The sequence below is a fragment of the Gorilla gorilla genome, chromosome 12, assembly GCF_029281585.2.
Source record: "Gorilla gorilla gorilla isolate KB3781 chromosome 12, NHGRI_mGorGor1-v2.1_pri, whole genome shotgun sequence".
NCBI lineage: Eukaryota > Metazoa > Chordata > Mammalia > Primates > Hominidae > Gorilla > Gorilla gorilla.
The window spans coordinates 139,039,178-139,183,356 of NC_073236.2; the positions used below are offsets into that span (position 1 = coordinate 139,039,178).

Sequence of the window (144,179 nt, forward strand, 5' to 3'; positions counted from 1 at the left end):
CAGCACTAACAACGGGCATTCCCAGCCCTCTGCTGGTCCCCCTGGGCCAGAGGCAGGACCAAATCCCACTGTGCTCAGTCGTTAAACCTTGGACATCCCAATCTTGCTGAAGCATAGAAAGAGGCTAACAGGTGTCACGAGAACGGCACAGACTCTGGGAGCAGAAGGTTCACATCCATGTTCTGTCAGGCTAGCTGTGTGTCTTTGGGCAAATTAGCAACCTCTTGGGGCTTCAGTGTAACATCTTCAAAATACTGTACTAATAACCACCTCATAGGATAAATCTGAAAGATTTAGGAGACAATAAATTTATAAAAGTCCCCAAATAAAATACAGCAATGTGGAGAGGCAGTGAGGCGAGGTGAAAGTCATGGACTCTGGAAAGACACACAAAGGGCTGAACTCTCAGCTCCCCAGAGGAAAACACAGTTGTTCACACTTACACCTGCCTGCACCCCTCCTTCTGCCTTCAGCCTTCCCTGGTGCCCAAGAGTCACTCCATCATCACCTCCATCCACCATCACCTCCATCCACCATCACCTCCATCCATCATCATCTCTCCGTTCCATCAACACGTCTCTGTCTGAAGAACACTGTGCAGCCATTCCTTCAGAGTGAGCCTGCTGGTAATACAGCCCCTTCGTTTGTTTGTATCTGAGGCTCTTTCTTTATTTCTGTGTCATTGCTAAAAGATATTTTTCTGGATATAAAATTCTGGATGGACAGCTCTTTTCTTTCAGCACTTGACAAACGTGCTGCTTCCTTCTGGCCTGCACAGTTTTGGTGACAAATAGGCTGTTATCCAAACCACTCTTCCCCTGTAGGCAGGTGATGTGCTCTTTCTGCGCTGGCTGTTAGTAAGATTTGTTTCCTCATTTCTGGCTTTCAAACATTGGGCTATTGTGCATTTGAACATGAATTTCTTAGGTTTTATCCTAATTGGGAGAGGACACTTACTTTCTTAAATCTATAGGTTTATGTCTTCCACCAAGCTTGGGAAGCATTTACTCATTTTTTTTTCTTTCCAGCTTTTTCCATCCTGCATTCTTTTTTCCCTTTCATAGTTGCTGATGGGATGATACGCAGAACTTTTGTTGAGCCCCTTAGGACTCTGAGGAACATTCATTTGGTTCCCAGTCTATTTTATTTCTGCTACTGCTATTTGTTTCAGATGATTGATGTTATTATTCAGATGATTGATGTTCCTTAAGTTAGCTGATTTTGTCCTTGCTAGTGCTCATTCTTCTACTGAGCCCATGCATTGAAGTGTTGTTGTTGGTTTTGTGTGTGGGTGTGTGTTATTTTTTATGATTGTATTTTTTCAATTTTAAAATTACCATTTGGTACACAAGTACATATTTATTTATTCATTTATTTTTTGCTGAGATGTTTTATATTTCCATTTCCTTCAAGAGTGTTCTCAATGGCTTATTGTAGCATTTTTAACATGGCTGCTTTAAAATCCTTATCTGGCTCCTATTAAAACCTTCTATGTAAGACGCTGGTTTTTAGGTAGATCTTCTAGTTTGGCACGTCAGCTGGTTCAGGTTCGAATGCACATCCTGGCTCAGTTTTGCCGTCAGTGGTTCAATGTCAATGGACCCTCTGCAGTGCTATTTTGGTCCATGTCACTGTATTCTCTAGAAGGTGTGACTTTGCCCCCAGTGTCCCTGTCCTGGGTGGGAAGGGGGAGGCCCCTGCCTGTGCCTGCTGAGCAGGGCCAGGAGGCAGCTTCCACACTGATCCTCCTCAGGACGTTGCCTTCTCATTGCCACAAGGGCAGGGGGATCAGGGTTCTCCCCTCGAGGTGGGGGCAGCTGCAGTTACTGCAGCCCACTCTGTTGGGCTTCACTGCTTCAGATCATGTGGCTGGAGAGGGCCGCCTCTGTGGGGCTCCTGTGTGTCTGTACTGGTGGGTGTTTCTGGGCTCCTGTCACACCCAGGCTAGAGTATAAAGGAGACTGGAAACCCCCAAGAGCTCACTGCTGAGTCATTTGCAGGGTTCCAGGGTCCCTAGTTAGTTTGCCCGCCTTTTCCTCGGTTTCAGAGCCCTCTAGAAGGTGGCTTAGTATTTTGTATGGGGTTTGTGCTGTGAGCAGCCAGAGGAGTGAGTCAGATGGAATACATTACAACTCGTCCAGAACGGGAGCCTCCACCCTTCCACTCTCTCCTGGGGTGACCCTCAGCAAGGGACGTGACTTCTTTGAGGCGCAGACTGGCCTGTGAGGTTGGGATGCAGGCACTCCCTGAAGGATTCCGGTCAGAATGAGGCAGGATAATGTGTGTGTGGCACCTGATGGCTGCTGGGCAGCCCCCACTTTTTTCTTTCTGTATTTCCCTCACACCCAAGCCTCATGCTCCTCTACCCAGTCTGCTCTGATAATAGTAGGTTATCTTTTCTGTGGAACATGACTGCTTCTGTCCCTAGACTGATCTGAATTATGAGGAGTCACATTATTTGCAATTAATGTGTGCCTGTCTTACCTCCTAACCTACGTAGATAACATTTAATATGTAGAATTTTACCATTGTGCAGTTAATGTGGTCAACATTCCATTTGATAGGGGAGGAATCTGAGGCCAAGGAAGGAAAGCGGCCTGCCCAGTTCCTGGGTCGATGGCTCCATGGATGTGGCAGATGTGGTCTAAGATGTATTTCTGTGTCTCGCCTCTGCCCACGAGGGCCCAGCCTCCCGATGTGCATGAACATCCTGGCTGTCCTAGGTTTGCTTGAGACCCCCCAAGCAGCAGGTGTCCCGGCATGTCCGGTGGTTTCCTGCAACAGAGACCCTGCAGTGCATGATGGGCTGTGGGGGTCCCATGAGGAGGGCATGGAGTCTCAGTGTGCAGCTGGGAGCTCATTTCCCTATGGGAAGCAGTCCACAGTCCACTCCAGAGTGGATTATAATCGCAGAAAGATGGAGAGAAAATTCCACTCACTAAGCAGGGTCTGAAGCCCACTCACCAGAGCTCTGGCAAGGCCCCCTCCCCACCCCCGTCCAGGGACGTTCCAGACTCAGGGGACCTGCCTGCTGAACAGGAGCGCATGCTCGGGCTGGGGAGAGACTGCAGGAGGGCGCCAGTGTCAAACTCGCTGGCATCATTAAGGGAAATGTGCTTCAGTGTGGAACACGGAGGCTCCACTGAGGGCGTAAAGGTGTCCGGGGTTCAAATGTGCTCGAGTGTGGAACGCGGAGGCCCCACTGAGGACGTACACGTGTCCCGGTTTCCACCTGGAGCCGAGCCTGCCCGGGACAGGGCCGCGTGCTCTGCCGTTTGCAGCCCGACGGGAAACCGGCCTCGCAGCATCTCCCAAACCACCAGGATGCTGCCTGGTGGGATGAAGGCAGTGAATGAGCAGTGGTTAAATGAGCTTTTAATCAGGAATTGACCCGAACGGGCCTGTGGCTCCAGACCTGGGCCCTCATGAACTGTAGGAACTTGGGAGCCATCTCTGAAAGCCCCTCACTGCACAAACCCACTTGGAAACCACAGAAGAGATGCTATGACCTGGGTAAAATGCAGCAATAATCCTGGGTGCTTTTTGCATGGGCAGACTTTCCCAAATTCTAAGCCATATCCCGTGTTTAGAAGCCCAGGAACCAGGAACAGAGAAACCTGAAGGTCTCCATTATTATGTGGGAACAATATCACTCAGATGAATCACCAACAACTGAACCCCTGGAAATTGTCCTGAGGCTCAAGTTAAAACATTAATGGAAAACAAACACTAAAATGAAGTTATTCAAACCCCAAAGCACAGGGGCATCAAATCTCACTGGAGTCTGTCTGATGAACACACAGGAGAATGCAGAGGAAGCCAGAGACTGAGAATATGAGAAATAGAAAAATGACTTCTTTAAGCCTCTCTGAAACTCCAAAAAATCAACTGTACAAGGAAAGAGGTTTTATCTAGGTAATTTTCAGACATTTAAGCTGTGTGTAGATTTTGTATAAGTAAAGAATCACTTTGACTCCCAGAGCTCTCATTTTCTGTAACGTGCTCTCACATTTTCCAGTAGCTGCTGCTAATGAACGTCAAGCTGCCTTTATGAATATAAATTATTAACATTGGCTTATTGATACATAGTAGCTAATTTCCAAGATACTGTCTGTAAACACCATAAAATTGTATTAAATATTCATATAATCATTGTGATAATCCATAAAGCAATTATAATTAAAATGAAATTATCTTATAAATAACCAAATAAAATAGAGCTTTACAAGGTAGATACCACATCAACTTTTATAGCTAACAAAATAAAAATAAGATTGCTTTCACCTCCATTAGTCCGAGCTGCAGAGAGTGAAAGGAGCCATACCTGCTACATTAACTGGCTCCAAGAAAGTGAGGATGCCTCTCTAGGAGATGGTTTTGCAAGAAGATGGAGATAAGAGTGTCTCTGGGGTGCCCATCCGCAGGCATGGGCCACACATTTAGTTTGGGAGGCTTTTTGCTTTTGTCTCACGTTTGGGTTGTTACAATCCAGGTAAGAATGCCAGGCCCATAACTGACCCCCGGAATGGGCAGCAGAGTGGGGACTCCACTGCGACATCTCTGAGGCCCATCAATGAGCAGGGGGTGTTGAGCCCAGCTCACCTTGCATGTGGCCAAGAGCCTGGGCCAAGGCTGTCCATGGGTCTGGGGGCTGAAGGAACTTTGATGGCTTCCATAGCAACCTGGCAGAGCGGCCTCTGGGAAAAAGATCAGGAGGCAGAAGATGAAGTGGGTGTCTGGATGGGTCTGGGCACCCCAGGATGGCCACTGATGCCAGACCTGGCCTGGATGCAGGCTCCTGATTCTCTGAGCCCAGGAGAGGGTGGCTGAAGACCTGGGTTTTGAGGCAGGGGTCTCTCCTCCTTCCCCTAGTTGCCCTAACTCACCAACTCTGATGGAGAACTGGCTGCAAAGAGCATGACACCCTCTTGCTTAGCCTCAGCTATAGAGAGCTGAGGGATCCTGGATCCAATGCTGTGCCTGATCCCAATCCCCACTCCCTCAGGCCATCCCGGACCTGCTTAGTTAGGAGAATTCTATGAACGACTGTCACAGTGTACAGGTGCCCTTCAGAAGGTGGGCTTTTGGGGGTGAGTTGTTTACAATCCTAAGATGCAGCATCTGGGGTGCGTGGGCCTTCAATCCGTCGCAGGATCACCCTGAGAACATGCTCTGTGAGGTCAGGAAGACTCTGGGATTCTGCAGGAGCGGAAACCAATTGCAAAAGCCGCCTCCCGCAGAACCAGCCACCCTGCTGGGGCTCCCCCGTCACCTCATTCTCGCATCCAAGTCTGCAGCCCGTGTGTCTGATGGTAAAGCCTAGGTTCCCACGGGGATCTCGGCAGCAAGGATCTTGGAAGGGCAGAGTCGAGCTCCCTGGCAGACTCCGCAGAAGCCAGAAGGGGCCGATGTTGAGGAAGCAAATTATCCATGTCCACCACAGCTGTGCGGTCTGCACCCCAGATACAGCAGGGTGCGTCTCACATGGGCCTGGCCTCACGATCGGCAGTGTCCAGCCTCTCCAGCCTCATTCCACCCAGACTCTGCCCTCATGCACAGTTTCTGAACGTGGGCACCCTCATTCACTGCTCCCTACCAAAGAGGACTCTATATTTTTCCCCGTTGCCAACAGAAAGGATATCTTTAATGTGCTCCTGTGTCTCTCTTTTGCCTGGAAGAGCCTCCTAAATGTCTGTCTGACATCCCCAAAGATCTGTCAATGCACAGCTCAGACGCCTCTCTCCTGATCAGCCTTTTCCAAGATGACTTCTCTAGGAAAGAAGCATCAATTACTTTTTGGCTCCTAAGCATCACGGTTTATTACACAATTGGGTCAAATATTAATATGCTAATAATAAATAGGTATGTTACCCCTGTTGATACAAGGGATTTTTTAGAAATTCTATACTGTATATGTGATTTGAATTAATTTGGTAGCACCAATGATTGAACTCAGCCCTGCCTACTCTAAGTTGGAATTAATATTTCAATTCACTCTTACTTTCTTTTTATTGTATTTAAGGTGTGCAAGATGATGCTTCGATATACACATACATAGTAAAGTGATGACTACAGGTGGTAAACAAATTAATATTTCCATCACTTTTCATAGTTGCTTCTTTTATGCAACTAAAACCCACTTCCTTAGCAAATTTTCCATATGTGACACATTATTAACCCCAGTTCTCCTGCTGTACCCTGGATCTCTAGATGTACCCAACCTGCCGCACCGCAACCTTCTGCCTTTAACCCACACCCTGGTCTCGCTGAGCCTCTGGTCCTCCGGCTCTCGCAGCGTTTCGTGTTGCTGGTTTCTTCACTGATTCCTGGAGGTTATCAGCTACGTGTTGAACACCTCTTCTGCTAGATTTTGGTAGATGCAGAAAGCCTTTCTTTTTGTTCTTTCCCTTAAATAATATTCAGGAAAGTAGAAACACAAACAAACCACTATGAGGCAACATAATTTATGCTATGAAGGGAGTTTAAACAAGGTTCCCCAGATGCACAGAGACCAGAGCAGAAAGGCCTGCCTGGGTGTTCCGGGAAGGGTTCACAAGAGAGGCATCGCCGAAACGGAGGGTCTTTGCATCTGTGTAATTAACGCAGAGACAAGGAGCACTTACAGGGCTCCAAGCTCTGCGCAAAGCTGCCAGGCATACACGGTGTCCTCACGGGAAGGTTCAGCAACCCTCCAAGTGAGGGAAGTGAGTCTCTCTAAGAGGCGTGACCACTCAGCTGCTCAGCGACCCAGAGCTGGGCTTTATAAACTCGGAGGAGGGCACAGGGCACAGAGGGAAACCCAGGCATTGTGGAGTCAGAGCCCATGCACGTGACTCCTGGTTCCGCTGTGTGCCGGCTGTGACATCACTGCATGCAAATTGCCTCACCTCTGCTCGCCAGGAGCCTCAGCTTTGAAATGGGAGTCACCATGGATAGAAGGTGAACGTGGACTTGTGCAGGGGATGCACGTCCAGTGACATGCGGTAAACACGAGCCTCGGCTGTGGTGCGGTGACAGCCCTCAGCCCGTCCCAGTGCACACAGGGCTCCATGCAGTCGTGCTGACCACCTGCGCTTGGTGAGAGGAGGGGCTGGGCACGCCCCTGGTGTGCCCCTTCTTGCATTTAGAATGAGCCCCTGTGCTGAGTGCCAGCCATGATCCGCTGAGTCACAGGCCTGTCCTCAAATATTCCACAGTCGAAGGTGAGAGATGTGCTGCAATGTCTCCCAGTGGCGTTGGGCTGAGACGAGCTACAGCAGCTCGGAAAAGGCCCTGGTCAGGGTCAGCCATGCCGGGTGACAGGGCAGCAGGACTGGTCCCAAGTGTGTGTTGTTGGCGGGTGTCAGGCACGGCAGGTGAGGGACTGAGTAAAGGTGAACGCCGCAGGGCTCCTGGGCAACACCACGGTTCCTCCCATAGTAAAACCTCCCACTTTCATGGGTGCTTCTCTGGTTTTCAGAAGAGGTCTAAGGGTAGATGGTAAACCTGTAAATGATGATGATTTGAATGAAGTGCATTGCTACATGTTAGAGCCAATGCACGTATTTTCAAAACCACAAGCCTAACTGTGTGTGGAAACACCTGGGGTCACCTGCTCACTCACTGTGAGACACCTGGGGTCACCCGCTCACTCACTGTGTGACACCTGGGGTCACCCGCTCACTCACTGTGAGACACCTGGGGTCACCCGCTCACTCACTGTGTGACACCTGGGGTCACCCGCTCACTCACTGTGAGACACCTGGGGTCACCCGCTCACTCACTGTGGGACACCTGGGGTCACCCGCTCACTCACTGTGGGACACCTGGGGTCATCTGCTCACTCACTGTGGGACACCTGGGGTTACTGCTCACTCACTGTGGGACACCTGGCATCATCTGCTCACTCACTGTGGACTTTTCTAGAAACAACTGATTTCCAGGCATTGCCACCATGCAAGCTTGACTTTCTCATGTGTATTTGGCCTCAGCCCGGGCTTACCAGGGCTGCTGAGATGCTGCAGGGAGGAGCCGCAGTTCAGGTGGGAAGGAGGCTGCCGGGTGTGCACTGTGAGCAGTGAGAACTCGAAAAGGCCCCCGGTCAGAGGCCACCTCGGTGCCCATGGGCTCCCGCTTGTGACAGAAAGAGCCCTAAAGGAGGGGCTGTGGCCAGGTGGTGTTCCTTATGATTCAGGTTAGTTATTATGCATTATTAGCAACCTGAACCAATTCACAAAAAAAATTTGGTACTTGAGAAAAAAAATGGCCATTTTACAATGCAACTGGAAAAAAAATTCATGTCCGTTTACAAAGAAATAAGTTTGTCAGGTCTTGAACTGGTTATGAAGTGTTATCCTGAAATGCTGGTTTACAGCCACATTCATAACCATTTTTTCTTTGATTAAATATTTTTATTTAATGTCTTTTGAGAATGTCAGTGAATGGAAGGTCATTTTCTGAAAAACCAGCGAGAGACTCTCCACGTGAAGACGGAAATCAATTTGCATCTCTCTGTGTGGTTGTAATGCTGGCATAGACAGGAATTAAATGCCCTTTCTTACTTTACTTCCTGAAGTAGAACTTAGCCTGGGACAGAAATTATTTAATGGGAAGCCTCAAACTGTGACACATTTAATTGATGTAGGGCAGGTAATAATAAGCTTCTCCATCACTGTGCACAAACTGTGACTTTTGGTTTCAAAATGTCTCCGTGCAAAGGAGTGAAACCTCAGGATGGGGTCCGGGGAGGATGGGAGGAAGGGGTTTCCCGAGTGGAGGAGCTGGGCATCGTGGAAGAGGCACTTGGCAGGTGCAGGAAGCTCGTGCCTGGGTCATTCCAAGGTGCTCTGCTGAGTCTTTGTGTTTCTAGGTCTGGGAAGTATTTAATTATCCATTTCTTAAAAAGCATATTTTCAAAGATGCTTATTAAAGGCTTTAAAGTAAGTGGCAGTGCTCATCGTCTGAACCTTCTGGAAGAGCCAAAGGGAGCAGGAAGCGGCCTCCCCAAGGCGCACGCAGCCGGCCTGTGTGTGGAGGATCAGAGCTGCTGAATCAAGGCTGGAGACCACAGCCACCCAGAGCACCTTCCATCCTGGCCATCCTGGCGGGGCCTGGCTGTCCTGCCCATGCCAAAGCCAAGGGGCGTTTGCTGTGGCTCCCTCTCAGCCTGGCACCCGGCCAGTGCCCACACCCTCGTGCCTCCTCCTTCTGCCACCCCTGCTGCCACGCAGTCCTCAGGAGGGGGGCTGGGCCCTGGGGCTCTGAGCATCACCCTCCGCCCTCCCGATCACGGGCCATGTCATCAGGGCTCTTTTCTGCTGAGCTGTGCCCTGCATCTCTGCATTTTAGCCACCGACCTCTGCCCAGGACCCCAGGCTGGCAGCTGGGCTGGACGTCCCCACAGCTGCCCTTGGGGCCTCAGTCCTGTTCTTGCCTTTGAGGTTCCCTGGGTGCATCTCCAGTCCCTGAGGGGTGACAGGCGCCCTGCACTGTTAGGGCCGGGCACTCACTGCCACTGGACCAGCCCCTGTGTCTGTCTCCTGCATCCCCTCCAGTGGCATCCATTGGCCCTAGAACATCAGAGGGACTTGGCTCTCCAGGCTGCAGCAGCCAAAATCCCACACCTCACTGGTGGCAGCAGCAGTGGTTATTTCGGGCTCATATTGCACTGGGCTGAGGTCCGCGAATCTCACACACGTGGAAGGAGCGGTGCCATCCGAATGTGCTTGTGAGAATCGTGACAAAGCCAGGAAGGGCCTCTGCACAGGCGTGGGGTGCGTATTCTTCTCAAGGCGGATGTCAACGGGAAGAGGTGTGCAGTCCTCTCATCCGGGGTCTGGTGCCCAGAGGTGCCATCTTCCTCCTGCCTGTGTCTTCCTCCTGCCTGTGTCATCCTCTTCTGCAGGACGGGAAGACCCCGGAGGCACCGTCTTCCTGCCGCCTGTGTCATCCTCTTCTGCAGGACGGGAAGATCCCAGCGCCATCTTCCCGCCACCTGTGTCATCCTCTTCTGCAGGATGGGAAGATCCCGGTGCTGTCTTCCCGCCACCTGTGTCATCCTCTTCTGCAGGACGGAAAGATCCTGGAGGCGCCATCTTCCTGCTGTCTGTGTCATCCTCTTCTGCAGGACGGGAAGATCCCAGCACCGTCTCCCCGCCGCCTGTGTCATCCTCTTCTGCAGGATGGGAAGATCCCGGCGCCGTCTTCCTGCCACCTGTGTCATCCTCTTCTGCAGGACAGGAAGATCCTGGCATCTCACACGCCCCCAGCTTATGGGGCTCGGAGGCTACAGTGGGAGCTCAGGGCATGTTTGTTGAGTATTGGAGGTTTTTCAGTCAGGGAAAATATCAATTTAAAAATGAAGTCACACATTCCCCAAGAAGCATTGCTGAATTATATTGGTTTAGTCAACACAAAATACAAGTACACAGGAATAACCTAACCACAAAATGTCAGGCTGTGAAAGTCAGAGGGCACCTAATATTAGGATAAATAAAGCAGGTGGAGAGTGAGTGTTTTCTACACTAATGGAGACATTTTAAATTAACTTTGACCAGCAAGTTTTATTATTTTTCCTGTTAAGATCTAGGCAGGCACATGCAATTTTTGCGGAGAAGAGACTCCAGTTTAGGAGCCTGCCATGAGCAGTCATGCAGGTGGCCCGTGGGGAAGTGGCTGACGTCTGTGTCTGCACCATCCAGCGGGGTGTGGATGCCTTGCACACCTGCACCCTAGCTGCACCCCTGCCTGCACCGTGCAGACACGAAGTGGCTGCTCCAGAATGTTTTCTGGATGAGAACATGAGTGAGCAGGACCTGGGGCTGCAGAAAGACTGCTTCTATAGGCTTTATTATTTATTTATTTTTATTTATTTTTGAGACAGTGGCGGGATCTCGGCTCACTGCAACCTCCACCTCCCAGGTTCAAGCAATTCGCCTACCTCAGTCTCCCAAGTAGCTGGGATGACAGGCACCCACCACCACGCCCAGGTAATTTTTGTACTTTTTTTTAGTAGAGACGGGGTTTCACTACGTTGGCCAGACTGGTCTCAAACTTTCATGCTATTCTGAGCATTATGACTAGATCTTGCACTGTCCTGCTCCATCCTGCCCAGGACCGGGTCATCTCTTTGCCCAGCAGATCCATGCTGTGCACACCACATGCCTGTTAGTGGCTTAGTAGCTCTCCTGGGTCAGCAGGTCCACTGATGCAGATCACAAGTGCCTGAGTTCAGGCAGCCCTTATTTTGCTTAACAAAGGCTCCAGATCAGAACAGCAGTGAGGCTGGCAGCTTGTAGATGGCAAAGAAGCTGTAAAGTGCTCCCTTTAAGTGAAAAGGTGAAAGTTCTCTACTTAAGAAGGAAAAAATTGTATGCTGAGGTTGCGAATATCTACCATAAGAACAAATCTTCTATCTCTGAAATTGCATCGAAAGAAAAAGAAATTCCTGCTAGTTTTGCTGTTGCACCTCAAACTGCAAAAGTTATAACCACAGGAAGAGCACAGGAGGTCGGCGCCACACAATTTTTAACAACCAGATCTCCTGAGAATTCACTCGCCCTCGTGAGAACAGCAGGGGGAAATCCGCCCCCCTGATCCAGTCGCCTCCCACCAGGTCCCACCTCCAGCACTGGGGACTACAATTCAACATGAGATTCGGGTGGGGACACAAGTCCAAACCATATCAGGTATTGCATGTGTAGGTGGAAGACTTAAGGATAAACAAGTTCTGACTGACGGCCGTCGGGTTTAGTGCCATCCACAGTCCCAGGCACCCACCGGGTCTGGAATGTGCCCCGTGAGGATGAGTGGGGGCTACTACATTTCATTTGTCCACAAGGAAACTGGAGCTGAAAGAAGCTGCAGAGTTCCCGAGTCCACACACCCCGCAGGCAGTGCGTTTACCTCAGAGCTCCCGAGTCCACGCACCCCGCAGGCAGCGCGTTTACGTCAGAGCGCCCGAGTCCACGCACCTCGCAGGCGGCGCGTTTACCTCAGAGCGCCCGAGTCCACGCACCTCGTAGGCGGCGCGTTTACCTCAGAGCTCCCGAGTCCACGCACCTCGCAGGCGGCGCGTTTACGTGAGAGCGCCCGAGTCCACGCACCTCGCAGGCGGCGCGTTTACGTGAGAGCTCCCGAGTACGTGAGAGCGCCCGAGTCCACGCACCTCGCAGGCGGCGCGTTTACGTGAGAGCGCCCGAGTCCACGCACCTCGCAGGCGGCGCGTTTACTTGAGAGCGCCCGAGTCCACGCACCTCGCAGGCGGCGCGTTTACGTGAGAGCTCCCGAGTACGTGAGAGCGCCCGAGTCCACGCACCTCGCAGGCGGCGCGTTTACCTCAGAGCGCCCGAGTCCACGCACCTCGCATGCAGTGTATTTACATGGAAATTGGATCGAGGCACTGACGTGTAAATCTTGGCTCCTGCTCCTGCCGTCTAGACAAAGGGCTCACCCATTGCCGTCTCAGACACCAGAGGCTCCCACTTGACCAGGTGAGATTTATCAGCTCCCAGACTGAAAGAGCATACGCTGCCAGAATTCTGACACATGTGAACTCTCTTCTTTTTATTTAGGAATAGAGTTGGACTCAAAATTAGTTTTTGCAACCTGATCAGTATTTGATTTGAGAGTAGCTGCGTGCATTGAGAACTATTCTTTACACTCGGGGTGCTTCTCACAGCTGCTTTGGAAAGCAATTACTGGGGAGTACCTGATCTCTCAATTCCATTTCCTGCATGAAAATCAAATGGGGTGAGCTCTCTTCTTTCAAGTTAAAGTCAGTATCTAGGGAAATTGGTTTCACATAATTTTAAATTGTGGACACTGTGCACCACATGTTTAAGTTTAATGAAAACCTTAGGAAAGATGCATTTGACCTTCATTTTAACACCAACTAGTGCTCATTGAAACAGGAAAAAAGATTCTGTGGAAAAAGGGGCAATACATGGATAAATAAAAAGTGCAGTTTTTGTGCTGAGTGGAGACAGTCTTCATAGATGCATGTGAATCCAGTTACAAGTGAGAGGTGCTCGCACAGTGACAGTGCCGTGTGTCACACGCTTTGAATCCCTGAGCTGGACGGTATGCCTACGTGCTGCGTCTTAGTGGCATAACTTGTCAGGGCTTCCCCGTGAAACAGGCCTGGGATGAGAGGTCCCTGCAGGTGGGGAGGGTGGGCCCCACAACATCTGTCCATTTCACATTTTATTTCGTGTTTCACTACTCATGAAATAGACATTTTATTTCATGTTTCACTACTCATGAAATAGGGCCAATAAAATGCCAGAGGAATCTTGGTAAATGAACTCGAAGAACACACCGTCGAAGCCTCCACCAGAGACAGATTGTGGCACTTTGGGGTGTGTGACCTGCAGACACACCAGGCTCTTTCCTTAGTAAACACATTCCTTTCTTTATCTGCTCACTCCCCTTTCAAAAGCGCCTGTTAGGCACTAACCATTTTGCTGAGGGTTTGGGATCCAAGTGAAGATAATCACAAGTTCTCACCCTGCGGCGTCTGGGGCCTGTGGGTGAGAGAATGGGAGGATTGCCAGGCCTTCAGCTGCTGCCTGCTGGGAGCTCCCTCCCGGAGAGCTGTGTACGAAGGTCCCTAAGGTGGTCTTGGGAAGAGCGAGGAGTTGCCAGGGAAGGTTGTTCTGGAGGAAGAATGCTAACTGGAGAATCTTAAGTGGAGATCCTAGAGAGCAGCAGAGAGGAAAGGGCTGGAGGCAGAGAGGAAGGTGGACAGGTGGGTGTCAGGGTATGGGGCCTGAGGGGACCTGTGCAGCCTCAGGTCCCCATTGTGGTGGAAACTCTGGGGAGAAGACGCAGCAGCCTCAGGTCCCCATTGCGGTGGGGACTCTGGGGAGAAGACGCATCTTCCCGCCACCTAGCATCAGTCACCTCAGGTTTTAGTCAGAACACCTCAGGTTTTATCAGTTCTAGTTTATTAGGCTGTCTAGCAAGAACTTGCCAAAAATTAATGTGTGGCTAAAATCAAACAATCTAAAATGTAGACATCGTGGATGAAGGGGAGAAGCTCCGCTGAGGGTGTGCGTGCGGCCTCGGTCCCGGCTGGAGCGACGTTGATGATGTCAGCAGTGAGGCCGCCCCAGGGGACTGTGGAGGAGGCAGGGAGGGGCTGGGTGAGTGTGACTTCCCTCTTCTTCCCACCAACCACAGGGAGAGACGGGGGAGGGGCAGAGGCCATGAGGTTCTCCCTCCTGGGATGGGAATAGCCTTGTTCACTGGCCCAGGAGAAAAATAGAGAAACTGCGGAGAGAGTGAGGAATGGGAAAGATGGGAACTTTGAGCTGAGATGCGTTTCCAGCTGGAAATCAACCTCAGGTAACCAGGAAATGGCTCAGGATTGCTGCGGCCTTTGTGATTTGCAGAGCAGGGCTGGACCTAAAGTAAACGCTGGCTCCTGCCAAGGGTTTAATTCATGACCCCGCTCCACAGTAGTGAAAATTCAGTGATTGTTAATGCCAATAGGTCAAGAGAATAGGTGGACAGGTTGGAAGCAGGTCATTTCCAGCGTGTGTGTGTTTAGGCCTCAAAGCATGTAGGTGTTTATCTAAACAGCAACTGCCCTCAGGGAGGCGAAGAGGTCCCGGGGAGGGATGCTGTGTGCAGGAAGAGAATGCTGGCTCATCTTCAGGGGCATGAGCAATATGACATCTGCCAGATGTGATAATTACTCAAAATGTTACCCGTTTAAATCAGTTCTGATCAGTATGCTTACTAAAACGTGTTAGGTGAGTGTCTTCAAGTAGATGCATCCGTAAGATCTGGGATCCGCATTTCTTTCCAGCCGCGGCTCACCTGATGCTTGGAGTTCCGACGACTTCTCCTTTCTGCAGCCTCCCGGAGGCTCTGCCCTGCCCTCCTCCCATCAGCAGCACACACCGCCTCAGACCCCTGCGATTGCTCCTAAATATTCTTCGAAGTGTGACAAGTATTTTAATTCCTAGGACGTTAGAACCTTCTCTAGGAGAGCTTCCAGTTCCTTGACAGCTATGCCCAGTTACAAAAAGAAGTGCTTCATAGAGGAGGCTCTATGTGTATTTAAATGAAAATAGTGTCTCCTGAGAGGAGAAAAATCCAGGAGTGATAACAGAGGTTGAAACCAGTGTCAGAAGACTGACTGGTTTTGATAAGCAATGGCCTGTCAGAAGAGTCTACTGGCAAATGTGTTTAGTTTGATTCTTATCATGACTAATTTATCCTAAAGCTTTCCCCCAGCATTTAAAAATTGTAGTATTTCATATAAAATTTATATTTATGGCTTCTCTCAAAACCGTAAGTTCATGACTAAATTGGATTTCTATTTTTGCTTTAGCAGCCAAGGAGGTGTTTTCCCGAGGCGTCGTGTGCTCTCCACTTTCTCACAGTGTATTAGGCTATTTTCGCTGTCATAACATCTGACCATGAACTTCAGTGGTTTGAACAACACAAATGTATTAGCTGGCAATTCCGGAGGGCAGGAGTCCGACACGGTCTCATGGGGTTAAATGAATCCAGGTGTGGGCAGGGCCACCTGGTGGCTTGGGGAGTGGCTCTTCCTGCTTCCCCTGGGTCCGAGGCCAGCTACCTGCTGGACTCACGGCCCCTCCTCCCCTTGAAAGTCAGCCACATCCCCATCCCCATTGCTCCGATCAGAGCTGCCCTCTGCCTTCAAGGGCTTGTGTGGTTGCACTGGGCCCGCTGGGACCCTCAGGGTCATCTCCCACCTCGGCGCCGTAATCTTTGCCACACCTGCCTCTGGCCCTTGTCTGTGTCAGTGACAAAGCCACTAGTCTGGGAAATTAGGAAGTGGGCATGGGTGGGAGCCACACGCAGGCACTGGACCATCTCACTGTCATGCCACCTACCTGGCCCCCAGGCTTTGGAGCTGGCTGGTGGTGTCACACCTGCGTCCCTAGGCCTGGAGGCTGGGGCCCCTCGCTCCTTCATCTCAGACCCTTCCTGACTCTCACATCAGCCCACGAGGGCCGGGGCTGCACGGGGCTCCTGGGGTCCTGCACACTGTCTGGTACCTGCCTTACCCCTGAGGCGTCTCTTCTCTCCCTACCCTACGCTGGCTTCTCTTCACTGGAAAAGAAACAACAGGTCTAGTTTCAAAAGGCAGCCATGAGTTTAACAAGTAAAATCTGCAAGTGACCTGAATGCTGGGGACAGTCTGGGATTCCACTTAAGGACCCAGAAGAACCCACCAGGGCTCTCGGGGTGAGGGTCGGCCTGAGCGTCTGGCCCTCAACTGGGAATGGCAGCCACTTCCACTCTCAGTCCCCACATGGCCTTGCTGATGGCCACACAGCTTCACAGCAGAGACAGGACACTGAGCTCAGACGGGAACTGAGGACGCCTGGGGCAGGGAGGGCGTGGCTGGACCCGCAGGCCTGGGCTGTGCACCAGGGAAGGATGGCTGGGGGCAGGGAGGGTGTGGCTGGACCCCCAGGCATGGGCTGCGCACCAGGGAAGGACAACTGGGGGCAGTGGGGGCAGGGGGGTGAGGTCTCCCATAGCCTAATCCACCTCTCCTCCGCTGCAGTGGTCTCGTATAACCTGGTCCACTTAGTGGTCTCGTGTAGCCTAGTCCACTTGACTGGCTTGGTCCAATTTCTCTTGAACAATGGGAAATTTCCAAAGGGTTTTGTGATGATTAACCCTGACCTGAGTAGGAATGGCTCTTATCCACATTTGCAGTAAAGGGACCTGATGCTCCCAGAGGTTAAATGAAGGCAAAGCTCAGGTTCATGACCTGGTGACCAGCTCTGCAACTGCCCTGAAACAGGGCAGATAGCCCAGGTGAAGTGCAGTCATTTCTAAGATGAGGGAGTGGGGTTTGAAAGTTTGAAAGATCCTGTTTGTTGGCAAACCATCTGGCATGCCTGGAGCAGGAGCACCCTGGCCACCCAGAGCTCCTTTCTTGAGGCCTTTGATGGAGTTGGAGCTCTGAGATGCAGGAGCTGTGTTGTGTGGAAAAGTCGGAAGGTGGAGTTCCCTTCTGCTGTCGAACAACTGGGTCCTGGTGTCCGTAGGAGAGGAGAAAGGAAGCAAAGGGACAAGTGGCAGGAAGGAGAGAGAAGGTGGAGGGAGCAAGGAAGGAATCGAGGGAGGAAGGGAGGTGGAGGGCTGGGGAGGTGTGGGCCTCTGCACCTGCACTGTGTTGAGTTATATTCAACAGGCGTTTACTGAGACCCTGTCTCCCCAGGCAGTCATCACCACTGAAGCATCCTTGGCCACCAGTGGCTGTGGTGGGGTGGGGATGCCTTTGCAGGCTGGACGCTCGAGGCCGCTGTCCCCCTGGGAGTGGACGTTGGGGGAGACTCCTCAGAGGATGTTCCCTTTGGTTGAAGCTTTGAGGGATAGATGGGGTGCAGACGGCAGAGTTACCTTATTCCCAAAGGGTACTGGGGCCTTTGTGACAAATTCTACAGCAGAAGAAACATGGGGAGAACATCCAAAGAGAGCAGCATCGCTCCATCCCTGTATCGCTCGGCTGTTGAAACATGGAGAAGGGCTCTTCCTGGAGGCTGGGATGCCAGGTCATTGCCCACCTGAGTCACACGCCCTTTTTATAAAACCCCGTTCAGTGGATCAGTGGAGCACAGTGACCACACCGCACTGCCTGTGCAGGGGCTGGCCTGAAAATGGCATCCCAGAAGAAAGAACACAGGAGACGCTTTCACATGGGGAGTGTGACTGCAGAGAACGAGGGTGCCGGTCCTGCTGTCGGCATCAGGGGAGGCAGGTGCGGGCTGCAGCGCACTTCCTCCCTCCATCAGCAACGCGAATGGTTTGATTTCTTTCCGTCTACACGTCTGTGGCTCTCAGCATCCTTGGGGATTTCAGAACGCATCCAGGGTTTCACACTTCGAGGAAAGCCCAGCATTTTCTCATGGGTTTCCGTGCACCCGCTGTCTCGGCTGATGTCCTGGCCCTCATCAGTTATGTCAGCGTGTGGGTGAGACACACAGCTGCCTGCATGCCTGGCTTGGAGAACATTTAAGTGTCTCAACCTCCCATTCAGTGCTTGGGATGTTGGAGGAGAGGAAACCTGAGAATCCAGGGAGCTGGCCCCTCAGTAACTGTGAGAAGAACACGCCCGGGGGTGGGAGAAGGGAGGTTCAGCAGCCGCCACGGCGAGGAGTGGAAGCCGAGAAGGGAGGCTTGCGGGGCGTGAAGGGGCTCGTGTCTCGGAAAACTCTGGGAGGGGCTTGAGCACTCGAGTGGCACAATTCAAACCTCACGTTCACTCACCTGGGTTCCTGCGCGTGTGTGTGTAGGAAACAGAGACCCTCAGGGAGGCTCCACCTGGTCCAGGTAGCTGAGGAGGGTGCCCTGGGCTGGTGGAGCCATGAGGCAGGCTGAATCGGGGGATTGTCTGGATGAAGCAGTCAATGGCACCTGCAGGTGGGGTGTGCAGGGAAAGATGGAAAGTCATATATTTTTTTTTTTTTTTTTTTTTGCACCTGAGAGATTGGTCCCATGCTGGTGCCATTTGGAGACGCTTTTCCCAGGAAGGAGTGAGGTTTGTTGAGTTACAGGAGACGATCCAGGCTCCTCCAGCGTTCTGAGTGTGGCACAAAGATGCCGGTTTCTTTTACATGTGCATGTTAATTTCTATCGTTCAGGTTCTTTGTTGCTTCTCTCTCAAGAGAGCGCAGGAATGCGCAGACATTCCTGTAAATGTTTGGACATGTGAGTGTACCAAGCTAGCGCAAATCTTTAAACAACTAATTTTGAGGGAAAATTTGAACAAAAACCTCACCAATCTGAAATTCAATGGGGGAAGGATTGAAAACTCTCTAATTGCATCTGAAATTTTGCCATATAAGTGATTATTATGTGACCTGAGTAACAAAAAGGGAAATGGAAAACCATGTTCTCATTTCTGCCCTGAGGAATAAGGTGGGGGGCTGAGGAATAAGGTGGGGGGCTGAGGAATAAGGTGGGGGCTGAGGAGTAAGGTGGGGGCTGACGAATAAGGTAGGGGGCTGAGGAATAAGGTGGGGGCTGAGGAATAAGGTAGGGGGCTGAGGAATAAGATGGGGTCTGAGGAATAAGGTGGGGGCTGAGGAGTAAGGTGGGGGCTGAGGAATAAGGTGGGGGCTGACGAATAAGGTAGGGGGCTGAGGAATAAGATGGGGTCTGAGGAATAAGGTGGGGGCTGAGGAATAAGGTAGGGGGCTGAGGAATAAGATGAGGTCTGAGGAATAAGGTGGGGGGCTGATGAATAAGGTGGGGGCTGACGAATAAAGTGGGGGCTGAGGAATAAGGTGGGGGCTCCAGTAACTGATGATGGGACTCTCAGAACCCCCACATGCCCCCTTTTAGGGAAATGTTGTTTCTAATGGAATCTCAGGACTGTTGAAGTTTCTTGGGTCTCCTGTAACAGGTAAGGAAACAAGTCCCTAAGGGATGAGCACTCCACAGGTGCTTGGGGATGCTTGGCGACGCCTGGTGGCACTGTGCGTCAGATGTGGTCAGTGGTCCCAGACACATCAATGAACAATCATGCTCCTGCCCCAGAGCCGGGGGCTGGTGTGGAGGGGGCAGGTGAGCAGGGGACTTTGATGGCCAGAGGAACGGTCCAGTGCCACGGAGGGGAGAGGGTGGAGGGTGTGGGTGGGGGTCCAGGGGAGAGGGTGGGTGCAGGTTGCAAAGGTGCAGTGCTGTGAAGGAGAGGCTTCTGGCAGAGACAGGCGCTGGGGATGGCCGGCATTAGGGTGCAGTGTGGAGACAGCTCCTCCGGGAGGGAGGATGCCTTTCTAAAGGGGCAGCTCCTGGAACTTCACTTTGTACAAATGTTCAGTCAGTTCTGATGTCGAGGTTTTGGACTGCGAGACCTTCCAATGTTTCTCAACATTTAGATGCCTATTTTTTTTTTCTTTGTAACAAGATTCTCATCTTATAAATTTTTCCCATTGATTTTGAAAACCCTCAACTATTTAGCTATTCCTGTTAGAATTGATATCAGGATTCCATTACTCAGAGCTTCATTCCTGCAGCATTTTGAAAGAACATTCATGACAAAAAGCAATGGGTCGATACCTTTTTATTGTTTTGGGGAAAAGTGTTTCTTCATGAAGGTCCACGGCTCTCTCAGGATCCCTTAAAGGTGGCGTTTTGGGCGATTTTTCCTCTTGTCGGCACATTTCTAAGCCACAGCAGCTGGAGGCAGCACAGTCCGTCCGGCTCCTGGTGAGGGAATAAACAGCCTGACTCAGATGTAGGCCACAGGGGCAGTGAAATCACAGCCAGTGTAGATGGTGCGCTTAAAGAAAGATGTTATGTTGACTGTGCTTGTGCTGTGAGCATTGGATTTTTAAATCCAGATAAAATTGAGTTTTTTTTCCTCTCCCAAATGTATGGGAATTCGATCCAACTCACAGTGGCAGTGGAAGGATCTCTTTTCAAATGCTTCTGTCTGTTTCACGGGAAGATATTTAAGTGGGAGATGACAGGCTCGTGGGCGCTTTGAGAGCTACACACTCTCCCATTTGGTGTTGTTGAGATAATCCTTTGATAGTGGAGAAATATGCAAACATCTTCCTTTCTGTTTGGCAGACTATGATAAGTCTAAAAACTGCACATGTATTTATTATTTTTAGGAGAAAAATACGCATCAACCACTTTAAAAATTAATACTTTATTCAGTGTATTTGCCTTTGTGCTAAGATTGAGTTTAATATAAATACACATATATGCAAAGAAGGTAAAGGATTAATTTTAGCTTGTGGTAAATATGTTCAGCATTAATGTCATCCCTTTTTTTTGTCTGGTTGAGAAAACTGTATTGCTAAAGGGTAAACCACACCATACCTGCCAAGCTGCTGGTTTTTCTGTTCCACACTTTCCACCATTGGTTCTAAATGAGTCAATTTCCAGAAGGAATGAGCCAGTAATACTAATAGAGGGGACCAGAAATTACACTTCGGTGTATAAAATATCTGTTTTAAGAATGACAGAACACTTTGGATTGAGTTTTAACTATTTAGTGGCAGCTGCTACTTAGCTGTACTGTTCCTATGTTTGAAGCGATAAACGCAGATATCACAGTGCAGAGTCTGCGGTGAGGCACATTTTAGGAAACAAATTCTCAGCCTTCATCGAAAAGCCAGAGTCCTGCAGGGTGAATCATGTCCCCAAATCCATAGGCTGAAGTCTTAATCCCTAGTGTCTCAGAATGGGGCTCCAGTTAGGGACGGGGCCTAGAAAGAGGGGATTAGGGTAATAGGAAGTTATGAGGGTGGGCCCCAATCCCACAGGATGGTGTCGTTATGAGACGAGGAGATCAGGACACAGACACACACAGAGGAAGGACCCTGTGAGGCCCCGGGGAATGTTGATGTCTATAAGCCGAGGAGGGAGGCCTCAGGATGTGAGGCCCCGGGGGATGTCGGTGTCTACAGGCTGAGGAGGGAGGCCTCAGGAGGAAGCAGCCCTGCCTGCACCTGGATCTGGGACTTCCAGCCCTGGGATGTGAGAGGATGAATTTCTGGGGTGCTTTGTCATGGCAGCCTTCACACACACACACACACACACACACACACACAGACACACACACAGAGCTGCAAATCACAAGCTGCATATCTTGGCAAAATTTTCCCTTAAGAAAGGACAACCACACCTCAAACCCCTCAACAGCAGGGAGCACAATTTGTTATTTTTGTTGTCTCCACCCCTCTTTACTGTATCCTCACACTCAAAGCATTAAACATTGGATTTCTGGAAGGAGATGAGGAAAGTTTAACCTCAGGGGGAGACCCAGAGTCTTCTGATGACAGTGCCATAAATGACATAGGGCGTACATTTAAAATTGAATTTTCAACCTGAAGCTTGAATACGTGGTCTCAATGCCAGCAGCAAAATGAAATGTCACTTTTGGGGCCTGGTTTGCCTCCCTAAACGTCAGCTGCAAGGGAGTGTTTTACTTCACGCATTAGAGTGTTCCGGTTTACAGGGGGCCGTTGTTTTGTACTGAGTTCCTGTACTAGGCGCCACCTGGGCAGACTAGGCAGATTGAAGTCACCTGTGCCAGGTGCCAGGTCACCAAACTGAACTTAAAAACAGGTCAGCTTTACAAAAACAGGAGATTCACAGCCACCCGTCAGGAGGGGCCCAGCCACCTCGAGCTGGCAGGATGAGAACATCCCTGGGCTTTAGCCCACAAGAGTAAAGGAACATTGTATTAGTCTGTCCTGGGCTAATAAAGCACCCTCAAGTCTGAGTAATTTATAAAGGAAAAAGGTTTAATGGACTCACAGTTCTGCATGGCTGGGGAGGCCTCACAATCATGGTGGAAGAGGAAGGAAGAGCAAAGCCATGTCTTATGTGGCGGCAGGCAAGAGAGTGTGTGCAGGGGCACTGCCCTTTATAAAACCATCAGATCTTGTGAGACTTATCCACTACCAAGAGTACAGTGTGAGGGAATCCTGCCTTCATGATTCCATCACCTCCTACCAGGTCCCTCTCACAATATGTGGGGATTTTTACAATTTGAGGTGAGATTTGGGTGGGACACAGCTAAACCATGTCAAACATGAATGCTACTGATGTTATCTGCTGTGGTCTGAATGTGCCCCCCACATCCGTGTGTTGAAACTTAAGCACCAACATGATGGCATTCAGGGGGCTCTTCACAGGGGATCAAGTCCTGCCAGTGGGTGAAGCCCTTGTGAGTGCGATTAGTGATTTCATAGGAGAGGCTGAAGCCAGCGGCCCTGGCCCTTCTTGTCTTCCTCCATGTGAGACACAGCTCCAGGCGCCCTCCTGAAAACAGAGCCCAGGCCCTCCTCAGACACTGACCCTGCAGGTGCCTCGATCTTGGGCTTCACAGCCTCAGAACTAGGAGAGATCAGTCTCTGTCGTTGGCAACTGTCCATCCCTGGCATTTGTTACAGCAGCACAAATGGATGAACCCGATTTCCTGCCAGCTTGCAGCAGGTCACCTCCTCCTTCCCGCCCAAGCTGCCTGCAGAAACAGACCACGGGCATTGCCCGGGGAAGCCCTATCTGTGCTGTGGATGGCACACTGTGGGTGGTACACTTGGATGGTACGCTTGGATAGTATGCTGAGGGTGGTACGCTGTGGGTGGTATACTGTGGATAGTATGCTTGGATAGTACGCTGTGGGTGATATGCTGTGGATGGTATGCTTGGATAGTACGCTGTGGGTGATATGCTGTGGATGGTATGCTTGGATGGTATGCTGTGGATGGTATACTGTGGATGGTATGCTTGGATAGTAGGCTGTGGGTGGTATGGGTGGTACGCTGTGAATGGTATACTTGGATGGTTCGTTGCCAGTCCGTGCATCATGAATAGCAGCCAATTCGATCTTTAAAACTCAATTTTTTGACATGTTCTTGGACAGGAGTCCTTAACTCTCCTCAGGCTGGGGGGAGGTCCTGCAGCTCCTCTGAGGCCCAAGGACGAGGTGGTGGTGAGGGCTGAGTCCACATGGCTGTGCCGCGTGCAGTGTGTGCTACGTGTGAGCCTCTGCAGAGAGAAACACAAGCACGCTGAACTTAGACTTGCCTGAGCATTCCTTCTTTTGCTTGACCTGTTAGCTTTTGCAGGAGAGAAAAATTTTAATTCAATAGATCTAGTAAATTGCAGCCCAAGGATAGGATAGAAGAGCAAAGGTCACAGAAAATCAGTGCCAGAGAGAAGAGAAGAGCCTGGGGCCCCAGGGTGAGGGGCACAGGGCTAGGCAGGGAGGTGAGCAGGAAGTTCCTGGGGGAGGAGAAATGCAGCCTTATCTGGATGCAATTCCACAGTGATTTTAAAAGTTGTATATTAGAATGCTAAAAAGCTAAGCACTATTATAAAATGTATATATTTGACTTAGGAAAAAAAGCAACAGCTTTATTGCTGTGACGCGCTATTAATTTAAATTGCTTAAATGCACTTCTCATGTATTAGTTATAAAGCTAGACTAAATTGCAATCTTTAATTTTTTGCTGATGTTTTTATTGCTTGGTGATGTATGGAAAATTACGTACCTTCAAGAGTTTTAATTCACCTTTTTTCTTTGTCAGCCTCTGGAGACAGGAAGCAAAAACTAGCAATAAAATGAGATTCTGTCGGTATGTTATAATGATAAACCCAAAGCTTACCACTAGCTCATTTACAATTTTGTAGCAAGCTTACAAAAAAGAATTAAAAATTTTACATCAATTTGTAATAGACTGTGTATTCATTGATATTTCTGAAGTGTTTTATCTATCCTATAGCACCTTCAAGAGTACACTTTTTAAAACAAGTTTAGAATAGTTTTAGATTTACGGAAAAGTTGCACAGATTGGAAAGCGTGTTTGCATGTCCCACACCCACATTCTCCTGTTAACACCTGACGTTAGTGTAGTGCTTGTGTGACACAGCTGATGACCCAGTCTGGAGCCAAGTTGGACAGACGTGGGGGTAACCAGGGACACTGATCCTGGGAGTGGCATCTGAAGAGGGGCAACCTTGTGGGGCTGAGTCTTTAGCCCAGGGGTCTGGGCTAACCCCAGGTAGAAAGCATCAGACTTGAATTAAGTTGTAGGACACCCAGCTGGTATTTAGGGAGATGGAGAGTGGTTGGTGTGGAAACCCCTCAGCCCCCACCCTGACCTAGTGTCCCACATGAAGTTTTGAGAGGGGCCGGACAGTCAGGGAGAACCGTTTTCCTCCTTCTGTGACCAAAGGACCAAAGGAAGACACTGTATCACACGAAATAGTTAACCATGCTTCCATTCATTGATCTAATGAAGAAAGTATATTTTGTGAGATTGCAAAACAAAACCCATGTGTGTGTTCCACACAGGAAATCCTCAGGAAATGAGACCCAGGAAGTGAATGCAAAAGGCGGAGCCACATGATACAAGGCAGACAAAAGAAGGCAGGTTGGTGACTCAACATCGGGTCTCCAGGCACAAAGAAGGAGGAATGATGATAGAAAATTGCCAGGGATCAATTACAAAATAAATAATCAACATTCATAAACAGGGAATGCGGCGTGGCGAGGTATGAAGACGGTTCCTTTGTTCCTTGTCCGGCCTTTACCATTTCTTCCTTCTGCTAAGTGGGGGCTTAGTGTGTTCTGGCTTCCCCGGGTTTCGTGAGGTGTAACGTGAGGCTGTTTATTTGGCGTCTTTCTTCTTTTTTGATGTCGGTGTTTATTGCTAAAAACTTCTTTCTTAGAACTGCTTTGCTGTGCCCCATAGATTTTAATATGTTGTGTTTCCATTTTCATTTGTCTCAAGATGTATTTAAATGTCCTCTATAATGTTTTCATGGACCCACTGGTGGTTCAGAAGTAAGGTGTTTAATTTCCCCGCCTTTGCGGATCTTCTGAAATCCCTCCCGCTATTGATTCTAGCTTCATACCACTGTGGCTGGGAATGGTATTTGATGTAATTCTGGTCTCTTTAAATCAGGCAGGACTTGTTTTGTGCCTCAGTGTACAGTCTATCCTGGAGAATGCTCTGGGACACTAGAGAAGAGCATGTTTCTGGCTGCTGCTGGATGGGATGGTCTCAATGGGCCAGTGAGCCCAGATGCCTGACACGTAGTTTAAGGCCGATCCTTCTTCATTGATTTTCCACCTGGATGGTCTGCCCCCTGCTGAGGGTGGGCCCCTGAGGCCTCTCAATATTATTACTTAATTGACTTGCTGCCTGCCTCTCCCTTCAGATTTACTAACATTTGCTTATATACTTAGATGCTCTGACGCTGGTAAAGATGTATTTACAGTTGTTACATGCTCTTCATGAAGCCACCCATTCAACCTCACATCATGACTCTCTTGATCTCTTTTTACAGTTTTGACTTAATGTCCATTTAATCTGACATGAGTGTGGCCACCGTTGCTCCCATTTGCTTTCCGTTTCCAGGGAATGTATTTTTTCATCCTTTCTCTTCCAGCCTATGTGTGTCCTAATGGGCATAGTGAGGGAGAGGGAGAGAGGGAGAGGGAGAGAGAGAGAGAGAGAGAGAGAGAGAACCCTATCCCTTTTTTTTTTTTTTTTTTTTAATCAGAAACCCACTCCTGCGATGAAGGATGAATCTCTTCCTGAGGGCAGAGCTCTTACGGCCCACTCGCCCCTCTGAGTTCCCACCTCCCAAGGCCGTGTCTCTGGGGATGAAGTTTCCAACACACAAACATTGGGGGCACCTTCAAGCCACGGTGTCCTGTAAACCAGCCTTTCAGCGCATTTGCCAAGTGGTGTTGCTTTTACCAGGAGATAAGGACTGGCGTCCTGTAAACCAGCGTTTCAGCATTTGCCCAGTGGTGTTTCTTTTACCAGGAGGTAAGGACTGGCATCCTGTAAACTAGCCTTTCAGCACATTTGCCAAATGGTGTTTCTTTTACCAGGAGATAAGGACTGGCGTCTTGTAAACCAGCGTTTCAGCATTTGCCCAATGGTGTTTCTTTTACCAGGAGATAAGGACTCTGTGATCAGGTCTTTTGGGAAAGAGCAAGTGAGTCTTTGATTCTCTCCTGGATATTCATCATGTATGTTAGGAACTTAAAGAATCCCTGTAATCCCAGAGTTTAACAAACACACACGTGTGTTTTCAGCAACACCGAGTCTTACACGAGTATCTCCGAGATGAATGTGATTATGCCTGTCTGTGAAGCTCGTGGCAGCCACCTTCCCCAGGGAAACGCTTCTGTGGCCTGCAGGAGCCCTTAGGTCTGGCTGCGGTGTGAGCACAGGGTTTGTTCTGGGAGATCCATCCAGCAGCAGTTTGTGTGGGATGGATTAGAAGAGCAGGAATCGGGTGGACGACCGGCTGGCCGGGCATGGCTCCAGCTCCCGGGAGTGACGGCCAGAGGCTGAGGCGGGTGGGCCACCCCCACCATGGGGAAGCAGGCAGACCAAGGAAGGAACTCAGATGCTGACAGGAGAGAGAGAAGAGAAGGGTGAAGGTGGTGGGAGGGAGGTCCTACAGGACTGGTCTGTCCCTTGCTCTTTCCAAAGACGATGTTGGGATTCCCCCTCCACTGCACATTCCCTTTCGGTACGTAGGAAGGTGCCTCATGCGCATCCATGTCTCACAGTGTTGGAGAGCTTCAAGACTTTTTGAAAAGCCTCTGCCCACACTCTCGGTTCAGCAGCTACCAGGTATTTACCTTGGAGAGGTAAATGAAGCTCTCCCTGGCTTGGTTTTCTCATCTGTGAAACAAAACTGCTCTTTCCTGAGAGGACTGAATAAAATCATGTGCTCAGTTGTGATGCCGGCTTCATGAGAGGTAGCCTGTCAGGCAGTGCCAGTTCTGTTTGAGAAGAGCCTCTGGTGTCCTTTGTAAAATAGATAAAATTCTAAGTCCTTCAACCAACTGAATGGACCCCCTCTTTGCCACGGGGATCCCCCCTTAAAAATTCAAAAAACCGGTTCAGCCCATGATGGCAGGAAGTGGGGTTGGACAGACCACATTATACCCTCCTCCCTGTGGAGTTCAGGACCAGCTGACCAGCATTAGCGCTAAAGCAGACATCAAAACACTAGCCAAACAGACTCCTTGTAGTAATCAGATTCCCCACTCCAACCTGGCCCTGGCATAGCATCACATGAAAAATAGCAGGTCCTGAAGGAAATCAAAATATATTAACCCCAACTATATCTCCCTTACATATTCTGAAATGGCCCTGCAAAGGCGTCTTTTGCCGGGAATATCTGCATTCTGTGGAGAATCCCTTACTAGGCCCTTTTCTGATCCAGGAGAGATTTAACTAAGGCCTGACATCTTTTAAGGTCCTATAGGAAGCATTTGCCATCGATTCTCTCTGAAGCTGCTGCCTGAAGGCTTCATCTCCATACCGTGAACCTTGGTTTCCACAACGCCCTTATCTTTCTGCTGGAGCATTTCTTTCTGCCGACTTCACTCTTTAGGCAAAGCTGAAGTCTGTCAACCAATCGTCACTCCGAAAATCTTTGAATCCACCTGTGATCTGTGAGCCCTTGCTTTGAGATGTCCACCTTTCTGGGCTGAACCAGTGTAAACCTGTAACTTCTGCCTCCCTAAAAGGTACACGACCAAACTGTAGCCCGACCACCTTGAGCACAGGATCTGAGGACACCTCAGTGCTGCATTACGGGTCATGGCCACTCATATTTGGCTAAGAACCTCTGTGACAATTTTATTGTTCGGCTTTTATCATCAACACCTTCCAGGCAGAAGCCACTGTGGTCCCCATGGCCACCCTCACCTGGGCCTCCCGCCACCATGAACTTTCTTAGTTGAGCTGAATTAACAATGAGCAAGGAATAGATTAGTCACTGGTACAATAAATTGTTTTCACCCCTTACCAAAATGTGTTAGGTGAATGTCTAACACATTAGCCACCGGCCTCTGCCCAGGGCCCCAGGCTGGCAGCTGGGCTGGATGTTTTTAACCTCTTATCTGGAGGTGCAGGTGCACCTCCAGCAGCAGGGTGCGTTGCACACGGGCCTGACACCAAGCCTTCCACATCCACGGTGCCATCGACCCATGAACTGGGCAGGCTGCTCCTACACACACGCACACACATGTACACACACGCACACACATGTACACACATGCACACACAGGCACACATGCACACACAGGTGTACACATGCACTCACATGCGCACATGCACACTCCTCCCAAACCCCCTTGCCCCTACACACACACACACACACACACTCACACACACACAGGCACATATTTATCATTAGTATTTTAATATATGACTCAATTGTGTAATAAACCATGATGCTTAGGAGCCAAAAAGTAATTGATGTGTCTTTCCCAGAGAAGTCACGTTGGAAAAGTGATCAGGAGAGAGTCATCTGAGCTGTGCATTGACAGACCTTTGGGGATGTCAGACAGACATTTAGGAGGCTCTTCCAGGCAAAGGAGAGATACAGGAGCACATTAAAGATGTCCCTTCTGTTGTCAATGGGGAAGAACGTAGAGTCCTCATTGGTAGGAAGTGGTGAATGACGGTGCCCACGTTCAGAAACTGGGCATGAGGGCAGAGTCTGGGTGGAATGAGGCTGGAGAGGCTGGACGCTGCCCAGCATGAGGCCAGGCCCGTTTGAGACACACCCTGCTACTGGAGGTGCACCTGCACCTCCAGACAAGAGGTCACAATTGGACCTCTTGGACCAATGTTCTCAAATATGGTAGATCCGCCTAGCCACAGTGGCCCAGTGTGCATCCTCCTCCAGGCAGCACAACTCAGGGCACTTGCTGCCTGGCAGGCAGGGGGCTTCACATCTGACCCTTCACCCCTCACACTGGCCCCCACCCCATACTGAGGTTCCCTGTGTGGACATGAGCTCCCAGGGCTGTGTCCATTTCTCTCCTCCATCTCTCTCAGCCATGAACCTGTGTTATCATCTATGTTAGGGGCCAAATTCACCTTCTTCCCCCATTCGTAGGTTAAAGTCATAGCCTTCAGCATTTCAGAAGTGATTATCTTGGAGACAGGGAATTTAAGGAGGTAATCGAGTTGAAATGAGGTCACAGACTAGACCCTGATCCAATATGACTGGTGTCCTTATAAGAAGAGGAGATGACGGCACAGTTGCACCTAGAGGGATGATCACCTGAGGACACAGAGAGAAGACAGCAGCTGCAAGCCAAGGAGAGAGGCCTCAGGAGGAACCAGCCCTGCCCACACCTTGATCTTCGGCTTCTGGCCTCCAGAACTGGGAGAGGATAAATCCATGTCATATAAGTCACCTTGTCTGTGGGTTTCTGTTATGGAAGCCTGAGCCAACTATTACAAGGAATATTTGTTGAGTCAGCCAATGACTCTTCACAGCAGGCAGGATCTGGACAGAAAGCAGCCCTCACAAGCCCAGGCGAGCTGCACTAAAATGTCCTAGCTGCTCATAGTGTGTTCAGTAAAGTCAGAGGGCTCTCAGAGATCCTGTGCTATCTAACAGGTACCCCATTTATTTCCTGGAGACGCCTCCCAGCCATCTAGCAGCTTCTGCGGCTGTAGCCTGTGGATACTTCTCCACACTGACAACACCCATTCTGTTCAGGAAGGTTTGTCCACCTTGGCTGGGATTAGGTGACCCATGGAAACATCCCACTGCCCATGCGTCTGTGCACCTGCGGACACTCGTGGGAAATGACCCATAGCCTGTGTTTTTATTCCCCTTGCGAACACTTGTGGGAAATGTCCCACGGCCCATGCTTCTGTGCACCTGCGGACACTCGTGGGAAATGCCCCATAGCCTGTGTTTTTATTCCCCTTGTGAACACGCGTGGGAAATGTCCCACGGCCCGTGTTTCTGTGCATCTGTGAACACTCTTGGGAAACACCCAACGGCCCGTGTTTCTGTGCACCTGTGAACACTCAAGGGAAATGTCCCATGACCTGTGTTTCTGTGCACCTGCGGACACTCGTGGGAAATGTCCCACAGCCTGTGTTTTTATTCCCCTTGTGAACACTTGTGGGAACTGCCCCACAACCTGTGTTTTTATTCCCCTTGTGAACACTCGTGGGAAATGCCCCACAACCTGTGTTTTTATTCCCCTTGTGAACATTTCTGGGAACTGTCCCACGGCCCGTGTTTCTGTGCACCTGCGGACACTCATCAAACACCAGGCTGTCATTGTGGACAGGGTGAGCTCTGGCTGTTGGTGCAGTGTGGTAGGAAGAGCACCAGGTCCTGGACTCTGGTGATTTATATTAGACCCTAATTCTGAGCTGTGGTCTTGGCTAAGCGTTGGACGCTGTGTTATCTAACGTGTGTGTGGGGGGGGCTTACCTCAGAATGTGGACAATTACTTAATCTGTGTGAACTTCCCGGTGCTGGAAACACAGTATAGACCCTAAATGACCACTGTTTTATTTATTATTGTCTCATTAATAATATTAGAGCTAAATCATGATTCAGTATGTGATTTTCTAGAAAACTCACGGAAGGAGATAGGACTTGCTTTTCATGAAAATTGGTACTTGAACTAACAAACAACGTCCACCTACCTACCACTGAGGCTGTGGCCTTGGGACACGCTGCTGTGTCCTTCAACGCCGTCGGGCAAAAGCTGTTGGGGTGAGATGGAAGCAGAAGCACAGTGCACAGAGACCAGCCTGGGCTCACAAAACTGCTCAGAGCTTCACAGAGGCCATCATGGGCTCACACAACCTCTCAGAGATTCACAGAGGCGAATGTGGGCTCACAAAACTGCTCAGAGCTTCACAGAGGCCAACATGGGCTCACAAAACCTCTCAGAGATTCACAGAGGCAAATGTGGGCTCACAAAACCGCTGAGATTCACAGAGGCCAACATGGGTTCACAAAACTGCTCAGAGCTTCACAGAGGCCAACGTGGGCTCGCAAATCCGCTCAGAGCTTCACAGAGGCCAACATGAGCTCACAAAACTGCTCAGAGCTTCAGTGGAGTCAGATTTTGGTCAGGCCGAGGGCCCGATTCTTAGCTAATTATTTCCAGTAATGTCTACTTTTAAGCAATTATACATCTAATGTCTGTTTAATAAAAAACAGATGAGGTAGACTATTAAATTACCAAATGGTGCCATAAGACAGAAATATAATAACTGTGTAAAAAAGAGCACTACTTTAATATAACCTTAAGCAAAATAACACTTTTTATTAATACTAATGCTTTTAGATGTAATTAAATAAAATATGACATGCAACAAATTAATGTAATTCAAATGTGATTACTTTGTTCCAATAAAAAACTTCAATTATTTTACACTTAGCTGGTTTTTCTAAAAACATGCTATTTTTGAGAGTTTTAAAACAAATACACTCACTCACTGAAAAGGGACGTTTTGGTCAATGACAGACCCCGTATGCAGTGGTGGTCCCGTGAGATAATCATGGAGCCGAAATTCCCCAGTGCCTGGTGACACAGCAGTCCTAACGCCAGAGTGCCACACATTGCTCACTGTTTGTGGTGATGCTGTGTAAACAAGGCTGCGATGCGGTAACTGTAACGTCCAGCACATACAACTATGCACCGTACACAATGCTAGATAATGATAATAAATGACTAAGTTGCTGGTTTATGTATTTACGATACTTTTTATCCTTATTTTAGAGTGTACTCCTTCCACTTATGTTTTAAAAGGTTAACTGTAAAACAGCCTCTGGCAGGTTCTTCAGGAGGTGTTCCGGAAGAAGGCATGTAGATAGACAAATGCTCACCATTGTGTTACAGTCACGTGCAGCGTTCAGTGCAATCCCAGGCTGCACTGGTGTGTAGCCCCAGAGCAACAGCCTGGGCCCCAGGGCCTCAGTGTGCAGTAGAGTGAGCCCCAGAGCTTCTGTGTGGGGTAGGCCGAGCCCTAGAGCCTCGATGTGCAGTAGGCTGAGCCCCAGAGCCTCGATGTACAGTAGGCTGAGCCCTAGAGCCTCGATGTGCAGTAGACTGAGCCCTAGAGCCTCGATGTGCAGTAGGCTGAGCCCTAGAGCCTCGATGTGCAGTAGGCTGAGCCCCAGAGCTTCTGTGTGCGGTAGGCCGAGCCTTGGAGCCTCGATGTGCAGTAGGCTGAGCCCCAGAGCTTCTGTGTGCAGTAGGCTGAGCCCTAGAGCCTCTGTGTGCAGTAGGCTGAGCCCTAGAGCCTCTGTGTGCAGTAGGCTGAACCCCAGAGCTTCTGTGTGCAGTAGGCTGAGCCCTAGAGCCTCGATGTGCAGTAGGCTGAGCCCTAGAACCTCGATGTGCAGTAGGCTGAGCCCTAGAACCTCGATGTGCAGTAGACTGAGCCCTAGAGCCTCGATGTGCAGTAGGCTGAGCCCTAGAGCCTCGATGTGCAGTAGACCGAGCCCTAGAGCCTCGGCGAGCGGTAGACTAAGCCCTAGAGCCTCGGCGAGCGGTAGGCTGAGCCCTAGAGCCTCGACGTGCGGTAGGCTGAGCCCTAGAGCCTCGATGTGCGGTAGGCTGAGCCCTAGAGCCTCGATGTGCGGTAGGCTGAGCCCTAGAGCCTCGATGTGCGGTAGGCTGAGCCCTAGAGCCTCGATGTGCGGTAGGCTGAGCCCTAGAGCCTCGATGTGCAGTAGGCTGAGCCCTAAACCTCGATGTGCGGTAGACTGAGCCCTAGAGCCTCAGTGTGCAGTAGGCTGAGGTGTTCTTTCCTTCTGGTTTGAGATATTCCACCCGTTCTCTACACAGCAACCCTGGCATGGAGCCACTGCTGGAGGATGGGAAAACACAAAGCGTTGCACAGACCTGTGGTCTGAACCTCCAGGCTTGCTCCAGGGGCCTCCAGGGTGCACCAGGATAGACTCTCAGGGCATTTGTCAAACCCTGACACTATCACAGGGAGAGGAGAGGCTACAGAACTAAGTCCAACCTCAGAAAAGCAGGGAACAAGATTCTCAGTGAAAACCCTAGTCATGAAGCAAAAAAGAGATGGATGGAGCTTGACTGAAACTGCAGCCCCGTCTCGACCCAGCACTGCCCTGTTGAAGTGAGGGCCATCGGTGTCCCACTGTGTGTTCAGAGCAGAGCAAAGGGCAGGCCTCTGCTGGGTGAACCAGTCTTCTGGTACCTCTATGCTTTTTTCATATGTAATGTTATCAATGTATCCAAAATTACTAGTCACACCAGGACACAGGATGCAAGACTTATTATTTGATGAATTGTAAGAAAATGCATAGATAGCAGAAGCTGCCATGCCGATGGGATTGTCAGATTCAGGAAATAAAAACACTGGACAGCCAGTGAGATTTATTTCTGTCTATGCATGTATGCATTGAGACAACAGATGAGACTGCAAATCATTCATCTGTAATAATTTAAAGCATAGAAGTTTCACACATCTGTTTGTAATGACATTTCTCAATAATTTGGTTTGCTTTAACAGTTTCTTGTGTTGCACAATTTGCTTATAAAATTCTTTGCAGTGATAGTCTGTGTTGCCTTTATCTTGGAACATACCTGCTATAGTGGTCACTACAATATGTTTTGCTCCTTGGCTCATGGAACACTCATTACTGAGAAAGCATGGTCAGCATTAGCATGTGAGCCAGTGTGCAGAAGATGAACTGGAATGAAGCCCACCAGGCTGAGAACCACTCTTCAAAACGGATGTGCTGAAGCACACAGTACCACCTTTCACGGCATCATATTTCCCTCGTTCTTTTTTTCAGGATTATATATGTCTTTTGATCAAAAACATAAAAAGAATCCACTAACAAAAAAGATAAATGTTATCAATTTTTATTTCCTTCTTCAGCATTACACCTGTTGGTTTTACTCAAGGCCACACTGGTAGCACGGCTGGTAACATCTGTGTGAAGGAACTGGATTATTTAAGTGTGAAATTCATCCCAAAAATCCATCCCAAAAGACAGTCCTGGCCAGTCCGTAATAGTCACCCACCTCAAGTCAGAATTTCATTTCCTGTTGGTAAATAATGTCATCACATTTAAGAACAGCCTTGATGCCTAAAGGAATGCATTTCCCATGGATTATCTCCTCAACACATTCAGCAAGTTCCTTCCAGCAGCAGAGAACTTCAGCAACACTGCTGGCTTCCTTCTTTCAACTTGCATAATCCGATTGCTCAAGCAGTGATGAAAAATATGAAGAAGAAGTAAGTAGGCTTCGCTCAAAGGACTATTTTAAAAGTTAACAAGAATATCTTGGGGCTATTGTTCAGAATTAACATGATTTTAGTGCTGCAGATAAACTGAAGATGCTGTCAGCTGTGCTCTTTAAGGAGACTCATTGGGTTTTTCAATGCAGAAGAATTGAAGAACACTGAATGCCAAAAATTCTATAAAAATCCATTAATCACTCAGTTCAGATCACGTCAATGCTGCAATAAGAAGACAGTTGCTTCCGCGTCTGTAGCAAAGGGATCAGCTGTCGTTTTCACAGTGTTGTGGTCTTCGGGCCGGGGAGCCCCACTTCCCACAGCGCTGTGCTTCACTTCAGCCTTGAATAAACGTCGTCTGCACCTTTACGCATGCATCCATCAAAATCTGTGTTTGTGTTTTTTCTGCCAAAAGCAATACAACTTTTCTCATTGACTCCTAACTCATCAATAGAGAATCTCTGAGAAAATTACAATCGTTTCTGAAATCTCATCTGGAAGAAATGTTACTCTCAATCCTCTTGTAAATAAGCCTTTTTCATGAGAGGAATGTTATACCTATGAAGGGAAAATCCTGTGTGCATTGTGGTTTTGGAGCAAGGACACTCCTGGCAGGAACCTTTGTGTGCGGTGGCTGGAGCTGAATGGCTGGTCATGACAGTGTGGATGGCACCTTAACTCCTGCTGCAGTTAAGATCCCTTCATCTGAACTCCTCTTGATAAGAAATAGTTATTTTATCACTCTTCCTGACACTAGTTGAAGAAAGAATACTTTTCTTACACTTAGTGGCTATTATGTGCTGGTTCACAGGCACTTTCACCATTTCTTTGCTATTAAGTGAACAATTGTGTACTGAACAAAAATGATGACAAAATACAGAATTTCAGAAGAGATTTGGACTCCATAAAATAGTATAGAATGGACATTCTAGAAGTGCAGATTAGATCTAAGATGAAGAACTCAATGGTTGGCCTTAATAACTTGTTGAACACAGAAAGGGACAGGACTAATAAGCCGGAAGACAGATCAATAGAAGATATCCATGTTGAAGCGTGGAGAGGAATTTGGAGAAAAACATACACGTTCCATGAAAAACACAAATTCCCAAAGCTGACAAAATAATACTGAAAAAATACAAATAGCTTGATTTATACTAGAACCTGACATGGGTACACAGCATGAAAATACACATCAATCACTTCTATGAACACATCTGAAAACTTCCTACACAGTAGCTAATCAAATCCACTGGGACAGGTAATACATCAAGATGGCATGTTTATTCCATAAATACAAAATTCCAAGGTTTCAAAGGGCCTTTGACCTTTGAAAAGCCGATCAGGGCAAATCCACATAGTATTAATAACATAGTCATGTAATCTTCTCCATAGGTCCAAAATAGCCTTTGATTATTCATAAAACTCCAGTGAGGTTGTAGAAAACTCCAGAAAGGTTGTAGAAGTTTCTTAATCTGAAAAAGAGGCTCTGCAGTAACCCCCACAACACTCATGGTAGTTCCTGGGGGACACCAGTAACCCCCACAGCACACATCGTAGTTCCTGGGGGACTGGGGGACGCCGCCCATTTTCCCAGCAGCTTCCTTCGGAGCAGCCCTTCCCTGGGGACTATGGATGAAAAGCGCTCAAGGACAGGCACTGCCCGGGGGTGTTTCCTGCCTCATGGACTGATTTGCAAAGGAATTTAAGGCTTGGATAGGGAAAACATTATTTTCACCAGTGTTTAATGCAAAACAAATTTTATAATGGAAATACTTCATAAAATATATAAATATTCAAATATTTCCATGTGCATATCATAGACATCTGATGAAGACTTAAACTTAGCAACTTGTTTTCAAAAAATAAATGTCCCAAAGGTCTTTGAAATGTTCATACCTTTAAATTCACTAATTCTACTTCTAAAAATTACCATAAAATCCATACAAGTATAAATATTAATACACCAAGATCTTTAAATCATGTTATTATTTGAATACTAAAATACTGGGAAAAATACATTAAATATAAATTATGGCATGATGAAATGTCGATCTATGGCTGTCAAATAAAAAACAAATCCTGACTTAGGTAAGGGGAGACTTCATTTGAGAAGGCCACTGCAGCAGGACGGGAAGCCACTGCCACGGAGAAAGTTTCCACCCCAGGAACCGGGGCCTCTCCAAGGCCAGGCGGTGAAGGCTGTTGTGTAGGGAGGTGTGAACAGGGCTGGGAGCGCCGAGGGAGTGGGAGGAAAAGCACCTGGTGTTTCCTGAGTGGCCCTCTCCTCCTGCCAATGGCTCAAGCTCAGTCCTCACTCTCTGTCTGTCTCCCTTTCCATTTCTGCCATAGTGTGGGTGCTGGTAAGGCAGGCATGGTCATTTAATCAGAAAGATTGTACACCCTGCACAGCTGGACCCCAAAAGTGGGGTCAAGGGCAAGAAGCCCTGCCAGGCTTCCCTGATCCGGGGTCCACTGCGCCCTTGCAGGAGCAGCGCGCTCCCGCCCACGGCCCTGCTCAGGGTTCTGCAGGACGCACCAGCCATGTCACATACTGGGAGGACAGGCTGTGTGCACCCATGTGTGCCAACTTCTCAGAGACAAGGAGCATCTGACAGAAGCCAAAGATCTCACGTTTGCTCTCCCAACGTTTCATCACTATGTGCGAATGTTATTTTGAAAGTTCATTGAATACATGTGACTAAAGCAGATTTCACCAATTAAACCACTTTCTTACGTAATTTTATTTAACGCTTACAATTAACTTACTCTTATTTTAATTAATTTTATTTAATGTTTTAAATAAAAACTATAAGCAGAAAATAGTCCAAAATTAGTTTCATATATAAATGACAAAAATACACAAATTTTTAACATACAAATTTCATTTTAGCCTTAAAATACTTTTTAAAATTAAAACTATGGCTTTCATTGATTTCATTTTATGTGTGTGTGGTCAGTTAGCACCAAGCCACTTAGGAAGAGTGAAATCAAAGATGTTTTAGTTCTTAAGAACTAACACAATTGCAATCACTATGAATATCATTATCCTTTTTCATATTAACAACTCATGAAATTGTTCACGGTATGTTGAGTGTGGCTTGCCATGTTCCATATTTTTGTCTGAAATGAAAGCTATTTAATGTAGTTCAATAAAGATATTTTGCATTTAATTGTAGGGATTATGGCATTGAAAAATATGATGTTGAGTTACTTCCCTTTCTATGCCCTGCTGCTGCATAAAACATATACATTAATTTTCTTCTATATTAGTTTTAATAATTTATTTTGAATTTAAGAAGACAGTTTCATAAGCATTAAAAATATATGTAAATTCCTGTATTATTAGTGTAATTGCTGAAGTTGTTTTGCGGGTAGAATAGTTGGGGTGTTCATAAAAGGGAGATTTTCATATCCTTTGATTTGGAATGGAAAGTTATCATGAAGTATTGGAAAAATTACCCCAGACTGTGAAAGGTAGAATTAAAAAAAATAATTAAACATGTATTTCTTTTTGGCATTGGTTCAGCAGATATTTAATGGTAAAAATCTAGCAGGGTAGAGGCCATAGTCATGTTGACCACTATTCATTAATGTCCTCCCAGTGAGATGACGTCATTCTAATAGACAGAGGCAGAGATTCTTTGGGAAAATCAAAGGGCAAGTAGCGGAGAGACTGACACTTACTCTCCCTACACCAACGTGCCCTTTGCTCCTCTGACCTCCCTCATTCACCAACTTCATGGGGAACCTCTTGGGGATTTGGAACCAGACCTGGTGTGTCCCCAGCCACCACCCTGCATGGCTCTTCCCTCCTGCAGGTAGTGGAGAGGGACCCGCAGCTTCTTCTTGGACTGTTCTCATCCACCACAGGCTCTGCACTAACCCTGGATTTCTATGTCACTTCCTGACAATCCTGTGGGATAGAGGAGAGTTAGGGAAACAGGCAGGCAGGTATTCTCAGATATGAAGGAGCAGGTTCGTGAATCATGTCACGATGACCACACTGGGGGTGTGTGCACTCCATGTGGCATGCAAGATGATCTTCGGAATGTTGGATTGATACATTGCACCTTTATCTGTATTTATTTTAGCTTGTTAAACAGGAAACAAATTAAGTTTATTCACATTTGATAAACACATTTACAGACCCTTTTTTTTTTTTTTTTACTTTAAGTTCCAGGATACATGTGCAGAATGTGCAGGTTTGTTACATAGGTATACATGTGCCATGGTGGTCTGCTGCACCTATTGACTCATCCTCTAAGTTCCCTCTCCTCACCTCCTACCCTCCAACAGGACCCTCCCTGTGTCCATGTGTTCTCATTGTTCAACTCCCACTTATGAGTGAGAACATGAGTGTTTGGTTTTCTTTTCCTGTGTTAGTTTGCTGAGGATGATGGTTTCCAGCTTCATCCATGTCCCTGCAAAGAACGTGATCTCCTTTCTTTTTATGGCTGCATAGTATTCCATGGTGTATATGTACCACATTTTCTTTATACAGTTTATCACTAATGGGCATTTGGGTTGGTTCCATGTCTTTGCTATTGTGAATAGTGCTGCAATAAACATATGTGTGCATGTGTCTTTATAGTGGAATGATTTATTATCCTTTGGGTATATACTCAGTAATGGGATCTCTGGGTTAAATGATATTTCTGGTTCTAGATCCTTGAGGAATCACCATACTGTCTTCTACAGTGGTTTAACTAATTTACATTCCCACCAACAGTGTAAAAGTGTTCCCATCTCTCCACAGCCTTACCAGCATCTATTGTTTCTTGACTTTTTAATAATCTCCATTCTGACTGGCATGAGATCGTATCTCTTTGTGGTTTTAATTTGCATTTCTCTTATGATCAGTGATGTTGAGCATTTTTCTCAGATGTTTTTGGCCACATAAATGTCTTCTTTTGAGAAGTGTCTGTTAATATCATTTGCCCACTTTTTGATGGGGTTGTGTTTTTTTGTTGTTGTATGTTTAAGTTCCTTGCAGATTCTGGATATTAGACCTTTGTCAAATGTGTAGATTGCAAAACTTGTCTCCCATTCTGTAGGTTGTCTGTTCACTCTGATGATAGTTTCTTTTGCTATGCAGAAGCTCTTTAGCTTAATTAGATCCCATTTGTCAATTTTGGCTTTTGTTGCAATGGCTTTTGGCATTTTTATCATGAAGTCTTTGCCCATGCCTGTGTCCTGAATGGTATCGCGTAGGTGTTTTTCTAGGGTTTTTATGGTTTTGAGTTTTACATTTAAGTTTTTAATTCATCTTAATTTTTGTATATGGTGTAAGGAAGGGGTCCAGTCTCAGTTTTCTGCATATGGCTGGCCAGTTTTCCCAGCACCATTTATTGAATAGAAGATCATTTCCCCATTGCTGTTTTTGTCAGGTTTGTCAAAGATCAGATGGTTGTAGACATGTGGTGTTATTTCTGAGGTCTCTGTTCTGTTCCATTGGTCTATATGTCTGTTTTGGTACAAGTACCATGCTATTTTGGTTACTGTAGCCTTGTAGTATATTTTGGAGTTAGGTAGCATGATTCCTTCAGCTTTGTTCTTTTTGCTTAGAATTGTCTTGGCTATATGGTCTCTTTGGTTCCATATGAAATTTAAAGTAGTCTTTTCTAATTCTGTGAAGAATGTCAATGGTAGTTTGATGAGGATAGCATTGAATCTATAAATTACTTTGGGCAGTATGGCCATTTTCATGATATTGATTCTTCCCATCCAGGAGGATGGAATGTTTTTCCATCTGTTTGTGTCCTCTCTCATTTCTTTGAGCTGTGGTTTGTAGTTCTCCTTGAAGAGGTCCTTCACATCCCTTGTTAGCTGTATTCTTAGGTATTTTATTCTCTTTGTAGAAATTGTGAATGGGAGTCCATTTATGACTTGGCTCTCTGCTTGTCTGTTGTTGGTGTAAGGGAATGCTTGTGATTTTTTGCACCTTGATTTTGTATCCTGAGACTGTTGACGTTGCTTATCAGCTTAAGGGCTAAGATGATGGGGTTTGCTAATTATAGACTCATGTCATCAGCAAACAGAGGCAATTTGACTTCCTCTCTTCATATTCAGATACACTTTATTTCTTTCCTTGCCTGATTGCCCTGGCCAGAACTTCCAATACTATGTTAAATAGGAGTGGTGAGAAAGGGTATCACTGTCTTGTACTCGTTTTCAAAGGGAATGCTTCCAGCTTTTGCCCATTCGATAAGATGTTGGCTGTGGGTTTTTCATAAATAACTCATTATTTTGAGATATATTCTATCAGTTAATATCTAGTTTATTGAGAGTTTTTGCCATGAAGGGATGTTGAATCTTGTTAAAGGTATTTTCTGCATCTATTGAGATAATCATGTGGTTTTTGTTTCTGTTTCTATTTATGTGATGGATTACATTTATTGATTTACATATGTTGAACAGCCTTGCATCCAGGGATGAAGCCAACTTGATCGTGGTGGATAAGATTTTTGATGTGCTGCTGGATTCAGTTTGCCAGTATTCTTTTGAGGATTTTCACATCGATGTTCATCAGAGATATTGGCCTGAAGTTTTCTTTTTTTGCTGTGTCTCTTGCCGGTTTTGGTATCACGTTGATGCTGGCTTCATAAAATGAGTTAGGGAGGACTTCCTCCTTTTCAATTGTTTGGAATAGTTTCAGAAGGACGGTACCAGCTCCTGTTTGTACCTCTCATAGAGCTCGGTTGTGAATTCATCTGGCCCTAGGCTTTTTTTGGCTGGTAGGCTATTAATTACTGCCTCAATTTCAGAACTTGTTATTGGTCTATTCAAGGATTTGACTTCTTCCTGGTTTACTCTTGGGAGGGTGTATGCGTCCAATAATTTATTCGTTTCTTCTAGATTTTCTAGTTTATTTGCATAGAGCTGTTTATAGTATTCTCTGATGGTAGTTTGTATTTCTGTGGGGTCAGTGGTGATACCCCCTTTATCATTTTTTATTGTGTACAGACTATTTTTTATTAACCTATGAAGCAAAGAGGTAATACCTTAGCTGGGGGAAAAAAAAAAAAAACTATCCTCAATAGAAAATGACTTTTTTAGTAAGGATGATGCATTATGGGAACTGTGTAAGAATGACCTTGGTCTAACGGGCTGTTTTGATTGGAATATATATATATTCATATACATATATATATACATATACATACATATACATATACATATATATGTATACATATATATACCACATATGGATTTGAAATACAGCATCTTTCATAGGCAAGCTATTGTAGCAAAAACATGTAAGAAACAGATAAAAATGTTATGGAAGGTGATAGCATTATAGAAGTAATATGTTTTATGTTTCTAAAAAGACTTCTAAATAATGACAGCATCCTGTAGTCTTTTACAATAATAAAGCATCTATCATGAGAATCTTCTCTATCTCACATTGATTCACAGTCATCTTGTGGCAAAATAATTAAATTATTGCAACTAAAGATGACCGAGACTTTTGTTGTTGAAAAAATTTAGTATATAAGCTGTCAAGTATTTTTAAATAAACAATTTGCTCCTCAGAATAAAAGTGACATTCTAAAAATGGAGAAAAGAATGAATGTGTTCTAAGTAAGTTTACACTTTGGAGAGAGCTTATTAAAAATGAATATTTCTAAGGTTCCAATAACTTTATTGCTAGAAACAGTCATGTATGGCCTTAATAAAACTTCTGTATCTGCATCATAAAACATGGAAACCAAATTTTCTCACCCAGTTAGAATCTTTCAAAAAGAATTGTTGGATAGATTTTGAATTCATTCAAAATATAAAAATATAACATATTTTGAAATGTGGTTTGTTTGCATAAAAATGGACTGATACAAGGAAAGATAGGAACAATATCAAATTTCAACAAAAACCAGAATTGGTAGTTGATATTGAAAAATAAATATCTTTGTTTTGAAAGTACATCACACACAGCTTCCATGTGGCTTTACACAATTTAAAACTATATATATGCTTTAACACAACTGCCACAAAGCCAATAGCAAAAACCTGAACATAGAATTAGTACTGACTCGTTCTCTCATACCACAAGTTTTGAGCCAATAGCTATCAAATAATTCATCATATTCACTCATTTTTCTCTCATCAAAAGCATCATCTCTACCAACATTTCAGTAAGAACAAAAAAGCCTTCTACAACAGTCACAAATATAAAATAAAGTATCTTAAACCTATTGTTTATTTCAGTTCTATTTCATAATATAAAAGCTCTGTTTTTGTGTGTATTTTATAATGTAGCTGTCGTTTTAGGTGGCAGGTACAGCCCAGAACACACAGGCGTGTATTTATAACATCCCTCGTGCCTCACCTGTGAATATAAACATCACCCCTCAGTTCTAACCTTGTGTGAAATGAGCACTCTCCTTCTTTTCTAGGGTAGCAGAAGTTGAAATTGTGGCCATGTAGCTCTGTGGGGGAGCCTGAGGCTGCTGTCACATCACAGATTGGTGAACAGGGTGTCGCTGTGGAAAGAAAAGGGGACCCTCATCCTTTTCTCCCCTCAACCTGCTTCTACACAAGGCTACATATTCTAGTTGGCCTTTGGGAAGGAACAGCTGGGCTCTCCGGATGACAGAATTTATAGAACATTAGAAATCTTGCAGACAAGTGTTACCTTATAACTCACTTCAGCGACTCATGCAATGCATTTTTCCAAGTGCAGATAGTACAGGCTGGAGATGCTCCTTGAAGTCACAGGGTACTGCTTTATTGCTGATGTGACCTAACCCTTTTATCCACCAATAGAAAGATTGTTTTCTAGATGTTTTATTTGTTATTTTCCTGGAAAAGAAGCAATGGGCATGGGGACTGGTGTTCCCGTTTGTACCCCGGCTGTTCATAGGCACTTGGCGTTGCGGTTTCTAAAAAGAATGCACTGAGATTGAATTACTGAACCAAAATAGCCTCCAAATTTGGGTTCCAAATCTCCCTTCCTCCCTCTGCCCATAACCATACTTGGAAAGCTTCTGTCTAAGGAGAATTCCATCCCTTCTGGATGGATGCTTCCGTATAATAACATAATTGTTTTATATCAACGAAAAGAACTTGGCTGTAACATCACACTTAATGGATGAACCAAAAATATTTTACTATGGAATGATTCACAGGTATTAATTTTTATTGCATTAAAGTTGTACATTTCCTTTTAAGGAAATTGACCTAACACACTCCTTAATGAGAGAATTTCTGGATGATTCTGGCTGTTCCTGCACAGACACTCACTGTGTTGTCTCAGGTAACACATCCCACACGTGTTGTGTATTAGAATTTGTCATTCTCAGATGACTCCAGTAGTTATTTTGTTTATTATTGCGGGGGCAAGAGAACAGAATTAGAAATGATGAGAACAGAATTAGAAATGATGTCAGAGATTCTGGCGAATGAAGGAAGGTTCGCTTAACTTCCTGACTTCTATATTTCTAAGCAGTTCTTTTGCAGTCCTAAATGTTTCGTACGTTCAAGAAGCTACTGCAGGGCTGAAGGGACTTGCTGTGTGTGGTCTGGGGAAAAGCAGTGAGGCCAGGGGAGACCTGTAGCCGAGACCCTTGAGTGTCTCCTAAACACTCCCAGGCTCACCCAGAATAAGTGGATGAAAGAATGCATGCAGCAATAAACAGGTAACACAGATTTGCTCTGGTTTGACCACAATGAGTTTAGATCATGAATGGGAACTGCAAAAACTGTAGAAACAGGCAGCCTGGCTATCTTCGGAACGTGTATTTATCAAGCCTGTTCAGAACTCATATGGAAACTTTGAGATTCCTCAAGACCACAGGCAAATCAAACTCTTTTTGGAATATTACAGGTAGAGCTGCAGCAGATTGGATCTGTACTTCTGTAAGGGCTGCTTTGCCAGGAAGGCTGTGGGTGGGATGCACAGCCTCCCTGGCTGTGGTTGTGAGGGAGGATGTCATCACCTGCCGGCCAGCATGTCCCAACTGCTCACGTTTGGTCCGCAGCTCCTATAAGGACACAAAGGCCGTGAGGGCTTCCTCACGAGACACAGACACAGTTAAAGTGCAGGTCCCCAAGAGAGGAGTCAGCCCCAGCGTAAATGTTATTCTGGGAGTTCTCTGAAGGAAGAAGTTGTTATGGCAAGAGAAAACATGAGGAAATGGGGCTGAAGGCAAGGGTGGGGGGCTCCAGGATGGGAGAAGCACCGCCGAGGCAGCTCCTGAATCAGTTGTCGTAGGGCTGGGGCTCCCACCCTGTTGGTGTTCCACCCTGTCCCACATCAGCTCTGGTCTTCACTGACCACCCTTCTCCCTTCTCCCTGTTCTACCCACCCCTCTCTCTTGAAATCTCCCCTCCCGTGGCATCCTCTTTCCTTCCTAGAGTTTCCTGATGGTGGCATCCTGGAGGAGGCTCTGCGTCCCCCTGAGGCCATGTTTTCTTTGGAATAAAATGCGTCTGTCCTCGGGGTGACAACTCACGTGTTTTTCAAATAGCTGATTAGGACAGCTTTCAATTCCTCACATACAACATGCTTAAATATTTTTGGACATAAAATGAGAGTCATTCCATCTAGTAACCACCAAGATGTTTTAAAAGGAAAGAGGCCGGGCAGGCACGGTGGTTCACGCCTGTAATCCCAGCACTTTGGGAGGCCAAGGCAGGTGGATCACCTGAGGTCAGGAGTTCAAGACCAGCCTGGCCAACATGGTGAAACCCTGTCTCAACTAAAAATAAATTTAAAAAAAAATGAGCTGGATGTGGTTGCGGGCACCTGTAATCCCAGTTACTTTGGGAGGCTGAGGCAGGAGAATCACTTGAACCTGAGAGACAGAGGTTGCAGTGAGCCAAGATTGCACCACTGTACTCCAGCCTGGGTGACAGAGTGATACTCGGTCAAAAACAAAGCAAAACAAAACAAACAAAGAAAAGAAGGAAAAGCCAGTGAGGATGAAAAATGCTTATGAACAAAATATCTTACAATTTAATACGTGAGATAAGGGCAACAAGGAAACCTTTGAGAGCTAAACCTACTTGGAAGTTTGAGAGAAGCTGTGGGTTGTAAGCTGGGTGAAGAATCTGTGAAATGAGAAACAGCTCAGAGAGGACTTAGATGCCAGACGGCAAATCAAAGTGGTGAGACCTGCCCCGTCATTCTTCCTTCAGGGCCTTCACGGTTCTGTTCCCCATCACTCTTTGAACCACAGGACTTCCCCATAAGAATGTCAAGGTTATTGGTTTAACCACAAACGTGTAAAAGTGTTCTGTACTTGCAGATTGGTAGTCATGGCAGTGTTGCATTCAGTAGACTTGAAAGAAGTAGACAAGAGTTTTTGGCTCTGTGTATGAAAAGCACAGAGACAAAAACATGAGAATTTGGAATCCAGACTAGACATGGTCAGCGGATCTCCCCTCTACCACGAAAAAGAAGCAGGAGTGAGATGCTATGAACGACTTAATGCAAAACCATAGTCATGGTGAGTCCTGGTCTCAAGCGAGTTGTCTTCTGGGTTTGCCTTTCTTCCTTATGTACCAAAATTAAATCATAAATTGATGTATTAGTCCATTTTCATACTACTATAAAGAACTGCCTGAGACTGGATAATTTATAAAGGAAAGAAGTTTAGTTGACTCACAGTTCAGCATGACTTGGGAGGCCTCAGGAAACTTAGTCGTGGGGGAAAATGAAGGGGAAGCAGGCACCTTCTTCTCAGGGCAGCAGGAAGAAGTGCTGAGCGAAGGGGGAAGAGCCCCTTACAAAACCATGAGATCTCCTGAGCATTCACTCACTAGCATGAGAACTGTGGGGGAAACCTCCCATTATGGGGGTTACAATTCAAGATTGAGATTTGGGTGGGGACACAAAGCCTAACCATATCTGTTGTTTTACATTTAAAAAGTGACTGTAGAAGACAAACACAAGAACTATAATGAGAAAGCAATAGCCAATCTCTTCCTCTAAAGACAGGAAAACAGTATTTTGAAATGAGTCCAAACACAATTAATGAGGTGACACATTAAAGAAAAAAACTAAGAAAAAAGGTCCAATAAAGCATATAAGGAATGTTGTCTGGCTCAGTGGCTCACAACTGTAATCCCAGCACTTTGGGAGGCCAAGGTGAACAGATCACTTGAGGTCAGGAGTTCAAGACCATCCTGGCCAACATGAAGACACCCCATTGACTATAATAAAAGCCATGGCTGAAAATAAAAGCTTGGGACCCTGTCTCTACCAAAAATAGAAAAAATAGCTGGGCATGGTGATGCATGCCTGTAATTCCAGCTACTCGGAGGGCTGAGGTGGAGGAATTATGGGAGACGGAGATTGTAGTGAGCCGAGATTGCGCCACTGCACTCCAGCCTGAGTGACACAGTGGGTCTCCATCTCAAAAAAAAAAAAAGCATATAGTAATGTTTGTAAGAATTTTTGGCATCTATTTCAAGCATGTTTCATAAGACTTTATTTTAAAAAGTCACTGTATGAAGAATTTTAAAACAGAGCAGTGATCTCTCTATGACAAGTCAAAGATATGTAATACATTTTCTAATGGATCATAAAGTAGGTTGTTACAGATATTTTAAATTTATTTTTAATGAATTTCCATGTTCATTGGGTCACAGAGATTCCGGTGATGAGGGTCAGAACAAGCTCGTTCTCTGGAAGGTGCTAGAGAGGGTGGTGGTCAGTGAAAGAACGTGGGTCGCGGGAAGTTCCTCTTGGCTCCTGTTCAGTGTTGGCTGCTGATCTAAAAATACTCTTGCCTGTGAATGGGAAAGTCATTCTACAAAAGGGTTTTGCTAAGTTTCCACTAAAAGTAAACATCCCGTCTGTGATATGCCAATTTATTTTTATTCCCCTGTAGAATCATATCCATTTGTGTAATTAAGGTCAAGTGAAAGGACTTTATGAGGGCTCAGACACCTGCAGTGCTAGGCATAAAAATGTCACGGAATTCATGCAGGTATTTGGAAAAGATGTTGAACGCGACCACACGCGAAGCCCTGGGTTTCATCCTGGGGGGTGGTATGGAAGCCAGGTGAGCCTCCAATCTCACAGGCAGGTGCCAGGGGGGCGCCCACCAGAGGATCAGTAACTCAGTGTGAGGTGGGACGGGCAGGACATGTGCGGGAGTCCCACACGAGGGAGAAGCCTGCTGCGCAGCGAACGGCATGGGAAGGCCTAAGCAGGGGTCTTGAAGATTGGGATGGGCAGGAGAGGGCTGTTGGGACAATGGAGAACAGAGGGTGAGGGTGGAGGTTGCAGCTCCCAGGTCCTCACCAGAAAGAGATGAGGGGTATGGTCAGAGTGGGAAAGTGGACACCCCATGCTGTGCTGAGGAAATGAACTCCATTGGCAGGAGCAGGGACCGCCCTGTGTGTCCACAACCAAGTAAGAGAACCATCCACCCTAGAAGGGTGCAGGCCAGCATGTGGGGGAGGTCACGTGTGGAGACTGAGATAGGGCTTGAGGGGTTGCTGTGGGCCGGATGACAGGGATTCAGGTAGGGCAGCTCAGGATAATGGAAAGGGCCCTGAAAGAATCAGCACAGCAGGGAAAGGAAAGGGGGCTTTACAGATGTGAGTGCCTTCAGGGGACAGGGCAAAGGGGGATCCTTCAGCATTATTAACTACCTTCTCAGCAGGTGCTCAGCCCTGGCACTTTCATTGGGATGAAACCCTGTTTACTCTATCCTAATCTTTAAGTTGTTGTGTTTTCTTGTTGCTGTTGAGTGATGCTTTGCAAGGTTTTTTCTCAGTTATATAAAACCTTTAAGGAATTTTTTTTAATAGAAAAGGAATTACTCTTTTCAAATGCCAGACCCTAAAGAGGCCTGTTGTGATTTGTAGCAGAGGCTTGTTAAAAATAGCAAGACAGAGTTTATTCCAGTTGCTGCCTCAGGGCTGCAAGGCCAAAGTGCGGGCCTGGGCTCAGCCGAACACAGCAAGGACCTCCAGGGACGAAGGGCCAGGAATGCTGAGGGGTCGCGGACATGGGTTCGACTCGGGTAGTCTTGCTAACCTGGGCTCAGCAGCCAAGAACTGGGCCATGGCAGGAGGAGGTGAGGAGGGGCCTGACTGCAGCTGGTGGAGAACGGAGTCCACGTCAGCGTTGGAGGCATTGTGTGGGTAAAGTGACCTCAAAGGAAGTAATCAGAGTTTACCAATTTCAAACAGTGCAAATAAAAATAGACACAAAAATTGGTGGGAAAGTATATTTTCCTTTTCTCTACATAGAAGGAAAATGCATTTGATTATTGCGTTCACTCTGGCTGCGGCACCATGAAAGGAAACTAAGAGCTCGGGACCCCATTTACTCTGCAAAGAGGAGGAATGAAGCTGGAAGACGAGTTGTGCAAGCAGCTGCCTTTCCTTTTGTTCCTAAGCAGAGAACGACAGATAGAAGGTGATGCATCTCCACAAGCAGCTGCTCTATGTCCACTTTGTCTTATGGAAAGTGCAGAGTTGCTGGGCAGGAGGTGGTTGCGCAGTTGACTGTTCTGCGTGTCCTTTCCTCTTGCCGCATGTGGATAACCACACCCTTCCTCTTTCCCCTCCAGCTCCCATTTCCCCTTCAACTATAGAAGCCCTTAGCATCATCTTTGGAGAAAGGCACACACCATGGACTGTTTTTGTGATTCCGTGTTGTTATTTTTCTCCTGAGCATGTGGTTAACATTGGCAAAACAAACTTCTAAATTGATTGAGACCCATCTCAGATACTTTTTGGTTTACAACAGGAATTGGGGTGAAACCCCACCACATTTACACTTTGCAGAGCTGGAAAAGGGAGGAAAGATTGAATCTTGCCCGGAGGCTTAGGTCCTGAAGGTTCAATTCTGGATGATCCTTTCAGGTAGATTTCAAGGGGAAAGCAAAAGCATCAAAATGAATCCTTATGAAGAAGCATTTCTAAGCCCGAATCTTGGAGACAAAAAATATGATGTTTTCCTCAACAACACAGAGTCAGCAGGAAGAAAGATAAACATTGCTGTCCTGAGCTGGCACCTGACTTATGAGGGTTAGCCATGGTGAATCTGTATGAGTCTGCAGCAACCTCAGTTCTTGTCTCCTCGGAAGAAAGACTTTCATTGAGGGGCACAGGCAGAAGAAGAGACTGAGGCAAGTTTTAATGGAGGAGAGAAAGCGTATTAAAAAGCCTAGAGTGGGAACAAAAGAAAGGAAAGTCCACTTGGAAGAAGGCAAGTGGGTGGCTTGAGCAAGTCAAGTGTGTGGTTTGACCTTTGACTTGGAGTTGTATCCATTGGCATGCTTTCAGTTGTCTCCCTTTCCCCTGATTCTTCCCATGTGGTGGGCTGTCCGCATGCACAGTGGCCTGCCAGCCCTTGGGAGGGGCCATGTGCACAGTAGGTTTACTGAAGTTGTACGTCTGTTTGCTTGAGGCGTTCTTCCCATAGTAGCTGAATATTCCTGGAAGGTCATATACCAGTTAAACTCCACCATTTTGCCTTTTAGTGTGCGTGCTTGAGCCTGCTCACCCAGCTCCTGAGATCTTATGGGGAAGCTGCTGATCCAGTTTCAGGTGTTTTCTGTCCATTGGGAAACTGCTGTTCCCTGGTGCCAGCTGTGACCAGTTATTTTGGAGAGACTGTTAACCACCTCCTGGCCATCACCTGATAGTTGCCTGACATTCCTGGCCAGGGGGGCTCTCACGTCTGCCTGACTTCCTGCTATAGCATTTCCCCCTCAAGAGTCCAAGACCCCAATTTTGGGGGAAAATGGATTAAGGTCAGTCTTCTGTAACTGCTTCCTGTTGACACATGGGCAGTGGTGGTGGTTCTGTGGGTCTTGGCCTCTTGCTGCTGTCAGGGAAGGCAGATGACTCTTTAGGTTGGTGAAAGCAGTGTCTAGCCAGGTCCAAGGGAGATGGGGCAAGATTTCAACTCTGTTGCTTTACACTGATGGGCAGTCTAAGGGTCCTCTGTAGAAGGATGGCCCTTGAATCTTGAGAGGATGGTATTTCGCTGAGGGTCATCTGGAACTTGATGGCCTGAAGGCAGGAGGAGACAAATCAGGTTATTAGATTTAGAAGACATGGACCATGAAGGAGCAACAGTAGGAGACTAACAAGTGGTCTTCAAAGGGAAAAACCCAGGAGAGCCATTTCTAGGTTCCTTCCCCAGGTTCCTTCTGGAGAACAAGCCAGCCCTGAGAGGCTTGTTCCCATAAACAAGAGGCTCCATTTACAAGTTGTCTGATGTTGTCTTGTACTTTTCCTGATTGATTTACCAGGAAGCAATATTTTTTATTTGAGGCTAAGGAAATTCCTCTCTGAGCTGCTGTGAACATTAGTTGACATTAGTCCTCCCTGTGGTGTGTTAGTGTTAGTCGTTAATGATTTGAAGGACTGGCTGCTAAAGAGTGGATCTCCTCTTGTTAGCCCTTAATTCCAATATATGCCCAAAATTAGAATATTGATCCAGATTTTTGCATTACCCATCCCTCTTATTTCTTCTGAGCTGCAGCCAGACATCATGGTTGGTTGATAGGAGTGAGCAGGATCAGTCTGAATTGCATAAAAAAAAAAAACCTTATGAACAACTGATGAGACTGGAATCTAATAACAGGTGTACTACAGTTCTTGAAACATAATTTTTATCTCTGTAGTCCTAATTTTTATTAAAATCAAATCATGATAGGACTGATTCATTTGCAAAATAAGCTTTAGTCATATTATACTTGGCCTGATTATTTGCATAAAACATAGCAAGAATAATCATAGCCTCTTTTTAAAATTGGCTTTGATAGAACTTTGTTCCATAAGGAATCTCAGATAAGACTTTTTAAAGCCTTGAGCCCTGCCATGGACTTGTGCCATCAAATACCTGTATTAGCTGCATAAATTCTTCTTCTCTTCAGGTCCCAAGATAACTTGGGTTCCTGGGCCTCTTAGAAAGTGACGTTCTTTACTTACTACAGGTCAGGAACCCTGCATAGGGACTGGGTAGACAAAGTATTAGGCCAGTTTTCCCAACAGGCCTTTATTGGCTCTATAAGTGAACTTTGATTCCTTAAAAGAGTCTGTTTGTATCTGAAAGCATGCCATTCCAGTCAAAGCCTTGGTAAAATAACCAGTGTCTGCAATTGTGCCCTGCTACAAAAGAAAACAGATTCTTATTGCACTTATACAAATAACTATACTGCCATAAGTTAAGAATATTCACAAATAGTTTCCAAATTTTGGAGAAATCTGGTAGATAGAAATAGTATTCAAATTTTGTTTATAGGAGTACACTTTACTGTTAAAAGCTATAAATAGCTTGGAAGAAAAATATTTTTTATTCTGAAAACAAAACAAAGGATCTGCAATGTTTTAGGCCAAAAGTAAAAAAAAAAAAAAAAAAAAAAAAAAAAAAAGATTACTTCAGCCTTTTATTAGCTCAGTTTATACCATTAATTCATGTTTTGCTCAATATTTATGAACACATTACTTTTCCTAGAGAGTCTTGGAAGTTCTTTTCTCTCTATTTTAATGTCACAATCTCTGAGTTATCAGAAACCTGCATTTAAGAACACCTGTTAGAGTTCTACAGCTGATTATGAAACCATCTTTTAAAGATAATTAGTCACGCCTGTAATCCCAGCACTTTGGGAGGCCGAGGTAGGTGGATCACGAGGTCAGGAGATCGACACCATCCTGGCTAATATGGTGAAATCCTATCTCTACTAAAAAGCAAAATACAAAAAATTAGCCAGGTGTGGTGGTGGATGCCTATAGTCCCAGCTGTTCGGGAGGCTGAGGCAGGAGAATGGTGTGAACCCAGGAGGTGGAGCTTGCAGTGAGCCAAGATAGCGCCACTGCACTCTGGCCTGGGCGAAAGAGCGAGACTCCGTCTCAAAAAAAAAAAAGATAATTAGAATGAGACAATTGTCTGTGGATAACAAAAACCTTAGGGCAGCCATAGTCAAAGACACAATTGACAAGTAAATTTGTCACTTCTGTGGCACACAATTATTTAAAATAATTATAGTTATTACTAATAATGTATACTAAGTCATATTAGAATTATGGAAGTTTCACATGATTTTGGAACACATACCAACAACACATTTATACAAATACAGTTCAAAAAAAAGCCAAATTTTACCTTTGCATTAGTGTACTATTGATGTTAAATCCAATTCTTAAAACCTTATGGACAAATCTATTTAATATTAATCAGTTTGACCATAATGAAAGATTTTCATAAACCTTTTATAACCCTTTACAATTTTCTGTTAAAAAGCAGAGCGATGTTCTAAGAAAACTGTGTTATGCTTTCATTCCAATGTTCAATTTACAGAAAAACTGAATAATACCCCTTTAACTTTAGCAATGTGATCACACACAGAATTTCTTTTATAAGACTACTTTTTCACAAACCTTCCACAACTTGCTCAAACTTTTAGCTTTATTCTATCTAACTTAAAACAATCATTTAACCCTCTAAACTGGGCAAGAAAATACTATTCCCATGACTTATTATAATCTTTTACCAAAAGCACATTTTACTTTCCTTATATGCCTGGCATGTAAAACTGTTTTTCCAGTAGTCTAAAATATATGTTACACTGTTAATTCTTACCAACTTTTACTTTTGGTGAAAAACTATTAAATCTTATACAAATACATAGTATATTTTCCTGATTCCTTGTCTCATTTTCATATTATTTATTTGTATTCTTACTTATGAATTTTTATTAATTATAAAATATTGTAAGCATTCAATAAAGACACTCATGCACTCATCACCAGGATTACTATCTTTTATATTCTTTTACTCTCATGTTTTTGAGGGGATACAAAATCACAGATACAAAAAAATTTCAACATGAAATTCCAGGAATAGTTATTTACCTTATTTACAATCACCTGACTTGGGACTTTAATTCTGTCTGCAAATCTCCTTCAGGGGGGTGTTGAGATTAGTGTTGACCGGATAGCCCAGGATTGACACTGCTGGGGCTGGGGTGTGGGGCATCTTTTAAATTTTGCCTCTGCACTCCCTTTAACTCCAGGTTTTAAAAGAGAGTTTTATAAAAGCAAGCTTCAGTCCTCACCTCCCTCTGCTAAAAACACATATTGTCATCCCAGTGCCACTTTTCTACTTCATATCTCTGAGAACCGAGTCTATCTTCTCGGGCCACAGCTGTCTGTCTTGTGAAATGGGAATGCTATATACTTTGGAGGGTTACCCACCACAAATTCATTATTTTACATAGATAAATATGAGAACATTTTATTTGTATTACAAATTATAACACACATATAAAAAAGAACAAAATGCACAGTTTGGAAGCTTATGATCAATCAAACACTTTGGTCAAAAAGCAGAAGACTGAAAGTAATCTACGGTACTCCCTCACACCTCTCACAGTCACTACCTCCTCCTTTTTCTGAAAAAGGAACAACCAGACTGATCATTCGTAGTTATCCTTTCCTCACTTTTCTTTCTTTGTCCTTTCTACAACCTAGACCTTCACCTTTGAATACTATGGTTTTATCTTGTTTGAAATTTATGAAAATGGAATTCTGTGATCTGCACTCTTGTGTCTACCTGTTTTTATGCGACATTTCATTTGTGATATTTATCCACTTTACTGCACACATATCGCTTCAGTCCATTAACTTATATTGCTTTAAACAAGGAGTCAACAAACTGCCGTCTGTGGGGGCCACATTCAGCCACTGTGGCCTGTTTTAGTCTACAAAGTCTTATTGGGACACAGCCATGGTCTTTCCTTTACTTGTTGGCGAAGACTGCTGCTCCCTGCAGTGGCCAGGGTGAGCCCCTGATAGAGGCCGCATGGCCTGCAAAGCCTACACCACTCACTGCCTGGCTCCTACAGAAAAGGTTTGCAGACGTCCCTGCTGTGGACTCCTCCCCCGAAGGGCTGTGTCCACACCCTGCCCCTGCTGCACGTTGGTGTCTTTCAAATCTTCAATTGTGTGAATATCCGTCCATGTGTCCTCCTGCACACAGCTCGCAGCCCTGCTCTGTGTCTTGTTAGGTGTGACATTGCCAGGTCATAAATGAGTACCTTTATTGTGGCCTGATGATGGCAATATTGCTTCCTTTTGTTTCGCCATCCATGGTGTGGTGGTATCCGTTGCGGCTTTAATTTTGCATTTTCCTAATTTCAGAAAGTTGTTTGCAAATGAGGTCTAAGACATTTCATATGGATATTGGGCAGCTGGATATCCTCTTCTGTAAAGGACCCATTTCAGTCTCTTACCCATCTGTTTAATTAGGCCATTTGTGGTTTTGATCCTGATTTATGGGAGTTATTCTCTGTGTCAGTGACAAGCTCTCTGCCAGCTACGTGTCACAAGGACGCCCCTGCACCGTGTGACTTGCTTTTAACTTTTTATTGGTGTCTCTGCAGGAGCAAATATTCTTAATACAAATGCAATCCAATGTGTCGATTTATTCTTTCATCGTTGTTATTCCTTTAAAGAAATAATTCCCTAATAAAAAATGTAGATATCTTGTTATTGTTTACAATTTGTCTTCTTATGTCTTTCACATTTAGATTTAAAATTCACCCTACATTTATTTTTGTGTGCAGTATAAAGTATATATCAAGTCTCATTATTTAGTTTTCATATTTATTTGACCCAATATTATCTATTGAAGTAAAAAAAAAAAAAAACACATCACTCTGCTCTCTACCCCAAACTCAGCCATAAGCTAAGTATCTGTGTCTGTGAGGGTCTGATTCTTAGCTCCAGTTTCCATTCCATCCTCCTGATGGTCTCTGTGCCCACACCGCTGGTCACTGCTGCAGGAGAAACCACCTGCCCATGGGGCAGTTCCTGGGGCCTGCATGTCTGCGTTGCCCTCAGCTCATCATTTGTCTGCCTGTATTTTATGTTTCTGAAATTATATTTCATAGGGATGGGATCTCAGTATGTTGCCGCATCTGGTCTAGAATGTCTGGCCTTGGCCTCCTAGAGCACTGGGATTACAGGCCATGCCTTGTCTCTGCCTCTATGTTAGACTCAGTTTGTCAATGTCCACAAAAGAAAAGACCTGCAGGAATTGTCACTGAGATGACCTTGATTCTAGAGGTTATTTACCTTTGCTGTGCTGAGTCTTCCAGAATCCAAACATTGCTTATTTCTTTAATTTCTTTAAAAAACGTTTCATGACTTTGAGCATACTGGTCTTGCATAGATTCTGTTGCTTTTGTTAATGCCATTGTAAAACAAATCTTAAATACGCACACAAAATTTATTGATTTTCAGCCTTTGTGATTTTCTAATATATGGATTTAAAACTATATGTTCTCTCCATACCATGTTTCGCCATGTGAATGTGTCTATTTTTTCTTGTTGTTCCATCAGCTTTTTGGGAAACAGCTTTATTGAGCTATACTTCAAATACCATACAATTTGCATGTTTAAATTATACAATTCGATGGTTTTGAGTATATTCACAAATATGTGCAGCCATCCCCACCCTCAACTGGATCATTTCATCAGCTCCAGGAGAAAAAGAGGAGACCCCTGCCCTTCTCCTGTTGTCCCTCCTCCCCCGCCCACAGCTCTCAGCAGCCACTAAGCTGCCTGCTGTCTGGACAGACACTCCTCTCCTAGACTTCCATACATATACAGAGGCTCAGACGTCTTTTGCATCTGGCCTCTCTCATTAGGCACAGTGTTTTCTAGATTATGGATGAATGATGTTCTTTTGCGTGGCTAAGCCACATCTTATTTTTACTTTTGTTCACTGATGGATATTTGGGTGGTTTCTGCCTATTGGCACTTTGACCCTTTTCCCAATGACAGATCCTAGAGAATTTGAAGTGCATTCATCTCCCACCCCATACGACTCTTTCACAGGAACACCCTGCCCTTGCAGCAGGAGGTGCTCATGGCACGGGGCATGGGAAGCACGACCGGGAGGAAAGCAGGGTGTGGAGCGGCACCTGCAGCATGGCACCCTGTAACTCGGCAATGCCCACATGGTACCCAAGGGTACGAAGAGCATTGCTGGTGTATAGAGACCACCGCGTCTTCCATCTCTTATTCCCGTGGTTCACACAGATCATTTCTTTATTATTATAATTAATGTAACCATTTCTAACTTATGAGAATCACTGTTTCTTTACTCTCTGGATATAATTGGGTTACCTCTAAGTTTGACTTTTTCAAGGACCTTTATTTTCCTTTAGTGGATGCTGCTACTGTTTTGGCACTCTGTCCCTCCTGTCTGTCTCAACAGCAGCCGAGGCTCACTATTGACCTCTGGGTAGTAGATCCCATGAGAAAGAAGAGGGAAAGTCTGGAGCTTCCTGCATCCCTAGTAGAAGGAACCAGAGTTTTGAAAACCTGCTCACCACTACGGTTCCAGAGGCAGTGGGACTCCCACCAGAACCCTGGAAAAGAGGCTTTTATGAATTAATATGCTCAGTTCTGACCCAGAGTGAGGCACGCTGTCCTACAAAAGCCTATATAGCTTTTCATTTTGATTAAAGAAAAAAATAACTCAAAATTATATTCACCACAAGCATTCTGTATTTGTTATATTATAAATTTAATTGTCTCGTGAACTTGTAGGGATAGGGTTACAGTACTAATTCCCTGGGAAATTATGTTATAGCTTCCAAACAACTACTAATTAGTTAATAAGCCAACAAAGATTTACTGTGCAGCTTCTATGTGCCACACATTAGTGTGGAGGTGGATGGTGAAGGGCAGGCAAGAGCTGAAGTCTTGAGTGTATGTTCTGTGGTTGAGAAGAACAGTAAGTCAGTAAACAGAAGAGGTCATAATTCAGAATAAGAATAGGTGCTTTGCTGAACATAAATGATGGGCAGAGGATGTGGATAGCCAGGGGTTGATAGAAATGTGATAAATGACAAAATTCGTCAAAGACTTGAAAGGAAACTCTTCGTTAAATAAGGAACCAGATGATGCAATGTTCACAATCACCTTTGCTTAGAAAGAAATTTTCATGTCCTAGAAGGTTCCATCACCCTGCACAAAGTGCTGCTTTTGATCTAATCAATACCAGAGAGGCTGGCAGGGCATGAGGGCGGCGCCCGGGATGGAAGCTGGGGTCTGAGTGTTCCCAGGAAGCCACTGGGAGGACGTGCATCTGGGTTTGTTCCCAGCCCACCTGGCCACGCTGGTTTGTCTCCAGATGCCCAAACCAGGCACTGCTCTGCAGCGAGTGTGTAGGTGGTCGGACCGGGGGAGGGCCCCATCCCTGTCAGAGGGCCAAGCCCAGCCTGCAGGCCGCTGAGCCACAGCCACAGGTGGGCACCTGGCGCCCGGTCACCGCTCCCTCCGCGGGTCCACCAGGCATCTGCTTTGGAGCCGTCATGTCACGGGGCCACCCCTCCCTCCCCGTGCCATGCTGGCTTTGAGTGAGGATCGCCAGGAGACCGCTTCACAATTCTGTGACTGGTGAACAAACTGAAGTCAACCTTTTCTATAACAAAAGAGAAGACTCGGGGCGTCAGTTGGCTGAGGCCAGGTATTAGCTGAAGGTACAAATTGACGTGATTTTCAAAGCAGACACGCCTGTCTTTGCCTATATTTTCTCTGTGTTTTAGAGTCGTGGCTGGCATGTTTACAGGGTGTGTGTGGCGATGAATGCTTTCCATGAATATACGGGAGAGGACTTCTCCTTCCCACTGAACTAGAGCCTGGTGCTGAAAACGCAGTGAGCCAAGGGTGCACACAGCCCGAGATTCGAGCCCAGGCTTTGTCCTTTACTCCCGTTAAAGTGTGTCTGGGCTCCCAAAGCCTCAGTGTGTCTCGTTATGTGATGAGGATACCATTTTCCACTAATAGTTGTGGAGAGGATTAAATTAATTCCCGAATCTGAACGGCTCCGTGCAGAAGCTGGGAGAGCTTGACATTTGTCTTCTGTCTTTGCTGGGCTTGCGACACCTGCACAGGGACCTTCATCCATCGGCATCAAACTCGATGCGGTTCACCGGCTTTCGGTGTCTCTCCTCTGTGGTGCACCAGCGGGAGGCTCAAGACACCTGCTCCACCCCACCCCTTCCCTTTCAACATCCTCACAGCGTTCCCTGTTTGTGTTTGGAGGCCACACAAGATTTTGTGCTTGCTCTAAGCCTTCAGCTATTTTGATGACTTCGTGAAGAAGAGACAGGAATGGCCACAGCTGTGTTAGGGACCCGGGACCCAATATGACCAACCTAACAGCAAGCACTTTATGACTGACGTGCACCTCCCACATGAGGATTTTAGTGAGAAAACCTGTGCTGTGAGGGCTCCACTTGGAATATTGAACATGGCACTGAGGGCCGAGTGCAGAGACGTGAACGTGGCACTGAGGGCTGAGTGCAGAGACGTGAACGTGGCACTGAGGGCTGAGTGCAGGGACGTGAACGTGGCACTGAGGGCTGAGTGCAGGGACGTGGACGTGGCACTGAGGGCTGAGTGCAGGGACGTGGACGTGGCACTGAGGGCTGAGTGCAGGGACGTGGACGTGGCACTGAGGGCTGAGTGCAGGGACGTGGACGTGGCACTGAGGGCTGAGTGCAGGGACGTGGACGTGGCACTGAGGGCTGAGTGCAGGGACGTGGACGTGGCACTGAGGGCTGAGTGCAGGGACGTGGACGTGGCACTGAGGGCTGAGTGCAGGGACGTGGACGTGGCACTGAGGGCTGAGTGCAGGGACGTGGACGTGGCACTGAGGGCTGAGTGCAGGGACGTGGACGTGGCACTGAGGGCTAGTGCAGACATGACGTGGTACTGAGGGCTGAGTTCAGGGATGTGAATGTGGCACTGAAGGCTGAGTGCAGAGACTTGGATGTGGCACTGAGGGCTGAGTGCAGGGATGTGAACGTGGCACTGAAGGCTGAGTGCACAGACGTGGATGTGGCACTGAGAGCTGAGTGCAGGGATGTGAACGTGGCACTGAGGGCTGAGTGCAGAGACATGAACGTGGCACTGAGGGCTGAGTGCAGAGATGTGATAATAAGGAATATATGCACTAAATTAATGTATCTGCAATCATTAATCATCACCAGAATATTGTGGAGGGGACTGCATTTCTGAGATGCAGGTTGGCGTGAGTTTCTGAGACCATGAAACACACCTGTGCTGGGTCTCAGCTGACCCAGACAACCTTCCCTACCTACTCAGCTGGGTGGGTGGTGCCTGTGGGCTTGCTTATGTGGCCTCTGTCGTAGTCTAGGGCAACGGACCGGGGAAGGCCTCCGTGGGCCCATGACAATTTTATGGCTCCCCTTCCCCAGTGAGGGTCAAACAGCAGCCACAAAGAGCCTCTGACTCCTCTATCTCAAGGTCTGTTTTCTGCAAAGGAGAGTTTCTAACATGAGCCTTAGAAAGCCACTAGAGTTTTGCTTTTTGTAATGATAGTCGCATTCAAAGCATGATTCCACTCTAACAAGCAAGGTGCCTGGAGGCGCAGTTTCAGAGTGTGAAATTAATGAGACTTTCATAAAGGAGGCAGCTATGAATAGAGGGAAAGGCAGGAACTCTGACAGCAACAGGGCCAAGAAGCACCCGCTCCAGCCTACCAGCCGGGCTCCCCTCCACGAGCCTGATCTCCTCAAAATCAGAGAACGGCGCACGGAGCATCTCCATGGCCCTCAGATAAGCTCCTCCGTGACACACAAGATACCCCACAGCAGGGCCTGGAATGAGCATCAGAATGGCCTGTTCTGTCCTTCCCATATCTGAGGGTTCACTGTGCACCATGCGCTTATTCATTCAGCATTAATTGAGCACCTACTGTATGCCCAGTATTCTCCTGAGTGCAGGGCCTGCAGCAGTGAGAACCCTGGCTGTGTCCCTCATCTCAGGGGCTTCCGTGTAGATGAAGGGGATGCCCGGTGAGGACAAGGCCACCAACAACAGAAACGTAAGGACCCGGCAAGCCCAGGGTGGATGTTACGGCAGGGAAGCAGGAGGGGTGATTGGCGGCCACTGCAGATTAGGGTGCGGGGCTCCTCTGAGCCTGCAGGTGGACATGGATGCAGAGCCGTCACCACAGGAGTGGCCGTCTTGGGACTGCCTGTGAGGACCTTCCTGGGGGATGGAGCAGCTGATTCAGAAATCCCGGGCAGAACATCTTTTCTCATAGTGTCCTCACCTGGCTTTGGTATCAGCATAATTCTGGCCTCATAAAATGAATTAGGAAGTATCCTCTCTCCTTCAGTTTTTTGAAAGCATTTGAGGAGGATGGGTGTTACTTCCTTAAATGCCTGTGGGATTTATCAGTAAAGCCATTAGGCCCTTCCTTGGCTTTTCTTTGATGGAAAGTTTTTTTTTTAATTATGAATCCAATCTCTGTACTATTTAGGTCTCCTCAGACGTTCTGTTCCTCATAATTCAGTCTTGCCAGGTCGTATGTGTCTGTGGATCTGTCCATTTCTTTGGGGCCATCCGGTTAGTTGCTGTGTAATTGCATACACTGCTCGTGTGACCCTTCATATTTCTGTGGGCCGTCCGGTTTGTTGTGGCATAATTGTTTACACTGGTCATCTGACCCTTCGTATTTCTGTGGTGTTGGCTGTGAGGTCTTCTCCTTCATTTCCCAGTTTATTTATTTGAGTCTTTCTTAATTAGTCCAGGTAAAGTTTTGTTGACTGTTTATCTTCTCAGAAAGCCAACCGTTCACATTGGTAGTGTATTTGTTTCTGTTTTAGTATCAAAAAAAGACAAGAAAGAGTATCATGATATGAAACCAGGGAGGTGGACCCGGGGGAGGCTGGGATGCAGACGGGGCCAGATCATGGAGCTTTATAAATCAGGGAGAAGAATCCTGAGTCCAGTGGAAAGCCGTTAAAGGTTTCAATTAAGACATGACATCTGATTTAGGTCTTGTAGAAAGATCATCTGGCTGCTCTGTGGAGACAGGACTATAAGGGGTGATGCCCCAGGGGAATCACTGCAGCCCAGGCAGATATGGCCTGGGTGGCGCGAGAGGTGCAGATGGAGAGAGATCATGCATCGGCCTTTCAGACTCTTCTGAGCATGTGTCTTCTTGTTCCCCTGGCCTGCTCTGGAGTCTCTGTCTCATGTGGGCAGGAGAGAGGCGCCCAGGTCTCTGCTCTCCAGAATCCCTGGGGGCCTCTGAACCTGGGTCATCAGACGTCTTCCACTGTCAGCCCTTTGAATGGATTTTAAATCAGTTAAAACATTATGGGATTATTTTTAATGGTGAGAAACAAAAGGGAATTGTACACCTATGCATATGTGTGTCCATGCATGCATTAGTGTGTGTCCACGCATGAATTGCTGTGTGTGTCATGTATGTGTGTGCATGTGTATCCTGTCTGTGTGCATGAATGTGCATCACATATGCACGTGTGTGTCCTGCATGTGTGTATACATGAATGTGCATTTTTGTATGTGTCATTTATGTGTGTGCAAGGTGTGTGTGTGTCTTTGTGTGTGTATGCATGAATGAGCATCTGGAGTGCATGTGTGTGTCATGAAAGTGTGTGCACATGTGTGTCCTGCATGTATGTATGCATCAGTGTGCATCGTGTGTGTGTTATTATGAAAGATGAGGCTTCAGTCCCCACAAAACTTGTGTCATCCCTCGGAAGTCTGCAGCACACCCAGCAGACATTTCCTCTGGTGGCAGAGGGTACGCAGTGCACAGGCCCTTCCCTGGGTTGCTTCCATGGTAGGGTTTCATCCTGGTGCTAATATTAACAATAACAAGAAACGCCACATTTCAATTTGGGTAACAATGCTTCAAGGTGGAGCAGCACATGGTCTGACTAATTCCAGGTGTGGGAATGTCTGGGCAGAGTTCTGGCCACATTTGCATCTGGGACAGGAGCACAGACACGGTTTGAATGCCATATATTTGCCTCTGTGAAAGTCCTTGTCTGCACTAACAATCTGTCAAATAATCCTCCCGCCTTGCCCAATATCCCTTCCTTATGCTGGGAAGGTCAACCTTGTCTGGAGAATCCCCAGGCCCCTGGCATCTCTGCCCTTTGATATGGAGCTCAGTGAACTCTGTGGAAGGTCTCAGTATGGAACAAGCTGCTGCACAGGGCCCAGCCGACCAGACCGGAATGAGCCGCACGTCCCACACCACAAAGGAGGAGCTGAGAGATTTATTTATCTGACCTCCGGAGACATCAGGAGAAAGCCCACGGAAGCCAAATCTCCAAATGGGCCGGTCCTAGCCGGCATGGTAAGCAGGTTCCTCTGCTTCAACCTTGACAAGAAAAGTAACCAGACCCACCGGGGTCCTTTACGAGAGACGGTCGTCTGTTCTACTGCTCTACTCTTGTTCGACTGTTCTACTCTTATAAAAGAGACAACCCCCTTGTGTTGTGTTTCCCGCTTCCTTTTCTGTCTATAAAATCACAGCCTCCTCTGCTAGGTTCATTGGGATGCGCATTCTCAACACTGATCAAGATCTTTAATCTAAATTTGTCGTAATTTTGTCTTCTGGCACTGGCAACGGGAGATTCTGGAATGGCCTCATGGCCTTGTCCTTCTCTTCTTTGCTCCCCACTCTCCTAACTGTACCTTAAGGGGTGTCTCAATTACATGTGTGGACATCGGAGTCCAGTTCTCCATCTAGCCACCCCAGAGCAGCTGCCCTGACCAGCCCCGCTCCCTGCGAGCACTGGGCTCCCTGCGAGCACCAGGCTGGGCACGCATCTCCCTTCCTTGGTGCTCACCCACTTGAGAGCAGACCCAGAGTGACATCGACAGGCAGACGGGGTGCACCCCATACACCTGGGCCAAGTCTGCGGCTGACTGCACCCTCCTCCTCACCATGCAGGCTCAAGGGAGGGACTGCCGGGCCCTGAGCCAGAGGCCAGGTTTCTGATCTGTCTTGGCCACAGGGAGGTCACACTCTTCTCTAAAGTTCAGCTTTACCACCTGAAAAGGAGGAAGTCAATCATTCCGACGTTTCCTCTTGGCTCTTACAATCTATGATACCCACTAATTCGAGGACAGATCCCAGTAATTATCTTCAACCAAAGAATTAAAACAATAGACAAAAATGAGACCTTGACTCATATAATTAAAGGTTATGTTCTGATTAGGACAGGAAAATTAACATATGCGTTAGAGTTTGAAGTCCAAATTTTGGACCATATTGCCGTATGGAAATTAAGAGCAGGCTGATAAACACAGTCCCAGCTTTGGGCATGAAGAATCCCTTTTGTTCCAGATCTAAACAGCACCTGCATGGGTTGAATGAGTGATTTAGCCTTGAAGTCAATACTTGAAATAGAAAATTGGGATTTCTTCTTTCCTCCGCCAACTCTTTGCCAGAGGCACTACTGAGCCATGATGTGCTTCAAAGAGGGTCAGAATGAACGATGGGATGCATCTAGTTATAATAATTTACTCTTAATAATATATAATAAACAAAAGCTTGGAAATCCACATTAGAAATGTATGATCTTTAAATATAAAAAGCCAAATTTGTGCATTATTTATTTCAAGAAACCATGTGCATGAATTTTTAATATTTAATCTCATTGCATTTGGTGTTTGAGAATTTACTCATCAATATAGTTCACATTATAGTTTAAAATATTCTTTTAACTAGAAATGATGATGGAAGCCTCTAAAATGGTCAACACTTTGAACAAAAATCTAGATTGTTTTATACAATAAAGACAATAAAATAAATTCAAATGAGAAGAGAAATAAACATTTAAGATTATTGTAGTAAAGATGATGTCTTCAGGATCATCAGAGACTGCTGATGCTTTTGATTCAGGGCCCGAGGGCTTTCATGTCCTGATGACCAGACCATTCAGGGTGACCATGTAAGAACCCGCTCCACCTTCCACATCACAGCATCCGATTCGCCACTGATGCCCATGATGGAACTGAAACAACATTTTTGTCATTGCAGTTTGAGTGTTCCTTGCCTTCAGATGCCTACTCTCTGCTTGGAGGGAATGCCCATGATTTTAGTTGTTGGACAGCTTTTGGTTTTGATTTTTAATTACAAAGAAAAAGCACACAACTATTATAGAGTGCCTCTCATAGATGTTAGTTTCAGAGCAAATTTTGGGACAAATTAATAAATGACCACAGCAAATGATCTCAATTCAAAGCACAGCTCCCTTTGGTATTCATTCCATGGGTGGCATTTGTGAGCCAGGCCCACATACTCGGGAGTGATGGACCAGACACCCTCTGCGGTGCCCCTCGTTCCCCAGGTCCCAGACCACACGGGACAGCAGTTTAGAGAATCACCAGGACTTGGCCTCTGTCCTTTGTGGAGACTGAGATAGGAAAATTCATCTGTCTGGCCACAGTCTAAGGGAGGGCTGTGTAACATCCCAAAACACTATGGGTAAAATCAACCCGCTCAGTTGGCCACTCCCATTCAGTGATCTCAGTGGACCCTCATGGGTAGGAAGCCCAGTCTCCCTATTCCAGACCGACTTTTCTCTCTGATCCCCCACTCCTGTGCCGCCCTGGAATTTTCAGAGCAGGAACAGGCCTCTGGCCTACGTGTAAGGCTCACTCATGCCCTTGCTGTATGTGAGGTGTAAGCGCTTGATGTAAACATTCCCCACAAACGGCCATATTTGATCTGCTAATACACGTCCGTCTCTGGACATTGGAGCTACTGGCATTCCTGGTTTCCTTGCTCTTCGGTGTCTGTGTGTTCAGTTTGCTTTGCCCGCTCCTGGTCCACCTGCCCAGAACGGGGATGATGCTGCATCCTCCCCTCTCCCCAGGAGCTCTATCCCAGTGATCTTAGTGCTTTGCCTTATTTTGATGACCCCCTCCCCCAATGCTATTAATTCCTAAAAATGTGTCTCCCCCTGGGTCCTCATCAGAGTTTGGGTCCCATGTGTGACTCTTTGAATGGCATATTCACTGGTATGCCACCAAGATGTGTCAAAGCTGAACTCATAATCACAAGCTGAACTCATAATCACAAGCTGAACTCATAATCACCTCCTGCCTCTGGGCTCAAATTCCCTTTGTCCAAGTCCTTTCTCAGTATGCAACCAGGAAGTTCTCATTCCAGTTACTGTGGAATGTCTGGAGGAACACCAATACTTTGCCAAGACAACTAAAACATTTGGACAAAATCGGGGGGAGCATCCATGCATATGCAAGTTAGGCAGGTCTCATGGTTTCAGATCTTAAGAAAATAAGACTCAGAAAAGTGATGGTCCTATCAGTGTTGTCTTTCTATTGAGGCATTTTAAAAATGTGTAACCTCTGTGAATCAAGAAGCTAAGAAACCCAAGAGAACAGAGCTGCAAATCAGACTGGATTCTGGGCGGTGCTGGAGGTGGAAGTTGAGACCAGGATTTCTGAAGAGTGAGGGGCCCCAGGGATCCCATAGGCTCCTTCAGGGTACCCTGGAAGCTCCTGCTCTAAGGGTACCCTGGAAGCCCCTGCCCTGAGGGGTGAGCGGGATAATCAGAGTCTCCTGCAGGCCACACACCAGCCTCCTGGTAACTGAAATCTCCACTTTAGGTGTAACGTATGGCCCAGATATTGGCATTAACATTGGCCATTTAAATGGCAGCTTTATACACACATGAAATAGATAATAGCACGGATAGTTTTGCCACAATGATGGAATCCATATAAAAGAAGCAAATAGAAATTCTAGAATCGAGGAGACAATCGCTGTAATGAAGAGCTCACTGGATGTAAATGCCAGAGTGGGCAGAGCAAAGAAGAATCAATGCCGTAGAAGTTACTTTGTTAGAAAATATTGAAGTTGAAGAACAGAGAGCCAAAAAATGCAGTCACCATGTGAAAGGCATACTGGACATGATAAAATGTCTAACATGCATGCAATTGGATTGATAAAAACCAAAGCATGTCAGTAAACATTCTAATTCAAGCATAGCACAGATGAAAAAAATAATAAAAAAGCAACACCATGTCAACTGTGCCAGGGACAGAATCAAAAGCTGGAACTCATGGGCCATGTGAGCCCCAGAAGAGAATAATAACACATCAAAATGGATGAAACATTTGTAGAAAATAACTTAATCAGAAACAGTGATTCTCAGCTCCAGGAAACACAGCAAGCCATCAGAGGCCAGAGGCTGAAAGCTGAAGATAAGCTGGACTCTTAGAAGCCACCTGATAAGAGAGATTTTTTATCCACTGGGGAACAATGATACAGCTGACTAATGATGCTTTGTCACAAAACTAATGGAATACAGAAGAAAATGTCACCAAAAATAAAAAGACTTTCAACTGACAAACATATCTAGAAAAACTATCTTTCAAAGATGAAGGGTAAATAAGAACATTTTAAGATTAATTAAAGCTGGATGAGTGTGTTTCCAGCAGATCCACACTTCAAAAAACACTAAAGAAAATTCTTCAGGCTGAAGAGAAATTATACCCGATGAAAAATGGTGTCATAAAGTAATGAAGAATACTAGAGATAATAAATATGAAAATAAATAAAAACAATTATTTTCCTTCTTTGCTTAAATTCTTCAAAATTAATTGGTTATTTCAAACAAAAATAGAAAAGATAGTGAGTTTTATAACATAAAATTTAAATGTGAGGCAACACTTGCAGATAGCAGGGAAGACAAGTGGATTTATAGTAGCATGAGGTTATTTTACTGTAGATGAAGTCACACAATATTACATCAGAGTAGACCATAAAAATAAAAATGGATATAATAATTTTAAGAGAAAACACTGAAAAAAATAATGCAGTCAAAAAGTCAATAAAATGATGAAATGCATAATAAAAATTTACTAATTTATGCCAAAATAAAACAGGAAAATAAAAGGACAAGAAAAGAGGACATACTGAAAAGGAATGTTGAGGTGGGAGACTTCTATTCACAGGCAGAGCGTCGGTGAGGCTGTCAGTGAACCTTGGGCCTCATGACGTTGGGAGACCTCAATTCACAGGCAGAGCGTCGGTGAGGCTGTCGGTGCCCTTGGGACTCATGACGTTGGGAGACCTCGATTCACAGGCAGAGCGTCGGTGAGGCTGTCGGTGCCCTTGGGACTCATGACATTGGGAGACCTCGATTCACAGGCAGAGCATCGGTGAGGCTGTCAGTAAACCTTGGGCCTCATGACATTGGGAGACCTGGATTCACAGGCAGAGCGTCGGTGAGGCTGTCAGTAAACCTTGGGACTCATGACGTTGGGAGACCTCGATTCACAGGCAGAGCATCGGTGAGGCTGTTGGTGCCCTTGGGCCTCATGACATTAGGAGGCCTTGATTCACAGGCAGAGTGTCAGTGAGGCTGTCGGTGACCCTTGGGACTCATGATGTTGGGAGGCCTCTATTCACAGGTAGAGCCTTGGAGAGGCTGTCAGTGACCCTTGGGACTCATGAAATTCTTCAAAATGAGGTTTATGTGGTGGACAGACCAGACCCTAGCAGGGTCACATTTTCATGACTGTATAATCCCTTCCTTTGAGTGTGGGTGGGACCAATCACTTGTTTCTAACCAATATAAAATGGCAGCAGTGATGGGAGTCATTCTCTTCGTTACATGACCGTATTCATATATAGCTCTGTCTTGCTCACATTCACCAGAAGGACTCTCTTTCCACTGCTGCCTTGAATAAGTGAGTTGCTGCATCATGTGAGGCCTCTGGAGGTGCCAATGGCAAGGAACTGCAGGGGAGCTGTATCCGCTGGCTGAAAGGAGCCCCCAGCTGACATCCACAACAGAACAGAACCTTAGTCCTCCAACTACAAGGAGATGAATTCAGCCAACAACACGAAGGAGCTTGGAAGCAGACCTTTCCCTTCCCCAGTTCAACCTCTGATGAGCCCACAGCCTTGGCCAACACCTGGACTGTAGCCTTTTGAGACCCTGAGCAGATGACACAGCTAAGCTGAACCCTGACTTTTCACCTACAGAAACTGTGAGATAATAAAAGAGTGTTGAGCTTCTACGTTTTTGGTAATGTGTTATGCAGCAATAAAAACTAGTATGTCCATTGAAAACAAATGAGGCTTGGCTGGGCATGGTGGCTCACACCTGTAATCCCAGCACTTTGGGAGGCTGAGGCTGATGGATTGCCTGAGGTCAGGAGTTTGAGACCAGCCTGGCTAACATGGTAAAACCCCATCTCTACTAAAAATGCAAAAAAGAAAATTAGCTGGGCATGGTGGCACATGGCTGTAGTCCCAGCTACTTGGGAGGCTGAGGCAGGAGAATTGTTTGAACCCAGGAGGCGGAGGTTGCAGTGAGCCAAGATTGTGCCACTGCACCCCAGCCTGGGCCACAGAGCAAGACTCCATTCCAAAAAAAAAGAGGCTTAACTAACCGCACATGAAACATGCAGGAAGAACACAGTAAGTTGGTATGGAGGTGCCAGGGGATGGGTTCCCTTCAGTGTTCTTTCTCTTATCTTTCCAGTCATAAACTATAAACTGTTCCCTGAACATCTCAACACAGGATTTGCAGAGTTTTACTGACTGTCAAATATCTTCCCACATGTCCTGTCATCATGAGCTTGTGTCTAACAAGACCCATGCTGCACGGGGCCACAGGTCCTCATCATGTGACAGTTTTATCACTAGGCACAGGTGCACTCCACAGGGGTGTGGATCCCTGTCCTCAGATAAACAACCTGCAGCAGGCTTTCCCAGCTCTATGTACTGAAGGGGTCTTAGAAATCAGAACTCACGGCCATCTGGATGGAGTTTTCTTTGTAGGAAGGTTTTAATTAACAAATTCAAATTTCAGGCTATACTGATTTTGTATTTTTTGTTCATCACCTTTGTAAATTATATTTTCAATGAATTTGATGATTTCATCTACGTTGCTATTTATCACATTCCTTATAATTTTAATGTCTCTAGGATCTCTACTGGTGCCTCCTCTTACATAATGACTTATTTTTGGAAATTTGGGTTTGTTAATCAATTTGCCTAAGGGCTTATCAATTTTCTAATCATTTCGAAGCACAGATTTTTGCACATAATGGTCAGATCTGCCCCAATGGCTCATCGTGCTTCTCAGAAAGCAGTTTGTCCATTTCTTACTATTTGGATATGTAGATTTTTTCTACTTTTCCACCCTAACGTGAACATCTGAATATATTTCATTATATAAATATATTAGTGATACTCTAAGATATATTTTAAAGCTGGAATTGCTATGTTATAGCAGATGCACACTGAAATTTTAATGGACACTGTAAAATGGCTCTTCAGCCTGGTTGTATAAATATCTACTCCAACATCTTGTTTATAAGAGTTCATTTTCTCTACATCCATGATAACTTACTTACCCAAATAACTAAGAAATTACATCTCTGATGTCTGTACTCTTAATTAACAGTGATGCTGATTTTTTTCATAAACTTATTATCTATTTGGTTATTTTCTCCTGGGTGAATTATCCATTCTTTGTCTGTTTCCTTTTTTTCTCATTTGTCTCCATGTATTTGATGAGTAGATGGCCTTTATGTAATCCTGATACTAATGCTGTATTACACATTGCAAATAACTTCCCAAACTAAAATCTGGCTAGATATGCAATTTCTATAGTGTATTTTTAACTTGTATTTTCTATTTAGAGAACCACTGTGTTCACAAATAATGAATATTTCCCCCATATTCCCATTGACTTGCTTCATTTCACTTGCTAACACCTGCAGTAAAATTTTGAAATTTATGAAAATTTATAAAAAAGACATTTTTAGTCTTGCCTTAAGTGGAAATGCAGGTAATTTTTCACTATTAAAGGATTGATATAAGGTTGTGGTAGATACTTTTTTAAAAAATCAAATTTAAGAAATCTCTTTTATTATTATTTTATAAATATTTGTATTGTAACTGATTGGTTGAATTGTATCAATTTTTTTTCTTCTGTTGAAATGGCTTTTATTTTTTACCCTTTCAATTTGTTAAGGTAATGAAGAAGGTAAATGATAGGTTGTTTAGTTCTTGAATAATCTTTGTATTCCTGAGATAAGTGTTAATTACTCAAGATGGATTTATGTTTCTTTGTAAACAGCTACGTATGACTTATTTATTTTATTTAAGCATTTTGTATCTGTGTTCATAAATAATGTTGAACTATGATTACTGTTTTGCCTTTAAAAAACAAAATTTTCACACTTTTTTTATTAAAAAAATACTTCAATTCAGCAACGTCTTGTTTTGTTGCTGACTTATGTCCTCACATTGCTTGCAGACACTGACCCTTTTCTTAGGGTCAAATTCTCTTCTGGTTGAAATGGTCTTTTAGATTTTTTCAATTGTTTCAAATGAGAGATTGGAACTCCTAATCTTTCTTTGAATAAAATTATTTTATTCTTATATTTTTATATAACTCCTTATTGTGGAAAATTTCAGATACATACCTAGGGGAGATTATGGCATAATTAACTCTAATTTACCCATGACCTGCCTTGAGCATTGATCAGCTCAGAGCCCGTCTCATTTCCTCTGCTTCTCACCCTCTCCCCTAGCCCAAGATGACCTCATTCAATACCTTGGCCCTAGGTCTAGCCTTCTTTCTATCGCTGTACCAATTCTTTTGTCCATTTTGTACTATCTGGATACTTATATTTTTTCTACCTTTTCACCTGATCAAATTATGTGCCAGTGAATATCCTTGTATGTTTCCTTATTCCATTGTGCTAGTAATTCCAATGTATATTTCTGCACATATTTCTAAATATTTCTACATGTATATTCAAAAGACACACCAACACCTTTAAACATAGTGACAATTTATTATCAAACTTGAAATTAATCCACAGTAATCTCTTAATATCATCAAATATTCAAGCACTCCTCACATTTCTATAATCATTCTAATGAATTTAAAATACATTTTAAGGCCAGGCGTGATGGCTCATGCCTGTAATCCCAGCACTTTGGGAGGTTGAGGTGGGAAGATCACAAGGTCAAGAAATCGAGACTATCCTGGCCAACATGGTGAAACCCCGTCTCTACTAAAAATACAAAAATTAGCTGGGCATGATGGTTCGCACCTGTAGTCCCAGCTACTTGGGAGGCTGAGGCAGGAGAATTGCTTGAACCTGGGAGGCGGAGGTTGCAGTGAGCTGAGATCACGCCACTGCACTCCAGCCTGGGCGAAAAAGCGAGACTCTGTCTCAAAAAAATAAATAAATAAACAGTTTGTGCAGTTGAAACAATTCAAACACGTTACATGAATTATTATTAATTAAAATATCCTGAAGACTCTACTGCTCTAGGTATTCCTCCTTCATTTCTTTTTTTTCCCCTTACAATTTTTTTTTTTTTTTTGCTGTTGTTGAAGAAACTGGATTTTTTGTTATATGGATGTCCTATTAGCTAGTTTAGCGATCATAGTTCTCATTTTTTAAGTACTTTTTTTTTCTGTTCCCCATACTTCCAGTAAATGGATAGATCAAGATGCTTAACCGTATTCATGGTTGATGTTTTTGGCAAGAGTATATCGTGATCTTGTGTACAACTGTCAAGAAGGGCAGACGTGGAGGCTGAAGCAGCTCCACCTTGGATAACAACCTGCCATGTTGACTTTCGATTAACTCCGGTTCCAGGAAGTCCTCTAAGATTTCCAGTTTATCTTGAGACAGCATAAGGACAGGACTTGGCCCCCATAGGAACTTGGCCCATTCCCACTGATGTGTCTTCCCATGCACATCAGCTAAGCACCTGACCTCGCCCCACCACCCCCACTGTCTCCATAGACCCTGGAGAAACCAAGCTAACCAGGGTTCCGCTGGAAACCTTACTCACGGGAGTCACCTCTATCACTGGCATGTGCACAAGACCAGAAGAACGGCTGAGCTTTACCTCTTGCCTCATTAGAATGGTAAAATCCCCACCCAGGAGGGGCGTAGGTGTTATTTATTATGCACGATGTATGTATCAGCCTGATTTTTCACTGTGCCCATGCACCCCGAGCTCTGTCCCACGCATGTAATGATGTTCGCATGCTTCATGCTTATCTCTGACATCCTTCCTAACACACCGAAAAGACCTGCCCTCAGGGAGCCAGCGCGAGACCTCTCTCTCCAGTGCTGTCCCCTCGTATTCAAGCACAGACTCCTGACAAAGCCTCCTCTGGGGAACGTGCATGGCCCCATGACCTCTCTGTTGCATGGGGGCGTAAGAACCCGTGACTGGTAACACTCTTTTCCTTGTGTGTAAGTATCTACCATAAATCGTGCCCTTGGGTCCAGACAACCTTGATGTTGCTGTACTTCAGTTGTCCCACCCATGCCTTCTGAACCACCCCTTCACCATGGCTCAGAGGCCCTGGGCCTGGGGGTTATGGGTGGGGATCCACCATCTTGTCTGGCTGCAGACACAGCTTCTGTCCCTAAGTTCCTACTAAATGTTTCTTTCTGAGAAACCAGGTTTTCTGGCCTCTTTCTCTGGCCTCTCAGCTTCCTTGGACTTTGAGGGCAGTTGCACCTGGACCTCCCCACTGTGGAACAATAGAGTATCTAGTGTGTCTCATGTTTTAATGTAAGCAGCCTTGATAATCACCACATAGGTATATTAATGCATCATGGGTAGCAAATTTGTAATATTTTAATGTTACCATCTTTTCTTATTTATTAGCTGAAATATTTCTATGAAGAGAAACTTCCCCTTGTTGACTCTTTCCTCGCCCTGAGGTACAGTTTTCATACGAAAGGCAGGATCAATGCTTTTCCCTTCTCTCCATTTTCAAAATTATGAGGTTTTTTCCTCTGTTATCTCCCAAAAGTGATCGCGGATTCCTTTGATTTTAGGTGTTGTTGAGAATGATTAATAATTCATGGGATTTAAACCATAGATGTGTTTAGAGTCCCTCAAGGTTATTATCATTCTTGATGTTAAAACAGTCCCATTCTTTTCCAGGGGAAGCTGTTCATGTTCTATCCTGCGTGTTCTCGAGAAAGTTTTGATGACAGAAAACATCACACAGAAAGGGGAAGGCATCGCAAGTTTCCAGCTCCATGGATTTTTGCAAACTGAGCACATTTGTGGGCCAGGAGTGGGGCCCACAGCGAGAATATCCTTCCTGCTGCTCCTGCCGTCCATCCACCAGCACAGCCAGTTCCCGGCTGTGGAACACACAGGTTAGTTCTGCCTGTTTTGTTGTTTATGCAAATGGGACCATACAGTGTTCAGTCTTAAGTCTGGCTTCCCTGCTCAACATCATGCGTGTGAAATTAACCTGCACTGATGTGTGGAGCATCTCACGGGCCATCCCTGTGGCTCTCCATCATCCCTTGTGAGAATGGATAACACTGTTGTTCATTTTACTCCTTGGGGGACTTCCTAGTTTCCTCATCTGCTGCTGTGACTATTCTCAGACACATCCCGTGACTTTGAAGCAAGAGTTGTCTCCGAGGGGTTTTTTGTTTTGTTTTGTTTTGTTGTTTTCTCCTGGCGTAACATGATGCTGTGACTCACTTTGTGCGTGTCTTCACCAGAAATAGAACCAGCCATTTTTCCAAGGAGCAGTGATCCTTTCCATGGAAAATGAGGGTTAGGGACCAAAGCATTTTCACTTTATTTTATTTTATTTTATTTATTTATTTTTCTTTTATTATTATACTTTAAGTTTTAGGGTAGATGTGCACATCGTGCAGGTTAGTTACATATGTATACATGTGCTATGCTGGTGTGCTGCACCCACTAACTCGTCATCTAGCATTAGGTATATCTCCCAAAGCTATCCCTCCCCCCTCCCCCACCCCACAACAGTCCCCAGAGTGTGATGTTCCCCTTCTTGTGTCCATGTGATCTCATTGTTCAATTCCCACCTATGAGTGAGAATATGCGGTGTTTGGTTTTTTGTTCTTGCGATAGTTTACTGAGAATGATGATTTCCAATTTCATCCATGTCCCTACAAAGGACATGAACTCATCATTTTTTATGGCTGCATAGTATTCCATGGTGCATATGTGCCACATTTTCTTAATCCAGTCTATCATTGTTGGACATTTGGGTTGGTTCCAAGACTTTGCTATTGTGAATAGTGCCGCAATAAACATACGTGTGCATGTGTCTTTATAGCAGCATGATTTATAGTCCTTTGGGTATATACCCAGTAATGGGATGGCTGGGTCAAATGGTATTTCTAGTTCTAGATCCCTGAGGAATTGCCACACTGACTTCCACAATGGTTGAACTAGTTTACAGTCCCACCAACAGTGTAAAAGTGTTCCTATTTCTCCACATCCTCTCCAGCACCTGTTGTTTCCTGACTTTTTAATGATTGCCATTCTAACTGGTGTGAGATGGCATCTCATTGTGGTTTTGATTTGCATTTCTCTGATGGCCAGTGATGATGAGCATTTTTTCATGTGTTTTTTGGCTGGATAAATGTCTTCTTTTGAGAAGTGTCTGTTCATGTCCTTTGCCCACTTTTTAATGGGGTTGTTTGTTTTTTTCTTGTAAATTTGTTTAAGTTCATTGTAGATTCTGGATATTAGCCCTTTGTCAGATGAGTAGGTTGTGAAAATTTTCTCCCATTTTGTAGGTTGCCTGTTCACTCTGATGGTAGTTTCTTTTGCTGTACAGAAGTTCTTTAGTTTAATTAGATCCCATTTGTCAATTTTGGCTTTTGTTGCCACTGCTTTTGGTGTTTTAGGCATGAAGTCCTTGCCCATTCCTATGTCCTGAATGGTATTGCCTAGGTTTTCTTCTAGGGTTTTTATGGTTTTAGGTCTAACGTTTAAGTCTTTAATCCATCTTGAATTAATTTTTGTATAAGATGTAAGGAAGGGATCCAGTTTCAGCTTTCTACATATGGCTAGCCAGTTTTCCCAGCACCATTTATTAAATAGGGAATCCTTTCCCCATTGCTTGTTTTTGTCAGGTTTGTCAAAGATCAGATAGTTGTAGATATGCAGCGTTATTTCTGAGGGCTCTGTTCTGTTCCATTGATCTATATCTCTGTTTTGGTACCAGTACCATGCTGTTTTGGTTACTGTAGCCTTGTAGTATAGTTTGAAGTCAGCTAGTGTGATGCCTCCAGGTTTGTTCTTTTGGCTTAGGATTGACATGGCAATGCGGGCTGTTTTTTGGTTCCATATGAACTTTAAAGTAGTTTTTTCCAATTCTGTGAAGAAAGGCATTGGCAGCTTGATTGGGATGGCATTGAATCTGTAAATTACCTTGGGCAGTATGGCCATTTTCACGATATTGATTCTTCCTACTCATGAGCATGGAATGTTCTTCCATTTGTTTGTATCCTCTTTTATTTCCTTGAGCAGTGGTTTGTAGTTCTCCTTGAAGAGATCCTTCACGTCCCTTGTAAGTTGGATTCCTAGGTATTTTATTCTCTTTGAAGCAATTGTGAATGGGAGTTCACTCATGATTTGGCTATTTGTCTGTCGTTGGTGTATAAGAATGCTTGTGATTTTTGTACATTGATTTTGTATCCTGAGACTTTGCTGAAGTTGCTTATCAGCTTAAGGAGATTTTGGGCTGAGACAGTGGGGTTTTCTAGATATACAATCATGTCATCTGCAAACAGGGACAATTTGACTTCCTCTTTTCCTAATTGAATACCCTTTATTTCCTTCTCCTGCCTAATTGCCCTGGCCAGAACTTCCAACACTATGTTGAATAGGAGTGGTGAGAGAGGGCATCCCTGTCTTGTGCTAGTTTTCAAAGGGAATGCTTCCAGTTTTTGCCCATTCAGTATGATATTGGCTGTGGGTTTGTCATAGATAGCTCTTATTATTTTGAAATATGTCCCATCAATACCTAATTTATTGAGAGTTTTTAGCATGAAGGTTGTTGAATTTTGTCAAAGGCCTTTTCTGCATCTATTGAGATAATCATGTGGTTTTTGTCTTTGGCTCTGCTTATATGCTGGATTACATTTATTGATTTGCGTATATTGAACCAGCCTTGCATCCCAGGGATGAAGCCCACTTGATCATGGTGGATAAGCTTTTTGATGTGCTGCTGGATTCCGTTTGCCAGTATTTTATTGAGGATTTTTGCATCAATGTTCATCAAGGATATTGGTCTACAATTCTCTTTTTTGGTTGTGTCTCTGCCCGGCTTTGGTATCAGGATGATGCTGGCCTCATAAAATGAGTTAGGGAGGATTTCCTCTTTTTCTATTGATTGGAATAGTTTCAGAAGGAATGGTACCAGTTCCTCCTTGTACCTCTGGTAGAATTCAGCTGTGAATCCATCTGGTCCTGGACTCTTTTTGGTTGGTAAGCTATTGATTATTGCCACAATTTCAGCTCCTGTTATTGGTCTATTCAGAGATTCAACTTCTTCCTGGTTTAGTCTTTGGAGAGTGTATGTGTCGAGGAATTTATCCATTTCTTCTAGATTTTCTAGGTTATTTGCGTAGAGGTGTTTGTAGTATTCTCTGATGGTAGTTTGTATTTCTGTGGGATCGGTGATGATATCCCCTTTATCATTTTTTATTGCGTCTATTTGATTCTTCTCTCTTTTTTTCTTTATTAGTCTTGCTAGCGGTCTATCTATTTTGTTGATCCTTTCAAAAAACCAGCTCCTGGATTCATTAATTTTTTGAAGGGTTTTTTGTGTCTCTATTTCCTTCAGTTCTGCTCTGATTTTAGTTATTTCTTGCCTTCTGCTAGCTTTTGAATGTGTTTGCTCTTGCTTTTCTAGTTCTTTTAATTGTGATGTTAGGGTGTCAATTTTGGATCTTTCCTGCTTCCTCTTGTGGGCATTTAGTGCTATAAATTTCCCTCTACACACTGCTTTGGATGCGTCCCAGAGATTCTGGTATGTTGTGTCTTTGTTCTCGTTGGTTTCAAAGAACATCTTTATTTCTGCCTTCATTTCGTTATGTACCCAGTAGTCATTCAGGAGCAGGTTGTTCAGTTTCCATGTAGTTGAGCGCTTTTGAGTGAGATTCTTAATCCTGAGTTCTAGTTTGATTGCACTGTGGTCTGAGAGATAGTTTGTTATAATTTGTGTTCTTTTACATTTGCTGAGGAGAGCTTTACTTCCAAGTATGTGGTCAATTTTGGAATAGGTGTGGTGTGGTGCTGAAAAAAATGTATATTCTGTTGATTTGGGGTGGAGAGTTCTGTAGATGTCTATTAGGTCTGCTTGGTGCAGAGCTGAGTTCAATTCCTGGGTATCCTTGTTGACTTTCTGTCTCGTTGATCTGTCTAATGTTGACAGTGGGGTGTTAAAGTCTCCCATTCTTAATGTGTGGGAGTCTAAGTCTCTTTGTAGGTCACTCAGGACTTGCTTTATGAATCTGGGTGCTCCTGTATTGGGTGCATATATATTTAGGATAGTTAGCTCTTCTTGTTGAATTGATCCCTTTACCATTATGTAATGGCCTTCTTTGTCTCCTTTGATCTTTGTTGGTTTAAAGTCTGTTTTATCAGAGACTAGGATTGCAACCCCTGCCTTTTTTTGTTTTCCATTTGCTTGGTAGATCTTCCTCCATCCTTTTATTTTGAGCCTATGTGTGTCTCTGCACGTGAGATGGGTTTCCTGAATACAGCACACTGATGGGTCTTGACTGTTTATCCAATTTACCAGTCTGTGTCTTTTAATTGGAGCATTTAGTCCATTTATATTTAAAGTTAATATTGTTATGTGTGAATTTGATCCTGTCATGATGATGTTAGCTGGTGATTTTGCTCATTAGTTGATGCAGTTTCTTCCTAGTCTCGATGGTCTTTACATTTTGGCATGATTTTGCAGCGGCTGGTACCGGTTGTTCCTTTCCATGTTTAGCGCTTCCTTCAGGAGCTCTTTTAGGGCAGGCCTGGTGGTGACAGAATCTCTCAGCATTTGCTTGTCTGTAAAGTATTTTATTTCTCCTTCACTTATGAAGCTTAGTTTGGCTGGATATGAAATTCTGGGTTGAAAATTCTTTTCTTTAAGAATGTTGAATATTGGCCCCCACTCTCTTCTGGCTTATAGAGTTTCTGCCGAGAGATCCGCTGTTAGTCTGATGGGCTTCCCTTTGAGGGTAACCCGACCTTTCTCTCTGGCTGCCCTTAACATTTTTTCCTTCATTTCAACTTTGGTGAATCTGACAATTATGTGTCTTGGAGTTGCTCTTCTCGAGGAGAATCTTTGTGGCGTTCTCTGTATTTCCTGAATCTGAACATTGGCCTGCCTTGCTAGATTGGGGAAGTTCTCCTGGATAATATCCTGCAGAGTGTTTTCCAACTTGGTTCCATTCTCCCCATCACTTTCAGGTACACCAATCAGACATAGATTTGGTCTTTTCACATAGTCCCATATTTCTTGGAGGCTTTGCTCATTTCTTTTTAGTCTTTTTTCTCTAAACTTCCCTTCTCGCTTCATTTCATTCATTTCATCTTCCATTGCTGATACCCTTTCTTCCAGTTGATCGCATCGGCTCCTGAGGCTTCTGCATTCTTCACGTAGTTCTCGAGCCTTGGTTTTCAGCTCCACCAGCTCCTTTAAGCACTTCTCTGTATTGGTTATTCTAGTTATACATTCTTCTAAATTTTTTTCAAAGTTTTCAACTTCTTTGCCTTTGGTTTGAATGTCCTCCCGTAGCTCAGAGTAATTTGATCGTCTGAAGCCTTCTTCTCTCAGCTTGTCAAAGTCATTCTCCGTTCAGCTTTGTTCCGTTGCTGGTGAGGAACTGCATTCCTTTGGAGGAGGAGAGGCGCTCTGCTTTTTAGAGTTTCCAGTTTTTCTGTTCTGTTTTTTCCCCATCTTTGTGGTTTTATCTACTTTTGGTCTTTGGTGATGGTGATGTACAGATGGGTTTTTGGTGTGGATGTCCTTTCTGTTTGTTAGTTTTTTTTCTAACAGAGAGGACCCTCAGCTGCAGGTTTGTTGGAATACCCTGCCGTGTGAGGTGTCAGTGTGCCCCTGCTGGGGGGTGCCTCCCAGTTAGGCTGCTCGGGGGTCAGGGGTCAGGGACCCACTTGAGGAGGCAGTCTGCCCGTTCTCAGATCTCTAGCTGCGTACTGGGAGAACCACTGCTCTCTTCAAAGCTGTCAGACAGGGACATTTAAGTCTGCAGAGGTTACTACTGCTGTCTTTTTGTTTGTCTGTGCCCTGCCCCCAGAGGTGGAGCCTACAGAGGCAGGCAGGCCTCCTTGAGCTGTGGTAGGCTCCACCCAGTTCGAGCTTCCCGGCTGCTTTGTTTACCTAAGCAAGCCTGGGCAATGGCGGGCCCCCCTCCACCAGCCTTGCTGCTGCCTTGCAGTTTGATCTCAGACTGCTGTGCTAGCAATCAGCGAGACTCCGTGGGCGTAGGACCCTCCAAGCCAGGTGCGGGATATAATCTCGTGGTGCACCGTTTTTTAAGCCCGTCGGAAAAGCGCAGTATTCGGGTGGGAGTGACCCGATTTTCCAGGTGCAGTCCGTCACCCCTTTCTTTGACTAGGAAAGGGAACTCCCTGACCCCTTGCGCTTCCCGAGTGAGGCAATGCCTCACCCTGCTTCAGCTCATGCACGGTGTGTGCACCCACTGACCTGCGCCCGCTGTCTGGCACTCCCTAGTGAGATGAACCCGGTACCTCAGATGGAAATGCAGAAATCACCAGTCTTCTGCGTCGCTCATGCTGGGAGCTGTAGACCGGAGCTGTTCCTATTCGGCCATCTTGGCTCCTCCCACCTATTTTATTTTATTTATTTATTTTTTAATTTTTACCTAAAACTTAGAAATAATCCTATTCAACTAAATAACTTATAAAAATTAGTAAATAGCAAAATAAATTCCTTTAGTTTTCAAAAGGTTTCTCTTTAATTATCAGTGCTTTATGCAGTTGAATAACACAAATGTTAGCATGGGGGGTACAAGAAAAATAAACCCTGGCCCTGAATACTTCAGAGTTGGATTTCGAAGTTAGAGAAAAAGCATGGTATTAACAAGCCCTGTCATCTGCAGCAAAGAATATGGTTGTGGTTTTAACAAAAGATTAGTTAAATCATTTACTCACAGTTTATGCCATAATAAACTGTTTTCGAATCAAATATTTAAATGTAAAATCTAAAACTATATAAGCACCAAAAAACATGAAAATGTTTTCTTACGGTTTCAGAATAAGAAATGTTTCCAAGTATTAATATAAGTAGAACAATTAAAATTTATAATTTGATCAATATTTTAAAAGTGTCATGGTTCCAAGGAAATGGACAAATCATGAAATTCGTTGCTATCATAAAGCACATTTTTTAAATGATTAAATGGATTCTACAATTCAGTAATAAAAATACCAATAATCCGACTGAAAAAATGGCCAAAAGATGAGACAATAAACAGAGTACAAATGCTCTAAAAGATGCTTAATTAAAAATAACAAAACTATTGAAATCATGAATTATGATTCTTGATCTCTGCCTCTAGGATTAGGAATAATTGAATCGTTAAGAATGTGGAAAGACGTGTGCTCTCTTCCACATTGCTGGTAGAATTGCAAACCAGCTTAGCATTTATAAAAAGCAATTGAAAATTAGACACTAAAGATAAAACGCTCCTACTCTTTTGACCTGATAATTTGATATCTTAAATTTTATTAGATATATGTTATCACATATGTATAAAGTATATAGATTGATGTATTAAAAAATAATTAAATACCTTATGAGTAATTCAATAAGGCATTGCTTAAATAAACAAGGCCGTACCTACTCAATGGAAAATAACATTTCTTTTCAAAAGAATGATAAGCTCTATACTAGTAAGGCATAATCTTCAAGATATATGGTTAAGTGATAAAATAAAACCTGATTTTAGATTGTGTGCATCATATGTTTTTGTGTGTTTAAGAATTAAAGTTGGAAAACATTAGCAGAATATAAATAATATGTTATAAGCAACATATAATAGACAGTATACAATGTAGGTCACGATGATACAGGAGGGGCAGGAAAGGGCTGGGTAGAGAAGGGCAGGCTCCCAGTGAGGGCTCCACCCTCGGGCCTGTGTCCACGGACCTAAGTGAGAGCAGGTACCTCTGTTTTCCCACCTGAATGTTGCATTTCCAAGACCACTCTGGCCTGCCACACCCCCCATCCTGTGCCCATATAAACCCGAGACCTTAGCAGGCAGACACACAAACTGCTGAATGTCAAGAGAAGTGGCGGAGAGCGGCAGAGAGCGGTGGAGAGAGGCAGAGAGCAACACTGTGGCCCGGCAGAGAAGGAGGGAAGAGGCATCTGAACACCAAGAGGAGTTCACTGACAACAGCCAAACTCCAGGAGAAGATGATCTCCCCCGCTCCTCCACCTTCCAGCTCCCCATCCGTCTGCTGAGAGCCACCTTCACCACTCAACAGAACCCTGCACTCATCCTTCGATCCTGCTTGTGATTTGATTCTTCCAGGACGCTGGACAAGAGCTCGGGATACAGAAGGCTGTCCCATTGGCTCTCTGCCCTTGTGATAAGGCAGAAGGTCCGCTGAGCTGATTAACACTCAAGCCATCTGCAGGCAGCCAAGCTGAGAGAGCTCTGTGACACGGGGCTTGCACGCACTCACCTCTAGACACTACTGCAGGGCCAAGAGCGCAAAGTCCTTGCCCCAGCTTCTGCCCCTGCCCCTCTGCATGCTCCTGCTAGGGGTTTGAGCTGCAGGGTGGCCAAACAGGTGAGCCACACTCCTGCAGTATGTCCTGCGAGGGGAATTCAGAGAATTCTCCAGTTTCAACAATATGCTGTATCATACAGTGTGTAACATACAACAGGTGTAATGCAGAACATGTAGCATGCACTGTGCACTGTGTGCGCGGGACATCTTCCTGTCTATAAACGGGACTATATATATACACACATATGTGTATACATGTAGCATGCACTGTGCACTGTGTGTGTGCAGGGGCACCTTCCTGTCTATGAACAGGGGAATATATATATAAACACACATATATACATGTAGTATGCACTGTGCACTGTGTGTGTGCAGGGGCACCTCCCTGTCTATAAACGGGACTACACACACACACACAGACACACACACACATACATGGATGCTATTTGCTGTTGTTTGTTGCACATGGATGGACTGTTTCTGGGATCATCCAGAAGACACAGAAAAAGCAATTAACTTCAGACAGGGAGTTCTGTTGCTGGGTGAACAAGTAGACAAGGTGGGATTTTACTTATTTATTTTTTATTTTAAATTTTGAACCAATTAAACACACTCAAATACATTCAAACATTAAAATAGTCGGATTTTGAGAATTACTTCATAGCTGGGCTCTGTAGGAACAGTCAAGGCCTCCCCCTCCCTCTAGGTCATAACTGGTCTGGGCTCAACACCAACTCATCAGGTGAGAAGGAGCCAGAAACAGCTGGATGGGTGCAGACAGCTGCAGGGGGCCTGGCTCACTCACCCAGGTTCACAGCCTCAGGGGCTGTGTGGGGCTGTCACCCCAGCAGCCGGGTTCCAGAGCCCCACTCTAGATGTACCCCACCCAACTCAAAGGCAAGCACACCTTCCTGGGGGTGCAGCTGGCACTGTCAGCCGTATGGAGCCTCAAGCTACTTCGAAGGGGAGCCCATGACCCTTGATTCCTTAAAAAAAAAAAAAAAGGAATGATTTTCCTTATTCCAGGCACGTCTTTCCTAATAGTGGAGCAGAGAGAGTGCCGCTGCGCTGAATCCCGGACGGAGTGGCGTCCATGTTCACGTTCCACGCAACGTAATATTGATTTACCAGACTGAAGTCCCCACTACAGCAGCCGGCCCCGGCAGAGCTTTCAAGGAAGGTTGTAGGGGCTGGTGTTTCCCACAGCTGCTGGGCTGCTCGCTTCCCGGGATCCCTGGGTAGTGGTAGGGATGCGTGGCTGTTCAAAGTCTTCCAGGCGGGAAGAGAGCAGCCAGGATCCCGCAGCGCAGTGCAGGATGCGGCCTCAGGACTGCCTGGAGTCAGGCCTTGTGAGGGAGCAGGGAGGGTGCCCAAGGCCTGTTCCCAGGGGCCTGGGGGAGTGGAGGGCCCCCACTCCTGGGTGTCAAATCAAGTGTGGCCTAAAGCTGCCTCCTTACGTATTTTAAGTTCGGCCTAGAGGTTTCTCTGTACGTGGTGAGCTATAACCTAAGCGGAGTTGTACACAGACTGTAGCCTATACTTGTGCCAATCACCGAGATTTGGCCACTCAGACCTAGCCAGTTGTTTGAACCCTTAAAATAAGGCAAATGCGGGCTGTAATCAGTCCAGCTGTCTCTGTCCCTCACGTCCGTTTCTGTCTGTTACTTTCCCTTCCCTGTCCATAAATCTTCCTCCTCGACGCGGCTGCGCTGGAGTCTCTGAGCCTCCTCCGGCTGGGAAGGCTGCCCGATCATTGCTCGGTTAAACTCTGTTCAACTTAATTTGCCTGAAGTTTTTCTTTTACCAAGGGCTTTCACTGTTGGGCCAGACTCCTCCAGACAGAGCCCTGGGGCCCGGCGGGGCAGGCTGTTCCAGGTTAGGAACGAGCTGGTGACTCTGGCCCATCATTCCCGCCCGTGCCAGCTCCCCCCAGGGCCCCCAGGGCAGGCTCTGTGGGCCATTACTTGTAAAATTAAGTTCCAGGTCCACCCGCTGCAGCTCCTGACTCCACGTGTCTGGGCCATGGAGGTCCTGGTGCCCCTGTGGGTGCCTTTAGTGACAGTTGGTGAGCCCCTGCCCCCGCCCCGTCTTCCCTGGTCCACACTGAGTGTGTCCCTTGTATGTGGAGTCTGCGTGTGTGCCGGGTGACCTGATACCCGGTTCTGTGTTCTCTAGGCCAGTTGGTGGCAAGCGTCAGGTGTGTTTTTCCCACACCGTTCTTCCTCCCGCTGTATCTCAATACATTAGGAGCCTCACTGTGCAACTTGCCGTAGGAGCTGCAGAGCTAGGAATCAGGCACTTGATCAAAGTAAAGTAAATTTTGTTTAATAGCATGTGGCCATCAGCACTGCAGACCATCCCGGGGGCTTCCAGGGAGAATCCCACGCCTGATGTTGTGTCTATTCCTTTTCAGCAGCTGTGGAAAAGAGCTATTTGCTTGCTGTGTTTCCTTTTCTTCTAGCTGCAAAAACCAGAGCGCAGGATGTTCTTGAACGACATGGAATCAACCCAAATAAAATGCCTCCTGCTGTGAAAAATCATAGAACGCCCACTTCAGATTTCCGGGCTCCGGGATAGCAAAGCGTCTGTGAATTCTACAAGACAGCCAGTTCCCACTGGGAGCTGATCCATTTTGTCTAAAGCACCAACTGTTTTGAGCAATAAGCCAAAAACAGGGTTTTACAGATGGTTCGTCTCCCACAAAGGCAAAATAACCTATGGGGCATCATTTGACAACTCCACACGTGGGCACTGGGACAGGAACAGGTGGCCAGGCCTTTCCTTCCCTGTGGTTTGTTTCCTCCCTTTCTGGCTGCAGACCTCACTCAGTTCAGTACGTGCCAAAGGCCTGGCCTCAGCATCTGCCATACGCCCGGAGCCCAGCCCCACTCAGCTTCCGAGTCACCCGGCCTGCCTGGAGCACCGAGTCTCTGCACCGGCTCTTCCCTTGAGACAGCATCTTCTCCATGGCTCTGGAGGGCCACACGCCCACCTTACACTTCCTCACCTGCTCATTTGCAACTGGAAGCTTGACGCGTGTGATCAGCCAGAGATTTGATTCACCAGAACGTCTGCATTCTCTTACTGGCTTTGCAAATGCTAAATTGTGGAGTGTTTCTGCTTTTAAAGTTTAAATCCTCTCGCTGGTAAGCGAATAATTATTCTTAAAAGTAGACTCTACTGGAAAGGTCACTAAGAGGGTTATTTCCATTAAAAATACATTTATGTTTCTTGAAATGTGTTAAGTGGCCTTTGTCAAGGTGTTTATAATAGAAGAGTATATAAAAATGAATTTCTCTAGAGATGCAGCATACTCTAAAGATTTATCATTAGATAATTAAAAATACGTAAGTCATGCTAACATTTCCATATATAAATGGAGAACATTAACTCTCCTACTGTTTAGTTATAAAATACCAAATTTTGTAATTATCCTATCTTGAATTACACTATATTGCAAAAATGCCAGTTACTCACTTTTAAATTTGACAATGTATGTGATGAATTATAAATTTAATAGCCTACATCTTTTCTCTTGTATCAAATTCTCAAAACTTAATCTTAAACTTTTGTTACTGGAGTTAAAAGGTTGCTGCTAAGATGGAAAAATACCGATTTAGAAAAAAATAATGTATATAATGGAAACATCTGTTAATTTAAACATATACATTATGCAAATGAGCATACTATTTTGTACTTTGAGGCCAGAGAGGATAAAATATACAATGTGTGCTCTAAATAGATTTGGAACACTTTATAATATCAAAGAATTTAAAAACTGTAAGATTGTCTAGCTCTTCCATTCATGGGACAAAAAATTAAAAATAAGAAAAATTAAGCAATCAGTTAAAGACAACAACAGCTGGGATCCTCCCTGTGACTCCCAGGCGAGGGCCATTTCTACAGCTTCTCCAGTGTGTGGACTGGGTCAGGCCTTAAACTGGAAGCCTTGACTAGTAGTGAAACAGCCCGACAAATGTTACCTATTTTCTACACTTTTTTTCAAATATGGTGAAAGTTATCAGAATGAAAGTGGAATCGTTTGTGTTAAAACCTGGATGAGCTGAGCTGGGGAAGGCCTTGGGAGGAGGGCTCTGCTGCACGAATGCCTGACAGCAAGAACTCTCACCAAAGACTCTGCAAACACCACATCCAAGCACAAAAGCCCCGAGGACCTCGCAAGGGCTCTGCTGCACGAATGCCTTGACAAAAAGAGCTAAACACCCTACAGACATGACATCCACGCACAAAAGCCCCGGAGACCTCAGTCAGAAAGCACCTCTGTGAGGACATCTGCCCAGCACCTGCCTGTCCAACCCCACACCGGCACCACCCTTGCTATGGGCCCTTGTAGGCAAGGATAATTGTCTCCAAACAACTTATGTTTTCTTTAAAAACTCTTGTCTTCCTTGACCTCCCTGAATGTATTCACTGACTCCCATTGCAATGCTCAATTCCCAAACAAATATTCTTTTCTTCAGAGGGTCTTTCTGTCTCTTATTTAGGTTGGCAATAATAAAGTCAAATTACAAAGAACTCAGAAGAAAGTTCAAACCTGTTTTCAGGGACGAATGGTCTCTCGACGCTGTGTCTTCTTAGAGTAGCACCTGGTTCCACCTGTGTGCTGATTCCGCCTGTGTACCGATTCCACCTGTGTGCTGGTGTTGGCTCTCGACACTGTCTTCTTGGAGCAGCGCCTGGTTCCGCCTGTGTGCTGGTTCCGCCTGTGTGCTGGTTCCACCTGTGTGCTGGTTCTGCCTGTGTGCTGGTGTCCTGTTTTCAGGGATGAATGGTCTCTCGACACTGTGTCTTCTTGGAGCAGTGCCTGGTTCCGCCTGTGTGCTGGCTCCGCCTGTGTGCTGGTTCCACCTGTGTGCTGGTGCCCTCTTTTCTGCCATTATTTTTATTTCCTAAAATGTTTTCCATCCTCTTTTCTTCTGTGTTCAGCCTGTGAGTGCAAAAGTAATTGTGCTGTTTGCATTGTTGGAATTTGCCATTTGATATTGGAAAACATTTTAAAATACATGTGGTTACGTTATACATCATTTTAATGAGCATTTCTCACTTTATGTTTTTTTGCTAATGACTTATTACTTGCTGTTATTGTACGTTTATTTTAGACTATGGAAATGATGTTAGGAAAAAAGCAAATTCAAGCAATTTTCTTATTCAGGTTCAAAATGGGTCATAAAGTAGCTGAGACGACTTGAAACATCAACGATGCATTTGGCCTCGGAGCTGCTAACGAACATACAGTGCAGTGGTGGTTCAAGAGGTTTTGCAAAATGATGAGGGCCTTGAAGATGAAGAGCGTAGTGACAGGCCATCAGAAGTTGACAATGACCAGTTGAGAGCAATTATCAAGCTGATCCTCTTACAACCACACAAGAAGCTGCCAAAGAACTCAACGTCAGCCATTCTATGGTCGTTTGGCATTTGAAGTAAACTGGAAAGGTGGAAAGCTTAATAAGTGGGTGCCTCGCGAGCTGAGTGAAATTTTTTTAAAAAATTGTCATTTTGAAGTGTCTTCTCATTCTACACAACAACGAACCGTTTCTCAATCAGACTGTGACGTGCGACAAAAAGTGGATTTTATACAACAACCCGTGATGACCAGCTCAGTGGTTGGACTGAGAAGAAGCTCCAAAGCACTTCCCAAAGCCAAACTTGCACCAAAAAAGGTCCTGGTCACTGGTGGTCTGTGCCCGTCTGATCCACTACCGTTTTGAATCCAAGTGCAGCCATTACACCTGAGAAGCATGCTCAAAAAACCAATGAGATGCACGAGAAACTGCAATGCCTGCAGCTGGCATTGGTCAATAAAAAGGACCCAACTCTTCTCCACCACAATGCCTGACCACACGTCTCACAACCAACACTTCAAAAGTTGAATGAATTGGGCTACAAATTTTGCCTCATCTGCCATATTCACCTGACCTCTTGCCAGCCGACTACCACTTCTTCGAGCATCTTGACAACTTTTTGCAGGGAAAACACTTCCACACCAACAGGATGCAGAAGATGTTTTCCAAGAGCTCGTCAAATCCTGAAGCATGGATTTTTATGCTATGGGAATAAACAAACCTATTTCTCATTGGCAAAAAATGTGCTTATTGTAATGGTTCCTATTTTGATTCATGAAGATGTGTTTGAACCTAGTTATAATGATTTAAAATTCATGGTCCAAAACCACAATTACTTTTGCACCAACCTAATATTTTCTGCTTTATGTGCCATCCAGTTGACTATCTCAATCACTTCCAATACCCACGTGTTTGGTGCTTAGCTGCAATTATTTTATTTTCCAGTTACACAACTTTCATTTGTTGCATTTTTTGAAAAAGATAATTTGTGTCTGATTGGGTCCTCCACCTCATGGCTGGTATTCTTGGAGGACACCTTCATTGTAATCTGCGTCTCTTCACCACAGGCTGGTGCTCCCTGATCAGCTTCTCTTGTCCTTTTCTTACAGGGTCTTTGGGGTGTCGTTTTTTGGTCCAGAAACCTCTGTGGCTGGTGGCACCTTTGCCTGAGTTTTGCTCAAGCCCACTGTGCTGGTTCTCCCCACTTGGCCTAGCACGCTGTGTTCCACTCACACAACCAGCCTGGGTCCGTGCCTGTTAAGGGCAAGTCAGGCATGGAGCAGCAAGGGGTGCATGAGGGAGTGTGGAGTCCAGCCAGTGTGCAGTCAGCACACCGGTTGCTGCAGCGGGGCGGGCAGCTCCAGGTACCAGCATGGGTGCCAGCTCTCTGCAAGGCTGCGGCTTGACTAGGCACACCACAAGCAGCTTCCATGGCTGGCGCTGGGGAATGCAGTGGCACTTGGAGGCCTGAAGACACCAAGAACTGCAGGGCCTCAAAGAGGGAGTCACAGCCTTGGCTTGGGGAGCTCTGAGGTCTGGGATCCCCAGAGGGCCACAGCGCTTCTCTCACTCTCTTTGCCTGCAATGTGGTGAGCAAGGGGCATATTTCAGCCCCATTTTTATGACAGCTTTTTTAGCCATGCCACTCGGTAGGTCCCAAATTCTTGTCCTGTGACCAGGAAGAATGAAGTATGCAGACAAGTGGAGGGTGAGCAGGATGAAGGGGAGCTTTATTGAGTGATAGAACAGCTCAGAGAAGGGGACAGCTCCTTTCCACAGCCAGAGTGCCCCGATGAGTGTCCAGCTCCTAGCAGATGGTAGCTCCTCTGTGCGGCAGGTCATCCCACCATCTCCCCAGCTCCTAGCAGAGAGGAGGCCCTGGAGTGGGTAGCTCCTCTCTGCAGCAGGTCTTCCAGATGTCTGCTCACCTCTGGCTGAGCCCAGAGCTTTTATGGGCCTCAGAGGGGAGGAAGTGAATGCCAAATGATCCGTGGGCAGCCATGGGCAGGCCCAGAAAAGACACCACAAGTTTTCACTTTGGTTTGCAAGACCCCAACCTTCAGGCCCTTCCTGGTCTGAAGGTGAGGCCTCACCAGGGACCTGTCCCCTCTGCTCAGGAACCTGTCTGCCTCCTGCCATGCTTCATGGCGCCCAGACTGTAGGTGCCAAGGATGCATGCAGGCCAGCCCTGAGCTGCCCTCAGCCTCCCCTTGGCTTCCCTCCTATGCTCCTTGGTGCCCAAAGTCTGGAGGTGGGCTGAGGCAGCAGGGGGCTGGTGTATCAGCACTGCCTGGAGCATGTGCACACCCAGCCAGGCTGAGACAGTGCCTGGGCTTGGCCCTAACTTTGCTCCAAGATTGGAGTGAGTGCCAACAGCAGGGAGAAGCCAGGTAGCAGGAGCAGGAACTTCTGAGCCTGTGAGGTCAGAGGAGGCATTTTTGGGCCCCCAAGAGTGCAGAGATGCCTGGGTCCACAGCCGTGGTTTGGGTGGCTGCAGCTGCACACATGGGGGTGTGGATCCTGCCTGCTCTGTGGAGCAGGAGGCCTGGGTCTGCAGCCATGACATGGGTGTCCTGCCTGCTCCCACCCCATCAATTCAGAGGGGTCAGGGATCCCACCTGTCCTGGCTCCCACTGGCTCTGTGGAATGTGCAGCCTCTGCCGTGCCTCCCCTCTGCAGCGGCTTCTGGCTGCTCTAGATGGGCCTCCCCTGCCATTACTTCTCTTCTCTACTCTCCTTTTATTTTTAGTTTGCTTTGTCCTCTCACTGGTTTGCTTGGTAATCTTTAACTGAATGCTATGCTATGAATTGAAAGGTGACCACCAATTTATAAGTTGACACCTGACCCTCTAATTGAGAATGTGACCTTATTTGAAGATGGAGCCTTTGAAAACATAATCAAGTGAAAATGAGGTCATTCAGGTGGGCTGATCCAGGATGATGGGGGGTCTTGTGACTTCTTATGTCCAGGGGAAAGGAGGACACAGAGCCACACATAGGGGATGACCACGTGAGGACACAGCAGGAAGGCTGCCATCCACCCATGAATGGAAGAAGCCCCAGGAGAATGCAACTCTGCCCCCACCTTCATCTCGAACGTCTGTCCTCCCAAATCACAGGAGAACACAGTTACGCTGCTTAAGGCACCCAGTGTGTGATATTTTGTTATGCAGCAACCCTAGCAAACAAATGCAGCCAGTTACAATGTGTGATGCTGTAGAGAGTCCAGGCCAGAGCACGCTGACCACCTTAGCTAAGCATTCCCTTTCTGGCTGTAGCCAGATACGATGTGTGAGTCTGCAGAGCATGCTGGCCCCCTTGACTAAGCATGCGCTTTCTGGCCTAGGCCGGATACGATGTGTGAGGCCACGGAGAGTCCAGGCCGGAGTACACTGACCGCCTTGGCTAAGCGTTCATTTCCGTGTCCTGGCTGCAGTCAGAGAGGAGGCAGGTCCCACAGATCTGCTCTTGTTTCTGCTGGTCTGAAGTGGGGTTTCAGTTTCTGTGTGGAGCAATTCATTAGGGGTTTGATCTCAAAGCCCAGGCATTGGCCTGTACCTGTTCCTTCACGGAGCTGAACTCCTGCTTATGGTCCCCAGCCTACAGGCAGCCAAATGGGCTAGCCCCAGCCAAGGGGCTGTTTGGCGACCTGTGAACCACAGCTCTCCATGGTCTCTTATTTTCCAGGCCTGAGCCACTTACAAACTGCAGACGTTTCATTCAGGGAGAAAGCTGCACATGCTCCGAGACCCACCTGAGAAAGCTCCATCCTTTCAGAATCTAGGCCCCTCTGGTCCTGCCATTTTGGTGATATGCTTTGGCTCTGTGTCCCCACCCAAATCTCATCTCAATTTATAATCCCCACGTGTCGAGGGAGGGACCTGGTGGGAGATGATTGGACCATGGGGGCATTTTCTCCCATGCTGTTCTCATGATAGTGCGTGAGTTCTTATAAGAGCTGATGGCTGTAGTGTGGCACTTCCCCGCTCGTTCTCACTCTCTCTCCTGCCACCTTGTGAGGAAGGTCCTGCTTCCCTTTCACCTCCGCTATGATTGTAAGTTTCCTGAGGCCTCCATAGCCATGTGGACCTCTAAGTCAATTAAACCTCTTGTTTATAAATTATCCAGGCTTAGGTAGTATCTTTATAGCAGTGGGAGTAATCTTGAGTGCTGAATTTTTTCTGGACAGCTGTGTTTGTCTGCTCAGAACTCAGCATATGGTTTGGCTGTCACCCATGTCTTTAAGGTCAGCTCTCTGGACTCTCCAGCCCTAGATAACACTGCACTAGCAAATGCCCAGAAAGGGAGAACCCCACAAAAAGCCAGGCCTGCCTCAACCTGCTTCTCTTCTGTCCAGAATGCGGCCCCCTGGTGAGTCTGAGATAGCGCCTGGAAGACATCTCTTCTTTTGTCCAGTGGTTCTCATTCCTGGTGGGAAGATTAGTCAGCAGGATGGCTGTGCCAGAATTGGAAGTGAAATTTTAAGAATACAGTTTTTAGGAAAATAGTTTGAATATTCCTCAAGGAAAATGGCAATAGCAAGAAAGAGAATTGATAATAGTTTCTGGAAAAAATACTGTGCTGAGATAAGAATTGATGAATCAGGAAGTTAGCAGAAGAGCTGGCCATTCATTCGATTCACCTTTGATTCACGTGCTCCCGCTCCTGATTCCTTCTCTGTTGAGATACTGCTCTTTCCCTGAGTCGTGATGTAGTCACCGGTTTAAACTTTATGAGTTTTAAATTTTATGCTTTTGGGAGTCTTATTTAGGAAATCTACACTAGCCTTATATCATAAAGATGTTTGGGTACATATTCTATGCACTTAATAATTTTCCTCTAATATTTACATTTTTAAGCTTTAAAAGGTTACTTTTATGTGTGGTTTAAGTGAAGGATGGTGATGTATTATTCATCATACAATGAACCAGGTTTCTAACCATGCTAGTGAGTATGAGAAGGTATTTCATTGTAGTTTTAATTTGCATTTCCCCGAAGATGAATGACATTGAGCATTTTTGCATTTGCTTATCAGCCATCCATATATCTTCTTTGGTAAAGTGCATGTTCATATGTTTTGACAATTTTTTTTATTATACTTAAAGTTCTAGGGTACATGTGCACAACGTGCAGGTTAGTTACATATGTATACATGTGCCATGTTGGTGTGCTACACCCATTAACTCATCATTTAACATTAGGTATATCTCCTAATGCTATCCCTCCCCCCTCCCCCCACCCCACAACAGGCCCCGGTGTGTGATGTTCCCTTTCATGTTTCCATGTGTTCCCGTTGTTCAGTTCCCACCTATGAGTGGGAACATGCAGTGTTTGGTATTTTGTCCTTGCGATAGTTTGCTGAGAATGATGGTTTCCAGCTTCATCCATGTCCCTACAAAGGACATGAACTCACCATTTTTTATGGCTGCATTGTGGAAGTCAGTGTGGCGATTCCTCAGGGATCTAGAACTAGAAATACCATTTGACCCAGCCATCCCATTACTGGGTATATACCCAAAGGATTATAAATCATGCTGCTATAAAGACACATGCACACATATGTTTATTGCGGCATTATTCACAATAGCAAAGACTTGGAACCAACCCAAATGTCCAACAATGATAGACTGGATTAAGAAAATGTGGCACATTTACACCATGTTTTGACAAATTTTTAATCTCACCTTTGAGAAAATCAATTGACAGTAAATGTTGGGATTTATTCCTGGACTCTCGTCTGTTCCCTGGTCTCTACATGTATCTTCACGCTGGTGCCACATGTCCTGATAGCTGCCATTTCCTAGTATGCTTCAAAATCAGGAAGTTAAAGTCTTTTATCTATTTTTTTTCAAAATTGATTTGGTTATTCTTGGCATTTTTCATTTTCATAAAAATATTAGGATAAGGTTGTCAATTTCTTTAAAAAGCTGTATGGAATTTTGATGGAGAGTGCATTGAATCCATATCAATTTGGAGAGAATTGTCTTCTTGATTAGCTTTCTATTGTTGATGTAAGAAATTACCACAAATTTAATGGCTAAAATTAGCACAGATTTATTACCTCACAGCTCTGGAAGTCAGAAGTCCAAAGTTCGTTTCACCAGGCTAAGATGAAGGTGCTGGCAGGGTTGTATTCCTTCCACAGGCCCCAGAAGTCTTTTTCCTGGCATTTTCCATGTTCTAGAGGCACCTGACTTCTTCAGCCAGTGGCCCTTCCCTCTGCCTTCCTTCCTGTAGCTCTCCCACCTCCCGCTTTTTCCCATAGGGATCCACATGATGACACTAGACTGGCCCAGGCAATCCAGGAGAATCTCATCACTCAAAATCCTTCAGCACACCTGCAATGACAATTTTTGCCAAGTAACATATTCAAAGGTGTCTGGGATTTGAACATGTTATCTTGTGGGGTGGGGCATTATTTTGCACATTAAATCAATGTTAAGTCTCACAATCCGTGAACAGAAAATGTCTCTCCATATCTTTAAAGCCACTTTAATTCCTATTAGTAACATTTTCTAATTTACAATGCACATGACTTGCACTACTTTTGTTAAATTTATTCCTACGTATTTTATAATTTTGGATGATATGAATAAAATTGCATTCTTAATTGCCTTTTCAGGTTGTTTATTGCTTACATATGGAAATACAATTGATTTCATATTAATTTGTATTCTGTAAACTTGCTGTGCTTTCAAAAATTAGTTTTAATAGTTGTTTGTGGATTCCTCAGGATTTTTTACGTGCAGACTCTGACATCTCCAAATGCAAATAGTGTATTTCTTTCTTCCAATGCGGGCGCCTTTTTGCCCTGTTCGCACAGGGTGTACCAGGTTGGAAAGGAGATGAGAGGAGATGTCCTTGCCTTTTTGCTGAACTCAGAGGGACGTGGTCCGTCCCCCTCCATTTAGCCTGGTGTCGGCTTGGGGATTGTGTTTACATTTTCTTTATCAGTTTTTAGTTTATTAGATTCCTAGTTTGTGGAGTGCTTTTGTCATGAAAGTGTATTGAATTTTGTTCAGTGCTTTTTCTGCATCTATTGAAATGATTATGTGGGTTTTGTACAAATAGGATGCTTTACATTGATTTTTGAATGTTAAACCAACCTCTTTTCTCTGGGACAAATCCCTCTTGATCATAGTGTTTAGCCTTGTTGTAATGTGATGCGGCTTTAGTTTGCTAATATTTTGTCAAGAGCTTTTCCATTTATATATGAGAGATATTGGTCTGCAGTTTTCTTTCTTGCTATGCCTTTGGCTTTTCTATCAGGGTGAGAGACAGGTGTCCATCAGGGTGATAGACAGGTAAACAGCACAGTACACTTTCAGTCTCTTGCTAAAATTCTCAGTTGCAAGCAACAATGAGGATTTCCAAGACTTTGATTTGATTTTAAAGCCCTGTATTACTTTTTACAAAATGCAATGTGTTCATTCAGCAGTTCTGTGTCCATCTATCTTTTGTGAAAGGTGGGCTCAACACACACACTCTCTTGTCTCATTGAATCATAGAATGAGTTGTTAATCATTCTTTTCTCCTCTATTTAATGGCAGAGTTTGTGAGATATTGATATTACATGTTTAAATATTTGATAAAAAATTACTATCTGGGTGAGACCATCTGGGCCTGAATTTTTCTTTGTCTGAAGATTTTTAATTCTTTATTCAACTTCTTTACTTGCTATACATTTATTCAGATTTTCTATTATATCTGGAGTCATTTTGCTAATTTGTTCCTTTCTAGAAATTTGACAACTATATCGATGTCATAGAATTTATTCCCAAAATGTTGTTCAGAGAATTCTTTTGTAATTTTTAATTTCAGAGGAGTCACCGGTAATGTCTCCTCTTTCATTCATAAATTTCACTATCTGTGTCTTCTCTTCTCTGCCTTTTTTTTTCGTTTGTTTTGTTTTGTTTTGTTTTGTTTCGTTTGACAGAGTCTTGCTCCGTCGCCCAGGCTGGAGTGCGGTGACGCAATCTCGGCTCACTGCAACCTCTGCCTCCTGAGTTCAAGCGATTCTCCTGCTTTAGCCTCCTGAGTAGCTGGGATTACAGGCACACACCACCACACCCAGCTAATTTTCTTGTATTTTTAGTAGAGACAGGGTTTCACCATGTTGGTCAGGCTGCTCTCAAAATCCTGACCTCGGGATATGCCCACTTCCGCCCCCCAAAGTGCTGGGATTACAGGCATGAGCCACCACGCCTGGCCTGTCTTTTTTTTTCTTCAAGCTAAAGGCTTATCAATTTTGTTGATCTTTTCAAAGCATGAACTTTTGGTTCCCTCAAATTTTCTCTATTTTTCTATTTCATTAATTCTCCTTTAATCTTTAGTGTTTCTTTTATTGGCTTGCCTTCAGTTTAATTTGCTTTTCTTTTTCTCGGTTTTCAGTGCAGAAGCTCAGATTATTGACTTCAGATCTTTGTTATCTTTTCATGGAGGCATTTAAAGCTATAAAATTTCCTCTAAGCACTGCTTTAGCTTGTCCCATAACTTTTGATGTGTTGATTTTATTGTCATTTAGAAAAGCATACTTTCTAATTTCCCTTGTAATTTCTCTTTTGGCTCATGAATTATTTAGAAATGTGTTGTTTAATTTATAAATACTTTTGGATTTCTCAAATTTCCTTCTGTTGTTAATTTCCAATTTAAATCAATTGTGGCCCAAGAGCATTGCCTGCATGATATCAGCACTTTCAAATGAGTCAATACTTGTTAAGTTGCCATATTCAGTATATATTTCATTTATTCTATTAGCCATTCTTAGCCCTGAGATGTGATAGGTTCTTATTTATAGTTATTTTATTAACTTCTCTCAAGCAAGCCCAAAATGTAAATAACACATCACACTTTCAGTCTCTTGCTGAAATTCTCAGTTGCAAGCAACAGTGAGGGTTTCCAAACCAAAGGGATAAAAGCGGAATTTCATCTTTTAAAAGAAAAAAAGATCAAATTACTGCCTGGGGCGGCGTTATAATGAGACGTCTCTCAGGAAGCTGAGCACATATCCACCCACCTTCTAATCTCCACGGGACGGCACAGGCCACAGCCCAGCTGTGAGCTCCAGCCCTGGAAAGAGTCGCTCGTGCGGACGAGGATAATTCAGGGAAAAGTGCCTGGATGGAAAACTCATCTTCCAAATCTAATTAACACAGACTTATTTTTTATTAACAGGAAGACCAGAGGCAGAATGATGAGGACTTCAGTTTCTGTCCTTACATTCCTGGGGGTGGGGATGGCTTGGGTTTCTCCGCAGATGAAAAATGATGCGAAAACATGGGTTGGAGGAGGAGGCTTTGCTCCCTCCCCTGTCACTCATAACAAATGCTGATGTGAAGGTTCTTCCGAAGAGCTTACACTGTGATAAGCAGACAGTGTGAGGTTGTGTCTATGATGACACCATAGGAGGGAAAACAAAAGCCCTGGAGTGCCTGGTGTCCCAGCTAAGAAGATGGCCGTCTCCAGGCTGCCTACTGTGCGAGTCGGTGAATCAAACGCTGATTTCCAGGGGAAAACAACGTTTTTCTGAAGCAAAAAGAGGAACTGGCCATGGGCATGGGGGTGAGTGCAGGTGGGGTCCATTCCACACCCCTCGGCTCTCCCCTGCGTGGTGCCTGCTCGGGTTGTGGAAGAGAGTGAGTGTCTACTGGCAAACACGGGACCTACTGGATCTTGTCCCATTGCTATGTTTTGTAACTGGACAGACTGACGCCACTCCTGCCCTTGCTGGGCTCCCCTCACCAGCAAACGCACTGTTGCCTGTTGCAGGACCAACTCACGTCCACAGAGCCGTTCACAGGGACCTCGGTTGTTCTGATAGCTTGAGAAATTCTTTCAAAGTTTGTAATTCTGAAGGCCTCGTGCCGACGGAGCCAGTGGGCAGCCTGCCAAGTTCCCTAAGGCCCCAGGAGGACACACGGGGCCTTCGGAGTCCTGTGGTCCTGGACACAGGAGGGCGGCAGCCTTCTGCTGAGCCCAGCACATCATCGTGTTTATGTCTCTGCAGAGGAAACACAGCAGCCTTAGCAGGACCCTGGACCCTGGTGTGCACACTGCACTCGGGGTCACTCCTACCCTTTATTGGGTGATTTGTGGATGCCCAGCTTCACCCAAGGCTGTCCTGTGGCTGCAGGATGCCTGCTGTCCCCCTCAGCCTGTGGGGCCCAGGAGGTCAGAAGGTGCTGGCTGATGTATACCTGTGATCAGGGCTCTGTGGGGAATCTCTGGGGGTCTCAGTTGCCCCACATGGATTCGGCAAGCCCAGAGTCAGCGTCGCCTTTTGGGGCAGATGCTGCCTGTCCTGTGTCAGCCCCCATGGCCCCCTGGGCCCCCTAAACCTGGGTGCTGGCTGCGGGCTGCCTGTGATGACCAGATGTGGTCTCATTCTCCAGGCCATGACGTGGGATGGCCCAGGCAGGTGTCCTGATCCACTGTACAGGGTAGAGGGTGGAGCTGGCAGCCTGTTGGTTTAGGGATGGGAGCCACATCCACCTCTGCAGCCTGACACAGTCAGGGGCTCCTGGGACCACCTACCAGGGAGCACTCGGCCTCTGTGCATACCTGGATAAGCACCATATGCTGTTGCTCATGAAGAGTGGACCGTTCCCACTCCAGACGGCCCAGAGCACACAGAGAAAGGCCATGTCCCAGAGGTCAGGTTCGTGAGCCCAGCGTTGGGCCCTCCCAGGACCTGACAGACTTTTAGAGACCATGGGTCTTCCCTGCCTCCCATTCCCACCTGAGACAGCCGAGGAAGGGCCCAACCGACCGCAGGGCTGAGAACACTTACTTCAGACCTTTCACAGCCACCTCCAGGAAACAGCAAGACAGCCCTGAACTGCCTTCCAGCGCCGGGGAGCAGGGCTGCGGGCTGGGGAGATTTGGGACAGGACACGCAGGGCCGTGGTGTCCGGACAGATGAGGCACCGTCGACGTCCAGACACCACTCAGAAGGAGTTTCAGGAGGACACTGGGGAGGCCAGAGCCACAGCCGTGGTGGCCCGAGGCCCAGCTGGGAAGCGTCCGGGATGGGGAAGGGTTTCCACAAAGAAACTCAGCCCGGAGGGCTCTGCTGTGACTCCTGCCAAGATAGGAATGAAATGATGCCCATGCCCCATGAATTCCTTCACAAACTCAAGGAGAAGGACCATTCCCCCACTTACGCAATCCAGCCAGCATCACCCCGATACCAAACCCAGAGGCGAGAGCGGCTGCGCAGCAGCCTTCGTGAACACAGATGCTGGGCTCATAACCACAGGGTTTCGATCCAGCAGGGAACACAGCTCCTTGCTTGGTTGAACATTCAGGTGACATTGATGGATTTGTCCTGTTTACAGAAAGAGAAACCCGTGACTACCTCAGTACATGCAGAAAACACATTTCACAAAATCAAACACTGACTCAAAAAACAAACAGGTGCTAGCAAACAAGGACTAGAACGAGGGAGCTTCCTCAAGCTCCTCCAGGGCCTTGATGAAAACCCTAGAGCCAGCGTCCCACGTAGCATGGGACGGAGGGGTTCCCTGCAGTCCGTCTCCCTCCCAGGAGCCTCACGCCTGACGTCCTGCCCAGGGTAATGAGGCCGGGAGGAAAAGACCAACAGCTGCCTCCATTCAGAAGACATGCTTGTCTACACAGAGAATCACAGGGAATTTAGGAAAAAGCTACTAAGATAAGTACATTAGTTTAGCAAGTTTTCAGGACACTCAGCCAATACCTAAAAATAAGTTGAATTTTTACGTAATAGCAACAAGTGATTGGAAATTGTAACTTTTAAAAAAATTACCATTTATAAGAGCACCCAAAATATGAGATATTTAGGGTTATTTTTACATTTACTTCTGTCAGTACCCCCCGCAGCTGCCAATGGCCGGAGAATAACTTCGTGTTATTTTACCGGCTGGGAGACTGTTATTCTACACAAAGCAAAGTTGAACTCCAAGCCCATGTGAGGGCTGATCTCCACTTATAAATGCATGACAGCAATGTCTCATTTCCACCTCTAAGTACTGGCCAACTTCTGTGATGCCTTCCTTTCCACTAGGTTTTTTTTTTTTAGTTCACACTATCACTGAGACATCTCTTCATGAACCGTGGCTGTATCTGTGTTGCAACTCAAATGTGGTGGCCATTCAAATTGCCACCCTCTGCATAATTAAAAGCAACCCAGGGAGAACAACTACTGTGAGGGATTATGGAGGTTTTCAAAAAGCTATGATGAGTTTTAAGTCACATTTGGATATCTACTTTTTGTAGATTTTATTTTTTCTCAAAAACCTTGTTATTTGTAGTTATTTATTATACACTTCTACATACCAATACGTGATTGTTTAGATATATATCTGGTATGTATTTAGGAGTAAATATTTTAGTTTAGAAGTATAAAATAAAAATAATAAAACAATTGTAAACCTGGTCACAATTCTAAATTTGAGAGTGAAAGAAACATGAGTGGTAAAAGATAGAATAAGATAAATTTATGCATTTCTTTACTTCATTCACGATGTTGGGCACAGTTAAGTTATTTGAATGAGAATGAGAATTAGTTCCTTCACATTTTGAGAACTAAAAATAAGGAACATTCTCATCCAGAATAGTGACTTAAGTGCTTTTACAAGCACCCCCGCATTTAATAATTAAGCAGGTGAGGTTGGCTGAAGTTAAAATGTATTTTTGGCCTTTTTATTAAGATGATGATGCCGCTGTGTATTTCCATGAGCGATGAAGAAGACGCCCATGCCTTATTCCAGGTGCTGATTTGGAAACTGTTCATTAAAGCTTTCATGCTGTTCCTATAATTGTCCCTCTCACAGTTTTTTCTTTAATCCACTCTGTCATTTCTAAATAATGAAAAGGGTTTTAAAACTAGTGAATAATCAGGCCCTGTGGAATCAGGGGTGAGCACAATATGAAAATGTCTGCGTTGGATTCACACCAGATTCATTTCAGATCCGTCATGTTCCTCAATGCTGCACTTGCTGTCATGATTTTTAGGAACAAAAAAGTGAGGGGAAGAGTCTCACAACTCCCAAACGCACTGGGTTTTTCCAAGCACGGTGACACACACAGCTAGGTGATTAGCTATTAATTATCTAACTGAGGTGAAGGGCCTTCTTTTGGGAAGAAAATGCCTTGTACTGGCTGTGGAACATTGATTCACTCCCTGGAAATTTTTGTAAATTCAGTTTCAATTCTTTTTCGGTGTAATGTAACAGTAAGGCAATTTGTTTTCATATTATGGATCTATAAGGGGAATGTGGCTGCTGGAAGCTGTAATCGGTTATCAGGCTTAATTGATGTTCATGGGGGCAGAGTCTTAAATATTTCCGAGGTGTGGCTACACCCGCCAGCGGAGCATCCCCTTCCAACAGATTCCAACAGACCAATAATAACCCCCTGGCAGTGATGGCTCCTCAAGCTCCTGATGCAGCCTGGAGGGCTTTTTGGCTGGAGCCTCAGGCAGGCCTGAAAGGAAGAATTCCGGGCCCCCCAGGGATCACTGCTTCCTGCTGCGTCACTGCCCAGCCACACACCTGCCAGCCAGAAGGGCCCTTTCAGACCGTCACAGGCAGGCCCCTGCCTCCACACCACCTCAAATACCATCACACGCGGACTGTAATCCTGAAAACAGCCTCTATGATACCCCCTCTCCTTTGTCCTTTTCCTTAAAGGCTCGGATCTCTCTTTTGTTCTCCAGGACGTTTCTCAAGGTACCCTGAAACTTTCCTGCCATCCCTCTAATTTGGCTCGAATAAACTCTTCATTGTTTAAGCTGCCTCAGTTATTTCAGGTCCACCTAAGCTTCCCATCCTCAGTGCTTTCCACAGTGCCAATGGCCAGCTTTCTAGAACACAACCTCACCTCACTTCCCCTCCTCAGACCCCGTGCAGCCCACTCCTGCCTCTCGGGTGCACCAGGCTGGGGGTCACAGGGTGCCTGCCGGGTGGGTGAGCCAGGCTGGGGGACAGTGTGTCTGCTGGGTGGGGCTCCATTCTAGGGGTCACAGGGTGCCTGCTGTGGGGAGGCAGGATGGGGGCCAGTGGGTCTGCTGGGTGGGGGCACCAGACTGGGGGACAGTGTGTCTGCTGGGTGGGGCTTCAAGCTGGGGGACAGTGTTCCTGCTCGGGGGGCAGCCTGGGGGACAGTGTGTCTGCTGGGTGCCAGGCTGGGGGTCACAGGGTGCCTGCTGGGTGGGGGCACCAGGCTGGGGGACAATGTGTCTGCTGGGTGGGGCACCAGGCTGGGGGACAGTGTGCCTGCTGGGTGGGGGCACCAGACTGTGGGACAGTGTGTCTGCTGGGTGGGGCTTCAAGCTGGGGGACAGTGTTCCTGCTCGGGGGGCAGCCTGGGGGACAGTGTGTCTGCTGGGTGCCAGGCTGGGGGTCACAGGGTGCCTGCTGGGTGGGGGCACCAGACTGTGGGACAGTGTGTCTGCTAGGTGGGGCTTCAAGCTGGCGGAGGATGTTCCTGCTTGGGGGGCAGGCTGGGGGACCGCGTGTCTGCTGGGTGGGGCATCAGGCTGGGGGACAGTGCCTGCTGGGTGGGGCATCAGGCTGGGGGACAGTGCCTGCTGGGTGGGGTTCCATTCTGAGGGTCACAGGGTGCCTGCTGGGGGGAAACAGGATGGGAGCCAGTGTGTCTGCTGGGTGGGGGCACCAGACTGGGGGAGAGGATGCTTGCTAGGTGGGGGCGCCAGGCCTGGGGGACAGGGTACCTGCTGGGGGGGCACTGGCACCAGGCTGTGGGCATGGGAGCCCGTGTTCACACCAGGTACACGCCTCACGCTCCACCAGCAGTTGGCCCTCTTCACATGTGTTTCTTCCTTCGAAAGACAATTATTAACTAAAGTGCTGGAGATAAGAGGTGAGCCAGACACCCCAAGACCCATCCTTTCATGCAAGTGTGGTGTGGACAAACCCCAACGAAACTCTCAGAGTGACAATGAGCACAGGCAGCCGGAACATCCAAGGCTGCACACAGTCTCCTCGGACAGAAGCCCTTGGAAGCCACACATGTCTAATTAAGAGGATGACATTGTTGTCTTTAACCCAACAGTGTGGGAGCACAGAAGCTGCCTGTTTGTGCACTGATTGTGTGAGCACGTGTGTGCTGCAGCCGGGGATGACGTCGTTGTCTTTAACCCGACGGTGTGGGAGCACGGAGGCTTCCTGTTCACTGCGCTGATTGTGTGAGCACGTGTGTGCTGCAGCCGGGGATTTTCACTTGGATGCTCCCTCAGCAGTTTCCTCCAAGGTACTCAGATGCATTCACCATTTAAGAAAATGACTTTTTTCTACATTTTTTCATAAGTGAAGGAAATTCCACATAGGGCCTGAGCTGATGGTTAACACAGTTCTAATCACCATGCGTGGTTGACCTGGGACGGGCCACATCTTTCTCAGATGTTGACACCGTTCACTCATTTAGTGCTCTTACCACCATCTCTGAAGTAACACAGTGCCCTTTTGGGGCTGATAAAACTCAAACAGAAGATGTACTCTGCCCAGGATCACAGACGGTAATAACAGAGTCAGGAATTCAACCTCTTCTGGAATTAAAAACCTGTGGTTCTTCCGGTTATATTTTAGATCAAAGTAAGCAGCGTTGGAGGCCTGAAATGCAGCGACTGACCATGGCCTCACAGATCCCACACCATCAGCCCCTCTTCTCTTAAGGACCGTGATACACAAAGAGTGGGGTTTTAGGGAATGTCACTCCTAAAGTGTCCATTCAGCTTTTAGAGATATTTGCCCCCACACGGGTTAATGAAGTCAAATGGCATAAATTAGCTGCCCGGAGCCTTGGCCGGCCCGCACCGCAGTGGGAACCTGAGGCAGCACCGGGTCCCACAGCCCCAGCTGGTGTCCTGGGTGGCCACCCTCCATTGTCCAGACCCAGCTCCTGGGCCCCCGCTCTGAATTTCCTTGCTGTGTCCCGTTTACACCTTTCTTCCCTCCTGCTTTTCTTCTTAATTCAGTGCTGGGTCCAGGGAATTGCTGTCCTTTGGGAAATGGGGTGGTTTATGCTCTAGGGTTCCGTGAACTGCTTCTCACCTGTTGTTGGTGGCCGTGTCTCAGGGCCTTGGATAAAATGCAGAGTCCTCGAATTCACGTGCTATTTCTCGCCGGTTTCTCTTCAAATGATTCTTTCCCTGCCATTTTCCATATATTCTGTGTATACATCCTAACACATGAAATTCCAGAATTTACCCTCCGTCTCAGACACTCTAACTTTCACACACCATCTTGTTTTCCAGTCAGACTTCCAGAAACATAAATTGGTGTTGACCTACCATTAAATTAAATATCTAAATAGCAGACCCACAATTTTCATGGATAATTTCATATGAGACTATTAAATAGTTAAATTCAGTTTAAAGATGAACATTGGATAACTAGGAATATGCCAGGTGTACAAGGAAGACAACGTTGTGAAGATCCTTGAATGCTGAAGGCCTGACAGTTGCTGAGCAGCAGGCACCTCTCTGAGCTGGCTCATGGTCTGGGTCTCCAGAAAAGCCACCCTGACCCTGCGGCCTCAGAGGTGATCTCCCCAGCCTACCCCGAGCGAAGCAGCTCTGGTGGGCTCACTTGCACGGCTGGCTGCACTCACCCTCACTGGTGAATCCGACACCAGGTCACCTGTCCACCCAGGAGCCCGTGTGGCTGTGGAACCGGGCTGGGCGTTATGCTCACTTGCACGGCTGGCTGCACTCACCCTCACTGGTGAATCCGACACCAGGTCACCTGTCTACCCAGGAGCCCATGTGCCTGTGGAGCCGGGCTGGGCGTTATGCTCAGAGCAGCCTGTGTAGGGCTGCTTTGACTTCTCAGGAGGTCATCGGTCAACTTTCCCATGCACTGTTGATGGAGGGTCTGTGTCGCGTCAGGTGCTGAGCTGGGCTCCATCCTCGGTATGTTAGAGAGCAACACGGAAAAGCTGCCCTGTGTGGATTTGACAAGAGACTACTCTGAATAGATAGGCACAGCAGGAGATGCATGAGAAATAGACTTTGGAGTCCATTCTTGGAAAGGGTATTTAATCCCCACCTCTTTTTCCCATGGATGAGAAAAGGTCCCGCCCTGGAGTCCTGGGAAGGGCAGAACACAGGACCCTGGCCTCTGGGCAGATGGACAGACAGCAGGTTATTAATCACAGCCCTGGGCAGGAGCACTGCAGACCACCTGAGGGTGCCTCGGGAGCCGTGTGAAGAGACAGGGCCTCGGGAGGCAGGCTTGGTAGTAACAAGACGGGGAGGCAATGCCGGGCTCCTGAAGAATGATGGAATTGACTGACTTGAACAGTTTTGCCAGCCAGCCAGGAGCTGAATAAGGCTCTCTGCTCGGGTGGAGCTGGTGCCTGGTCCCTGGGAGGAGTGGGGCATTTGTCTATGGGGTCTCACCCAAGGGAACAGAGTGTGGAGGGGACAGTGGCAAGGTCATTTGGGGCCTCTTGATTTCCCCTGATGCCAAAGCTCACATAATATTGAACCTTAATCTTAGATCTTAGAAAACCATGTGACAGAAGCCTTGGGGGCTAGCTGAGTTCTCCAGGGAATGAATGGAGTTGGCCTGTGCACAGCACAGATGTACACTGTGCAGGTCCCTTACATGTCTGTTTTCTACCTGCTCCACCACCTCTGAATCAGCTATACTGACCCCTCCTCTCCCACAGCACAGATGTATGCTGAGCAGGTCCCTTACACACCTGTTTCTACCTGCTCCACCACCTCTGAAACAGCCACACTGACCCCTCTTCTCCCCCCTCCTCCTCAGCCTGCTCAACAGGAAGACAAGAATGAAGACCTTTATGATGGTCTCCCTCCACTTAATGAATGGTGAATGTACTTTCTCTTCCTTATGGTTTCCTGAATATCATTTTCTTTTCTCCACCTTCCTTCTTTGGGAGAATACAGTAGATAATGCATAGAACATAGAAAATATGTCTTCATCACCTTTTTATGTTGTCAGTAAGACTTTGGTCAACAGTAGGCTATTCATAGTTACATTTTGGGGAAACAAAAAGTTATATGTGGATTTTCAACTGTGTGAAGGCTCAGCACCCCTAAGCCCTAAGTTATTCAAGGGTCAACAGTATAATTATCATCCCAAGAGTTTTTGGAAGTTTCACAACTTTAGCCTATCTGATATCTGTGGAGCCCCTCTGTTCCAGACTGGAGCTCTAGATATTGTGGGGGAGAAAGTGTGCTCTTTGTTATTTTATAAAAGGTACTCAGAGAAGATCTCATGCAAAAGATGTTATTGGGGTTGAAACCTCAAAGGATGCCAGTGTGGATTCAGGAAAAGATGGTGCCCAGAAGAAGAAATGACAAGTGAGAGGGGCTGAGAAGGAAATGTGCCCAAGGAACAGAAACGGGGGTGTTGCCATGGCACAGAGTGGGAAGGGAGCCTCAGAGGCCACGAAGACCACACTGGGGCCTCTGCTGTTACTCTGAGTCACACAGGAAGCCATGGGCCGGGATGTAAAGAAAAGGCATCTTTATAAACACTCACTTCCATTTCTTCACTCATCCTTAAGATATTTTATCTTTGCCTTTGAAAAACCCTCTTTTCCCTGAAATCCAAGCTAAAACCTCCCTTACAATCAAATTTGATATGTTTGTGTATTTACTTACTTACTTATTTTTCGAGACAAGGTCTCACTCTATTTTCCAGGCTGGCTGGCTAGCTTACTGCAGCCTTGAACTTCTGGGCTCAAAGAATCCTCCCCCTCAGCCTCCTGAGTAGCTGGGACCAAAGGCACATGCCACCATGCCTGGGTAATTTTATTTGTTTATATTTTTTGTAGAGATGCAGTCTCGCTTTGTTGCCCAGGCTGGTCTTAAACACCTGGGCTCAAGCGATCCTCCTACTAGGCCTCTAAAAGTGCTAGGATTATAGGTATGAGCCACCTCACCTGGCCTATAATCAAATTTTAGTATCCATATGACAAAAATAAAACTTTTCATAACATCTCTAATACTTTGTGTTCTCTACTGTTTCATAGTCAATGTAATATGTCTTGGTGTGGTCATTAAATGCATGAAATTCTTCCCTAGGAGACCAAGAAAAGTCAGCCTGCCTGGTGATAATGAAACAAGGGTGATGCAAAGTTAAGATAAATAAATGAGATCATGAAAATCATAAATTGTTACAAGGATTCAACTGTAAAGTTCTCCTATCAATCTCTAGCACATAAAAGTCCTTACTTTAAGTAATTATCACTGTATTCGTGTATTATCATGCTGCTAATAAAGACATACCCAAAATTGGGTACTTTATAAAGCAAAGAGGTTTAATCGACTCACAGTTCAGCATGGCTTAGGAGGGTCAGGAAACTTACAATCATGGTGGAAGGGGAAGCAAACACGTCCTTCTTCACGTGGCGGCAGGAGAGAGAAGTGCCAAGCAAAGGGGGAAAAGTCCCATGTAAAACTATCAGATCTCATGAGAACTCAGTCATTATTACGAGAACAACATGAGGGTAACAGCCCCCATGATTAAACTACCTCCCACTGGGTCCATCCCAAGACATATGCGGACTATGGGAACTACAATTCAAGATGGGATTTGGGTGGGGACACAGCCAAACCGTATCAATCACTAATACTAGTGATCTCACCAGGATTAACTGCCAGTCACCACGCCCATGTCTAGTGGAAGGTTCTTTCACACAATGGTTCTGGCTTCTGTACTTCTGTATTCTGCCCTTCCCCACCCCTGAGACATGGCGGGTTCTGTGGAGTCTGAACAGGACGGCATCTGGGAGTCCTTGGGTGTGGATTCACCGTTTCACTTAAATACAAACCCCTGCCATGTGGCAAATCATAACCAGGCTCATTATCACAGCACTGCAGTCATCAGGAAGCAATTATGGAAAGGTCGATAGAGTTTGTAGTGTTAGATGATGTCAAATATCCTGGTGGAAATGTGAATTTTTGAATTTACTAACTGTCCATGAGACCCTGAGGTACTATTTTTTAAAAATGAAAGGAAGCACAGTGTGGTCACTCGGCCCTAGTTATCTAAGGGACTTGGTCTTATAAGAGTAAATGTTAATTCATGCCCAATTTTAACTTAAATAATCACAATATCACATGAAATTTGTACCACAGATTCATAACTCAGTACTATCCATTAGAGTTGACTCTATTAAGAAGAAAAAATGTGTTTAAGCCTAAGATTTACAGAGCTAAATAATGAATTTCTCTGCTACCCCAAGTGCATCCTAAAAGACAGGTTTGCGGAAGCCAGCACAGTGTCCCAGGCGTGAATCAGCCTTGGGGGCCTCTGTGGTTTCTGGCTATCGAGCCACAAAATATGTTTTCAGTATTTGAAATCTATTTTCCAAAATCAGCAAAGGTAACCAGTGAATGAAGTTCCAGAACACGTGACTCTGAAGTAAAAAGAGGCTTTGGTTTCATTAATATAATTTATATGAGGCTGGGAAACCATTTATCAGTCTGTCACATGTCAAATTTAAGTTTAATTTATTGGGAAAAGAGTTAATGGATTGGAATACAACTCCATTTATCAAATCATCATTAAATTTAAATCCTAGATTAGCTATGGATCAAAGAATTCAGCAGAAATCAATGAAATCTTTTTGTGAGAATCAACTAGCTTTGGAATTTACAGAAATTATTTAGATGTTTACAATGTATTATTTGTGAATTGCCTGCTGCAGCTGCTTTGCGTCACCCACAGGATTTGGTTGGGAGAGTCGTTAAACCCGCAAAGGCAAACTGCGAGGGTGGGAGGTGAGGCAACCAGAAGGCCCCTGCTGTGGTGGTTCCCGGGGGTGGGGCCAGCAGATGGGGATCACGTGGTGCAGGCGTGGGTACCTGCAGGCCGCAGGGGTTCAGGCTCTGAATAGACTAGAAGTTTCTTCTAGTTAAACCACAGATGTTCTTGTATTTCTCAGTAGATGCTGAGCTAATGTTACAGGAACGGTGCCCGAAATATTTAGGAAACTATAATAAAAAAGCTCTGTAACCCTGGATATCTGAATAGGTTCACTGTTCGTATTTTCATTTCCTCTCCTTAAAATAAGTACATGAAATAGAAAACTTTTTGATTGTAACAATCTCCTTTACTCCCCATCCTTGCTCTTCTAACCATCATTACTAGGACCAGGGCTCATTAATTCTTATTTTAGGATCTGACTTGCCTTTTTAAACCAAAGGCAATCTTCTTCCAGGTCCAAACAAAATAAAAGCCTCTCCGACCTGCCTCTGTCCTGCTGCCTTAGGTCTGTGTCTTCCTTCGCGGATCCTGGGACCTTGCTATTGTTTTTCATTGTATTTTTTCTCTGTAACTTGGACCTTGCCTGCTTTTCCTACCCCACACCCAACCTCCTGCTCACTGGATCCTCTGTGGCTATGGCAAGGCTATGTGTCCTCATGGTGGACTCTCATGGACCCTGGATGGGTGTCCCACATCCCAGGACTTGGTGTCCCTTGTGGGCAAGGAGGGTCCTTGGTCCCTGGAAGGTTCTGAACCTCCCTGATCCTCAGTGCCCTGCTCTACAAGACCCTGCCGACGGCGACCACCCACGTTCCTGTCTTGCTTGTATCCTTGGTGGTGCATTTTACAGATAACACATCTCTCTGATAAATGGTGGCACGTTCTCCCCTTGAACTGGTTGAAACCCTGGCTAAGGAAATACCGACCTTACTTTTGGCTTCTCTTGCTGGCTCACCTTGGGCCCTCAGTTCCTAGTAAGGAACTTCAGTTTTCCTCTCCTGCACCTCTCAGCTGGCGTGGCCGTGATGCTACTGTCTGAGGCCTGGTCAACCTGCCCCTGGCGGGGTCTGATTGTCGCCCACCTACTCACTGGCCATCCCTAGGGCCCACTCCAACCACAGGTGCCGGGCCTCAGACCAACCCCGGTGAGAGCTCAGTCCAGCTTCCTCACCTCCCCTGAGGCCAACACCATGGTCCTGTTGCCTGTGCTGACCTCTCCTCCGTGGCCTGCTCCAGGGACGCAGACAGTGACGCATCCCCTTGAGAGAAAGCAGCTGAACCCAGACCTCCGACAGCCCCACCCCAGCCTGGAGCATTTTTCATTTCTAAACTCTGGTTTCGTGATGTTTACTCACAAGTCATGCAATCGCATGCAGCGTTTTCATTCTGTGTAGGAAGCACATCATTCATATTCTGAAGCAGATAATTGAGTCCAGTGAGCAATGGTGAGAATCAGCCTCCTGCTGCCGCCTCCCGCTTCAGACCTGCTCGTGGTGGATTCCATCCACTCAACAGACATTTCCCTCTTGGTGGAAGAGGTGGCAGCTTGTCTTCATCAGCAAAACTGTTAGCCTATGGAGAGATTTTAGAGCCTGATACCAGCATTTCTGACCTGTGGCTCTGGTGTTGGAAGCTCGGGGGATTGGTGATGAGTGCATGGGGGCTGCAGGTCTCTGACCTGGTCTGGCTTTCCCAGCACCTGGCCGAGGGTGACTGTGGCATCCTGTTGCATAGGTGAGGGCACCGGGGTGCAGAGCAGTGAAACAGCAGCAGCAGCTCGCTCCGTAGAGACACAGAGAGGCCCAGGGCTCCTCCCAGGCTTTCCTCTCAGCTGCTGAGCCACTCACTGCCTTCCTCTGCCTCAGTCTCCTTGGTAGGTAGAGGGCGGAGAGGAGTAAGTATCTTACTGAGAGAGAGCCAGGTAGGACACCCTGCAGAAGGAAATGAGGTGGCCTCATTGAACACTGAGCATAAACCAAGCACGTGCTCCGAATACACTAATGCAGCACCCACATGCACACACACATTCATACGTGCACACACGTACACATGTACACACATGCACATACATGTACACTCATGTGTACACACATACATATACAGCAATGCACATGTTTGCACATGTACATATCGGCACAGATGTGCACAGCCATGTACGTGTATTGAATGCACATGTACACACATTCACATAAGCATCCACACGAGTGTACATTGCATATATTACATATGTAAGTAAAATCTCTCTGTAATCATATTTCTTTTGAGCTTAATTTTATTAGCTTAACATTTTAAATTTTATTATTGTAAAATAAAATATTGGTAGATACGATTCCTTTGCTAGAAAAACATCCAACACTTAATGTTCCAACTATGTACTGCTGTATCACAAATCTTAGCCAAAACTTAGTGGCTTCACAAAAGTCCAGTCATTTATTTTGTCTGCAGATCTGAAACCCAGAGAGCTTATGTCCGGGGCGGCTCATCGCAAGCCAGGCCTGGTCACTGGAGCTGGAGGGTGCAGGGCCAGGATGGAGGCCCTCAGGAGATGCAGGTCGGGCTGCTGTCCTGGGAGCTCAGTTTAGCTTCAAGGGCCCAGTCTTTTCCATGGGTCTCCTTGTGGCTTCCAAAAGCAAGTGTTCCAAGAGGTGGGAGAGGAAGCTATGATCTCTTAGGAGCTGAGCCTGGAAACTCAAGCCCGGCATGTCCTTCTGTCAATAACCCCAACACTCAGCAGTGACAATTTCGCAGGAGCCGGCCGAGCTCAAGGGCAGGGGACATAGACAGCATCTCTCAAGGAAAAAGCAGTGCCAGCCGTCTGTGACCACTGCAGTGAACCACATTTACAGACGCAGTGGGGCAGAAAAGCACCCTGTAGTATTTTCTAAGAGTGGGTACTTTTTTTTTCCAAATCAAGTTTTTAAAAGACCAAGTCAATATCAAGGCTAGAACCAGTGAAACATTCGTGAAGGTAGGCATGTTCCAATGCTTCTTAACAAGTTCTATCTTTCTGGCCCAGAGTAGAAAGCACCAAGTCTCCCAAACATGGTACCTGCTACACTGTGTTAGAAAATGGCTCCAGGGTCTTTGGCACATGGTGGAACCAGCCCATTAGAGGACCACCTGCTGAAAACCCTGACCACACAGCAGCAAGACAGTGAAGAATATTGGCCCCCACACGTGGACAAGAGTCAGATACACTGACCGGCAGAGACTAGACAGTTAAAGGCTCCGGAATGAGACAGAGTCCAGGCCTGGCAGGATGTCCGAGACGTGGGAGCTGCAGGCTTCTTCTGTCTCTGAAGCTCGTCCGTCTGGAGCCCCTGTCTCATTGCCAGCTTTGCCAGCAGCTGACTCTGGCTCTGTTACATTCCTCAGAACACCCAGGAGCCCTGAGTCACTTGCCTTAAAGCAAGACAGACCTGACAAATGCCATTCAGCTTCCAAAGAGCTGAAAATTGACCACAGCCTTGTTTTTTGAAGACATGGTTCTCAAACGAAGTTTCTACACAGTAAATAGAGCGCGGATTTTTGCAAGACTATTGAGTTTTCAAACATAACCTCGTGCTCATGAACTCACTCTAGTTTTATAACAGCCCAGGGAAGGAGGAACTCCAGAGTGAATGAACTGGACAGTACTGGACATTCCGATCATGCCCTGTGGGGGCCATGTCCTGCATACCCAAGGTCCTTCTGGGAAAACCCAGGGATGCGGTCTCTATGGCTGTGTCCATGTTCCTCCTACAGGTGAGTGAGTGACCCTTGCTGTCATCACTGGGGTCAAATGGTCAAAGCCATAGCCTGAGACCAATGAGACAGGCGTGGGGCTGCATGTGAGGACCAGCATAATTCTCAGATTGGTTCGGAAAGCAAACTCTGGAGTTTCTGGAATTCGATTCAAACTGTGGATCTGGAACTTACTGCAGCATTGGAAATGGCCCCTAACCACTCCATCTTCACCTTCTCTCCTGCAAGGCAGCACCAGAACCCAGGGTTACCCCTCCATCTTCACGTTCTCCCCTGCAAGGAGGCACCAGAACCCAGGGTTACCGCTCCACCTTCGCCTTCTCCCCTGCAAGGCGGCACCAGAACCCAGGGCTGTCCTGACGATCCCCTGGTACAGTGCATAGAAAGTGCTTATCATCCCTGGTAGGCCAAGTAAACTCTGAAAAATGAAACTCATTCTCATCAGTTAAATGTCCAGAAATTTGGCATCTTGACAATATTGAGTCTCAGAATTGAGCCTCACTTCCTATAGTCACAGAATTGAGCCTCACTGCCCATAGTCACAGAGTATCTCTTCACTTATTTACTTACAGAAAACATTCAAGCTATAATGTTTTGTAAGAAAGCAAATAAAACACAAAGCAAAGCACTGTAATCCTAAATACACACACAGTCACACACTTGCACATGCACATTTGCACACGTGCATACACATTTACACACATGCACATACAGGCAGAAGGGGAAAGAGCTCACCCCAGGTTACATCTGCACAGTGGTGTGCAGGTGGAGGGTATCTTGTATTTTCCTATGCTTTCTAACTATTACATAATAAACCCATGTGACTTTTTTCATCAGGAAAAAGAAACTTTAACAAAATGATTTCACTTTAGTGGTGTAAAAAATATGACTGTGGATTGAATAGCAATGACCCAAACATATTCTCAGATTTCAGTATGCTTCACAGAAGCCTGTTTCTCTCTTAATTTTTCCTTCTTTAAATTCCTCTGAAGTTAGAATTCTTTCATCCTTAGCCTCCACTCACTTTCATGACCTAATCATATAACATCAAAGCGCTTGTCAATTTCCTGTGACCCTCGAGCCCTCTCTTCATGAACCAGGCCCTCCATTGCCCGCTGTGCACTTGCTCCAGCTTCACTTGGAGTCACAGAGCGTGGCGAGGTCACTTCTAATTTAAGCCCGGCTGCTCATTTTTCTTTTTTTTGTCATTGACTTTTTTTAGTGATTCCAATTAGATTTGATGTTTATTGACAGAGTCTGCTGTATTTTTCTTATAAGGAAGAATATATGAGAAGTGGATGCTTTTGATAATTTTGATGAAATTAATGCTTAAAAACAACATGGTTATTTAGTTAGACATGGGTTACATTGCTACAGTCTCTCTGAGTTTCCCCTACACTGTCATTATTTTGCCTGCACTAGAGCTGGTAGTTAATTAATTATAAAACCATATGCATAATTAAATCCTTATTGTCTAGTGGGTTTTAGTCATTGTCCCTTTGTTTTTTTCTGTCATTAGTTGGCTTAGTTGCTGAGAGATTATATGAAACCCCGCACACGGTAGGCCAGTCTTTAGCAGATAGAAAAATGAGTAAAAACATGTTGCCTCCTGTTCTCTTCTGCATACCATGGATTTCTGCTTGAATTGCAGTTATCATTTGAAGAATATAAACATCGTATTTCCAAAAGCTAGATCTCTAAAGATACTCTGATGTTAAAATCAAATAGATGCATATACGTGTACATATACATGTGTATCTGTGTGCATTTCTCTATGTATGTATCAATACATATTACATATTCACCCTGCAGATGCCATCAACAATAAAAACAAAATATCTCAGTCCTAACATTAAAAATAGAGATTTTAAATGCACACATAAAATATTTATTCTTTGAAACGGAGTACTTTTTGAAGAGATATGATAGAAGGAAAAAAAGATCCCACAACCTTTTAAAGAAAATTGCTTCTTTAAGGTGCCTAGAAGAATGACAGGTCTATACTTTTAAAAACAAAATTATGAAAATTGCCTCTATTTCTGAGACAGGCTAAAATTAAGATGACTTTGAAACCACTTCAAACAGTTTTCAAAATTCTTTTAGGAGAAAGCCCTAATTACTAAAGTAAAACAGCTTTATTGGGCACTCTCATCTTAAAAGCATGCTGTTTAAAAATTAAACCTACACTGAGCTGAGGGTGTGTGGCTCCTGGTCTCAGGGGTCTTGAGGCCCCAGTCCTGTGAAGACGTCCAGGGGAGTGTTCTGAGCCTGGTGTGGGTGAGCCCTGCTGACCTGGGTGGCTTCTGCGGTGGGAATGGGGTTCAGAGCTCCCCGCTCAGGTAAACAAGAACGATGCACTCTTCTCACCTCAGGGGCGTGGACACTTTCAACCCATCCATAGGGCTTTCACAAGTCATACGGAAGGGTCTGTGGACTTGTAACATTCTCCCAAGGGCTCCATGTGCAGTCAGGACATTTGGGGACTTGTGTTCAGGATTTGGAGGGGGCGTCTGCCTTCCAGGAACTTTCCAGTTTGTTTTGGTAAAAAACGACAGTGAAGAAAGAAATTAGTAGAAACCAACAGGTGCTAAGCTGTGTTTGAGGGACGTGTTCTGGTTAAGTTTAGGTGTTTTTGTTTGTTTGTTTATTTACCCATTTTCTAGATGCCACAAAGGAGAAATTCTTAGCTAGTAGAATAAAATGAGTTATAGCAATTCTATTGAACTATTGAGTTAATTAAGGGCATTTATGTTGGGGTCGGACAGGGCAAAGAAAATGCCAGCTGTGTGGGAGGGTGAGGACAAGCAGTGATTAATCTGGGGGTGAATTTCAGCCAATCCACCAGCTTCTGGAAATGCCCCTCCGGCTGTTTTTTTTTTTTTTCCAGTAAAATTGGTGCTGTTTTGCCAATGAAAAGATAGCATGGTAGCTATTCTGATAGTAAATTTAATGCCTGGAAATATTTTTTGATACTTTGGGGTTTCAATGCAAGGTCAAATTGTTATTACATGAAATTTTAGCATTTTTGAATAGAAATTAACAAAATTTAGAGTTGTTAATTTATAGTCACAGAAATTAAAGTATGATTTTCTGCTCTTGCTCTATAACTACTACAATGAGTAACTAGACTGATTTACAAAGACACATGACCCCGGTTCACGGAGAGACCTGATTGCAAGACACCCCTGGGGCCGGGGCCTGCCCATCGGCTTCGTCCTAAGAGTTTCCTGGGGGCCCTGGCTTCCCTGCAGCATCTGAAGGCACTCAGGCCCCACCTGGAAGGATGCAGAGAGCAGTCCTTCGCATTTTCAGGTGAATTTGTGCAGAGAAATAGTCTTGACCTAAGAACATGGAGCTAAAAGGCCTTTCGACAAAACACTAAACTGCTTCCTGCCCTGCAGGAATAAGCAGCACCTAGAGCTCTCTGCTGACAGCCTTTGAGAATCGGAGGGACTGAGGGAAGCTTCAGGCGGTTTCTGTTTTTGTTTTGTTTTGCTTTTCCATGGAAATTACATATATCTCAGTATTTACCTATTAAAGATAACTTTGTTAGAAAGATGAGCTCTTGATAATATCCCACAATTGTTAGAAAGTACCAATTAGTGAATAATATTCAGATGAGGAAGGAATTGTCTGAGGACACCTAAATAAAGTTTCAAAGCTTGAGGTGTTCTTGGCAGTGACACAGATGAAAGCGCAGGTCCAGTGCTGTGAGCGGCTGTGTTTACCATTTCCCAATTGTGGTGGGTGTGCCCAGAATTCATTGTGGAGCGCGATCTCCAACCACAGGGAGCAGGAAAATAAAACAAAAAGAAATGCATGGAAGTAACTAGTTGGGATTTACTCAGGGGAAGGGAAAAAGCATAAAAGAGAAAAGCTAAAGCCATATTTCCAAAAATTCAAATAATATTTTAAAAAAGAATGCAATCTCACTGGCAATAGCAGATGATAAAAAGCTACTCTTTTTACCAATAAAGTAGGCAAATATTGACCACATTATAGACACACACATATATATAATCACATAGAGACATCATTGCACACCCACAAACATACGCGGCACATGCTACGCGTGAGGCGGTGGCTTGACTGGCCTAGATAAAGGAGACTGGAATCCTCAGGAAGTGTTTCTGTAGGTGCAGAAGGGGATGCAATATTGTTGGAAGGCATTGCGGCAGTTTTTCTCTCAAACATATATACATTCCATATCTACAGAATCATCCTCAGTAATATCGATATTACAGATCTGTTCATCTCAATACCATTGCTAAAATTAAAGGCAGCAATTGAAGGAAGGTTATATAAATTGCTATGTCATGCAGTTATTAAAAATTCTACTTAAAAGTGCTTATTGAAATTGATAGGTTAAAGCTATTATAAAGAAAATTATACTATTACATAGACTGTAATTATATTTTTGAACTAAATATTCATGTATGTATGTGCACAAATGAAATGACAGATATGCTAAACCAAACGTGAACAGTGATTACCACTGGGTAATGAAATTGCAGGGGAGTTTTCTCTTCTTTTCACCTGTCTATTGTAATGTTTTTAGGTGAAAATATACATGTTTTTGAGACAGGGCGTTGCTCCATGGGCCAGGCTGGAATGCAGTGGCACGATCACAGCTCACTGTGGCCTCCAACTTCCGGGAGCAATCTTACCACCTCAGCCTCCGCAGTAGCTGGAACTCAAGCACACACCACCACACCTGGCTAATTTTATTTGTATTTTTCATAGAGAAGGCGTTTCGCCATGTTGCCCAGGCTGATCTTGAACTCCTGGGTTCAAGCTATCCTCCAGCTTCAGACTCTCAAAGTGTTGGGATTATAGGCGTAAACCACTGTGCCTGCCCACTTTTTTAACATATGAAATAAAATCTATATCATAGATGTATGTGCATGTGTATATAAGAGATGTCTGTGTGTATGCGAACATGTGGAGAATAATTTCACTTCATCCAAGTGTTCTCTCTTGAAAGATAAATCAAAACAAGAGATTTTGCAGAAAGACAAATGGGATGTACTTTGGAAGAAAGTGCCTTGTTTTGGAGAATATGCAATAATAATCCTCTTGCCCTCTCACTAGTCTTCAAAACTGAATTCCCCGAAGAACTGAGGCTTAGGCAGCATTTTGAGAAGAGGACGGAGCTGCTTGTTGAATGAGGGATGCAAACAGCAGGTGTGGGGACAGTGCCGCATCCATCGCGGAGGTTTCCTGCGCGTGATTCTTCACCCTTCAAACCAGCCCAAGTTCCTCTTTCCAGATGCCCCTGAGCTTCTTCCAGGCACTCAGCCCAGCGGCTCTCATGGGACCCTGTGCCCCCTGCACTGTTGACCACCAGTTTAGGACAGGAATGACCAGCTGCTTCAAGGATGGGGCGATGGCATTCAGGAAAGGAGAGATGCTCACCGATAGGCCAGTGCCTGGGAGGAGATGCACCCTGCAGCAGGGCGGCTGTGCTACCGCCGGCGGCTGTGTCACGGCTTCCTTCCCCAACTCTCCACTCCAGTATCCTGGGGATCACTCCACAGTAGGAATCAAACAATACACTTGTTAAAGTGTTTGGAACAATTAGATACACAACGCCCAAAGGCATTGCTCAGTGAATGCTGGCTCTATCAGAACTATTATCAGCAGTAGCTGTTTCTGTGGTTGGGACTCTTTGCAAGAGCTATAAAATGCTAAACTGACAAACCACAGGGAAGCTGGGAAGTAAGGGAAATACGACAACCCCTTTAACCAGAGTATGAAATCTCAGGGAAGTCAGTGTTTTGTCTTTTTTTTTTTTTTTTTTGAGACGGAGCCTTGCTCTGTTGCCCAGGCTAGAGTGCAATGGTGTGATCTCGGCTCACTGCAGCCTCCGCCTCCTGGGTTCAAGTGATTCTCCTGCCTCAGCCTCCCCAGTAGCTGAGATTACAGGCACCCACCACCATGCCCAGCTAATTTTTTGTATTTTTAGTAGAGACGGGGTTTTGCCATGTTGACTAGGCTGGTCTTGAACTCCTGAGCTTAGGCAATCCACCCGCCTTGGCCTCCCAAAGTGCTGGTATTACAGGCATGAGCCACCGCGCCTGGCCTTTTTCTTATTATTAGTAATAACCCTTAATATAAGATCTACTCTTTAGCAAATTTTAAGTATACAATATAATATTGCTAACCATGTGCCCTGTGCTGTATTGTAGCTCTCCAGATATTATTTATCTTGCATAAATGAAACTTTGTACTTTTGGCTATCACATCTCCATTGCTCTGTTACCTCAGTCCCTGGAAGCCACCATTCTACTCTCTGCTTCCATGAGTTTGACTATTTTAATTTCCACATATAAGTGATATCACACAGCATTTGTCTTTCTGTGTCTGGCTGATTTCACTTTGCATCATGTTCTTCGTGTTCATCCATATTGCTGCAAATGGCATAGTTTCCTTCTTTTTTAAAGGCTGCATAGTATTCCATGATGTATGCGTACCACATTTTCTTTACCCATTCATCTGTTGATGGACACTTGGGTTGATTCCATATCTTGGCTATTGTGAATAGTGCTGAAGTAAACATAAGAGTGCAGATACCTCTTTCACATACTGATTTTCTTTCCTTTGGACAAATACCCAGAGTGGGTTTGCTAAATTATATGGTAGTTTCATTTTTATTTCTGCTAAGAAACCTGTCTGTTTTTGTTCCAGGATGATGCTGTTTTGATTACCATAGGTTTGTAATATAACTTAAAATTGGCAGGTGTGATCCCTCCAGTTTTGTTCTACTTGTTTAATTGGTCCCTTATGAAATTGAGGATTTGGTTTTATTTCTGTGAAAAATGCCATTGGAGTTTTCGTAGGGATCACATTGAATCTGTAGATCACTTTTGGTAGTATGGACATTTTAATTATTTAATATTAATTCTTCCAGTCCATGAGCACAGTGTCTTAATACGTTCTGGCTGCTGTAACAAAATACCATAAACTGAGCAGCTTATAAACCACAGAAATGTATTTCTCACAGTTCTGGAGGCTGGGAAGTCCAAGATCAAGGTGTCAGCAGATTCATTATCTGAGGAGGGCCCACTTTCTGGTTCCTGGATAGCACTTTCTCACCGTGTTCTCACAGTGGGGAGGTGGAAGGGAACTCTCTAAGGTTTTTTAGTAGGGCACTAACCTCAACCAGGAGGACTCCTCTCTCACCACCTCATCACCTCCCAAAGGCCCCTCCCCTCCAAACACTGTGACTTTGGGGGTGAAGATTTCAACATAAATATAGGGGGCCACAAACATTCAGACCATAACTCATGGGATATCTTTCTATTTATTTGTATTTTCATTTTTTAAATCAATGTTTTATTGTTCAGTGTACTGATCTTTTACCTCCTTGGTTAAACTTATTCCTAAGTGTTTGTTGGTGCTATGTTAAATGGGCCAAGGTGGGGGTTGTTTCTTAATTTCTTTTTCAGAGAGTTTATTGTTAGTGTATAAAAATGCATTTTATTTTGTATGCTGATTTTGTAGATTGCAATTATACTGAAGTTATTATTATAAATAATTGTTTGATGGAGTCTAGGGTTTTCTGTGTACTTTAGTTCTTTAATCATAGTTTCTTCTAGCTCTTTGAGCATATTTGTCATAAATTCTGTGAAGTATTCCTCTGCTAAGTACAATATGGGGGCCTTTCTCAGGGCATTTGCATTAGCTGTTGTTTTTTATGTTTCTGTGTTACACTTTAATTTTTTTTAATGCCTTATACCTTTCTGCTGAAACCTGGGCATTTTGAATAACATGTCATAACAACTCTGGACACCGATCCCTCCCATCCCAGTTTGCTTACGGGACTGTCCATTTGTTCAGTGTCTTGGCTGGCCTAGTTCGGTGAAGTCTGTGTCCTCTGCTTCTCAGAGGGCAGAGCTCTGGGCATATGCACAGTCTTCTTGACCACCAGGGACCCTGCGGTTTCAGCGAGGCTGTCTCTGAAATGGTCTATTTCCCTGATCCCTCTGCTGAGGATGTGGCTTCTCTTCCTCTGTTGGTATCACATCCAACTGTCATCCTTCACAAATTGCTTGTGGATCACCCTACTGTTTTCCACAAGATCATGGGGTATGACTTGCTCTACTCTGATCCAATTAAATCTGGGTCCCTTGGCAGGGGAAGGGTGCTGCTCATCTTTGAGGCATGAGAGACCTTACCTAGAGAGTCCTCTGCACTAGGGACCCAGAGCTGGGGGACTGGACCCCTCCTCCTCTTGATCTCTTTGGGTCCTCTCTGGGTAGCATGAACTAGAGACGGGACAGGCACCACCTTCCCAGCACTGCCAGTAGCTCCATGTGGGCCTGTGTGGAACTCTGCTGTGGAGAATAAATCTGCCCATGTTCATTGGCTGCCAAACCCACTCAGGACAGTTCTTCCCCACCAGGTGCTGAACAGGATGAGAACTGCCCATGGTCACCGGTTTCCCAGCCTGCTGGAGAGGTTCTTCCTTACTGCAGAACTGTGGATGGATGGAGGGAATTCCTACAGCGAATGCCCTGTCCTCCCACTATTCTTGCCAAGTATCTGTAGATTTTGTTTAACAAATTCTTCTCAGGTTCTGTAAGCCCTTTGATCAATCTCCAGTGATTTGGAATGATTGATTTTGCTGATTTTGATCAGCATAATAATGGATGCCTCTCTGGGAGAACAGTTTCCACAGCCTTCTTAAGCCATGCCACTCCAGAAGTCATGCCTCCAAGTTGCTTCTCTCTTAAAACCCTAGTAAGTTGAAAAATGTCTGCAGGTCTCTGCATGCTCTCTATAATGATGCCTCATGTCTTTGAACCTGCAGTTCTCTCCCCGTCAATGTCCGACTTTCATTTTTATCATCGTTCCCCTTAAAGATCTACTTAGATGTCACCTGCCTTAAAAAGACCCCTGGAGGGTTTTTAGATTATTAACATCTGAAGATTTTAGAACTGTTCTAAATGGTATAAAATATTTAAATCTTCTTGTAAAACTCTGATTGGGCGAGTTGCTTTAGTGGAATTCAGTCTAGAATGATCAGCAGTAACTAGTATTTGACTTTGAAGACGATGCTGCCTGCTTTAGCCTGGTATGTAGGCACTGGTGATGATGCTGCCTGCTTTAGCCTGGCATGCAGGCACTGGTACTGGTTTTTAGGCACTCTGAGTAGACAGAAAATGTCATAGTAGTTTCTATTTTAATTCAAGGAGGAAAATGCAGGATATCAATGCTGCTACATAGACACTGACTTTTCTAAAAATATGCCACATTTGTCATTATAGTATCTAAGTTTTATGGAACATACACCTGGACATTATATATACTTCTAGATTTTACCATTGAATCCTTAACATTGTGCTTAAATATTATTATAGCCCATTTATTTTTTTTCACCTTTTTTTAACCTTTTTTTTTTTTCTAACCTTTGATTTTTTTTTATTATACTTTAAGTTTTAGGGTACATGTGCACATTGTGCAGGTTAGTTACATATGTATACATGTGCCATGCTGGTGCACTGCACCCACTAACTCGTCATCTAGCATTAGGTATATCTCCCAGTGCTATCCTTCCCCCCATCCCCCCACCCCACCACAGTCCCCAGAATGTGATATTCCCCTTCCTGTGTCCATGTGATCTCATTGTTCAATTCCCATATAGCCCATTTATATTAGAGAGAAGCTGCAGTTTAAAAATGGATGTTCAAAGTCTCTCAGGTGCACAGAGCTAACAAGAGCAAAGTCCAGATTTTAAAAACTTCTTAAGTCACACCAAATACCACAGCTCCTTATTTGGATTTTACTATTGCATTTACTTCCAGGAGATGAATTTCTATTCCCAGGAAATATCTGCGTAAATAATATAGAAATATGTAAGTATTTAGAATGTCAGAAAAACAAATAAGAGATTCATAAGTTTTATATGGAAAACAAGCAGATATAAACAAAATAGGGTTTTAAAGTACTAAGCCGTGAACATGCTAAACTTAAATTCATATTTTGTAATAGGATGCATTAGTTGAGCAACACTTAATATAAAATCCCTGAAAGATAAGATAGCAAGCAATGAGACTGTGGTTTTCACTTTAGATTTCAAAACTATTAGGAAAAATTAATTTCTGTCATACTTAGATACAATATTCTCACATTTTAAATATGAAAATAAAAATAGTGCAGGAAAGTCCATTTTCTTCTATGGATCCAGTGGTCACATTTCTTTAGAAGAGCAAGCAAATATCATGACTACTGGGAATTGCCTGCATTATATTCATAACCAGGTACAAGACAGGTTATTTCCTAAGTAGTTAAGTGCAATGAATTCATCTTAAGTCCTTAAAACTTCCCATGTGAACTCTGCACAAAAGCACTTCCGTGAAGACGTTCTCAATATTTGGAGGAAGAATTCGTAAAGAGTTAATGCTTGAATTAATTCAATTGGTCATTAATTTCCTATGCAGCTAATTGCTATTGATGACATTAAATGCCAACCTCATCATTGCTTTGTCTTGAACAAGGGCAATGACATCAGATTACCCCTGGCTACAGCTGGCCTCACTGGCAGCACCTGCGGGACCAAGTGGATCCATGTGGAGCCTGTGCGCCCCTCTCCAGCCGCCTCCTGCAGGTGCATCCCGCGCTTCCTTCAGAACTCAGGTGGTGTTCACTTAGCCTTCCTTCAGCTCCTTTTGGATGGACAGGGTGGACTTCCTCTTTCTCCCTCTTCACCTTGTATCCACTTTTAATGAAATGTCCATAGCAGATTATGTGTCTAAACATTTGTTTTCCACATTTGATGGTGAACTTCTTAAATGTGGGTATTAAGTTTCTCCTAGCATTTGGTATGACGGCCAGACTCTAGTATTGCTGAAAAGATGTCTGAGCAATAGATGCTCATGGAAGGGAGAGTGTCATCGAGGCAGATGCCCTAAGAATATCTTTATGGAGAAGGGAAGTACTAACCTGGCCCGAGGTGATGAGTAGTAGCAAAGAAGGCTAAAAACGGAAGGGAGAGAAGCCCAACACAGGAACCTGTTTCCTGAATATTGGAACAGCCAGAGCAGGACACCTCTTCCTGACCAAACAGAACAGAGGCTTCTACCTGGAGAACATGGATGTCTTCCAAAAGATCTGGGGATGCCCACCTTTAGGGTGATTTAATAAGAAATTAAGGGCAGACAAAATTCTCTGGCATTTTCTTCATCATGATGACTCTGAGTGGCAGCACAGGTGTGTCCCACCCCGCGGTGGGTCAGAGCGGGCGTGTGCTTGTCACGTGCTCACCCGTGTCTCCAGCGCCCAGAAGTGCAGGTTGCATGTGCTACACTCAGTAAACACGGGCCAGTTTCACAGATAAACTCAGGAAGACACGAAGAGTCACATGATTTTCTCTGGAACAAGTAAGTCTGAAGCCGAGTTCCCATCACAGGGAGATTTTCTCTCAGTCACCACTGGAACTCACTCAGCCTCTACCCAGGGTTACCCAGGGTCGGCGTGGATCATGACACCTTCAGGAGGGAGACATAGGGTGTCGATCGCCATGTAGGAATTTCACGTACTTGGATAAAGGAGCAGGAAAAAACATTCTATCTTAAAACCGGAGTTTGCAGCCTCTGGGGGACGGCTGACGTGGAACCGTGATGGTGCTACCGGCATCTGCTATGTTACCCTCATGCCTGCTGTTGGGTGTCAGGTTTTATATGTTAATAAATTGTTAGGATTATAAAAACATAATATGCCATAAAATGACAACAATATGAATAGGAGAAAGTACATCTTTCATCAGAAGACCCAGATTCAATCTAAATTCTCTTCCTTAGGAGTCGGGTGTGACTGGGCGACTCGCTACTTCCAACCTCCATTTTTGCACGTTCTCACCATCCCATAATATTGTGAGAATTAAATAATAGAATATATATGAAATATCTAATGGAATATTTGGAAGCAAATATTTGCTCAATGATATTTTGAATAAATTAATGGATAATAAACATATAATCATAACACCATAAACAAAACCTACAGAACAAAAGCATTTCTATCCCAGATATTAAAAGTCCCTGTTGTAGATGAGGACAGGTAGGTGGCCTAAGGTCGTTCCCAGGCTGGGTCCAAACAGAACAGTGTTCACGCCACGCAGACACCAGCAGGCGTCCCCTGAGAGGTCCCTGAAGGCACCTCAACACCTGCAGATGCCTCACCCTTCACCTGTGGCCCCAGAACCCTGTGGAAAAATGACTTGACAGAAGCACAGGGACAAACATGGGGTTTCAAGGCCATCGGAAGCCCAGAGCAGCAGCTAGACCCGAGGAACTCGGCCATGGTGGCTTTTGAGTGAGGAAAGAGGAGTGGCTGAGATTTGACTGGGGTCATTGTTCAGCGGTCATGTGGGCTTAAGGGGTGAGTACAGGGAGGGATAGTTGCGTTTACGCATAAATCAAAGTGGAGAGTGGTCTGGCCCCTTCAAATGTGCACACACACAGCATTCAGCATTTGCATTTTTAATTCCTGTTTCCTATGTTGCTTCCCTTGGAAATGATTTTTAGTTAATACTTAAAACAGACACTGCCCAGGTACAAGCAGCTTAGTCAATGCTCCATGTCTGAGGGAGGATGGTTTTTGCCTGCCCTCCAAGAGTTTCCCAGAATATCCAGTGTTTCTTGAGTGTGATAAGTGGAGCCCAAGTGGGAAAATCTTTTCCATGAGGAAGCGATGGGTCGGCAGCTCCACGCGAGACTCACACCATTGCTGAGTTTCCACACATTGACTCCACCACGCCATGTTCCGTGGTCATCAGAGCAGGTGTCTGTCCTGCGGCCCCACTTTGCACTCCCCTCACTAGAACCTTCGTACAGTAAAGGCTTCAACTTCACTGAAGGTCTTCTGTGTTTACCATCTCATGATTAATTACCAAGGGAGAATAAGAGGTGGATTTGTCAGCTGGAATTTTACTCAGGCCTTTAATTTTGAAAATTAAAAGTTTTCAAATGATTTAGAACATGTTGAGGAAAAAAGCCATGTCTGTTTGCAGATATTTTTGTGTGTTGCTCATGCCTTTCTACCAAAAGTACAAGCATTTTCAGGGTCTGTGAGCCCGCCAACCATTGCAAAATAATTCACAAATACACATTTAAGATAAAAAACAAAACTGGCCGGGCATGGTGGCTCAGGCCCGTAATCTCAGGGCTTTTGGAGGCTGAAGGGAGAGGATTGCTTGAGGCCAGGAGTTCAAGATCAGCCTGGGCAACATAGCAAGGCACTGTCTCTACAAAACGTATATAAAAAATTATCCAGCCAGGCGTGGTGGCTCACAGTTGTAATCCCAGCACTTTGGGAGGCAGAGGCAGGTGGATCACGAGGTCAGGAGTTCAAGACCAGCCTGGCCAAGATGGTGGAACCCTGTCTCTACAAAAATTAGTTGGGTGTGGTGGCGGGCACCTGTAATCCCAGCTACTCGGGAAGCTGAGGCAGGAGAATCACTTGAACCTGGGATGGCGGAGACTGGAGTGAGCTGAGATCGTGCCACTGTATTCTAGCCTGGGCATCAGAGCAGGACTCTGTCTCAGAAAAAGAAAAAAAAGAATTAGCCAAGTGTGGTGATGTGTACTTGTAGTCTCAGCTACTCAGGAAGCTGAGATGGGAATATCTTTTCAGCCCAAGAGTTTGAGGCTGCAGAGAGCTGCTATCACGCCACTGCACTCCAGCCTGGGCAACAGAGAAAGGCCCTGTCTCAAAAATAAAATAAAATAAAATAAAATAAACAGGTGACAACTCAGTTTTAAACATTTAAGCCAATGAAAACCCTAATTAATAGCTATTTTATAACTGGAATTAACTAAAGTTCTACTGCACTGATCTAGATGTCAGCAATACCTGAGTTAAAGCCCATCTCTAGGACTCAGGTAATATTAGTCTATGAATTTAATTTATTCACCTGTAAACTAGAAATAATGTGTCAGACCACACGGGGTTTTTATGATCTAAGTAGATGACAGACATAAAAGCAACAAGCACAAAGTCTCACCCGAAGTAGAATTCAATATTATTGTTTGTTTTTTCTTTATCCTTCCTCTGAATTTAGGCATAAGTAGATAAAGCACAAGAAAATTACCTGAGCTTTGAAACTGCAAACAGAAGCCACCTTTTCAGAGCATCCCCTTCTGCACCCAGCACTTCCTTCATCAGCTGCACCTCCCTCACTGATGTGGGCGAGCACCCTGAGCCTTTCAACACCCTGCATGAAAAATCCATTACTTCACTAAGTCATATTTGCCAAGGCAAGGAAGAGTTGGCCCAAAATATTTCCTCCTGAGAGAGGACTTGTCCCACCCACATCAGACGTAAGACACCCATCTCATTCTGTTTTGTTCCTTTCAGAGGATTTGCTATTATTTGTAACTATGTTTTAGATAAAGGTATTTATTCCTCTTTCCCCCCAGTGCGAGGACAGGGAAAGTGTGATCTGGACCCTGGTGTCACCAGCCCAGTGTCTGGAGCACAAGAGATAATAAATGTTGAAATCATGAGTGAACAAATACAATGTATAAAATTTCAGTAAATACTGTTTATTTTTTAAATTTTGCCATAATCTATACAATAAATATTAACCAATGATGGATCTTTTCTTTACAGAAGGTTACCAAACCAGTTTGCATTTGTTGACTTAGTTAGTGGAGGCTCCTCCATAACGAGCTCATTAATTTTAGGCCACCTTGCGTGGCTTTGGTTGACACTCAGTGTGTGACAGCTAATGTGATGCTCCCTGAAAAGTATATCGCAGAGTCTCGCAGAATTACGAGGAAGGCAACGGAGCTCCGCAGCCCTGCGTTTAACCTTTATTTATTTATCCATCATAAAATGTGGGGCTTCTCCAGTTCCAGACAATATCTGAAAACTAGAGTAACAAAGATTCAGGGGACACACACAGCCTCTATGCAGACACGCTGACATACGGAGCTCAGCCCTCTATGCAGACACACTGAAATATGAAGACACCCACAGGCCTCTATGCAGACACGCTGAAATATAGAAACACACACAGCTCTCCATGCGGACATGCTGAAATACAGAGCACAGCCCTCTATGCAGACACACTGAAATATAGTCATTGGCAACTAAAATACAGTGTGAACACATCCAACAAAATGGGCGCACAGGGAGTTATGACAGGAACTTATGACAGCAAACGGCACGTGGACCCACAGGTCTGATGATCTCTGGCCATCCCAAAGGTTGGGCCACTCCCTACCATATGCACCTCTGCTGAAGCAAGTTGAGAACTGACTCGCCGGGAGGGAGTCGCTGGCCAACGTGAGGCCAGCCCTGTGCACAGAGCGCGCAGGAAATGGTGCGGGTTCGCCTTCTCGGGAGTTGGATACGACTGCCATCTTTTTATAAGTGAGAATTGCAGGATCATCGACCATTGTGTACTCACACATTTAAAGATGTGTAAGTCTTAAATAACCCTTTGGGAATATTAAGGAGCTGTCACAGGGGTTCTCAATTTTGGATGTGCATAAAAACACTTCTGTAGTGATTTTAAATGAAAGTGCCTGGTCTCAACTAACACCTGCTGAACTAGAATTGCCACAGTTTGGGTTTGAGAATCTGTTTTTTTGTTTTTGCTTTTATAAGTTTCAGAAGCAAAAGTGAGGGTCACTGGTTTGCAGGTGATTGAAGGGTTTGGCCACCTGTGGGCCATGATGTCATTGTTGTTGGTGGTGGTAATGGTGAGGTTGGGGCTGTGATGTCGTTGTCATTGGTGGTAGTGATGGTGAGGTCGGGGCTGTGATGTTGTTGTCATTGGTGGTGATGGTGAGGTCAGGGCTGTGATGTCATTGTCATTGGTGGTGATGGTGAGGTCGGGGCTGTGATGTCGTTGTCATTGGTGGTGGTGATGGTGAGGTCGGGGCTGTGATGTCGTTGTCATTGGTGGTGGTGGTGATGGTGAGGTTGGGGCTGTGATGTCGTTGTCGTTGGTGGTGGTAATGGTGAGGTTGGGGCTGTGATGTCGTTGTCATTGGTGGTAGTGATGGTGAGGTCGGGGCTGTGATGTTGTTGTCATTGGTGGTGGTGGTGATGGTGAGGTCGGGGCTGTGATGTCGTTGTCATTGGTGGTGGTGATGGTGAGGTTGGGGCTGTGATGTCGTCATTGGTGGTGGTGATGGTGAGGTCAGGGCTGTGATGTCATTGTCATTGGTGGTGGTGGTGATGGTGAGGTCGGGGCTGTGATGTCGTCATTGGTGGTGGTGATGGTGAGGTCGGGGCTGTAGCGTCATCATTGGTGGTGGTGACGGTGAGGTCGGGGCTGTGATGTCGTTGTCATTGGTGGTGGTGATGGTGAGGTTGGGGCTGTGATGTCGTTGTCATTGGTGGTGGTGATGGTGAGGTCGGGGCTGTGATGTCGTCATTGGTGGTGGTGATGGTGAGGTTGGGGCTGTGATGTCGTCATTGGTGGTGGTGATGGTGAGGTCAGGGCTGTAGTGTTGTCATTGGTGGTGGTGATGGTGAGGTTGGGGCTGTAGTGTTGTCATTGGTGGTGGTGATGGTGAGGTCAGGGCTGTGATGTCGTTGTCGTTGGTGGTGGTGATGGTGAGGTCACTGTAGGAAAGCCCAGCAGAATGGCCCTGAAGCGTGGGCTCCGTCCCTGATATGCCTTCCCATGATCTCTTTTCCTAAGGAAAAATCAGAATAAATGAAGGGTGAAGGCAGCCTTGAAAATGAAGCAAATTATAAAGGTAAACTACACGCGAAAACTTCAGGGGAGTCTAAACGTTTTATCTCGATGATTAATGGGTGCCTTGGGTAGCATTCTCTACATGTCTTAGGGCATCAGGAAACAGAACTGCCCTATTTTTTCTCAGAGATTTATTCATTCAATGAACATATATTAAGTACCAAGTATTTCCAGGTCTTATTCCAGTGATTGGAATTCAATAATAAACTTACTGACAAATTCCCCTGTGTCTGTAGAACTTACAATCTGATGGGTAATAAAACAGGTCAGTAACAATAAAAATTGCAATAAATAAGTGGAGTAGGAATTAAATGATAAAAGGTACTATGTATGTAAGAATAAGGGATCCTGGACACAGTTGTGAGCAAGGCTGCGAGGCTAAGTGTGCAGTCAGGGTGGGCATCCCTGTGGAGGTGATGTCTGAGCCTCCATTACACTCAGATGTGGACATGAGCTGCCTGGGAAAGGAACATTCCAGAGAAAGGCACAGCCAGGGTAAGGCTCTGACCTGTGTCCTGCATGCTCAGTGAAGCTGCTTGGTTCAAGTGGTATGAAAACAAGGAGAATAAAATTTTTTTTAAGTATCAGAATTTGCTCAGATGCCATCTCTACAGGTCATGACCCAGCTCTGGGAGAGCCTTGGCAATCTGCTTTAACTAGGGAAATGCTGCAGGGTTTGAGTAGAGAAGGGGTCTGGCCTGACACAGCAGCTATCTGGCCAGTGTTGAGAAGGGAGTCTGCACATTCGTCAGGAGTCCAGATGGAGATTATTGTGACGCAGGCCAGAATGGCTGAGGTCATGAGGGGTGGCTGAAGTTTGGGTACATCTGAAAGGAAGAGGCAATACGATGTCCTGATGGATTAGAGCTGAGGTTGAGAAAACAGATGAGTTAATGACTACGGCATCGCTCCTTTCTCCTGAGGGATCTGAAGGTGTTGTCCGCGGAGCTGCTATGATGACAACACCCCACATTGTTCCCCATACACTCAGCCTCCCTTGCTGTGGGTGAGGCCACGTGGCCATTTCTGGCCGATAGACTGCAAGGGGAAAAGCTATGCCACTTCTACCAAAGCAGGTAGAACAGAGCACATCTTCACCTTTGTGTCCTGCCCTATGTGAGGACCTCAGAATCCTCACACAGGGAGCGTGCAGCTGCTGCTGGTGGAGCCCAGCAGACAGACCCCGAGTGACTGTGGATTCATGAGTTTCTGTCATTAAACAATGTAATTTTTTAATGTGAAAAATAAATTGTATGTTTTTATAATTAAGAAACAAATTTTCCAAAACGCAAAACATAACATTTGTTGGTGGTGGGGCGGGGGGAGGGGGGTGAAAAAAATATTAAAACCAAAATGATGCTGTGGTTTTCTGTGGCTGAACCTTTTTGTTCCACTGGTAGTTTTTATGCATTGATTAGTTTTTAAGATTTCTGAAGGATGCTCTAACTCATGAAGCATACAAGAAACCCCATAATAAAATAAGTCAGGAATATTAAAGTTAAAATCTCTAAATAATGTGATAATATGATGATGAAAAAATTTAATTCATAAAAACTGACCCGGGATTTACACAGATATAGAATTATCAAATACATTTATAAATTACTATACCTGAATTAGGTATGTCCAAAAGTTAAGTAGAGACACTCATGATATATAAAAGACTCAAACCCAACTTCTAGAGGAAAAAAGCTACAACGTTTAAAATGAAAACTACAGTGGATGGGAGGAACAACAGATTACACATTGCAGAAGCATATAGGCATGAAGTTGGAGACACAGCAAAAGAAACTAACCACAATGAAATACAAAGTACACACAGTCAATGTACATAGAAAAAAAAGATGCTATAGGAGAGAGAAACAGAAAGAAAGAAAAGAGCATCATGATCTGTGGACAAGTCCAAGCAACCTGATATATTGGTAATTGTCATCCATAAAGATGGAGAAAGATGCTGAAAGCAGATGCTTGGAGAAAAATGTTCCAAATTACCAAAACAGAGACCATATAGCCAAGACAATCCTAAGCAAAAAGAACAAAGCTGGAGGCATCATGCTACCAGACTTCAAACTATACTACAAGGCTACAGTAACCAAAACAGCATGGTACTGGTACCAAAACAGATATATAGACCAATGGAATAGAACAGAGGCCTCAGAAATAACACCACACATCTACAGCCATCTGATCTTTGATAAACCTGACAAAAACAAGCAATGGAGAAAGGATCCCCTATTTAATAAATGGTGTTGGGAAAACTGGCTAGCCATATGCGGAAAACTGAAACTGGACCCCTTTCTTACACCTTATACAAAAATTAACTCAAGGTGGATTAAAGATTTAAGCCTAAGACCTAAAACCATAAAAACCTTAGAAGAAAACCTAGGCAATACCACTTAGGACAGAGTCATGGACAAAGACTTCATGACTAAAACACCAAAAGCAATTGCAATAAAAGCCAAAATTGACCAATGGGATCTAATTAAACTAAAGAGCTTCTGCACAGCAAAAGAAACTATCATCACAGTGAACAGGTAACCTACAGAATGGGAGAAAATTTTTGCAATCTATCCATCTGACAAAGGGCCAATATCCAGAATCTACAAGGAACTTAAACAAATTTACAAGAAAAAAATCAAACAACCCCATCAAAAAGTGGGCAAAGGATATGAACAGACACTTTTCAAAAGAAGACATTTATGCAGCCAACAAACATATGAAAAAAAGCTCATCACTGGTCATTAGAGAAATGCAAATCAAAACCACAATGAGACACCATCTCACGCCAGTTAGAATGGCGATCATTAAAAAGTCAGGAAACAACAGATGCTGGAGAGGATGTGGAGAAATAGGAACACTTACACTGTTGGTGGGAGTGTAAATTAAAAATCCACAATGGTTGTGTAAGTTCCACACAAGGAGGCGAGAAGGGAAGAGTGCAACCATGATCTTCCCATCCCGGAGGTGAGAAGGGAAGAGGGCGACCATGACCCTCCCATCCGGGAGGGAATTCATCGAAGGTCACCTGATGGCTGCCCATGGAAAGTCATAGATCCCAATGTGGTTACACATGGAAGGAAAGGGTTACTGATAAGTCAACAAAAATGACACAATAAAACCATTAAAACGTTCAATCCAAAAGAATGCGGAAAAGAGGAAAGAATCATGAAGAACTGAAGAATCATGAAGAACTGAAGAACAAAGGAAATGATATTTGTGGATGAAATTTGCTGATGGAAAAAATCAAACCCTCTAAGTGATTAAATGAAAATGTCTAAACATGCCAATCATGAAGCAGATTGTCAAACTGGTTAAAAATGCTGTCATGGCATATGCCACAGTTGTTACTTAGTATATATTCTGTGATTCTGTGATTCTTTCAAATGTCACCCTTTGGATGCTTAGTTTACCAATCTCCAGTCTTTGTCTTTTTTTTTTTTTTTTTGGCATCAGCATTTAATGCTTAAAATTATACATTTTACTTGAAATAATGCTTTTGCTAAATATAACAGCTTTTGATACATAGTATTTTCATTGCTAGACAAATCTTACATCTTAAAATTTTCCATTGTGTCTATCTTATGATTGATTAATGTGTAGAAGAGTTTAATTGCCAAATAGGAGGTTTCATTTATCTTTAGTTATTGTCTTTTAAGTACACTTTGTCAGAAACATCCTTTTAATCTTGTTTTATAGCAAAATACATAGTGAATTTTGTATAGTATTCTTAAGGATTTTAGAAAATCAATTCTCTAATTTGGATTTGTATGCCCAATAAATCAAAGTTTTAATTGCCTTGTTTAAGTCTTGTATTTTTGACTATCTTTTATTATCAAAATTGAGGGATATTTAAATCTCCCCAATGTGACAATTGATTAATATAACCATGGAATTCTATCAATCTGTGGGCTTTAAACATACTGAGGTGATATTATTAGATGAGAAAATATTTAGAATTGTTTATCATTCCTAGTGGGTCTCATGTTTACTAGTATGTACTGGCATTCTTTATCTATAATAATGCTTTTTGTCTACCTCTATTTTCTGTCTTTTCTTTTCAAATAATTATGTTATCTGCCAAATTGTTCATTATAGTGGCTGCATCATTTTGCATTCTTGCCAGCAGTGTAAGAGAGATCTGGTTTATCCACATTCTCACCAGGACTTATGTGTCTTTCTTTTTATTTGAGCTGTTTTAACAAGCATACAGTGACACCCCACTATGACTTTAATTTGCATTTTCTTAGTGGGTAACAATGCAGTCATTTCGTGTGTTCGCCATTCCCGTATTAATTGTGTTGGAATATCTCTCCAAATCTTTTGCCCATTTTCTAGTTAGATTGTTATATTTTACTGTTGCATCTTGAGAGTTCTTTATATATTTCACAGATAAGCCCTCCTTCAGATGTGGTATATGCAAGTATTTTCCCCCATCTGTAGATCTTATTTTTGTTCTTTTAATAAGGCATTTTACAGAACAAATATTTCTAATTTTGGTGGAGTTTAATTTATAGGCTTATTGTTTTATAGATTATAGTTGTGATGTATAGTCTAAGGACTATTCCTTTACTTCTAAGTACTGACTTTCTTTAAAGTTAGCTACATAAAATTGTTTCCCAGAAAACACCTCTTTTCTCCTTCAGTCAGTGTCCTGTGTTTCATGATACACCTCTGGATTAAATATTTACCTGGTTCCAAAGATGGCAGAAATCCTAACGATGTAATTTCAAAAGGGGATATCGGCCCTAAGACATACTTTTTTTGCATTTTGGGAATACCAAAGAAAGAAAACATAAAATGGGAACTGCTTTTAGCAGTCCATCTAGTGAATTACTTTACTACTCAAAATTTAAAAAAACTCAAGATGGAGCCTTGCTGGAGCTTCACCTCCACAGGCGAGGGCCACACACTTCTCCTGTGATGCTTTCCATCTGCCTCAACAATCTCCTCTCTTCTCTCTATTTAGAGTGCTCTTCTGTTCTAAGTTCAGTTCTCAGTGCTTCTGAAATTAAACGAGTCAAACTGAATATCCACTTTCAAACAGTGAATATGTTGAAATGGACACAGGCCAGAACTCAGATGTCCATTCTTGAAACCACACAGAGGCTGCATTCCCACTAAGCGATGGAGAACCCGGGCTTGGGGGCTGTGCCCTGTGTGCATCACAAACCCCGTCCGCTTCACGTAGTGTAAACTTGGAAACGGTCTCCAAGACGGATTACAATTTACTCACCACTCCCTCCACAGACTCCCACCTTGCCACATTCTATTTTCTGTATCCCTTGTGTGCATTTTGTTAGACTTTTGAGCATGTTCTCAAAATAAAAGTTACTTCTCTTACATTTTAGCCCCGTTCCACTGAGTTGGCAAAATGACCCAGGGTTCCTGTGACGGTGACGAACCCCGACATGCAGGTGAAACCCGAACACACTGGAAAACTCCGGAAACGCTTCCAATACTGCTCCTTGCAAACGCCTGCCTCAACACTTACTGGGAAAACACTCTGGTTGCCCTAATTCTCACGTTCCCTTTCTCAAATCAAAATAGGAAGAAGAATGATCTAGAGAGAAAATAAAGATGTGCTCTCGACCCAGCCATCCGCCGTGGGAGTCGCCACCGCACCCAGCAAGTCACTATTGACTCACAAATACGACTACTTAGAATCTCACTGGATTCCACAGCAGGTACAGCAGTAAGAAAGTGTGCGTCGTAAAAACACCAGGGGCCCCTTCCTCAACTCAGAGTGAGGGCCCACAAATTTCAACATCTTCTCTATCACCTGGTAATTTCAGTACCTTGTGTAAATCCACTTTTCCCTAGACTGCCAATGATTCTTTCCAAATCTGACAGAAACCATTAAGACATAATTTTACAAAACTTTTCCAATGCACCAAGCTGACCCCTCTCCTCCTTTGGCGGGGAAGGAAAAAACAAAACAAAAACCTCCAGGTCCAGTTTCACATAAACCAAGCAATGGAAAAATTGTGTTTAGGTTTTCAGGTCCTCAATTTAATTCAATGCATTTAAATTGCTATTTTACTCAGTGAATATTTTGTAATTTCTTCCTCACTTGTATCACATCAATATGGGAAGCATATTTTTAGACAAAATATAGAGAATTTCTAACAGAATTTTGAACAACTTTCAATGCAAGAAGCAGTCTGGGAGAATTCCCAAAACATTATGGTGATTTCTGAGAAGAATAGAAACTTGGATAATTCCATAATTAAAGACCCTGTATCTTTTCTCATTGTACCCACCCACACGTACACTGGCATATGTCCCTCCACACATATGCATACATAATGCATGCATGATGATTATACACGTGTGGGTGCATGCCGTATGTCTAGAAATTGTATAAAATTTAAATCTGCTCCACAGAGTTGCTGACTTAAATAAACACTGTGCAATTCTTGAGGAATAAAACGGTGGCCGCTTTTCTCCGCCTGTTTGATAGACTTACAGTTTCTGGTCTGGGCTGACCTACAACAGTACGTTTTGCCCACTGCCTTTCAGTCGTGATCAATTTTCTCCAGTTACTGGTGCGTTGATTTTCCATATCTTTTGTAACAAATGACCAGACATTGGGCGGCTTAAACATCTCAAATGTATTTTCTCACAGCTCTGGAGGCCAGAAGTCCGACGTCCGCCTCACTGGGATGAAGTCGGGGTGTAGGCAGGGCCGCGCCCGCTCGCCGGGCTCTAAGGGAAGATCCTGGCTGCCTCTCCAGCTCTCCTGGCTGGGCCGCCTTCCCTCGCCAGGCTCTAAGGGAAGATCCTCGCTGCCTGTCCAGCTCTCCTGGCTGGGCCGCCTTCCCTCGCCAGGCTCTAAGGGAAGATCCTCGCTGCCTGTCCAGCTCTCCTGGCTGGGCCGCCTTCCCTCGCCAGGCTCTAAGGGAAGATCCTCGCTGCCTGTCCAGCTCTCCTGGCTGGGCCGCCTTCCCTCGCCAGGCTCTGAGGGAAGATCCTCGCTGCCTCTCCAGCTCTCCTGGCTGGGCCACGCCCCCTCGCCAGGCTCTGAGGGAAGATCCTCCGGGCCTCTCCAGCTCTCCTGGCTGGGCCACGCCCCCTCGCCAGGCTCTGAGGGAAGATCCTCCGGGCCTCTCCAGCTCTCCTGGCTGGGCCAAGCCCCCTCGCCAGGCTCTGAGAGAAGATCCTCGCTGCCTCTCCAGCTCTCCTGGCTGGGCCGCCTTCCCTCGCCAGGCTCTAAGGGAAGATCCTCGCTGCCTGTCCAGCTCTCCTGACTGGGCCGCGCCCCCTCGCTAGGCTCTGAGGGAAGATCCTCGCTGCCTGTCCAGCTCTCCTGGCTGGGCCGCGCTCCCTCGCCAGGCTCTGAGGGAAGATCCTCGCTGCCTGTCCAGCTCTCCTGGCTGGGCCACGCCCCCTCGCCAGGCTCTGAGGGAAGATCCTCCGGGCCTCTCCAGCTCTCCTGGCTGGGCCGCGCCCCCTCGCTAGGCTCTGAGGGAAGATCCTCGCTGCCTGTCCAGCTCTCCTGGCTGGGCCACGCCCCCTCGCCAGGCTCTGAGGGAAGATCCTCCGGGCCTCTCCAGCTCTCCTGGCTGGGCCGCGCTCCCTCGCCAGGCTCTGAGGGAAGATCCTCGCTGCCTCTTCAGCTCTCCTGGCTGGGCCACGCCCCCTCGCCAGGCTCTAACGGAGGATCCTCGCTGCCTCTCCAGCTCTCCTGGCTGGGCCACGCCCCCTCGCCAGGCTCTGAGGGAAGATCCTCCGGGCCTCTCCAGCTCTCCTGGCTGGGCCGCGCCCCCTCGCTAGGCTCTAACGGAAGATCCTCCGGGCCTCTCCAGCTCTCCTGGCTGGGCCAAGCCCCCTCGCCAGGCTCTGAGAGAAGATCCTCGCTGCCTGTCCAGCTCTCCTGGCTGGGCCGCGCTCCCTCGCCAGGCTCTGAGGGAAGATCCTCGCTGCCTCTCCAGCTCTCCTGGCTGGGCCAAGCCCCCTCGCCAGGCTCTGAGAGAAGATCCTCGCTGCCTCTCCAGCTTTCCTGGTGCCCGCAGTGCTTGGCTTGCGGCTGGTTCACTCCGATCTCTGCCTCCCTCTGACGAGGCCCTCTGCGATTCCAGTGGACCCCCCAGGACAGTCAGCTCCCATCTTCAGGCCCTTCGCTGAGCCCACCTGCAGGGTCCGTGGAAGGGACATTCACAGGCTTCGCCGACTGCAACATGGGTATCTGTAGGAGGCCATTATTTAGTCTACAATAGGGCCACTAACTACTCTCTAGTTTACATTCAAAATTTTTCTTACATGTTTTTTTTTTCTGTGACTGCTGCATGGGGACATGAAAGTCATGAATAAATAAAAAGCTCATTCCTCCATGCACCTGACACTTTGGGTCCTGTGACTGCAGCTCCCCAATCCCTGGCCCCCCATTCCCCAGCCTCCTGCACAGCAATGACGCACGTGCATGTCACAGGCACTAAGAGGACACATTTCAAATCTATGGCCCCAAAACAGCAAGTATGTGAGGCGCAGTGTGTGATTGGCTTGAGTTAATCCTTCTACACTGAAAACATACGTCATAGCATCGCATTGTGCTCCATAAATATCATACAATTATGATTTGTTAATTTAAAATAATGTAAATTATAAGCAAAACATAATTAGAAGCCTAGCGGTAAAGAAAATCCAGGTCTAAATGACTTTCATGAAAAACTGTTCTAAGTGTGTAAAAGAAATAGGGCTCAACTCACATCTCATCTTCCCAGGATAGGAAAAGAGGAAACGATTCTCGCCTAATCTTTTGGGGAGAGAATAGCATGGATGCTGAAACCTGGAGTTCACTACAAGAAAGAATTATCATTTAATTTTTCCCCAAAAAGTTGTTTTTTGGGGGAAATTTTCCAAAATTTCCGAAGAAATGTAAAAATAGCTAAACAGTTTAACAAATCACCATACAGTGAAATTTTAAATCAGAATAACACACTGTGATCAGGCTGTGTATTCCGGAAAATAAGGACTGTGTAATGACCAAAGATCAACAGAATCACTGATGTCTGCAAAAATAGCAGAGAGGAAAATCCAAGGTCTGTCCCTTCACAGAATCACTGAAAAAACTGAGCAAAAACGGTCAGAATCAACTTTGTCAGAACTCTAGAAACACCGAAGGTTTATAGTAACCAAGCAAATGCCTGAGAGATTCACCACAGACGTAGGAGGCGTCTGTAAAAACACCTGCCCTGCCCCAGCCCTGAGGCCAGGCAGCAAACTTGATGTTTCTATTACTCTTGAAATATGCAGGAGGTTTACAGACTACACAAAAGAAAATAGAAATTATTAGTAAAACCTGACATTTAAAAACAATGGTTCAGTTGATGATAAGATAGAAATAAATTAATTCTATACTATTTCCATTATTTCTAATTATATGTGTGAATATATAGTACAGTTAAATTGTAAATCTTTGATCCAAGACATACAGCATTTAAACACAGCAGATTTCCTTTTCTGATATTTCAACACATTCCTAAATTGATACAGATAAATTGGTTACAAATTAATGACTACTTTAGAAAATCACCAACTAGTGCTATAACACATGAATAGATTTTAAAGTAACAAAATACAAAACAAGTAATTCATATCGGGGTAGAATACATGAAATTATCTAGATAATTCAAATATTAGAAAATTGGACATCTCATCTACAGAGTATACTTGCGTTTCTATAACTAAGTTCATACATTAGCTAATTTTCACATAGTATTTACATATAGTATTTTTAAAATGTCTTAACCATTTTTTCTTTCTCTGGTCTAAAGGGAGTATATCACGAATTATATCTTCAGTTAACCTCAAATAAAATTTCTAAAGCTCCTAAAACAAATCTAAACAGAAATAACATGAATGGTTTTAAATAGAATAAGACTTTTACTTGAGACATTTTTTAAGAATGTGGAAAGATAAGGCCCGGCACAGTGGCTCACGTCTGTAATCCCAGCTACTTGGGAGGCTGAGGCGAGTGGATTACTTGAGGTTGGGAGTTTGAGACCAGCCTGACCAACATGGAGAAACCCTGTCTCTTCTAAAAATAAAAAATTAGCCAGGCATGGTGGCACATGCCTGTAATTCCAGCTACGTGGAAGTCTGAGGCAGGAGAATCGCTTGAACTCGGGAGGCAGAGGTTGCGTTTGAGCCAAGATTGCACCATTGCACACCTGCCTGGGCAATAAGTTGATAGATATGAATATTTAACAGCATGAAATTTCATTTCTCCATAATGATATATAAAAACAACAATTCAAGAACTCCAGAAGGATTTATAATGGAACTAGATAAATTGATTCTACGATTTGTATGTGAGAGTAAAAGATCAAAACCTGCCCCGGCGTATCTCAGAAGAACAAGGTTAGGAAACTACTTTGCCAGGTATCAAGTAATAGAAAACCACTGTTGCCTAGTCACAGCACGAGGGGAAACAAACAGATTAGAGAACACAGAATAGAACACTAGGAATTGAGCATCTCATACATTCAAACAATGTAGCGCAGACATATTATTGTATATCAGTGAGTGAAAGAGTTTCCTGCAGTGAACAGTGCTGGAATGCCTGGTTATCAATATTGAAAAAATTAACTTGGATTCCTACATCTTATCTTGCATTTATTTATTCCACATATAATAGGCATTTTAATTTGAAAGGAAACCTAAAATATCTGCAAGAAAGTATGAAAATATCTTTATGAGCTGAGGATAGAAACATATTTCTTCAAATAAAAAAGCATGAGTCATGCATTAAGAGCTTTCTGACTTAGCACATTAAAAATAGAAAATTCTATTAATCATAAAACACCATTAGAAGAAATATATGAGCTGCAGATTGAAGAAGATAAGTGCATGACATATAACTGACAAAGCATTACTGTTGAGAATATAAAAATAATTACTGGGAGTTAATCTGGAATAGAAACACAGCACTGTGTGTGTACACGTGTGTACCTGTGTGTACACCCATATACACACAAATATACAGACATGCATGTGCATACATTCCAGATACAAGGAAACAGAGGCCAATAAGTGTTTGAAAAGATGTTCAATGACATTGCAACCAGAAAAATGCCAACTAAAACCAAAAAAGCTATTTCCCCCGCATCAGACATTAAACCTCCTGCCCACAGTGTGCATTGGCGAGGAAGTGGAGGAAAGGGAGCCTCAAGCTCTCCTGCGGCAGGGACTCTGGGAAGGTGTGATTCGGTTGTTATTTACTAAAGTGGACAGGTGCATCTCCTAAGACTCAAGAAACTCACTTGCAGATACAAACCCTAGACACACCCTTGCATGTGTGCCCCAGACATGGCTCAGGAATGTTTACAGCTGCGCTGCTTTTAATAATCCAGTGTTGGGGAGGCCTTCAATCACTTGTAGAATGGATAACATCTTGGGTATTTTATGCTAAATAATGTTATAAACACATAAAAATAGAGAACTATACTTTTGTGCCTCAACATAAACAGCAAAATGAGCAGTACATTGTTTAAGGATGAATAGGTAGGTAGATGATTGAAGATAGATAGATAGATAGATAGATAGATGGATAATCGATAAATGATAGATGATGGCTAGATAGATAATAAATGAATAAATAGATGATTAATAGATATATACCATATAGATAAATGATAGGGGGATAAATAGGTGAAAGAAAGATTGATAGATGATAGGTAAATAGTCAATAAATAGAAAGCTAGATGATAGATAAATAAATCCATAGAAAGATGATGGATAGATATTAAGATAGATAGGTAGTCAGAAAGACAGTAAATTATCCTGAGTTCTCTGGAGCTCAGCGGATTTGCTGACTTTGTATTGGGGGTGCAATCCCAAAAAAGTAGGATGAGGGAAGTGGAAGTGAGGCCCCCGGAGTTTGAAAGTGCAAACCAGAACAGTTCAGGGGAAGTCAGGCCCCTGGAGGTGGAAAGTGCAAACCAGAACAGGTCGCTGAGCCCCAGCTCTGCAGCTGATGAGACGGGATGAACACGTGGTCTCATGGGGGAATCCAGGGGAGTCACTGGTGGGGAGGCGTGAAACAAGCTCCCTGATTCACCTCCCAGGGGCCTACTCCTGCCTCTACTGCAGTTCCAAGCCATGAGGTCAACCCCTCAGGAACCAAGGGGGAAGCCAGCCCAGGGCCTCTTTTGGAAAAGACAAAGACATGCCAGGTTGTGGGTCATTAAAGCCATGATTTCCCTCAGCTGCTAGCAACGACTGCAGGGCAAAGACTCACAGGCTCAGGTGGGATTTTAAGCAGAAGCTTCCTAACTCTCCCAGTGAGAGGAATGTGTCCAATTCACACAGTCTCCAGCACAAATGACCAACGGTTCTGTTATCATAAAACGATTCTGCTTGCCATAAATATTTACAATGTGTTGTGCACATTTTACAAAAGGTCGTGTTTGCCAACCCCCTGTCTTGTCTTAGTCCACATTCTGTTGCTATGACTGAATGCCGCAGTTTGGGTAATTTATACAGAATTGAGGTACCTTCACACTCTGGAGGCTGAGACATCTGAGAGGGAGATGCCAGCATCTTGGGAGGGCCTTCCTGCTGTGCCATGGCCTGGCAGGAGCCATGAGATGTGCCCTTCCTCACTTCCAGAGCCACCAGCCCCTTCGGGGGGGCCCCACCTTGATGACCTCATGGAGTCCCAGTTCCCTCTCAAAGGCCCCACCTCCAAATATCATTAACATGTGACTTAGGGGTTAAATTTCTAACACAAAATTCAGGGAACACAGTGAAATCAAAGCACATCCCCAGGCAGCTGCTACAAAAGTCAGAGCATCCTGGGCCCAGCTGGGCAGAGAGTCCAGCACTTGGAGCTCCAGGTTGTGGATGGGAATAAGAAAACAGTCCTCACACACAAAAGAAAGCTCATTCCAAAAATCAAAAGACAAAAAAATTGCAACAATCACAGAAAATATAATGCAGAATAAGGGTGTTGATATAAGACCTTACATACATGCTGTGTTACTGCTGTCAATAATGTAATCAATTTTCCTTTTAAAACTAAAACATCACGGCATATACAAACCGATTCTAACTATACTCTTGGTTCATTTTCTGTTGCTTATAACAGAATATTTGAAGCTGGGTAATTTATTTAAAAAGGAATTTGTTTCTTACACCTACGGAGGCCGAGGAGTCCAAGGTTGGGGTCTGCATGTATTGAGGAACTGTGTGCTGATGGAGGCTTTGCCAAGTCAGAGGCGGCGCGGGAATTGCATGGTCATGGGCTGAGTGCTAAGTGCTCACTCAGGTCTCTCTTCCTCTTCCTGGAAAGCCACCAGTCCCTCTTCCATGGCAACCCATTAGTCCATGAGTCCATGTGTGGCAGGACAAGCCACAGACAAAACCCCTCAGACACCGAGTTAAAGAAGGAAGGGTTTTATTTGGCTGGGAGCTTTGGCAAGACTCACGTCTCCAACAACCGAGCTCCCTGAGTGAGCAATTCCTGTCCCTTTTAGGGGCTTACAACACTAAGGGAGGCCGCGTGAGAGGGTCATGATCAATTGAGCAAGGAGAGGGTACATGACTGGGGGCTGCATGCACTGGTAATCAGAACAGAACAGAACAGGACAGGGATTTTCACAATGCTTTTCCATACAATGTCTGGAATCTATAGATAACATAACCGATTAGGTCAGGGGTCGATCTTTAACCAGGCCCAGGGCGCAGCGCCGGGCTGTCTGTGTGTGGATTTCATTTCTGCCTTTTAGTTTTTACTTCTTTCTTTGGAGGCAGAAACTGGGCATAAGACAATATGGGGGGTGGTCTCCTCCCTTACATGGATGGAGGAATCCATTCATGAGCTTCCAGGATGCAGTTGCCTCTTAAAGTCCTCCCTGAATGCTGCCATGCTGGGGATTAAGTTTCCACGAGATCTTTGGAGTGGACAGACATTCAAACCATAGCCACGCTACAGTGAAAATTTAAAACCAGCAGACCATCCATCTGCATTCGTTTGCTATGGTTGCTGTGACAAATCACCACACACTGTGATTTGCAGCAACACAAATCTATCATCTTTCTGCTCAGTAGGTTGGAAGCCTGATGCAGCTCCTGGGGGCTAAAGTCCAGCACTGTGAAGCTGCGTTCCCTTCTGGGCTCTGGGCAGAAGCTGCTTCTCGGGGTTTCCAGCTTCCCAAGGCGTTCACCATCCTGGGCTCCCGCCTCTCCTCCAGCTCCAGCAGCCCCTGAGCGCCCCTACGCTCCCCGTGTGGCTGCAGGGTCCTGTGGCTGCACTGGGTCCATGTGGACAACCCAGTGTGGTCTCCCCTACATCAAGCATGTTGAGGAGCAACCTCCACTCCCTCCATCCGCAGCCTCAGCTCCTCTGCACAAACCCACACAAACACAGCTGCCAACCATCCAGAGAAGGGCATGTGTGGGGTGGCAATGATCTGCCTGCCCCATTGTCTTTGAGGTTATTTTAGGGGTTGGAACAATAAATCACAAATAATATGAGTCTGTGTACTGATTTCGCTACCTCTGTGTACTGTCTGCATCACTCTGGGTTTTCTGGGTAAACAAAGCCACTGTGAACATCACAACAGTCATGGGGTTTTCGTAGAAGGAATATGGGTTCAGGGGGCGTGGGAGAAGCGGGTGAGGGGGTGGCTGAGGCTCCGAGATTTGCTCCCAAGGACCACCCATGTGGGAGCTCTGGGAGCCTCTGAGGAACCCACCACTGGCCTCAAGGCATGAGGCAGACCAGAAGGTCCCGGATGCCCAGTTGGCTGTGGCCCCGCCTGGCGCCCTCCCTCCATGTACCCGCAAGCCCCTTCCCTGACCAAGGGCAGCAGAGAGTCCCTGCAGAGCAGCTCCTGGTGCCCCCTGTGCCGTGACTCCCCCTGTGCCGCGACTCCCCCTGTGCCGCGACTCCCCCTGTGCCGCGACTCCCCCTGTGCCGCGACTCCCCCTGTGCCGTGATTCCCCCGTGCCGTGACCCCCTGTGCCGTGATTCCCCCTGTGCCGCGACTCCCCCTGTGCCGCGACTCCCCCTGTGCCGCGACTCCCCCTGTGCCGCGACTCCCCCTGTGCCGCGGCGACTCCTGTGCCGTGATTCCCCCGTGCCGTGACCCCCTGTGCCGTGACTCCCCGTGCCGTGACTCCCCCTGTGCCGTGATTCCCACTGTGCCGTGACCCCCTGTGCCGTGACTCCCCCCGTGCCGTGACTCCCCCCGTGCCGTGACCCCCTGTGCCGTGACTCCCCCCGAGCCGTGACTCCCCCTGTGCCGTGACTCCTCCTGTGCCGTGACTCCCTCTGAGCCGTGACTCCCCCCGTGCCGTGACTCCCCCCGTGCCGTGACTCCCCCCGTGCCGTGACTCCCCCTGAGCCGTGACTCCCTCTGAGCCGTGACTCCTCCTGTGCCGTGACTCCTCCTGTGCCGTGATTCCCCCGTGCCGTGACCCCCTGTGCCGTGATTCCCCCTGTGTCGTGACCCCCTGTGCCGTGATTCCCCCTGTGCCGTGACTCCTCCTGTGCCGTGATTCCCCCGTGCCGTGACCCCCTGTGCCGTGATTCCCCCTGTGTCGTGACCCCCTGTGCCGTGATTCCCCCTGTGCCGTGACCCCCTGTGCCGTGACTCCCCCTGTGCCGTGACTCCCCCTGTGCCGTGACTCCCCCTGTGCCGTGACTCCCCCCGTGCCGTGACTCCCCCCGTGCCGTGACTCCTCCTGTGC

At 45.5% G+C, this 144,179-nt stretch overlaps 1 long non-coding RNA gene across 1 annotated transcript; it reads left to right on the forward strand.

Moving 5' to 3' along the window:
* The first annotated feature begins 7,083 nt into the window (after positions 1-7,083).
* On the forward strand, positions 7,084-86,398 carry LOC115932956 (uncharacterized). Its single transcript, XR_010130087.1, has 3 exons — positions 7,084-12,470; positions 73,294-73,514; positions 84,335-86,398. It is a non-coding gene; the product is annotated as an uncharacterized lncRNA (long non-coding RNA).
* The last annotated feature ends 57,781 nt before the right edge of the window (positions 86,399-144,179 follow it).